At 42.0% G+C, this 144,179-nt stretch overlaps 4 protein-coding genes and 2 long non-coding RNA genes across 24 annotated transcripts in view; 3 read left to right on the plus strand and 3 right to left on the minus strand.

The window, feature by feature from the left end:
- Nucleotides 1-3,466: 3,466 nt before the first annotated feature.
- EFHC2 (EF-hand domain containing 2) lies at nucleotides 3,467-63,075 on the minus strand. The gene is made up of 15 exons (XM_027742030.2): nucleotides 62,999-63,075; nucleotides 53,021-53,206; nucleotides 48,582-48,732; nucleotides 40,664-40,887; nucleotides 37,378-37,632; nucleotides 35,697-35,807; nucleotides 35,231-35,369; nucleotides 27,931-28,096; nucleotides 26,778-26,920; nucleotides 22,583-22,779; nucleotides 18,369-18,502; nucleotides 13,809-14,006; nucleotides 13,153-13,245; nucleotides 6,174-6,279; nucleotides 3,467-3,785 (listed from the first exon to the last, which is right to left on the minus strand). Exons 1-15 carry the CDS (start codon nucleotides 63,038-63,040, stop codon nucleotides 3,690-3,692), a joined length of 2,241 nt encoding a protein of 746 aa, XP_027597831.1. The 5' UTR covers nucleotides 63,041-63,075; the 3' UTR covers nucleotides 3,467-3,689.
- LOC113998926 lies at nucleotides 62,931-71,951 on the plus strand. 4 transcript variants are annotated; one of them, XR_005563137.1, is made up of 3 exons: nucleotides 62,931-63,094; nucleotides 64,831-64,923; nucleotides 71,351-71,951. It is a non-coding gene; the product is annotated as an uncharacterized LOC113998926 (long non-coding RNA). The 4 variants fall into 4 exon arrangements; XR_003544661.2 differs by having other exon boundaries at nucleotides 63,084-63,152; XR_005563138.1 differs by lacking the exon at nucleotides 62,931-63,094 and adding an exon at nucleotides 63,210-63,294.
- An 18,556-nt stretch (nucleotides 71,952-90,507) lies between these two features.
- FUNDC1 (FUN14 domain containing 1) lies at nucleotides 90,508-103,244 on the minus strand. Its single transcript, XM_027742005.2, has 5 exons — nucleotides 103,162-103,244; nucleotides 100,975-101,131; nucleotides 99,087-99,162; nucleotides 92,735-92,863; nucleotides 90,508-91,153 (listed from the first exon to the last, which is right to left on the minus strand). Exons 1-5 carry the CDS (start codon nucleotides 103,190-103,192, stop codon nucleotides 91,076-91,078), a joined length of 471 nt encoding a protein of 156 aa, XP_027597806.1. The 5' UTR covers nucleotides 103,193-103,244; the 3' UTR covers nucleotides 90,508-91,075.
- A 22,761-nt stretch (nucleotides 103,245-126,005) lies between these two features.
- Nucleotides 126,006-128,698, plus strand: LOC120323055. Its single transcript, XR_005563144.1, has 3 exons — nucleotides 126,006-126,073; nucleotides 126,733-127,058; nucleotides 128,393-128,698. It is a non-coding gene; the product is annotated as an uncharacterized LOC120323055 (long non-coding RNA).
- A 3,091-nt stretch (nucleotides 128,699-131,789) lies between these two features.
- Nucleotides 131,790-138,355, minus strand: LOC113998888 (atherin-like). Of its 4 annotated transcripts, XR_005563142.1 has the most exons (3): nucleotides 136,578-138,355; nucleotides 135,011-135,363; nucleotides 131,790-133,138 (listed from the first exon to the last, which is right to left on the minus strand). XR_005563142.1 is itself a non-coding variant. In XM_039380218.1 (2 exons), exons 1-2 carry the CDS (start codon nucleotides 138,346-138,348, stop codon nucleotides 133,032-133,034), a joined length of 588 nt encoding a protein of 195 aa, XP_039236152.1. In that variant the 5' UTR covers nucleotides 138,349-138,355; the 3' UTR covers nucleotides 131,790-133,031. The 4 variants fall into 4 exon arrangements, 2 of the variants coding, with proteins under 2 accessions (XP_039236152.1, XP_039236154.1); XR_005563143.1 differs by having other exon boundaries at nucleotides 131,790-135,110; XM_039380218.1 differs by lacking the exon at nucleotides 135,011-135,363 and having other exon boundaries at nucleotides 137,868-138,355.
- A 742-nt stretch (nucleotides 138,356-139,097) lies between these two features.
- The window catches only part of KDM6A (lysine demethylase 6A), a 151,347-nt gene continuing 146,265 nt past the window's right edge, over nucleotides 139,098-144,179 (plus strand). For 3 of the 13 annotated variants that reach the window (XR_003544672.2, XR_003544675.2, XM_027742044.2), the window contains exons 1-2: nucleotides 139,098-139,468; nucleotides 139,696-139,759. Coding sequence is in view for 7 of the 13 variants with exons in the window: in XM_027742044.2 (XP_027597845.1) it covers nucleotides 139,311-139,468; nucleotides 139,696-139,759 (222 nt within the window). In the remaining 6 variants the exon portion in view is untranslated. The remainder of the gene's footprint in view (nucleotides 139,469-139,695; nucleotides 139,760-144,179) is intronic. The other 10 variants (XR_003544677.2, XR_003544676.2, XM_027742045.2 and 7 more) reach the window with 5 other exon arrangements.

The following is a 144,179-nucleotide window of genomic DNA, read 5'->3' on the forward strand; positions in this document are numbered from 1 at the left end:
GACATTATTGCTTAAAGAACTAATGTTTCCCTCCATGTCACTGAACTACAGAATATTAAAAACTGGAAAACTCTTCTATTAGTTCCATGTCTCAAACCACAGGAACATTTAGAACGGTCCAGCAAGCACACAACTGGTGAGTTACTGTTAGTGATACATGGACTGCTGTTCTCTGAAAGCAGTCAAGTGACTGAAAACATCCAGCACGTTGGTTATTGTGGAATCAGGATCCCTGCAGTTTTCCCACAGAAAGTTTTCCTCTGGGAGGCAGAAATGTCTCCTGGGCTAAGAGGACAAAACAGAGAAAGCAGACGTAGGAGTCAACTGAGCTCAAACTTTTTCTGAGAAGAGTTTTTCTGCCATGAAATAGAATCAACTCTCATCAGCACGAGGCACAAATGCAGAAAGAGGACTTCAGCATCCCTTCATTTACGCAGATGAACATCTGTCTGCTGCTGGTGGTCTAGAAAAACACAGTAGCTGCCTGGATGATGAGCAGGACACAGGAAAATATCGCCTGGTGAGGAAATTCCATGTTTTTCCCACAGGTTTTCCATGGCTCCTTGTGGTGACCATGTCTGAGGGGGCCCATCCGCTGGTGACCACCAGGGGCACTCTGAACCGGACAGGACCAGAACCTTGGCCATGAGCCAGCCCGTTTGCAGCCATTTGCTGGCAGCAGCAGCTATTCCTGAGAACTTGGAGCCTCATATTCTCAAATGCCAAGTTGAGGAAACAAACATTAACACTGAACATGCAGCAGAGCCCAGCAGTGGGATGGGGAGCCGGCCCTGTAACGTGAATCCCTCCGCTCCTGCCGGGGACAGCACGGATACTTGTGGAAAGAAGATATCTTTGGCTGCCCTACAGAGATCGAGAGCTGAGATTAATGGCAACTGTGGGGGCTGCCTTCCCCTTTATACCATGCATGCTTTAAAGCTGTGGCCTCCTGCCATCTTGAAACATAATCCTGTGGTATTGTCTTCATTCAGGCCCCTCATAAGCAATGTGAAAAGAGAGAAGAAGCTGGTGGCAGGATTAGAGGAGAGGTTGAAATATTCTGGGCAGCATATGCTGTAAGTCACATTATACAAAGAGGATTATTGGACTGCTCATTGGCCAGGGCTTTCCATTCTGGAAGCATTTCTGCTTGTAAGAGAGAAAACCTGGTGAAAAGTGTTTATAAAATGTCAGGCCACAGCGTATGACACACTGTGAGCACAGTGACAAGCACTGAAAATATTTTTCAGGGCCTGTCTGCCCTCTCCTAGGAGATGGTTTTGTGTTGGTCAGGGTTATGCAAGATGCATGGGAAAAGAGGAAAAACAGAAGTGAGACTAATAATGCAGAATGGTATTAATAAACACACTAGAATTACCATCAGCAGATGACCCATCTCAACCTTAAAACCGAGTACTATAGTCTTGGAAGGCTGTTTGAGATGCTTGTTGTTTTAGAGGTGAGAAACCACAGTTTGTAGTCCAGCTTTAATTTATTCATGGCAAATTATACCCATTTTTTCTTAGACTACCAATGTTCTTACCTGAACCAGATTTTCCTCACCTGGCACCTATGTATTTACAGAGAGCAGTGGTATTCTTTCTGAGACTTCACTTTATTTCACTAAATAAGTCAAGCTCCCTTAGTCACTTTTCTTATCTCTATTCTCTTGGTCATCCTTCTTATCTCCATTCTTCACTTTATTTCACTAAATAAGTCAAGCTCCCTTAGTCACTTTTCTTATCTCTATTCTCTTGGTCATCCTTCTTATCTCTTTCTAGTTCTTCTCTGCACTGGTTCCAGTTTGCAGTCACCTTTCTTGACCACAATAAACCACAACAGAATGTGATTGACTAGACCTATGCACATGGTTACACCCGAAATTATAAAAAACTATATTTCTTGGACTATTTGTTTCTTTTAAAAAGGCTCTTCTTTTCTCATACACATAAAGGAAAACAAAACAAAGCGAATTTGTCTTTTCTGAAAGCTATTTGAAAAGTTCTGAATGTTCAGAGTCAACTTTTCTTGGAAACCCTCAGCTGTGCAAGATTTCCACAACTGAAACAAATCCTTCTGAAGTCTAGGGAACATTAAAAATTTACAAGGGAAACTGCATTCATTTACTGTCAAGCTCAGTCTTGGTGGTATGTTATAAAAATATTCAGCTTTCACCAAACTGGCTTCAAACGCAGATTGTTGTTTCCGCTCTTCACACTGCCCCTGTGGTCAGACATTTTTCTTGTCATGTAAGAGACCATTTTCCTCTTTTGGATCAAAAAGCAATTCATGGTCTTGTCTACAATCTGGGGCACTTAAAGTTCTCCCAGTTTTCTTTTTGAACCCCTAGACACAGACCGCGACTTGCCCATTTTATTGCAAACATCTTCCTAGGCAGCAGCAGCACACATAATTATGCCTTGCCTCCAGACCTTTTTTGCTGACAAAAAAAGGTGAAGAGCTGCCAAAAACTTAATATTTTGCCATATGGTGGGAAAAAGAATAAAAATTTCATTTACACCATCACGCAAAAGTGCAGGAAGGTATTTCTAAATGGAACCTTCATTCTAAAAAGGATCTCCAAGTTTCAAAAGAATTACTATTGTCTTTCCCTTGGTTTGGGGATTTGGATACACTGAATTCTCATCTTTCTAAATCAAACAATTCCTCCCCAAACTGTAATTTCAGATTACAGAAAATGCAGGGGACTGCAAGTGTGGGCTTCCCAGGCTCACATCTCTTCCCCCTCCCCTGTGGAATCACCTGGATGAGTCAGCTCCGCCTTCGCTTCACTTCTTCCGTTCTTTAAACTGGGGGAATTACTTCTCTCACAAGAACATACAGTAAATCCATATCTTATCATGGCTTTGAGGTGGTATAAGCTTAAAAAGATACAAAAATGCTAACAGGAACCCCATTTAGTCATGGAGCAAAAAGAAAGGCATCAATTAGTTTTCAAAGGGCAAGTACAGTTCTGCTGCAAGAAGCTGCACCCTAAAAGTCTATTGGAACACCTTCTCTTCGTACATGTCCCACCCAAGTAAATTTGGGGGGCTACTAACCTGAGTCACACTGAAAACAAAAAGCAAGAACTGGCAGCTTCCTTGTCATGCCTACAAAACATTTGCTTCCACTTTGGAAGGCTATAATTATCCCTGATACCAGAGCAACCTTATACTGTGCGAAAACCTTGCTGGCATTTCCTCCACAAAATAACAAAGTTTGACACAAACAGCACTCGAGCATCACCACGGGGATACAGCAAAAACACAGATAGAAGCTGAAGGGCAAGGGAGGAAATTTGAATGCAATTGCATTATTGTGCTAATGCAGTTCGACCTAACATTTGAAGAGGTCATCCAACAACATTTGTTTGCAGAACAAAGCAGGGTCAGTCAGATTGTGCACTATTTGACTCAAAGATTTCTCAATACTTGCAAATTCTCCATATAACCAGACACAAAGATCAGAGGATATAGTTTTAATTATGCTTGTATAAGTATGACAGAGTACTGCTGATTTAAAAGAGGTTCCAAAAACACACAAGTATGCATCAATGTTGGAACAAGAAATTAAATGTAATAATCCCTATATATTTTCTTGTTTTACAAGAAATGTTTTCAGTATCTGTCTACAAAATCTTTGGAGCTGAAGCACTAATCTAAAAGCAGTGCCTTGCACAGATGAGATTATTCTTCCTTGCCAAACAGATCATCCAGAAGAGGTAAGTATTTGACCACTTTCACAGGAGGGCATGTTGGTATTTGGCTCCAGTCACTTTGCTTCTGAAATAAATAATGCAGAGAATATCTTACTATATCATAATGAAAACAAGAATAATTAAAAGTTGGTCAACATAAGATTGAATGAGCTGCTTCAATTCCACAGACAAATCTGTGAAAACTTGTGTCTTTATATAGAACATCCTCTTATAAGATTACTACATGCAAATTTTTATCAATCTTGCAGAATATTTTATTAAAAATATTTTCTGTTGTTAGCCCTTTTACAGACATTTTCAAATTAAATAATGCTACATTTTCTTTATTAAGATGCTTATACTTGAAATTCTAAAGTCATCCATGTCTCAACACCAAAAATCATACAAAATAACCAGACAGAGAGAAAGAAGAAAAAAAGTCAGCTAAACAATCACAACTTTGCTGCAGAAATCTAGCTGTCAAATACAGGTACTGTAGCCCCAAAATACTGCTATTAATTCACAGTAAGTCATGTACAGAATGACAACCAAATTCTAAAGTTGAACAAGATTTAAATTCCTTCCTTTCTCTGATTTTTTCCATTTTGCATTTACCTCTTTGTTAAAATATTCTGGTACTGTACCAAAGACAGCCTAGGCATTGCAGCTAACTAACAAAATAACAAAATCAATAACACTCAGTAAACTACACTGGCATCCATCAAAACCAGTGTGGGATGTCAGTATGACAGTGACAGCAAAGCTTTGGAGCTGATGGGAATTGATTATCTCAGCACGATGATGACCGATTATAACTTCTATTGATGCTCTTCCTTCTGTTTTGATTTCAGCTGTAAACTTCCTGTACCATAACTCCATGTACCACTCTCAATTGGGATCTCAGGCATCAGCCACAACCCTAAAGTGCATCCACTGGCTGCCCTCCAGGAAAAGACAACACTTCTTGCAGACCCAAGCAAACCCTCACCTTGTACTCTGATCAGAACATGTTTCACCACCAATGTCCACTTCAACTCCCTGCTTGTTTCACAAGCACCTTTCCCTCCCCACCTTCAGTGTGAAGGCTGCCTCCTGGTTCCACCACCACTTGCACCCCAACTTCACCATGTAGGAGCCACCTCCTTTTCTCACCTACCAGAGATGCTCAGTGGCTATGAAAGCCACTCTGTGAGGGGATAAAAATGGTCAAAACCATTCAACAGAAAGAATATTTGTGCCTTCTCTTCTTTCACCCTTGCTTTTGGGTAAAGAGCTTAGCACCACCTTGAAGGCAAAAATCCTCTGGGCTCTGAGTTTCTTTCTGAGTCTGTGGTGCTGAGGCCCGCAAGAGTCCCTACCCTGACATAATTCACTGAGAGCAGTCACTGTTTAAACACTGAGTTATAACCCAAGCACAGAATTCTTCTGTAAAAACAAAGAATACCCCCTGAACAAAAACTAATGCACATGTTGAACCACAGGACTGCTGCATAAAACATGTGGAAGGGCTTTTATTTTATCTGTACAAGATGGAAAAATTCTTCTCAATGACAAAGTGAAAAATAAACCACCATGGAAAGCAGAGCAAACCCCCAGGGAACTGGGCCCTCAGACATCACTGACAGTTTGAGATGCTACAGAAGAAAGAGCTGGTAAGTCAGGTAAGAGTGAGAAGTCAGGTTAGTAGTTTGAGGAATACTGGTTTAAACTATGTCACAATTGAACTTGAATTCAAAAGAATGCTATGTTTCTAAATGGTCTGAATACAATCAAACATGTCCTGTGCAACACATTGCTAGGCCAGAACAGCAAAATGATGTGTTGGCAGAAGGGCTTAGGATTTATCTCTTACAAAGTTTTTTTAAAATTCAGCATAATTGCCTTATGGACCATCTATTTTAAAATGTTCCACTCAGCACAAGATGGCAAGATCAGATTAATCTCTGCAGTTTGTTGACACCACATTTTTATTTACCCTAAGTAGCAGGCTGGTGCACACATACAAAGTGGATCCATCAGTACTTCTCTCAGGGTACAACTACCAGTGCTGTGGTGTGTTGTGTACAATTTTCTATGGAGTTACACAAAATTCATAGTTATTTGCTTCAGTGTCAGTGGAGCTTAAAGTATTTCAGCAAGAAAACAGATCATTTGACATGTGAAAATGATATTTGTGGGGGAAACAGCATTCATGCCCATTGTCCATGGACAAATGTTTCTCATTCTCTTCTTGTTTTCTTCTGTAAAGATGTTCCAGAGATGTGATAGCTATTAGGCATCTCCTCAGACTTGTTTGACTGCTCTGTTTCATCCTAAACCTCTCAGAAAAAGTTAATTACTTGAAGAAAACAGGCATAAATACACAAATATGAAACAATATTGTAGTGTCCACTGGATAAAACACTCTTGTTAAAGCTGGAAAAATTATATCAGTGTGCTGTACTATTCCCTTGACCAGATACACTGGTTTTACCTTGATACGACCCTTTACTGTCGGGACAGGACGGATTTGATTCTCTCTCCAGTTCAGCCCATGCACAAACATGTGATAGTTCACCTGCTTATGGTCATCCTCATACCTAAGCAGAATATCCATAAGACGACTCAAGGTTAAAGGGAATTTTTAACAAAGTTATATAATGTTATCTACAGCACAGTAATACATTACCTTTTGGATAATAATTTTTTTTACTCCTTTATTTCCAAACACTGGCAGGAGTGAAAACTCATTACAAGCTGTCAGGAACTTCTATATTATACATTCTTTTCCATATTCTTACACCTTATTATTGTCTCTTATAGTAGAATTCAACTTCTTTATTTTTATTTCATTTCAACCAATTTCACTTTAATGTTGAAGCATTGCCCAACCATTTCCAACATTGGGATCTCACAACTTGTGACAAACAGGGTTGGGATGATCAGTGTATGAATCTTTTGTGCAGAAAAGAAACAGGAAAGACGTGTTGGAACACAATTGACCTGCTTTATTATGACTTCTACAATCATTTCCTGAAAATAAGCAATCCTTCAGAAATGCTGCTTGCATATGCCTTGGATTAAGTTTACAATTGACAAACACACAGCTCTCTAACCTACCAAACAATAGCCAGATTTTAAAATCACAAGCCTTGTCATTTGGAAGTTGGTTTATGGCACCATTCTTTATTTCCATGGAATAAATACATCTTTGTGTCTGTTATGACTGTCCCCTAAATGCATGAAGATATATATGCTGCCAGCTAAGGTCTACAGGTACATGTGGAAAATGATATTTCCCTCCCTCCATTTCTAAAATCCTTTCCCTGAACTAAAGAACCCCACGGGGACAGATTTGTAAGCCACATCATCCTTCTGCCATTGATTTGGATGAAGCAGCTTCAGAAATAGAAGTCCTCAATTCAGCAAAACACTGAGGTGATTCAGACACTGTTCTTTCAGCAGCACCGGTCAAATGTTGAAAGATACCTTCAAGCTGAAGCTTAAATCATTCTTGAAATGAACAGCTCAACTGCTCTGCTATAAATACAGCACTGGCAGCTTCTGTGAATGACACTTGTCTCACCTAACACCACCTGCCTGTGAAAGGGACACAGTTTGGGCACAAAAGCACACCCTGGAAGTGTGTGTGCTTCACTGGAGTCCATGGGGAGACGTAAACACCTAGCAAGGCTCAATACCTCTTATTTTTGTGCAAAACATCAGGTTAAACAACTCTGCCCTGAGACAAATACTATTGCACGGGAGCAAGATCATCTCCAGGAAACGAGTCTTTTAGAAAATCATTTTCCCTTGCTCTTAAAGAAATAGCAGTGCACAAAACATGGGCTTCAAATCCCTTCAAATAACTGCAGAGGGTTCTGACAAAAATTAAGCATGAAGGCACTTTAAGGGAGAATTTATAGCACAAACTTGGAAAACCATACAGGAGGAGAAATAGATCCGGTGACAAAAATAAACTGCAATAAACTGCAGCTCATCCTCTCCCTCTCCTCCCCCCACACCTTTCATTTAATAGTCAGCAGGAGAGATAATAATAAAATATACTGAGAGCCATAAACTGAGATGCTAGTGATAAACTGGAATGTTAAGTACAGTGAGTTATGCTGAACATGAAAGCAAAGTCAGAAAAGAATGCTCCTGCTACCAGCACTAAATGGAGCCTGAAACACTGCCATGAGAAACCCTCCAACGACAGCTTGCTTCTTTATCACAGTTCACATGCAAGTTAACACTTCCATAAAGCTTTATTTTTGGGGAATATATCCAATATTTGAGAAAATTATCATTCCCACTTCCAGGATGTGCTTGTTAGTTGCAGGGGTTTTTTTTGAAGGTGACAATAGAGAAAATAAAGGAGTTTTGCATTAGAAGTAATAAGACAATCAAAAAGCTTATACGTCTTGGAAAAAAGAAAAACAATGGCACATAGGTTGGAATTTCAGAACTATCACAATAAATTATTTTTCCTTTTACTATGATGTAGTTATCACAATGTTTGCTCATTGTGAAAAGTCAAAAGATTAATTCTCCTGTCAGGGTTCAGAGCTGTATAAGCAGGACTTTTAAACAAAGAACAAGTGAAGGCATGTAACCACTTGATTTTTATGTCAAGGCAATGAAGTTGAGGAAAGCATTGCTTCTGCTTTTAACAAACATTAACAAGAGAAAAGTCCTTTGATGTCCCAGCACTGAGATGACAACATGGGCATGAAATTAACTATATATCAAAGATTTTAACATGGGCGGAGGAAATGGGATTCCTAAATCCCATATTTAAATAGCTACAGAAAGCCGCTTAAAATATTACTCTAGATAATCCAGAAAGAAAAAAAAATCTACTCTTTAGGTCTCCTTACTGCTGTGACTTATTGTATCAATCTACTAAAAGCACACATCAGTGATTTGGCACAGAGCATCCAGATGGACTGAGGAGATGTTATCAATTTGTGCATTATTAGGACAGAGATGTCATACATTTCAGTGGCTGGAGTTAATAAGACTGAGACTGACAGTGCTCTTCAAGAAAGGAAATTAGATTTGTCTTATCAAGAAGATGCAACAAAGATAGCTTGAAACCATGCTCCTCTTCAGTTTTGCCCTATGATTCATCAATGCATGTGACTTTAGGCTATGAAAGTCACTCCCCCATCCCTATCATAGTTTGCAGGGCTTTTTATTTTTCTTTGACATTACGAATATAATGTCATATTTCTGCTTCTAAAAACACATTTGTAATTAAATAATCCAGATATGTGAAAAATCTGGTTAAATCACATTATGACCATTCCTGTGGATGTTTTGGCAAGTAAAGGTTACTTCCATATTTTTTTTTCTTTCCCATCAAGAAATCTGTAACCCCAACATTTATGTGAAAATTTAAATGTACCTGCAGAGTTTTTTTAATTCCTTTGTTTTGCATAAGGTGTATTGAGAAGTTAATCTGATAATAACAGAGCAGAAGCATCATGTTACTTTAGCCTTGAAGAAAATGTTAGGATTCCTCAGCCTGTTTGATAGTCTCTGTGCAACACAGGTGTACAGAGACTAAATTGTCACAGGTCTACACTTAAAGTGTCATAAACTGCTCATATGGGAAATTTAAACCAGCAAGCACAAGTCCAGGTAGCCTATCAGATGAATTAATTCATGGCTACCATCTTGTGTATACATTTATTCATGTCTGGAACAACCACAAATTGAACCATCAATTCCTCAAAATACTGAATAATAGAAATAATTTGTTTTTAAGAGATCCAAATACAAATGCTACAGAGTCTTTTCATCACAAATGGCATAGGGAGTCTCAGGCATCAAAGGTAACAAGCACAAGACAGAGTGCAGGAAAAAGATTTTGGGACCATTTCCACTCTTGCTCCTGCTACTGGGACACTTGATGTAGCAGGAAAAGGGGGTTTCCTTCCTGAGAGAAAAAAGTCAGCCCTAAAAAAACATTACAGGTAGGCAACTAGGTAAAAAATTATTAACCAACTACAATCCAGGGAAAAACTGAGCAGGCAGGAGTGGCCTGGCCTGACTTATTAGTGACTTGAGAACTGGGATGACCATGTAGGAAGCCCATTGCTGTCAGGCACTGCTACTTGAGGCACCAGAGATTCACCTTTTCAAAACCACAAGCCCCCTTCAGAGTCAAACAGACTCACCTTGGTAGTGTAGACAGGTGAAAAATTACACAGCTGCTTTTAAAAAAAATTAAAATACATATTTATAAAAAAAGGGGCATATAATTAACATGTAAATTAATGCAGAATAATCAACATGTAATACTTGTAAACTTGTCATATCCACTCTTTCTTCTCTCCATTTTTTCTTTTCTTCTCTGACAGCTGTTTATATATCCTCTGGCAAAGGACTGCCTCTTTTTAAGTCCTTGTTAGCATATATTTAGCATTGCAGTCAATAAAAATAACAGAAAAAGAAAACCCACCTAAATTCATTACTTAAGCACTTTGGCAAAATTTATTTATTAAACAAACTATAATTGTTCATTATGCCTGCATAAATTTAAAGAAATGCTTATAATGACTACTGTAGTTTTCTGGCAGAAACAATTGTGCACCATCTGCATCTCTTAATACATTGTGATTAAAAGTTCTGTATTGTTTTGTGACGAAAACAAAGTGAGGAAATGCTGATGACAAAAGGAAATACTTTTTAATGTGCCAGTTCAGGTAAACTGGAAAAATGGATACATTGTTGGGTACCTAAATCCTACAATTTCACCAATTAAAAGTATAAATTAACACTAGACAGACAATATGAAAATGTCTCATGAAACCCCAGTCTTTGTGATAATTCTCCCTGCACTATGTGGCAACTGAGTGGTCTTTGGGTACAATAAACAAAGTCTTGGGTCATTTGGAGGTGACCACAAAATTAGACAGTAATTTCTAGTCCCATCCCATGCCTTTAATAACTGACACATCATTGCAGTATAATTTACAAATGTAAATAATAAATACTTTATTGCCTTTCAAAATGGAAAAATAGAGTCATTACGTCCTGCAGAAAGTCTTTGCCACCTAATCTCAGATAGCAAAGCTGAATAAACACACAGTTGCAGTCTTCAACTATTATCTGATCACATTGTCCAGCATCACTTTATGGCTGAATAGGGTCCAGCTAGTGCATTAGCTATATATACTGATTCTGTGGGAACCCAACAACTTTCATTGTACCACTTTCTTCCTTCATAGATACAAATACACAGGGTAGGACCACAACTACCCCTTACTTCAGACACAAAATTACACATTTCCTCATTAAACAAAAAGAAACAGGGAAAGAATACTGTTGACAAACTTCACCCACACTGAATGGCATACTCCCCAGGAGCAAGACTGTTCTTTATGAACAATAAATCCGCCTGTTTCATGATTCTTCAGTGTTGAAGAAAACCACATGAAGCAGGAGGAAAGCAAGAGCAAAGTCTAAATCTCATTGAGCCAATAAAACTCTTTGATTTCCAGATTACTGGAAATTAACTCTTATTGAATAGACTTCAAAAAAATCTTTCCCTGATAAAGCAATAAACTTCCTGAGCTATGCCAAGTGCACATTAAGTATGTGACAATGTTCCTTATCACCTGCAGTGCTGTGACACTGTGTAAATTGCTACCTTGGAGGCAGCTGATGGTGTAACTTAGAACTGGCATTACACAAGGCTCAACATCAGAGGAAGCACTTCTCACACTGATTTCCAAGGCCCAGCTTCACACTATTTACCTTTCTCACACAGAAATCTGTAAGACAGGCTGGCCACAGCCCCTTTAGAAGCCAAGGAAAATGGATGGTAACTTAGAAATCCAGCTCTTATACCAACTGAGGAGATAACTCTCTCCTTCTCCATCACCTACAGAAAGAACCTACGGCAGCTGAAACCTCCTCCAGTTGTCAGGGGTACCTGGCTAAAGCTGGGTGAAATCCAGCCCTTCATCTCCTCCTTCTAAGCTTATCTCTAATTTTTATTATAGTGTACTGGGCTTTTCCTTGTTAACTGACTACACTCAGACTCTTCAGGAGAGAAATGGTTCAGGGCACAAAAGCTTTCCCTAGTACAAATTCACAAACAATAAACATGTCCCTGGAGCCCACGCTGTGTCAGGCTTGCCTGTTTCTCATCAGAACTGAGTTAGTACACAAATAAAAACTTTCGGTCCCTTGTGCATCTATTCAACTTCAGCCCTTAAGAAGTGGAAACTGTAAGAACCCCTTGTCTAATACAAGATTGTCCTCCAACAATTTCAACAACTTGAAATTTAGACATGTTTCTGATGACTAATGCTTATAACTCACTATCAGAACTGATGAACAGCAAACAAATTGCCCAAGTTGTGTTATCTGGCTATTGCAAGACACTATTCTGAACATTTTTGGTATAGAAATGGAGGCTTTGTGAAAAATATCCCCTTAGGCTTCTTAAAGTAGACTTGTTGGTTTTGATTTCAAGAGGAATTCTTGCTTGCAGTACGAAGAAGCTTTATTAAAATGGATTCCACACTTCTACCTGACAAGGGTCTTTACATTATTTGATAAACCCAGATACTTAGTTTGCAACTCCTCCTGAAATCAAGAAGCATATCTACCTGAAAGCATCTAAACATGACCAAAGACAAGATCTGCTCCTGTTTTTAACGTAGTATGGAAGGCACAGACAAAACATTTAAGGATTTCCTACAAGGGAAAGAAGAAACCAACGAGTATGCACTTACACCTACTACCAGAAAACCTGGCCATGAAAACCAAACTCAACAAGACATCAGTGTTCAAAGCACCACAGCTTACTTTGAACTCTAGTCTTCAATACAAGTGTACTGAATACTAGTTCTTTTCACTTCTATTCCCATTAACAGAACTAGCCAAGCAGTTTATCTTAAAACAGTTAAATATGCTGGGGAAAAGCACCAAAACCATGCCAACACTCCTTTTCCTTTTCAAAAATTACAATAAAATGGGTTTCAGGTGAGGCTAATAGGAGCAACAAATCAATTTTATTGACTACTGATGCTGTCTACTTGATTCAAGGACATTTCATTGGATTCATCTTGATGTGTTTCTTAAAACTGACATAATGTGCTTTCATAAGATTACCGTTTTTACCTTACACACATGAAAAACTAAAGCAAAAAAAGTGAATCTCATTGAAAATGGTATCAGTACCTGATTGCTAAAAGACTAATTCCATAGAATCGTGCCAAACCTCAGATGATTTACCACACCAGACAAAATGAGGAGAAGTTGCTAAGATGGATGCACCTCGATTATAAATATTCTATAAACAGTAAAGTCTGCATGTGTATCGGGACAAAATCTTCACCATGAAGTGATTCATATTAAATAAATGACAAATTCTTAAGATTTTTGTGGGCAGTAGATATTTAGCATTGATTTGCACCCATGCATGCAGCTCACACTATCTGCCCTTAACTTACCTGGTCAGTAAAGTTTCTAGAACTTCATCAGACAGTGGCAACCTAAAGGACTTGCAAATAGTCCTGCATGTCTCATAGGGCAACACTCCACATCTGCACATCAAAAAGAGAGGGGTAGAAGTATACATTAGGTATTTTCCAGGTTTGCTTCAAGTGAATGTTTCTGTGAATAGGAAAACACATAAGGAATATGGGGATAGAGGTAAAGAAAGCAAGGTTTTATGAAATTTCACTATTACAAAGTCATGAAACTTGAAGGTCTTTGTCTCCCATACTGAGGGAGAGATGATTCCTTAATGATTCCTGCGATTCTTTACAAAACAAAAAGGGCAAATGAGTGGCATAAAGAATCCAAATCCTTTCTTTTATCCCTAAAATCACTATTTTTCCTCTTTGATTTAAACTTCTGTGTTTTGCCTGTGATGTCACAGAACGTTCAGTGCAGCACCTACAATAAAGAGTCCACAAACAAAATGAAAAAGAGGCAAAACGTCTGTCCATTTTCTTGTCTACTCTCAAGTGTTGAGAGAGGCTTAACATTACTCATAATATTCTTTAGCCACAACATATCATTTGCTCAGCAACAAACAGCACGTTGGTCGGTTTACAAGCAGAGCTTCCAAAATAACAGCTCAGGATAAATAAAGGAAACTTACTTTTCACGGTCGTAGTACACAAACACTGCAGACAGTTGATCAAAATTTTCAAAGCTATTTTTCTTCAGTTTTTCATGAGCCCCTGCAAGGAGGAAGGTGAGGTCTGTTTGACAGTCATCTCTCACACCGTAGTGACGTCCAAGAGTCATAATTTCGTGTTCTGAGAAGGCTCCGCCAGTGACGCTGACTATCCAATTTCTGCTCACAAAAACAACAGCCTACGTTAGTTTTAAATAAATGAGTTAAAACCAATCACTAAATTTGTGGGAGGAAGAATGTCCATATTTCCTCAGCAGCTGGCTATAATGCAAAAATACATACTAATCATGACTGAAGAGTTTTACAAGAGATGCCATCCTGGTATGGAATATTAGCAGAGCGAATTTTGTCATTGCCTTTATACAACAAGACAGTGAAATAACAAGGTATTGCTCTGTTTTGTTCCTAATTGTATTTTGCACTCTGCAGCACATGGTTAATTCTCTGTAAACACAAAGCACGCACAACAACAGCAGCATAAAACACAGAGAGAGAAATAACAATGGCAGAGGAAGTTCACAAAGCACTGTGAAAGCTGGGCCTGATGGGCAGCTTTCAGGGAAAAGCAGAAATTGGTCACAGAGAGAGGAAGAAAATTACATTCAAATTGTAATCACAAACCCTCCTGAAAAGAATGTAAGACTGAAGGCAGCAGCAAGACCAGTTTAAGCTTGGACAGTGAAAGCAGAGAATCCTACCCCATGCAGGGATGAGCCTGAGATGTGCTCTCCCAAGACTGCATGTGCTGCTCAGATGAATCAGCCCAGTCCAAGGGAGAAGAAATGTTCCCGAGATCCATCTGATAGGCCAGAGTTGGCACTCACTGTCAGTCCCCTCAGCTGTACAAGTTCTCTTGTCAAACCTGGCTTAGTGTAACTACATTGGCTCTATGATCCCAAACATTTGCCCCTGGTCCACTCACGTTCAACAAGATTTTTTTATCAGCAAGCATCAACGTAGGCCTATGTGTCTCAATTAAAATTAGATTAATTACATATAATATTTCTGGATAAACTGCATTATGAATAAACTTCAACATAATTGCTGATGCAACTAGTGCTGTAACCTGTGGTACCCTTGAGGATACTGAATCACTGTGATCACACACTGATCCTTGAAAACAATCGAAGAAATTAGTAGTGATTCACAAAGTTCTGACACAAGACTCAAACTGCTGGCTGGAGAATACTTAAATTGTTGAATTAATCTGGTGATGGGTCTCTTCACATCCACATGTGACCTGAAAGCACAGAAACTTAGGACCCTTCCAAATTTGCAAAATTTTAACAAGGAACATAATTTTTCACTTGCATCCTCTCAGAGGCTCGTGTAGTCCTGTTCAAATGAAGGTATCCCTCTATATAATATGATTGCACTTACACAGCTATTAAAAAAAGAATACTAAACACTGTAGAGTGTCTACTTTGATTCAACTGCTGCTTTTTTCATATTAAATAAATCAGAACAATCCTTTACTTGCAGTGGCAGGAAATAAATACAAGAAAAAGACAAGTTGTTGACAGAAGCAAACCCCACTTGAGCAAACTTAATGACCAAAACTTAGTCCATCTACTGATACTATCATTATCTTGTCAGTATTGTTATGCCACTTACTGAATATTATTATTTATACTGCAGCAGCACTCAGAGATCCAGTCAAAACTGGAGTCTCTTTCTTGCATCCTGCAGTAATACTACTGCAAACACAAAGAGGAGGACAATGCTGCCTGATAAGCCTGGCACTCCCAATCCGTGGGCTGGCAGAGCTGGAAGCATGGAGATAACATCAGCCACCAGAATATTTCCACATACTGGATTTCCATACATGGCACAGATTTTTTTCCAGCGTCAGGATTTTAAAAGTCTTTTATTTTCTCAATCCAGTCAGTGACAATCAAATCACCAGAACCCACAGATAAAATTATTGTCTCATTTGGGAACTAGGGAATATTTTAGTGATTGCCAGGGACTAATGATTGGGACTCAAGACTTACAAACAGAATTAAACTCTAAACATCCAAACTCTTCCTGACAAAAAGAAACAAGCTGCAATAATTTTTCCCACAGCTTTGCTATCTTTTGTTTTACTTTTTTTTTTTGTTCTAGAAGAATAAGACAGATTGCAATCTGAATTTATTACAGAAAGAACAAATAATATTTAACTGCTTAAGGGAGCTGCTTCTCAAGCTGAATTGAAGATAGGCATCCTTGTTAGACCCACATGGCTCTTTGTCTATAAAATCAAACAGTCTTGCCAGTAGCTTATGGGAAAAAATAGACTGGAGAGGGCTGTGTGATGCACAAGCATCTAAGTTTTAGTTATTCTTTGTTCTCCTTTTAACAAAGCTTTCAACAGTTTTAATGATAGCTTAAGTGTACATCATATATTTATTTTCTGGATGAAGTACCATAGATTTGGATTCTCAAAGCAGTTGAAGTAAATTGTGTAATTATAATTCTGCTTCGTTACATCATAATTCTAGGTGTATTTTTAAATGCAGCTCATATAAAATTACATAGGTAGAAAGGAAGAAATCTGAACAGCCAAATTCAGAGCACAGTGAAGCTTTAGCTGTATTTAAGATAAGAAAAGAGGATTATCATTGAAGTTGTCACAAAGATAACTGCCTGTACTAAAAATAATCATTTGTAGCTACTTACAATCATCAAATGCCATGGTAGATTAAAAATAAACAGTGATGTACACAATAAAAGAAATGAAAGAAAAATACATACTCTATTCACAGAAAAATATCTTTGACTTTTCATAGATGCAAAGAAGTGCTCTTGTCTTTGTCATCTTTGTCATTAAAAATACTTCTTTCATTCTAAAATAAGATACATGTTTCCTGTTAGACCCCCTGTCTTCTCTCTGCAGGAGGGATGTAGGCCATTAGTGGGTGTTCAGACTGGCCCAGGTGAGTATTGAGGCCAAGAAAACCTTTGTCACGTGGGTTCTCCAGCTCTACTGCTATGGAGAGGGCTACTGCATTTTTTGTTGCTGAAGCAAAGTCCCTCAATACCACATAATTAGACACATCTCTCTCCATGCCACAGAATTCCACCACCCCAAATTGAACAGCTGGGCTGTTCACAGCTGCACAGAGTACGGCCATGATTAAATTTACACCCAACTGAGACTCTTCTTGGTAAAACAAAAATCTTTCCCTGATATTTAAAAGCAGAGTCCTCCCTTCCAAAAGTGTGCTTCCCTGACTTCCTCATGCAAATGTTCCAGACCTTTGACCTGCTCTTCATGTGTGGACAAAGTTTTGCAGACGATTATTTCATAACTTAAATTAAAGCCATAATTATTTGATTTTAAATAGCAACTGTTTACATAAATTAAAACCCTTCTCCAAGTGCTAAAAACTTTCTCCAGATAGAGATTACCCTTCAATTTTCTCCCCTTCTTACTCTAGTAATAACATTTTCCCTCTTAGTGCAATTAACAATTCAAACTCTTGCTTCTGTTGAGTAAAATATCTGAGTTCAGAAATATTTTGACCAGAAGCTGCCAATAACTGTGGCCTTAGTTTAAATCTTACCTGTTAAACACTTATTTTTCATTTCTAAATAGCAGCTTGTTTTAATTTCTCACTACTTTCACTTTGATTTGCTGGAAGATTCTTCAGCTGATCTATTGTTTTTCTGAGATATTTCTGAAGCAGTTTCTGCCTTAACATTCCTATGGGGATGACATTCCAAGCAATACACATCTACTTGCACGCTTTAGTTATTATGACACTTCCTAAATACACAGTATATTACTTCTGTGAAAACCAAATTCTTTTAAGTAAAATTTTCTCCTCTGTTCCACATAATTAACTTTACCCAAAACAGTTCATATGCTCAAGTATTCTGGCTGTGGGATAAGCTGAAATCAGCTTGTATCCGAGCATGATTTCCTTTTTCAAGTATCTATATATTTGTCCATTGCCATATCTGGATCACTGCCAAAATTCAGATTCCCACTCCCTCTATCTATGCTGAAATCACTATCCAAGTATTAATTATTGCTCTCACTACTGCTTTCCAGTCTTTTTTAAACATGCTTACCACTGCCTCCTGTAATTTCAATACACCCTGGTTCTATCAAGACTTTTTTCTTCATCAGTGATTCAAAACCCAAATAACATCATTTTTGGGAGGCAACACAGACATTCCTCCTTTAATTTCAAAACTACTAATTAATTTGTTTGACTCTTAGAATGGACTTTTCTTTATATTTCAGTGTATGTATTACTGCTGACTTGTGCCCTCTTCACAACACCTCGTGCCAGCTCCATAAAAAGTAGACAGATTTCAGTTGTGCTTTTCAGCTTACTCAAAACTATCACATTTCTCTTTTTTTTTTTTTTATTTTTTCACTTTCTTTTTCACAATCTCCAAGTAAATGCAAAACAAATCTGTGCCATTTGTCAGCTAAAAAACGGAAAGCATGAAAAACCAGCCATGCTCTAGACATTTTGGGGGAATGTGCCTTCACTAAGTATTAGAACCCGAAATCCACTGTCTTACCTGAAAGTGTCATAGTCAATGACATTGGTCTGCTCAGGGTCAGTAGTAGCAAACGTCTTTCTGATTTCTTTGGAACGAGATTCTGTCTTGTCCTTCAGTCTCATGAGGAGGACACCAACATCAGCCACAGGGAACTTAAGAGAGGAAAGCAAGACAGAGATTATAAACACCCGAAGGATGGGATGCCATCCAGAGGGACCCGGCCAAGCTCGAGGAGTGGGCCATGGGAATCTCAGGAGGTTTAACAAGACCAAGTGCAAGGTGCTGCACCTGGGTCGGGGCAATCCCTGGTATCAATCCAGGCTGGGGGATGAGCAGATGGAGACCAGTGCTGGGGACAAAAAGAAAGATGGAGCCTAGAAAAAAGATGGAGAGGAACTTTTTACAAGAGCATGTAGGGACAGGATAAGGGGGAATGTCTTCAAACTGAAAGAGAACAGATTTAGATTAGATATTAGGAAAAAATTCTTCACTGTGAGGGCAGCAAGGCCCTGGCACAGGTTGCCCAGAGAGGTTATGGCTGCCCCATCCCTGGAAGTGTTTCAGGCCAGGTTGGATGGAGGTCTGAGCAACCTGGTCTAGTGGAAGGTGCCCCCACCCATGGCAAGGGTGTTGGAATGAGATGATCTTTAAGGTCCCTTCCAACCCAAGCCATTCTATGACAGGCATTCTGCAACCAACCAGGCATGTTGTCAAGATGTAGGGCAATACTGAACTGCTGAGTATTATTAGTTTCTTCCTTTTCTCACTTCAAATGCATAAATCAGCACTGAGTTAAGTTTGGAGGGAAGCTTGCTACGGAAAAAAAAATTGCTTCCTACCAAGAACGTAAACAATCAAACAAAAATCATCAGATCGTGCACTCTCAGAAAGTTTATCCCAGCTACATAAAAGGACATCCACTTTTGCTTCAAACATTGCATTGTTAAAGCAGAAGTCGAAACATTTAAAGTACAGTTCTAATAACTTGGTCCTCATTTTATGTTAGTGCACCTCACTGGATTCTCAAATAACAAATCTCATTATTAAAAGATTAGTTAATCTTTTCACCATTGGCTCCAATTAAATGTTCCAACAGCTAGGCTCATTCATATGGGACCACATTGTCTTAAATACTCATAATTAGCAGATTGGAAATTTGTTAGCAACCAATTTTTCCTGTTGTGTATAAGAATGCTTAAATGCTTATTTCTTCCTAAATAGGCCATTAAAATAAATTTGAACTCAGATTAAACAGAACTGGAGCACTATGGCTTTCAAGCTATATTCAGATTGTTGCATTAGTGCTCTAACAAGGGTTTATTTGCTAAACTCATTTCTAACATAAAACATATAAGTATTTAGTCATTAAATTGGGGTTGAGTTCAAGTATGATTATCTGAGATGTCCTTATATCTGTCATGCTCTACTTACCTTAAAGGCAGAATGAATTATCTGAGAATAGTTTTCTCCCATTTATTCCACAAAGCAATGTTGTTTTAACTAGCAATTATTTGAAATTTGTATGAGTCACACTAAGGGCCAGGACACAGGAATTGTGCCTCGCTCCCAATTATGCTGAAGTGTGTCTACAGCTTTGTGTCAGTCCAAAGCAATCTAGAAAAGAGTATTTAAAGTCCCTATGACACTGCCAGAGCAGTACAAATTGATCCAAGGTTAATCAATACATCAGTGGTTGCAGGTTTTTCTCAGATTTAGAGAAGACAATTTCTGCCTATGCCAAAACTCAAGGTGCAGCCTTGGCAGGCGCTGTGCAAGGCAGTGGTGTGGAACAGCTGGACCAGTTTTAGAGACAGCAACATTTCCAGTCCCCTCCCAGACAAAGCAAGGAACAGGCACTGAGAAAAGACTGAGCAGAAGGACTCAGTGAGCAGAGTATTTAAACCGTTCTGTCTTCTCCACATCATCAAAACAGCTGGTTTTACATCTTTTTTTCTAAACCACATATTCCAAACACCTACATAGATACTGAGTACCTGAGTAGCATGGCAATAACTTTACCCACTTTCCCTCTTCTCATGTAATTGCTGACACATCAGCATGTAGTCACACTCCAGTTTTGTTTGATTGTCTTGCCCAAGTCAGAGGCCATCATGCTGGATTCAATGGAAGTAAAATCCACTTCCATGTTTGTGCTGCAGTAGGCAGCAAAGCTAGAACAATGAGACAGTTTCAGAGACGTTGAATTCCCTGTCAAGGAGGCACAGGGATTCCTTAATTCAAACAGTCCTTCAAAGACCTGGATAATACCAGTAGGACTGTGCACAACACACGTGGTCTGTTTTGCAAGCAAATCGGCACTTTCCAAATAAATATTTTGTCCCTCAAATCGGAAAAGAAGTGCTGAAAAGTTTTGACTTAGACCTTTAAAGTTACTTCCAGTACAGGTAGTAGTCAAAATGATACGACTCGGTGATTTTTCTCTACTTATAACTTAAAAACAATACAACAAGTACAATTTTGAAGCAGAAAATTGAAAATTTCAGAATACGGTGTCAAACAAATTTTCAATATCCACCTGCACTATAATTATCAATCAAAATTTCATCTAAATTACCATATGCCCATGGAACTGTGGTCAAAATGGCAATTTCTAGAAGAAAAACATTCCGTATGGATTTCTTTCACCAGTTTTCAAAATCATACTGATGTGTCCTGCTGAAAGAAAACCTCTGTCTATTCGGAAGGAAAGTTATTTATTTTCAAATTTTAGAAACAACTGAAAAATAGTGATCTTTAAATTGTTCCCCCTTCTTTAAACTACCTTCCAGCTCTGTTCTTCTCTTATAACTGCTGAAGTTGTTGTGATTTGAGCATGTGACCCCTTGATGAACTGAGGCAAACAAGGTGTGTCCTTACTTCTGGAACTCTAGTCAAAGGATGTGAATGAAGAAGCTGTCATTGGGAGAATCAACCTTTTTTTTCCTACCAGCTCCTTTAAAATCTTAATTGTGAAAAGAATGTTTCAAAATTCACTTTAATGAAGTATTTCCAATGTTGCCTCTTCCTATTTTTCAGGTTTTATTTTGTTAATGTCCAATCATTCAGTTTGGAAAACTAAGACCTTATCTGTTGGATCCAAGATACTCAACACAAACAAAGGTTCCAAGGAACAGCTACTAATCTAATGATGTGCTGTGTTTTGGAGGATATCTTTGGTTTTGATTCTACTAGAAGGAGAAACTGTCCAGCAGTAAAGACACATAATGTATAGAGCTTTCTATTTTACTGCTTAAAGCATTTAGCAGCCTTAGTATTTTACACCCACAAGCACTTTGCAGATATTCCTCGTTATTCCAGGGAAGGCAGGTGGTGCTAATCCCCATTCATTTACAAAGAAATTGCACCATTCTCATAAAGTATACATCAGCAGAAGCACCCCAGCTCTCAATTTATTGTTGCTCTCCCCTCTGAAGGCAACGCCAAACTCAGTACATGCTGTAAGTCTGAATTCCTGACTGTGATATGAGTTTCTAATATTACAAGGGAAATGTTTCAGCAGAAAAATAAGTATGAACCCAAAAAATCAAATCAAGAAATAAAACAGCCTCATCAGTAAGACTAAATTGGATGTGCTCACATCTTGAGTACTGTGTACTGCTCCAGTCTCCACATCTCAGAGTTACTTTGCAAGCACAGACTAAAAAGGGTGAGAATCTTCAACTGGACAGGATCAGGCTGAGTGGGAAGGATGTCCTAGATTTACAAAATTATGAAGGTGGTGCATAAGGTGAATAGGGTTCTTCACCACACTCCAGAACTGGCATTGAAACTAGTGGGAGGTTGCTTTAAAACAGATAAAAAAATACTTCTTTTATCAGATATTTCTTTTTCATAGCAGGCAGTGAACTTTTCAACTTGCTACCACAGCAAGTTGTGGAAGCTACACAGTATCTGTAGGTTCAACCAGGATTACATCAACTCAGGGACAAGAGGTCCATGAACAGCCTCAAGAAGGAATAAGCAGGGATATACCTTCTAACAACCCCTCATAGAGCATGACTGGATTCTGAGAAAGGAAGGGGAATGGTGGACAGTGAAGAGTGGTCAGACTTGCATGCACTCCTTGGCTGGCATCTCCTAAAACCATTGCTAGGCAGAGAGCACTGGGCTGTGAATTTTGGGTGAGGAAACTGGGTACAACTAATTCAGAAAAATGTATAGCTAAACCACAGTCCTTAAAGATAATAGAAAGCAACAAGAGCCTGCTTCACCTCATTTGCATTCTTCTCCATGTAGCTGAACGTGTACTCATCAGCATCCACCAAAAGAAAGCTGTGGCCATGGAAACAAACTCTGGCTCCAACAAACAGATCATGAGCCTTGTAGTATTCAGATAGCTCACTCTTAAAGAGTTCCTGCCCAGGCTTCTTAATGCGACCTCTTTCCAAGAACCTCCCACCAGGTATCCCTGTGGGAAGAGAATTTAAAATAATTAATTGTGGATTCACTTACAAAAAACAAACAAACAAAAAACACATAAGAAAAGCACCAAAGCACCAACCAAAAGACACCCCAAAACAGACGATTTGTATTTAAACACCAGTTTTTGTTCTTCAGTTTCTTGTCTCATAACACTCTCTCTCTTCCCCTCCCTCTCCTTGCTAAAAGGACTGTCTCTGCCAGTGTCCACAGCAACAGTTACATTGTGCATATTCTGTGACATGTCTCTTTTGAATGCCTGCCAAACACCTTCCCCGTTTTTGTTTTCTTTAAAACGGGACAGAAATGTGCCTCTCCAAATCTTTCCCACAACCCTGTTGACAGCCTTGGAACTGACCCTTGAGAAACACAAGATGCAAAAAGTGAGATGCAGGCAATTACCCCTAAAGTGTTAAAACCAAGAAAAGGAAAAAAACCCCACAACTTCAGAGAGCACTGTCTGAAGACTGTGGATTTTAACTTTTTTTTAAGGGCTTTTGAATTTTTTAAAAACATAGGAGTGACATGTCTTTGTCTTCCACACACTGTTCTGCCAATGCAATTTAATTGTGATCTGCTCTTTCCTTTGTGAGGTGGGTATGTCACATGATTTCTTTAAACACTATGATGATTTTATTTGTGTCACTAGAAACCGCATGTGGCACTCAAGGGTAGGTAAGATACTAAAAGCAACATTTCACTTTCCAGTATTATCTTCTGGTGCACCACAAGATTGCTCTGCATGTACCAAGATTTCTAGAAAACATTCTGTCACACGTTTGGTTTCACTGGGATATGTGCCCTACAACAACTCTGAGGTTTGTTTCCTGTTGATATTTGAGCTTCCAAGCCAACAGCCAAAAGCACACTTCAGTAACATTTAATGACACCTTCATATCAAGTAGTGATGCAAGTCCAATAAAAGGCTGATGAACAGTGTAATAAAGTGCCTTTTATAAGCACAAATGAACGTGAAACCCAAACTACTTTTCAAACCAGAGTTTGGAGCAAATATCTGTCTTAATTGCTTTATTAGCACCACAAAAGCAAAAGAGAAAAAAATACACTATGGTAGTGGTCAGATCTAGCTTGAACCAAAAAGCAATTCTAATCACTAAAGCGACTCTAATCTTAACACATTCCTTTTCACCCAGCTATTACAACAAATACAAAATTTTAGGTTATATAATCCTGGCAATTGTTTTTAATATTTAACATTTCTCTGTAAGATTGGAACTTCACTCTCACCTTTCTATTTCCTTGCAATTGTGCACTTTAATTGGAAACTTATCTTAATACTTCTGTCCCATAATTGTTTTCTAAATGTTATAGGTTAGTACACTACAAGTGGTATAAAGAAAAATGAAAATATCTCATTAAGTTAGAGATTTTGCACTGAAACCTGATAAGGAGTTCTGATGGAAATCTATAAGAGCCAGGCTCAAAGCACAAAATAAACACCATAACGAAAGACTCTCTTCCATTAAGATCAGATCAGAGTTTGCAGGTGTTTGTACAGCTGTTGGCTGGGTCTTACACTGAGCAAAAAAAGGGGATGTGATCCTCTGCATGGGGAGCCAAAGTTCTCATGCTTTGACCCCCATCTCAAGAAGCGCTTCAAGATGTCCAGCCCTGTGGATTTCATAGAGTTTCACAGTGTTACTAATAGTGTGAAGTACTTCTCTGCAACCTTCAGGTTGCTAAACTTAGATAACTAAGAGCAACTTATTACTTCCATTTTAGGATTGAGATCTGAAGCATTATTTGCCAATTTGTACCAGTTCGTGTTAATAAAAAGGCAAAACCTCTGAACCTGTGCACAGAAGGGATGGTCAGGCTATTTTCCATGCCTTACTCCTTTTCCTTAGCCACTCTTATCTCACTTCTGTAAACCCTTGTCATTCTTAACATTGAAGAAACTCATTCACTTTTCTTTCAGGCATGACTAAAATGAAGGAGGGATAGTGAGAGAAGAGAAAGGAAGAAGAAAGAAAAGAAGAAAGGTGGGAACAAAGAAACTTCTGCAGGCCCAGACCTCTTTCCAACTGCTGCTGTACCTTCTCTACCTCATCCCTACTCCTTGTCCTGTCTCTTCAATGCAGCATTGCACAATATATAAATAATTGTATGTGTATTTAGCTGCAACAAAAGAAGTTGCATAAATTACAGGCCACTCGATGGCAGGAAACAAGTAAAATAATGATGACAGGACACTGCTGCCATAAGGAGTGCTAAATCTTGATGTTGTAGTGAAGCAGGAAACACTGGGAATGCTCAATGAAGCCCCAGGCAGGTACTCTACACATTTTCAAAATACTTCTCAGAGAACTGCTTGTAATTTAGTTGGAGGTGATGCTCCTATATATGCATTCATAATATAGTTGGATACAAGCAGAGATGCAATCAGAGGTTTTTTGGATTGAAAAGACCGAGACATTCCCAAATATCCCACTCTTATGAGGGTACTCAAAATTACTTAGTAGGGCCACTGGCACAGGAAATGTTCTCTAGGAATACAGAAGGCTCTAGATATTCATTACACCTTCATTTTTTATGGATGTGATGTTCATAGCTCTGAAAAGTATTAACATCAGAAGTCATTTTCAGCAAAGGCTGAAGTGTAGGGTCACAGGAATACTCAGTCCTTAACTGCAAGTGGGATAAGGGGACCTCAGAAAGTCAACTGCTGGCACCAGAGCCTGAAGCAAAGGGGAGGGGACAGTCCTCCCTGGGCCAGTCCTTGCTGTGACAGTGAGAACAGGGCAGTACTGAGCACAGTGATGTGGTCACCGTTGCAGCAGTGCCTGAAGTACCACACAGGTGCTCCGTGCCAAGAAGCTGATATAGGGCAATTCAGGCAGTTCCACAAGAGCCTAACATGGTAACTGAGGAAACCTTCTATCACTCTTTTTCCCTTGTCTTTGAGAGAATGTGATTTTCTGATTTTTTTTTCTCTCTATGGGTTTATCAGAGGACAACAGTAACTTTAACAGTCACTCCTCCGATACCACATGTTAAGAAGTGCCAGAGCCCTTCTGGATGTTAACTGCTCTGAAACTGCTGCTGCACAACTTTTGTGGGCTCCTCAGGAACACACCAATCTCTCCAACAGGGTCATGCTTAGCCAAAGCTTCCCTCTCTCTCTGAGTTACAGAATGACTTCCATGTGCTGTGTCCTTCCATCTGTGCACAAGACACTTCAAGGAAATAAAAAGATGCTTGAAAATCACAAAACCTTTCATATTCTCAGTTGGAGGCAGCCTACAACAGACCACAGTGGTCTAAAGAATTAAACCATGACAACATTTGGCAACCATGCTCCAGCAACAGGATCAAGCAACTGAGAAGTAACAAAGCATTTGTCACTTAAACACTGGCAGTCTGGCTCTTGGGATTCAGTTCAGTATTATACACACACACACATACAGACTAGCACAGGGCAATCCTCACTCTTTACATGCTCAACACTCCATGATTAACGATAAAGTATATTAAAAAGTATCACAGTTGTTTGGCTTTCATGAGCTTCTTCTATACAATGGATGCTGCAGAAGTTTCATAACATGATTTTGCAAAACAAAGGATTTAGTCTTTCATTCTTGATGTCTTATATTTCCTGTCCCTATTTATCATCCGTTACAATACAATTCCTGTATGTTATCCACAACAAAAGCAAGTGTTTAAAGGCCAGATTTTCAAATTAAAAAGTAATAAAAGCTCTAATGCATTAAACTTGCAGTTCCCAAGGGCTACTGTGAAGTACTGTCATGCAATGAACAGTGTAGTTCTGAGTGAGGAAGAACATGAATTACTATGACATACAGCTATGCAAGACAATGCAGTAGACCTGCTGATGTAATTCCCATTGCTTTTGAAAATCCACATCCCTGCTTCTGCTAGTGCTGAGTCTGGCCACAGGGTTTACTGGAAGCTCTAACCAAATGAGCAGGGAAGCTGGGACTGATTGGAGGCACTACTACATCTTACCTGTGTTTCGCTCTGTATATTCAAAAACTGAGATGGTGTCATCACTCAGGAAGTAGGAAATAACGAATTTCCGATCCTTGTCAATAGGATCTTCTGTGATGAATTTTGCACCGAAGCGCAGCGTGTTACTTTCCATGCCGTATCTGAAACAGGCAAAGGAAGAGCTAAGAAGTCAAAAACAGAGCATGTGAAAAGTTTTCACCCCTAAGAGATGCCTTCTCCCGAGTTTTGTAACATACATTAATTGTGTTATTCCTGGACCTAGAAGGGAAATGGCATAAGATTCACTACTTCGTCAAAAACCATTTTCAGCTTAAATTAACAGAACCAGCTGGAGTCAGCCAGATAGAAAGGAATAGTTTTCAGGGGAAAATTATTTCTCTGCCACAAGTCTGGAATGAATTTGCATTCAAGTTCAGTTGCAAATCAAGCTCCAAGTTTCTTTCCAGAAAATTTAGAAAACATTTAGAACGCTTTTAGGTATGTATATTTTCAAATCAAATTCTGAATAGCACGTCATACCGGGATTATCTCCACAAATTCAGGTCCACCAGATGATCTTACCGGTTGGATATTTGTTAAGTGACTGGGTTTTAAATAATTTGCAGTACCTGTATAAATATATTCCCAAGCCTTTTTCTAACAGCTTTCCTCTTTTACAGGTGATCTACAGGTGAATCTTTAGCACAAGACTTTGCTCTTTTTGTTAGGCTTCAACAACCGCTGCCTGACAAACCATTTCATAATGAAAAGTAAAGGGTTACAGCATTAAAAGTGCTACAGTAAATTCAGCAGCCAAAAAAAGTATCAGAAAGTCAAACACAAAACCAAATCTGTGTTGGACTGCTGGATCACACAAAATTCCTGATTAATACCTGGACTAAGACCTCCATCAAACCCCCTCTGAAGACAGCAGAGGAAAGAAGGTAGGGGATAAGAAGGTCAGAATATTTGCCTTCTCCAAAGAGAAATTTTGCAGAGTTTGCAGCAAATTGAAGTACCACATCGCTAACCCAGTCCTCATGCACTTGTCCCTTAAAAGCCTGATGAGTTGCATATTTTGCTGAAAAAAAATTACATCCCTACTTAGCATTTATCTCCTTCACAAAAATACACAATTTAAAAAGTTGAAATTATTTTTCACACAAAATACCTGTCTTTAACCAGGAATTTCCTGTAATCTTTTAGGGGAGCCTGGGGAAGCAGCTTCTTACAGGAGTTCAGAGAATCCTCTTCAGAACCAAATCCATTATAAGGGGGAACAGGTTTTTCTGGTTCTGGAGGTGGTGGAGTCTTAAACTGAACTGGGGTGAAATCCACTACAACAAAGACAGCAAGACTTATTTATTACTGATGTGATGAAGCCATTCTACTAAGCATTTAAACTTCCAATCTAAATACTTATTAGCCTATTTGTGTAACAGAGCACTGATCAAAGTCAAACCAGGATCCCTCCTACTGTTACAGGGTAGAAAAAGACTCCATTGAGCCGACAGCAAAATTATTGTTTCTTCAAGGGTTTCAGGATTTCATCTATAATCTTAAAATGTTTGAAAAATATCATTAAGATACACAGACAAAAAGAAAGACAAATATAGTTTCAAAATGGGATAAAATAGTAAATTAAAAATTCTAAATGAATTCTTCAGTTTTATCCTTTGAGACAACATGATTAAGTAAATAATTGGCTTATGAGTTTCCTGCCCTGTGCTTTCGGCCAGAGGAAAATAAATACATGAATAAATGAAATTTTATTCATTATTTAAAGCATACATATATAAGAAGTCTTTGGTACATTGAAGCCAATAGCTTCAGTGCACATCTCATTATATCCAGAGTTTTGGAAGCTTTGTTTTTCCTCATTTTCCCAGTCTCAAATCTTTCCCTGCAGTGATCAATGACAACCCCAGATACACAGCAGGAGCTCTCCTGACTCAGCAGAGGCGTGTCTAGTCAGAGACCTGCACTCAATTCCCATAGAAGTTGCTCCTGAAAGCGCTGCTTTCCTGACCCTCCTTATTCCTCTCTTGGTGAAAATCTTGCTGTACCATTTGGCCCCTTGTTGCACCCTGGCACTGCCCTTCTACGGCAGGACAGCTCCCAGCTTCCAGGGGGGTTCACATAAAACTGAACAGCAACACAGTCTGCTGCTTAAATGAGGTTAATGAAAAATGGAAAACAAGTAACTTGTATATGGGAAAAAGTAAATGGGCAGACCTGAGGAAAATGAAGACCTCAGCCATGGGAACACAGCGTCAGTCATGTTGGGAGGTCTCTAGTGTGGTCACCTGCTCAGCACAGGGTCAGCCCCAGGTCAGACCAGGCTGCCCAGGGCTGTGTCCAGTTGGGGCTCAAAACCTCCCAGGGCAGAGCCTGCACAGCCTGCCCCAGTGAATAAAGTTTTTCCTGATATCCAGCTCTGACACTCTTGTTTCCACTTACTCCTGTTGTCTGGTGCCTCCTGCCATGTACCCCTGAGAAGGGCCAGGCTGCCTGGTCTCAGCACCTCTGCATGGGTGGGCACAAGTGGCCACTCAGGGCCCTTCCTGGGCTGAGAAAACCCTGCTCCCCAAGTGTTGCTCAGCCCTGACTGCCCTGGGGCCTGCCTTGAACTCACCCTGGCTGGTCTCTGTCTTTCCTGGCATGGCAGACCCAAAATGGGACACAGTACCTTGATTAGGTCTCACGAGCACGGAGCAGACAGGAATAAGCACTTTCCTCGATTTCTGGGCAGCCCAGGTTCCAGCTGGCCCTCTTTGCTGTGGCCTCAAGCCCAGCCTGCTGCCCCCCACAACCATCAGAGCCCTTTCTGCACCAGCACAGGTGCAATAAGAGGGTCAGAGCCAACTGGCACGGAACTGTCCATGTGGAACAGCATCACCTCACACCGGGGTGGGCTGGAGAGGGAGAGCTGGCTGGGCTAGTAAGTAAAAGACAAACACATGAGCCAAACTGGAAGAAGATGGATCACAAACCACAGCCCAGGAGGCAAAGAGTGATTTAAGTGACCAGTGCATAATAGCAGATCCCATGAAATAAAGGCTTTTTTTCTTTAAAACTTAACTTTTCTATCCAGAACAGAGGAGAGATGAATAACCTAAACTTGTAACATGGGTTTTAGTGCAAATAGAGGAGGATGACAAAATCACTGTCACTTGGAACACTGGTTTGTGTTTAAAATGTTTTAAACATGGCTATATTAGAAGATCAAAGCACAACACTTAAGATCTGACTTGCAGCAGTGTGAGTTGAAAAATAAAGGAAGTGTTCAGATGTCGGAGTTTTTCTTTAACTTGAAAATACAAGATCTCCATTGGCCTTTGCCTCTTAGAAGAACATGGTCTGACTCAAAAAGTTGATACTTTCACCTAAATCAGTCAAAAAGGGGTTCTGCAGAATCATGCTAGGATTTTTCTCCATAAAAACACAAGCCCATGTGCAAAAAAAAGTCCATTCCATCGCCGGGAAAAGCGGCACCGGGAAGGGCGGCGGCTCCCGCGCTCCCGCAGCGCCATCCAGTGGCAGCGCGGCAGGACGGCGGCGTGACGAGCGCCTTTGACGCCGCTGATCAACGCGAGCGTTAATTTTTTAATTACGCAACAAGTAACAGCGTAATTTACCAGACACGAGCCCCTTCTCTTTCCTCGGTTGCCGCAGGTCCTGCCAGAAGTGCTCGGAGCACCCTGGACGCAGAGGACAAGAAGCTCCTGTGTTTCCGTGCCCGTCACAGTGTCTGCACATTCACACTCGTGCATAAGGCATTCATTAAGGAACGCTAAAGCATTTCCCTTTTTATGTACTTTAGCACATGTGGATGAAAATTAGATTTATAAACTAGAAAGAAACTACAAATTAGGAGGAATAGTGTGTTGCCCCCCGAGGGTATGTTAAATCCCTCGCAACGAAAGCGTGCAGGACACGAAGTCCAAAGAGAAGTTCAGCCCTTTGGTTCCCATCCCGTCCCTTTACATGAAGTAAAATGACTTGGCTTCATTCATAGAATCATTACTTTGGAAAAGACCTCTGAGATCATCAAGTCCAACTGTTAAGGTCCACCACAAAACCATGTCCCTAAGTGCCACATGTTTTTTGAACACTTCAGAGATGGTGACTCCATCACTTCCCTGGGCACTGTTCCAGTGCTTGACAAACCTTTCAGTCAAGAAGTTTTTCCTAATGTCCAGTGTAAAATCCCCTGGTGTAACTCGAGGTCGTTTCATCTTGTCCTGTTGCTTGTTACCTGGGAGAAGAGACCAATCCCCATCTGTCTAGATTCACTAAGGAGAACAGTGCAAATATCCAGCCTTGTGCCACCTATATTTTCCAGGATTTCAGAGGATTACGTATTCAGATTCTCTCCTATGAGTGAGGAAATTCAGAAAGAAAGTGCCATGGAGAAATACAGTTCACAAAACCAGACAAAACCTCATTTCTGCAACTTGTGAACAGCCACCTACCTGAGCTCAAAACTCATTTCATCTTTGCTCTGCCACACAGGATTAGGGCAGAATGAGACAGGCGCTTACACACAAAATACATTCCTCTCAAAGGCAATCACTGCTGCTTAAGAAAATTACCTACATCCAGTCTGGAAAAGGAATCAATGCTCTCTTCTTCCAGGTTGCAACATTTTCAGTGTGAATTTACAGTGGGGAGAGAGATTGTAAATTGAAAGTCCAGAATTACAAATTTCTACTTCCAGGAAGAACAGCACAGGTATTTTTCCCATGGACAGTTTCACTCTTTCTTACTGCAGTACACAGGGGTTTATTTCACCTCATATATCAAACATGTACCACATACTTGTAGCTTTCTCACGACATCCAAACCTGAGTGAGATTTGAACAAGCACCGGGAGCTGCAAGAAACAAAACAACTTCAGCCACATCTTTAGCGTATAAAAAATTTGCAGATAGCAAAGCCTTCTTAGTTAGAAAAACTAAATTCCTCAAGAAGAATTTGTTGCTGAAGAGGCAGCATTAAACCAGCTCAAATGAGCTTGTCAGCTTTCAGTTTCAATATACACTGTAAGATTTTGGTATACATTGCAAGATTACCTTCTGCCCTCATCAAAGAACTGGAGGAAAACCCTCATGTGCTAGATAAGACCATATTTCAAGGAAGAGTCAAGTGCTACATACTTTGGATTAGAGTGATAACCATACTGAATATCAGTATACAGCAAGCAGGCAAGAAATTCTCCTTTCAGAGGAAGAGTAGACACCTCTGAGCCAAGAAGAGGAGAGAGAAATCCCACTAGACTTGGACAATATAAGAGGTGGTGATAACATGGATTGATGGCATTGCTACCATGCTGTTCTCTATACATATGAGGACGTGTATAATAAACAGTTGAAACCTGTTTTTATTGAAAGTCTGTTTCACAACTGAGGTAAGAAGTAAAATAAGAAGGCAATAAAACCATCTTCACAACTTTTATGTGCAGGATTAAAGAAAATTTACTGCTCACAGAACTCCATGCAGCTGAAACATGACAGTGTTTATCCTGATTCAAAGTAAATCTCCATTTACAGAGTCTTACTTCACGACTATTACAGTTACCTGAGGGAAAAAAGGCATCCAAAGGCACACAAGAAAATTTAGAAGCTGCTGCTCAGTCTCCACCACATGTAGTGGAGGGGTTGGACAGCAGAGACACTGACCTCTGACAAGTCTAGTGAAAACTGGCAGCAGGCTTTAATGCCCCCGCTGAGGGGAAAGCAAGGAGTCAGCTGTTATCCAGCAGCAGCTGCCGGGCCAACAGCACACATGGACTGTCCAGCCCATCACCCCACACACTGCTCTGCCCAGGCAGCGGGTCAGAGAGGAGCCTGAGAAATGAGGGGGTGGGAGGGCGAGGAGAGCTGGGACAGGAGAGGGATTGCAGGGTGCCGTGGAAAGGCAGAACACAAAGGCTTGGGAGGTGCCGGCACAGCACAGAAAAATCAGTAGGAAACCAGATTTTACTGGTTTTGTTCCTTCAGGAGTAATCTGTTATTTAAGAAAGAACACTTTATACTCAACTCTGTGCTAAGATACTGTATTAAGTGAGAAGGACAAGTATCAACTTCCCCCCACTGCACATCAGTCTCCCATTTCAGCAGGGTGACCACAACACCTACATGGCTATAGAATATTTTTCTCCTCCTCTGAGGCTGCACTAGCAAGTCTGGACAGGTAATATCACTCATTAATGCATTTTCTCTTGCATTCATAGCACTTCTAAGTTACAGTGATGTCATTAGCTTGCTATTGAAGGGCATTAGCTATGTTTATCCATGGAAAAACTCTGCTTTTCACAAGTATATTAAAACAGGCAAGAAATTCTACTTTCAGAGGAAGAGGAGATACACCTCTGAGCATTACAGCCAAGAACAGATGAGAGAAATGCCACGAGACTTGGACAATATAAGAGGTGGCAGAAACATGGAGGGATGGCATTGTTACCATGATGGGCTCCATACATAAGAGGACATGTATAACAAACAGTTGAAACCTGTTTTTATTGAAAGTCTGTTTCACAACTGAGGTCAGAAGTTCACACTGGACATATTATAGGATATCATAATCATGATCTTTAAGAGAAAATCTAAACTACTCTTAATTCTCCTAAAGGGCAAATTCCATGGGCAAGTAACTTACGCTGAAACTGCAGACTCAAAAATAAACGTCGGCCTCTTTAATGGCTTTGGCAGAAGAGTATGAATTGAAGGGGAGTGATGTGAAAACACAATAACAAAACATCTGGATTGATGCCATGAGGTGCTGAGTACTGTGCCTTGATGTAAGAACTAATTTATCCGCTTGCTTACTCAAGAAAATGGTCTCCCTGGACTTGAACTGCAATTAAGTACGTTTCAGGGTTTAATTGGATCGGGGCGGAATCTCGAGCACTTTGTGGGACTGAGCCCACTGAGAGTACCTTGCATGTCCACCAGACACAAACAAAATGAGTTACTCACCAAGAGTAAAAGGTGAACACTCACTCATTCTCTCTCAAAACCTGCTTCTAAGCTAAAACCTTCCCTCATTCTACTTCTAAACAAAATGAGTTACTCACCAAGAGTAAAAGGTGAACACTCACTCATTCTCTCTCAAAACCTGCTTCTAAGCTAAAACCTTCCCTGATTCTACTTCTGGTCCATTTTAACATCCAGAGACATCACCAGTAATTACTGAGCCCGCATTAGAGGAGGGGAAGGGACTTTGCATTTGTTTAACACTTGGTTGCACTGCATATTTGGTGCAGGATGGTCAGCTGCATTTCAGTTATTGCCTGCCCTGAGTAAGAAATCCCCATTCACTGTTCCAGGATATTTTGCTAAGACAGAGGATATTGCTTCTCAGGGAAGAAGCCCCTATTTTGCATCTCTGGAGTTAAGACTCCTATTATTATAGATTCTTATAGATAATACTGTGGTTATTGAACACGGCTTCCTCACATACTGGCTAGTGCAAGAACAGGTTTGTTTTGGTACAAGCATGCAAAGGTATTATTAAAAAATCCTAATGAGACATGTTTTCCCAATTAAAAAATTTAGTATTTGAATGGCAGTGCTATATCATTTAATTCTCCCAGTACAGCAGACAGGCTCTGATCCACACACTCTATCCAATCACAAGTTAAGGTAAAAGAAATAGCCTGCTCAGATATTTTGTTTCACAATATCAGAGAAAGGCCATAGAATTCTTCCAATCATCTCTGAACAGTTAGATGCTTAGTTACATTTATTGAATGAATAAACTGCCAGAAAATAATGAAGTCATTTTTGCAGGAAGATGTCCATGATGGAACCATTAGCAAGTCTGACTGAGGACATTCAAAAAACAGAAAAATGAAAACCACTATTCATTTCCAAAATGCTTTTCCATTATGGACATAGTTGCTAAATGTTTCCAGAATTTAGTGCTGAAACTTCACAGGATACATACCCTAATGGTCCAGAATACACAAAACTGCATTGTAAAAAAAACCAATAATGTGATAGACTAGTACTGTCATGTCAGAAAATCTTATTATGTGAGGATTCTGACATCCATATAAAATGAAACATAGTAAGACGGGGAATAATTGAGCTCATTCTACTTACCCGCTCACTACATGCTCTTTATTATTTTCTGACTGCAAATACAGCTATGGGAATGGGAGGGGGAAGGAGAGAAGAAGAAATGGCAGTCTATCCATATGACTATTTTGTCGTTGTCCTTTTAAGACAGAGGTAGTTAGGAAAAGAACATGTGCATTATGTGTTAGTTTTCAATGGAGTAACATATAAGAAAGCTCTTCTGGATCACCTGCAAAATTACTGCTTTGCTGCAAATGGCCTACAACAGATTGTTATTGTGAAAGGTTTTAATGAGCATGTTTTGTCAGTAATAAAATTTGAAGACAGCTCTGTCAAACTCAGGAGTATAAAAATGCTCATAAGGAAAGGATAATTATCACTGCTTACCAGTTCCGTACTTTTTCCTGTAATATTCTTTAGTGAACTCATCACAATCACAGATTACCATCTTCCTTCCCCAAACATTAATTACTGCCCCTATTTTCAAGTCGCAGTCTTTGTAAAATTCCTGACGCACCGCTCCTGTCTAATAAAAGAGGGAACATTCATACAGCAGCTCCATAAATCCCAGAATCCCATAACCTTCCTTAAAACCCAGGTCATTTAGTGAGTGTGATTTAACACATAACCTGCAAAGTCCATTTGCAAGTATATTTCACCCCATATTAAGCTACTTCATTTTTACAAACGGGTGATTTACACACAGTAAACCTGAGTAGGTTTCATTTCAGCTATTCTCCAGTGCCAGCACAATTCTATAAATAACCCTCTGTTGCAGAGGATAACAATCACAGAAATTACAAAAACTACTATGAAGATATTCAACAGCTGGAGGCATTCAATGACATCTGACCTGCAGAGTGTCCCGAATGTAGTAGCCTTTGTTTCTTTCTGACTTTCCCAACACATTGAGAAGAGTGTAATTGGTGATTGTGCCCGGCTGTAACATCTCAGTGGGAGCATCCTGCAAGAGAAGGGACCAACTCTTCAGAAATACAGTTAAGAGTGAAGAAAGAGAATTCTGGTACCTTAAAATTAGCAGGTTTGTTACAGACTGGCTGTTATTGTAGTATTTTCCTGGGAGAATTTTTAGTAAATTCTAAGGTAAGATTACACCACCAAACCTAAAAGCCAGTGTGTATGTCAAAAGCCAGTACATATTCCAGAAGCAGCATCCAGAATCTTACTGTGCATCAAAGGGTAAAGTCTCCTTATTTTTTCTTGAAAGCAAACAGAAAGCAAAGGTCAACACACCTGAAGCACCACATCATTGTCAACATCTGCTCTAAAGGCTATTTTTTTGATTGGTAATAATTATAAAAACATGCAAAGAACCATTTAGGGTTGGTCTGAACCACTGCACACACATAGGATCTTCAAGTCAGCTTGATTCTGTTGGCAAAATTGTTAGTATATTTGTTTCTGTTGCGAGTTTCAAAATTACAATAGTAATTTATCCCAGTAATATCAAACTTAATATGTTACAATTTTTTAATTATGAATTAACTGCTGGTTCAGGGGAATCAAAATGAGTTATTTTGTCTTACCACCTTCCCTGACACCCCAACTTTTGACTGATGTCCTCTGCTGCCCTTCTCAAAGTTTCCAGAGGAAGAAGCCAGCCTTTAAAATTGCAACATGCACTTCAATGGTAGAAGGGGTCTGATAACATAGAGCCACTGATAAATCAGCTTATCAGAATACAGGATGCACAAGGGTGAGAAAAGTGTAATATTTTGCTGTTAGGTTTTTACTGTAAAATCTCATGTACATCTCTGGCATCACAAATAGATTATCAGTGCTAGAAGGAAAGGAGGAAAAGATTCCCAGTATTTTACTCCATCTGTTGGCTGATGCTATTCTGTCATCAGGATTTGTCTGAAGTGACACAGAAGCGTATCCAGCTCATTAATTTTATAATCATAACAGGTTAGAGAAGACTCAAACCCTTTGAAGATTTCTCTGAGAAATTTGAAGATTTCTCATACAAGCACCTGCTTAATGCCCGACAAAGCTTATTGATGGATTCCTATTGATTTTAACTAGCTCTGCTTAAGGTCCCAAATCTAGACATTCAATTTTAAGAAATCGCATTACATTTCCTACAAAGTAGTATTCCTATGGAATACTAAAACTGACTTTTCCAAAGGTTGCAAATATAAGTCATGGATCAAATTTGAATTCCCCTTAGTTTCACATGAGCTTATCAATATTAATTATTTTTCTGGACTTCCATTACTGCAGAGCTTTATTAATAGATTTACCTCAATACAGTAATATAGAAGAAAGAAAATCATAGGTCATCTCTGTCTTAGTTTAAACATGACAAGCCTTGAGCCATTTTTCCATCACTTACAAAGTTACTACATGAATAGAATATATGTGCAAAACCTAAATCATGCAATTAAGATTAATACTCTGCAAACACTTTCTATATATCATTGCAATTCTAGTACAGGATTTTCAAAACAAGGCGTTCAATATTTCCTAACTAGTGGAAGAACTTGAATGACGTTGAAATTTTCATTCCTCACCTTTGGAAGCTTATCTCTTTTGAGGAAATATGGAACTACATCCCGGCCTGAGTTTTCTGGTAAAACTTCTCTTATATCAATTGTATCATCAGCCAAATAATAACGAAGAACAAGTTCTCGTGGGCCATAATTCAGACATTCTGGGTCATTCCAGGCACAGGTAAAACCTAAAACTTGTCCATCATACTCCAGAAATTGTTTCAAAGTGTCAAAGCGCTCGTAAGGGCGCACTGGATTTGTACTCTCCAGAATCCTCTGAGAAAGGAGAAATTAAGAGAAACATATTTTTAATTATTTGCTCTTAAAAACAGGATCACAACTGCATGGTACTGCCCAACCTTAAAACAGGGGTTTAGGGTTTTCAAATGACGCCACACAATTACAGTACATGAAACACTGTTTATGCCATTATCAAAGAAGTATTTTCAGGGTCACTGTGCCCTCTGAAAATATATGTAAACAATTCTGGATTGGTTTTAATCCTTGTTTTTCTTGCAATAAGGTCCTTCAGATCAGAGAACTGTCAAATTATTTATAGTACATCTCAGATTTTCAACAAATTGTCCATGGTAATCAGATGACTACAACTCCAAATAGCATCACCCTTCCTGATTTACTTCCTTAAAAATTATTTCTCACAGATAATGTGGCATAAAGAATTGATTCTTTCTTTTCCCTTTGGTATTTTTTTGTCTTTCAACTTTAAAACATGGCTTATTAACTTTTGATTCCTGTTCTATAGCTGGCAGGTACTGGGTACGTATGTTCTCCTCTCAATACACATCCATTGGTCTGAAAGGGAACAGCAAGTCCCCAAAAAAAGTTACATTCCAGCTGATGTGACCTATGACAAGGTGCTACCTACAGTCATGGTTGCTGCAAAACCAGCAGCACTGCACTAAACTGGATCCCAGGATGATGAACCAATCCAAGGACTGCATTTATATACTGTTGGTTCACACATATAAATGATGACCTGAACATAGTGTTTTTCCTAAGTCAAAATCCATCCTGTCCAAAAGGCATTAAAAGGGGCAATACAACCCCTTCTAATCTAAAAAAAATTCTACAAAATTGCTTCCAAAGAAGAATGGTGACAGACACTGATGGGACACTGTAAGCTGAACTGCTTGAACCACTGAATCATAGAATCACAGAAAGAACTGTTGACTGTGGCAATTTATGTCATTGTCTAAATTTCTGTTTATCCACTAATACATCTTCTGGCCTTAAAAATCTGAGAGGGAGAAAGTCCATTCTTTCAGAGCATCAAATCTTAAAATAAGGAGAGCAGAACTAAATTTTGCGTCCCAATATCCCTGGTGATCTGCAGCACTCTTTGCATTTCAGCCATATATGCTACAGCTCAGTTATTTACCTTTTTATTGTTCTTTTTTGCTCCTTCCTGAACCTTGAAGACGCAATGAGCAACCAAACACGGCCACAGAGCCAGATAACATCATCATCTATGGGATACCATCTCCAAAAATATGGAAGGAATATCTTCACAGAAAGGGTTGTCAGGCATTGGAAGGGGCTGCCCAGGGAGGCGGTGGATTCACCATCCCCGGAGATGTTCAAGAAACTACTGGAGGTGGTACTTAGTGCTCTGGTCTAGTTGACAAGGTGGTGATTGATCAAAGGTTGGACTAGCTGATCTTAGAGGTCTTTTCCAACCTAAATGATTCTGTGATTCTGTGCAATATGAATCTAAGTGGTTTGCTACACCTTTCATTGGTGTCATTTTCTACCCCATCGCATTCCTTACTTTCCTTGGTACATTTGTTTTCTGGCCACCTATCAGTAGTTTGGTGCAAACCAACTTAATTTTACTCAAAGTAGTCCAGGGCAATCAAAAAAAATTTACCTTCCACAGATTAGGCACAGGAAAGTGAGAGCATAAGGCAGCCAGAATTCACTAGATAACTTTTCTGTAATTCCTCAACAACTGAGAACATGAAGACACAGATTTTAGTAATTTTTTGTCTTCTGATGCTCGTATTTCTCAAATCTTATTCCCCTCTCCATTCTTTTTAGGTACAAATATCCACAATACTTGACTGGTTTGCTTGTTGCTTAAAAAAAATTAAATCTAAGCAGGTTATGCAGTACCATATATAATGTTGGCACAGTCTGACAATACCAAGACAACTCAGCACATGTCAATATTCACAGCTGTTACCTACAATGCCTGAGCAAGAGAAAAGTAACCCATGGCCAGTTTGAGTCACCACAACCAGGAGATGTATTATAAATGCTGCAAAAAGGCTGGCAGCATGAATGAAGCATGAATAAACCAACGTGTTAGCCTGAGAAAGCCTCAGAGACATGGAAATTGTCCTACACATCTCAGCCATAGTTACCTTATATTTTTGCTGCTGAGACCTGCAGCAGTTTCCTCAATATGAGCATTAAGCTGAATGCAACAGACACAGGAGTATTTGCTGTTTTCAGAGGGCCAGGCTGGATCTGTCACAACAGGCTGCATATCATGGGCCAACTGTCCTAACAGAGTCGGGTCAAGTGCCATCTGCACTCATATTAATCAAGAAAAACAGAACTGAAAGAAACTGTCACTATTACCTGCAGAAAACATCACTCCCACTACTACTCACAGGGAAAAAAAGGGACCCCAAATCCTGCAAGGGGGAATCCACACAGCATGTAGGAGCTGTGAGTGCGATTTTTGGAGCAGGTGTGTATGTGTGTGTATGTGTTCCCATATACTTATAAAAGAGGGAACTACCTTCAAGTAAAACCTCACAAGTCTTAAAACTGCAGGGCTCTGGGTTCTGTATGGCAGAAGAATTTGCTCTAAACATGCAAAGAGCTGTTAAAAACGTGTGGGGTAGAGATGAAAGATGACATATGAATAGAACAAATGAGTCTGCAGGAAGCCATGGGGGTGCTTGAACCACAATTCCAATTATGTCTTCCTTTAAACACTTTAAAAGTGTTTATTATCATTAAATTAACTCAAGCAAATCCGTAAGTAGAACATGGAATAGGTACACTTTTTTCCTTATTTTCCTTTCAATACTGAAAGGTTTATTTTATTTTTCCCTATTAATTTTGTTCTGTTTTAAAAGGTGTGTGAACACATCAGGAGAAAACTGGTTATATTTAATTATACAGTACAATGAGCCACATACCAGAATTTTTAAAAGCAAGTTTTGTCTTGGGATTTATTATTTTGAAATAACTACTTCCTATATGTTTTTAAAGAAAGAATTTATATAATGCATATTAATAATATCAAGTTTTCACTGCTACTGCCTCATCTGACCTGTCGTCGCTGTGTGATGTATGGATCATGCGGACGAGTTCCAGGAGGATTTACTCTCACTCCCATCTTCTTCAGGAAATTTTTTGTATACAGGTCACAATCTACAATCTTAAATATTCTGGAATAAAAGTTTACTTCTGTGTTGATATTGAAATGAAGTATAGTATAGAACTGATCTTCATGAGGAGGTGGAAGTGGAATTCGATGCCGTCGAAGAATAGTTCCTGTGAAACAATTAGGATAAATTCATACAGTAAATATTATTTGCTCTAAGGATCCCTCCCCAGACTTTTTAATTTTCTATGCTGATAGGGCCTAAACAGATAAAGCCATGAGGGACAAACAAAATTATCCTTCATTTAGCAAAAGAATTATTAGGTAAGAGGATCCTTTTATTAACAATGATACACTGATTGTCTTCTGGAACCTCAAGTTCCAGTATTTGACCGAAGTTAATACAGAAAATTGCCACCTTCTGAGACAAGCAGGAAACCACTGAAGTAAATTTCCATTTGTTGATGCAAACTTAACAGGTTTGTAATTTTAAAAGTATTTTTCTTCATTATGAAAAGAAATGTCTTCTTCATGTTTTCCAGAAAAGCAAGAGCAGTCTCCAGTACTTGTTAGTCCCGTTAATTTTTCTTTAAAAAAAGAACACATAAAAAGTTGTGCATAAAACGTGGTGAGGGTGTCTGGGAGGGACAAGATTTGTCTGTACACTGCAGGATGAGGAGAGCCACACAGAGCTAAGGTTAGAGAAAAAACTGCCCTAGCAAGGAAAAAGTGTGACCTATCAAGTATGGAGAACATTCAACTGAGCTTCCCCAAGGAGCACATGGGAAGTGGAGACAACAGGGCTAAGTTGGACTGATTACTGGTCTGCAGCAAAGAATCCATCTCAAAAACACAAAGCCAGGAACTCACAACCCACATTCTAACAGGAACACGACGCAACAGAAAAGGAAAGGCGGGGAAGGGGAGAGGAGAGAAAAGAGGGATATTTTAATTTCACTTAAAGTACACATTTGAATTTTCTTATTCATAGTCTGTAAATGAAAGGACTGTTATTCTGAGAGCATTGAATTTTGTTACATTTAACACATTAAAAGAGAAGGAAACTGCTACTGGCTATTTATCAGCTGAAAACTCTCAAATACATTGAGGAATTGGGTGATGCTTCAAAAGTATTCACTGTTGATGAGTAAGAGACTGGAACATCTCTCATGTGAGCAAAGGTTGAGAGAACTGGGTCTGTTCAGTTTGGAACAGAGATGACTCAAGGGGGGGAACACTTATCAATATTTTTAAATACCTGGTGGGAGGGAAGGCAGAAGATGGAGCCAGGCTCTTCTCCATGGTGCCCATTGACAGGATGAGAGGCAATTAAAAGACACAGAATTCCATCTGAACCCACAAACCCACCTTTTTACAGTGAGGATGATCAAATACCAGAACAGGCTGCCAAAAAAGGTTGCAAAGTCTCCATTCTTGAAACCCAACAGGACATGGCCCTGGGCATCTGGCTCTAGCTGATTCTGCTTGGAGCAGGGGGTGGACTAAACAATCTTAAGATATCCCTTTCAACTTCGAGAATTTTGTGATAGTACAAGTATTTTACAAATAACTTAAGAGTACTTTAGAATCAACTTAGAAGCTCCAGCCTTAGTAGGTTAAACTAACTTGTAAGACATACATTAAAGACAGGTATGCAGCTGCAGGTATGACCAGCTATGATTTATTCCAGGTTCACAAAGAACAGCAGCTTGGCACAGCTGGGACTAAATTCTTATTTTTAACACTACAAGAGAACAAAAAGGACAACAGTCGAAGTTTTACCATATCAATACCTCAACATACTTCCGCGAAAATACCCTACAGAGAATAAAAAGATGGCCCAGTGTTCAACCTCAGGCTCTTTGTTGTGCTTCTCAACCCAGACACCTCTCTTAACACCACCTTTACAACGTGTCCACCCACTGGCTAAGACCAGACAGGAACCACCAACCTATAATATTAAAATAATTACTTGCCACATAGATTCCCAACAAATTTGAAATTACAAGAATTCTAAAAGGTGCTGCGACTTAAATACAGTAAATGTGAAAAATTACAAAGCTAAAAATAGTTCCAATACCAACCTGCTACTACAATAATAGATTATTAGACACAATTAGCTGAAAGGTCCATCTCATTATCACTCACTACAGAGCTGGATCTCTTTCCAGTGCCCTTTAGACGTGTATCTGGTATGGTTTCCCACTGAGTCCTGTTTGATGCTTTTCCAGCACTGTTGTTTTGTTTTGGAGGTAGATGAGAGTGAAGGGGGAATTGGGGAGAGAAGGGATAAAGGCAGAGCAGGAGGGAGAAAGGTATCACTGTGTGCCTTGTTTGGTGTTTGAAGGGCATTATTCTTAAGTTAGTCCACAGAAATTTTTTATTGTTCACTTTATTTCCCTGTAGACTAATTTCTATGAAATACCTTTCACTACTACCATTATCAGAGTTTGCTAAATTTTAATTCCTACAATGAAAACAAGTCCTTAATTTTTCAGGGGAATAAAGCAACAAAGCAGATTTAGTTTTTGTTCCCGTTAAAATAATTATCTAGGACCCGTTCAGCATCCTGATGTTTCACATGTACCAAATCCAACATCCTGGTTACTGACCTTTGACTGTAGAACAAATTTTGTCCTCTATCTGCTTGAACATACTATACACCTATTTAAGATGCACCCTCACTAAAATATGTTAGAAAAGGTGGTGATTAGCACCTTTTGACATGATGCAAAAGTGCATTGCATTAGCATTAACAAAACTACAAACTTTAGAATATTTTACCTAATTTTGGCCAATCCTTGCCTCACTCCTACAAAAATCAACAGATAATGTGCTAAGTCAGAACATGCAAATCCTTTTGAATGATAACTTTAGTGAAAATGTAACAGTTGACAATTTTCTAATATGAGGGGGTTTCTGAGGGTTTACTCACCTCAGATTTGGTGAATAAGCCTTCAGCTAGTTTTTCATATCACTTTTCAGGGTAAAATACACAAGCCCATTTTATTCTGAGGGATAAGAATTTCTTTCCAAATGGAAAATGTCTTGCAAAGATAATATCTGTAGCAATCCTTTGCTTTCATTAGGTATCACTGTGCCTGACATACACACGTAGAGGATACATTTTATATTGTTGAATTTGAAATTTAATAATGTTTTCCTTTACTGTGCTCTTGGAAAGGGAGCTGCTGATGGCATTGAGCTCCCACACCATAATTTGTAGCATATCTTCTTGTCTCTTGGGGCTTCTGATTATTTGGCAACCACAGCAGCTGCTTAAGGAGACCTCCCTAGTAGTGAAGGCCTTCTGACAATGAAGCTGGGCAGCAAATTATTTGGTCTCTGCTGTTCCCCTGCCCTGCAGAAGAAATTAAGTGGTATCCAGAGCTTCCTCTCTCTCTCTGCACAACTCAAGAGTGCATTAGAGGGAGGAGCAGAATGACTAACATCTGGAGTTTGTACAGAAAGGAGGAGAAGCCACCACTACTATCCCTGCAACACAAAGAGTTCACCCCAATAAACAAGGAGACTTCTTACATTCCCTTATTCATCTGTCTCAGAACACAGCAAGGTCATGATTTGGCCACCATCAAGTATGGCAAAATCACAATTCTTTCAAGGCCTGGGGGGAGGCTTAAACTCTAAGATAATTGGTTATATTGGAGGAGCTGACTGTAACTTTGTTTTCCTGCTTGCACTTTTCCTCTCCATCCAGCCGGCCTTGGGAACCCGGCCAGCAGGCAGCTCCACGCTCCTCCTCAGCTGGCTGACCTTGGGGAAACCAGCCAGCTGCTCCTCTCTGCTCTGGCTTGCAGGGTCTGGAGTGCACTGGAAGCTACAGTCAACCCCATGGGAGCATAAATGACCTTTTGATAAGACAGTATCAGCCAGCCACAGTCCTGTTAACTGGGAATGAGATGTACAAGACACTTGCACTGCCATATCCAGCCCGGCTCTCTATGGGAGAATTTCTCTTTATATTGAAAGAATAATTATCATTCCGGCTGTGGAAGAAGCATTTGGAGTTTGTTATGTGGTTGAGTTTACTGTCCTTCTCTTCATTCTGTACTCCCTTATCTTTACTTGGGTTTTGTGCACTGTGTTTGCCCTGGTGTTTTTTCCTTTGATTCTGGTTTCTCAAGTTCAAGTCAGCCTCTGCATTCCTTTCTCTGTTTGTATAGATTTCTCCTAATGTTTCTAAAATTTTCCAGTTTCCAAAATTAAACTAAGTTTAAATTTCAGTTATTTAGTAGCAACTTTATATGTCCAAATTCACGTCCAAGTACAGCAGCCAATTTCACAAAGCAGTTTTTAAAGACACTGAAACACAATTCTCACAGATCATTTATTTTGTCACACTGAGATTTTGATCAATGGTAAAAGCACGTCTTTGGGCACTTTCTTTCTCTGAAGCAAATTTGTTTTAGCTTTGTGAATTCATAATTGAATTTAGAAATTCTTCTAACTTTTTTTGACAGCTATTCCTTCACCAGATCTTCCTGCAGTGTGTAAGCCTCTCCAAGTTTCTTCCTGCACAGCCACAACTAGAACAAGAGTACAGTGGGAAATTACTGCATTTCTCCACCTCCACCATGCCCAGGGACACCCACTCAGACCATCAAACTCTCATTTGTGGGTTAAGGCACAAGCACTGGTAATCCCCTGGCCTCAAGGCATTAACCAGCCAAGCTAAGATCTACCTTTGATCTATCCCACCCCTCCCTATTTGCTCTCCAAAAAGGCTCCTGAGAACAGCCATTTCAGCTGTCTTTAACATCTTTCCTGCCAGGGCAAACATCCAAGTTAAGGTCACCACCACCTTCTGCCTTCAACAGTTCAATGGCACTTTATCCATCACTGTTTTTTGCTGTTCCTCCTTTACACAACCTCTTTCCTTCCACAGCAACTCTCCAACTGCTCATGTAGACTGAGCCTATCCTGCTCCTGATGTCCCCACACTTCTTTTTTCACCTACATCCCCACACCTGTGCTCTTTTGTTCAGTGCTGTTTGCCTTTCAATAACCCAAGTTCTCCTACAGATGAACTCTCTACAAATCCCTGGAATTTTAATTAACTCCAAAGTTGTATTTCAGCAGATGCGCATTATGGTTAAGATCCTGAACTTCAGCTCAGTTCAGTTCCTGATCCTGTTACAACCTTTTCTGCATGATCATGGGTAAGATTTTCATTCCTTTGTGCTTCAGTTTACCAGCTTCACAATGCAGGCAGTTACATCTCTTGTTCTTGGGCTTACAGAGTCCCAGTCAGGATAAGAAATTTGAATAATATAAGAGAGAGAGAGAGAGAGAGAAATAGAGAAATAGAGAGAGAGAGAGAAATAGAGAAATAGAGACATAGAGACATAGATAATTATAATAAAAGAGGAAATAGGACAATTTTTGATCAAAAATGCAATAAGATTAACAGTTAGTGATTTGGGAAATTTTTTTTAAAGAAACACTGCTTTTGCATATATTCAACAACAAATATTTAGCACCTTTAATATAACAACTTTGTCATTAGTCTTCAGTTATGGAGCATGAAGTCAATGCCCAAGTGCATGTGAGTGGAGAATCCTCTGATAAGCATCACCACCACCTTTTTCACTCTACATCATATTAATCTTTAGGATAATAAGAATATTTATGTAGATGATTATGATAAAGTATAGGCCCCAGATCTATTAATCACCTGTGAATCCTAAACACACCCCAAACAGTCTTTGGGCCTTTCAATCTACAGTATCTTTTCCTTTCTAAACACAGCCAATACACAGAGCTTCCTTACCAGCCCAGGTACCAGCAATAAATAAATTAAGTGTACTTTGGAGATCCTGGACCATTTCTTTTTAATCCATCAGTTAAATATGTTGTGTATGTATATTTATCCCACATAAAGTACTCTGACAAAGTCGTAGAGGCCTTCAAAACATCCTTGCACGGAAGACTGAGAGAATTCTTGTTCCTCTCTAATACCATTCAGTTAATTTTAGATCCAGTACCAAAGGTGACTCCAACAACAACTAACACAAGATACAACCAAGGGAAGAGGGGGAAATTGTAGCCTCCCTGTCACCACAGGAACAGGACTAGACTTCCAGGAACATCAGGGCTGAAGAGGCAGCCTGCACAACCCACACCACAAAGACAATGAAAATTACTCATTCAAAGGAATCACCTTTGGATTTGCTTTATCCTGCTCTGATGAATCTGGCTTCCACCTTCCCTCTCAAAGGTGTCACCTCTGCCTCTCAGGTTAACTCTGCTTCCTTTGCCAACGGACATTCATTCCAAACCACAAAATCCAGAAACAGCCGCTCCCACTCCTGTGACGCACAAGTCACGGAAAACCTAAATCCAGTGATGTCTCCCACCTCGTGCATTCAGGTGCAGGGAAGGGATAAGTAACTGTAACTTCCCAAGGAAAGAGCTCCAACATGCTTTTCCTCACATCTTGGAAAAGTACTTGCCCAGGAAGGAGTAGGACAAGGTTCCTCGGAATTCAAAATCAGTCCCTGCTGACAAGCCTACAAGAATTCTGGCAAGAACTACTCAACACAGGGAAAGCAGGACCCGAAGCATTGGCTTAAGAAGAGATTCACAGGCAATTTTATCCCAGGTCTAACAGTGATGATGCACATAACATCTTTAAATATCACAGAATCACGGAATATGCTGAGTTGGAGGGGACCCATCAGGATCATCGAGTCCAAGTCCTGGCCCTGCACAGCACACCCCAAGAATCACACCATGTGCCTCAGAGTGTTGTCCAAAAGCTTCTTGGACTCTGTCAGGTTCGGTGCTCTGACCACTTCCCTGGGGAGCCTGTTCCAGTGCTCAACTACCCTCTGAGTGAAGAACCTTTTCCTGATATACAACCTAAACCTCCCCTGACTCAGCTTCAGGCCATTCTCTCGGGTCCTGTCACTGGTGACAAGACTGATCTTGCTCTGCAGATAGATAAATTGGTAGCATCTGCTGATCTGGGAGAAGAATGGGGTAGTGAAATGGTTAACTTATTTTTGAAAATTGCTGTGCTAAGATCCACCAGAATGTACAAAACATCTTTGGGGACTGGGAGGCGCAGTCATCCCAAGACATCCTGCTTCTTTGGATAATATCCCTTGAAAACTTTTCATTTTGGCAGTGACCCATAAACACCAAGAAGCAGCAGCTGTGTTCCCCTTCTGCAACAGGATGTCGACCGCTAGGTCACATTTTTTTTACGCAAACCAAGTCCATTAATAACCCAGTAAATCAGCTCAGGAAAAACCCTCCTCCAAAAGCCCTCAGGCTGGTCCAAGCGCAGTGATGTGACACACTGAGGCAAAGCAGCTTCTTAGCTTAGAGGCATCCAGGAAAAATTACTGTGCCAAGGACACTTTAATCACAAAAGAACCGAGAGTCAGAGGCACAAAAGATGCTCTTCTTCAACAATGGCAGAGACACTGTTGTAGCTAATGAACAATTACAGAGCTGCTGCTACAGAACTCACTGTCAGTGCCAAGATGGGAGGAGCCAGGCTCGGGAATGGAGACCTAGAACACAAATTGCTTCCGCAGAAGTGACACAACACTGACAAAGACCTACCATCCTATGATTTCAAACAACTGTATTAGAGAAAAAATTGTATGTTTGAGTACGGGAGGGGATTCAGCCTTACAAAGCCTGACTGATGAGAAACTAAGACAATAAAAATCCTCTCATCATGATCTGTAACAAGAAAAGACAATTATAGCTGTGCACTTACATCCCCTTTCAGCTATGAGAACTCACATTATGTATCCTTTGGAATGGCCCAAGACTGTACTGAAGAAAAATATAAAGGAAAAAAAAAAAGACTGCTATTAAAAATAGATACCTTGATCTATGCCACTATTTAGCACATGGGGTTCAGTCACTTGAATTGTATCATCTTCAGGGTAGAAGTATATTTTACAGTGTCTGATTCTGTAAAGCTCTTGATTTTTGTCAGGCACTTCTTCTTCAAAATAGGCATGAAAACACAACACCTATTAAAAAAAATAAATATAAAGCAGCAAAATCTCCAACACTTTTGCAAAATACATCAAGTAAACTCATATAGATTATAAGCAACTAAATGTTTACATTTCAGGAGGTAGATTTATTTCTCTGAAATGTAAGAACAGAAATCCACATTAAATCACATAAATTTAAAATTCTTTGCTTGGCATTTTTATTATCACAACATCTAAGCAGAGATGGAACTCTAAAGTAAAGAAATAAATCAAATATAAAACTAGCAGCAGGCTGCTTGGAAAAAATCTCTCCAACAAAGCATTTTTGATAACACAATGAGCTACCCAAGTACTGAAGCAAATTTTGAGACTGCTATTGTATGAATTACTGAAAAATAAAGTGCATCATGACAGCAATGGCTTTACCATTGAGGTAAGTGAAAAGAGTTCTTTTTAAGCAGATCCTGAAAGCTTCCAAATGAATGGCATTGAAGATGATCAGAGAGAAATGACATTTTTCAGGAGCCATTTACAGCTGTGCAATATTGACATTTCAAAACTTACCTGGTTCTGCAATTCAGTGAGTGGGGAAATCTCAGAGAGCACAGCAACTGCTCTTCATGGACTCTTACAACAGCAGTAATGCCAAAAATCCCACCTTCACAGGGGAGGTGCTCAGTGGTTTATAACAGTGGCCTTTATTGTCTGGAAGTCTCGGCTCAAACTTGGCAAACCATTACACAACTTTTGCATTTCTTGGTATCATTTATGGTCTTTAATCAACAAGACCAATTCTGAGGGAACATGCAAGACACATCTACTGGGTAGTGCATTATCTACCAGGATGCTTGCTGTGCTGAGTATGTGCAGAAAGGCATTCCTTAAAACAGGTTTCCATCCTGCCCCCTCCAACACATTTGGGTCAAATCAGTGCTAATTTATACCTCATTTTTCATATCGGTTATATTTAATAAATTTAATTACCTTTACTCTTAATTTATCAGACAAACTGAAGCATTGAAAAAAAGACAACTTAGCTGTTCCCTATGTTTCTACAAACATCTATCAGACCTTTACTTGAAATGTCTGAAATCCAGTAAGGTGGCTGAGCTCCCTACACGACAGAACACACTGGTTAATAATCTGCACTCCTTCAGCACGTGCCTTTGGGAATCTCAACGTACTTCCACGAATACTGGTGACAGCCATTTTAAAACACCTAATATACAAAAACAACCTCCTTTCCCACATCTGCAGAGAGAGAGAGCCAGCAGCTTGCCCAGGAGCACAAGAACACCACCCTGTGTCCTACTCAGACCTCTTGACAGGCCACATTCCCTTCTCTTGGGCGCATTAGGTGCAAGATTAGAAAATTGTTTCAAAGGCTCAGATCCCACCGATTTTCATCATTCATCAAACAGTATGACAGACACATTTTTGGCATCAGCTCTCCTGCACTATGACCTTCCACCATTAGAGAAATAAAATTCAAATTATAATCAAATGACATAACTGTTATCTGTTAAACCTGATGGCATTATATCTTCAGACAAAAGAATCTATACACCATCAGTTGTGGCTTGTTTAATTAGTACAACATGAAAGCTTCTGAACAACCTACAGACTAAATAGTTGAAAATAAATAAAAAATTCATTCTGTCCACATTTTTTTAACTGTGGATTTCACTGTTTTATGTACCAAACACAGAAACCTCTGACATACAACAAAGCCAACACAAACTCTATCAACCTATAACATCTCCTCTTCCATTTGTCTAGACATTGGTGTAGAGTGCCATTTTAGATGACCAAGTTATCCTTCCTGGCCCCCAGGTACTATTCTGGAATGACTAGGAGCTCTGTATAAATCTCTTGAATACTCCAGGGGACTTAAGAGGTACTATGGTGGAATTGTACTGACCATCCTGGGGTTCAGCTGACAAGGATCAGAACTTCATTCCTTGCCCAGCTGCTGATAAGCCATGCAAACATTGGAAACATGGAAAATTATGTACCCTCTTCTCCCTGTTCTGCCAATCCCACTAGAACATAGACTTTCGAACAAACACACTGTTCAAAAGCCCTCTTTCATTACTAACTGTTCTTAATTTTGTCAGTGATCTTTCCTGAGAATGGTTGTCTCAAGAGACACCAGCCAGGCACAATGGGCTGTCTGCACAGAATTCCAAGCACAATCACACCCTTACTACACTGGATTTATTTCTTTCTCTGAGCATTCATCTATGTCCTGGTTTATTCCATCTGAGGGGTTTGTGCAGGTTTGCATTTAAATTTTATTCTCTTCATACCCTTATCAACATGCTACTGTATGACTGAAATATATGCAGCAACCAACTGCAATTTTGTAGATCAAAGCAGATGATTCAGGGAGGGTGAGGAGGGGAAGGAACAGAAAAGAAGATGACTTACTTTTCATTTTGAAGCAAAGTTAGTGTTAAAAATACTCAAAATGCAACACTTCCTAACTCACGTCTCATCTGCAGTACATTGTTGTGTGCAAAGTTCCCATCCCATGCTTTAAGAAACTGAATGTTACCTCTGAAAACCAACAGTAACAAGTATTGAATAAATTCTGTGGCACTTTGTAACGTTGGCATAAGGCTTTTCTGGCACCTGTGGTAGCCAAATTACAAACATCATTTCAAGCCCAGGAGGCCTTGTGTGTGTATTTAATTGTAGAAGAAATTAAATTTACACCTGCTTCCTATTAGGCATATGGAATTGCAAAAACTATTTCTCAGCCTACTTAATAATGAAGTTTTGTGTATGTCCTTCCTCCAGTTACTCTGGTACTGCTGAAAGTTAGAAGCCAAAGAAAAATGGTAAGAAAACAGATTATATTTCAAAAGGTAAACACCTGCTCAACCCATTTCTCACTCAGTCCATTCTGCTGAGCTACAAACTGCAGCACCAGAGGACAGAGCTGCATTCCAGGGTCTTAAGGGGGCAGCTAAATTAGTTGTGTAGTCAGTACCCTTTAACCGTCTGCAATTAATGCAAACACATGAGCCCTCCAGAGGCCAATTCCAAACTTGCAAACTCCTGATCTGTACTGCCCTGTGGAGGCACAAACTGATTAGATAAGGAATGTCAAAAGGCCAGTGAGCTCCCCTCACCAGCCAAGGCCAAGGGCCTGATGCTCAGTGGCAGGTCCCTCTGCCTCCTACCTAACCTTTTTTTTCCATAAACCTGGATCCAAGGCCTGCTAACTTACACATGGCCCTGAGAAGCCAATACACTCCTTGTTTCAAGAAGGGTGAAGTTAAGGCAAGTGCAGGAATAGCTGAAACCTTCACACCTCAACACATTGGACCAGTTCATACCTGAGCATGTTGCTGAAACCCCTGTGAGCAATACAGGGATTTCAGAGGCAATGCCAACCAAAGGCATGTGTAGCTGCTCAAACCTTACACCTTCTTATTGTAGTTCTGGTCTGCCAAAGATTAATGTGTAATTGTACTGCAATTACCTGCATGGCTTCTCTTTTAAAGCAAAAATTACAAGGCTAGCCATTCTTTCCAAAACTTAAAGGCAGTAATCATTTAGTAATGCAACATTTCTGTGATCTGCTGAATGATTTCTTTTTTCTGGATCATTTTCCTTCTCTGATAGAAGGCTTTCTGCTTTTAGAAATAAAATATCACTAAGTAGAACTCAATGTAAATTTAAAGACGGAAAGTACCAAGTATGCTACAGAATTCCTGTCATCACAAATTACAGTTATTTGATAAGTCTCTAACTTCAAAGGTGTCACTACATTCTTGCAAAATAAAATGCAAAAATATTCATTTTAAATTGCTGGGTCTATAATGGCCATAATCTATTACATATGAACAGCTCACACAAAAGTTAACAGGACTTTGAGCATGCAAATACAATGGCATAAGTGAATCTCGAGCACATTGCATTTCACTGAATTTAAGAGTTCCCAAGTGCCCATGCACCTCTTCTCCTGGACTGGAGTCTACCTTACATTCACTCTTACCAGGTTGCCAAATAATTCCTTTACTGTCACCATTCTCACTAAAAAGAAATATGATGACCACTCTCTTAGTTTTGTTACATCCTGTATAAGATACACCCCAATAGAGAAATATTTTTATATGTTGCTGGATATATGTTTACATTAATTGTCCAATATGTGAATATAATGAAAAAATACCTGCTACCCCTCTCATTGTGTATCTAGGAGCTTTTTTTGCACACACAAAATAATCTTCTGAAATATCTGAATTTCACTTTATACTCTGTCATATTGTAGCTAGTCATAAAAAAACCACAGATATGGATTTCTACATACCTGCTTGTCAAATGCTATCCAAGCTGGAGGATTACTTCCCATCCCGTCAGGAAATTCAGTGTATTTAGGTTTCAGCCTCTGATCAAGTAATGGTTGACCTCCTATTCCAGGTTTTTCTTCAAACAGCATGGGAACATTATTGCAGTAACCCCAGCGCTGTGACTTGTGGAAATTTTCTCCCCCTATCTGTCAAAAGTTTGGAAGAAAGAGAGAAAAAATTGCCTGCGTGTTTGTCTTTAAATCCATGATAGTTAACTATCTAGGCAAGGAGGATTAATCACGCCAAAGTTTCTCTATAATTATTTTTAACACAGAACCTAAAAACTTGTAACAACTGGAATGCTGCAGGTGAAGTGACATTTTTCAGTGGTCAATTTGCCAGTCTTACAGACAAAAATGGAATAATATTCCAGTAATTTACCCAGGCTGAGAGACCGGACGATACTGACTGTTTCCCACACACATTCCTTCCCTGGGACAAGGATTGAGGCGTGTGGTAGAAAGAAGCAAGTCACTCCCAAGAACTGTTGTAAAAGGTAGAGGGGAAGAGCCTTTTCTTCAGCTCACCAGAGGGCAAATGGAAACAGTTCAGCAGCGCTCAGAGAACAGCCTGCTCTCATTACTCACGTCAAAGATCTTATTTGCACTTGTGTCCCCGAGTGCGAAATAAATTCCTCTGCACTAGTGCATACACTTGAATTTTGGGAGGTTGGACCTGAATCAAACGACAGAATATATATTCCATCTGGGCTTATTTCAAAACAAGGTCTCTGTAGTGATTTCTCTATATTATTACTAATTTTTCAGGCAATTAAGGATGGAGTGCTTAAAAATACAGGAACAACCAGCTGCAAAGAAACCCATCTTGCCCACTCGAATTTCTTGGCTGGGGCTGGAGCCAGTCTTCAAATAACACAGAAATGCCTCTAGTCTCACATGAATATCACTCCTGTCTGTGAGAATGTCCTTCCTAAAGAGCTGCCTGCTTTGCTGGCCAGTTCCCTCCAACAGAGGCAGCTGTGCTGTGCTTGGGCAGCAATTCCCTAACGACCCCAGGTATCAGTCTCATAGGACAGGACAGGGAAATAGGAAAAGACAACAGAAAGCTCCACTTCTTTCCACGAGCAGCAATCCTGCCTTGTTAGCTCCTCTCACTCTGTTATTCTTCCCTTCCTTGCCCTCTCAAATCCTCAAAATACTTTATCTGGGAAGGCAGAGAGGAGACATTGGGTAACTGCACCCCGGCACACCTATTAAGGGGAAACAGAGGGGACCACAGCTGTGCCCTCCCTCAGCCTGAGACTGGGTGGACATGAGAGAAGATGAGGCTAAAGGGGAAAAAACTCATGTCATGAGTGAGCACAGCAAAGGCCCTGACAGAGGAAAAGGCTGGACAGCAACATTTTTCACAGCAGCACCAGAGCAGGTGTGTTGGTAAAGTAGCAGAGGGACAAAACTGCCTCCCCACTACACTCGGCATCACTGATTATCACAGGTTTATATGTAAACCACTGCTCCCCAGAAAGGGGTAGACAGCTCCAAGTTACTATCATAAATCAAAAAATGGTACAAATAATCATTTTGCATTGTGGCAACACTCAATTCTCCAAGATAACGTAACACACGCTCAGCACAGCAGTTCTGGGAATGAGTGCAAGCAGTGAAGCAGCAAAACATGAGTAGTACCTGAGTAGTTATTTCATTCTGCCAATATGAAAGAGAGTCAGGAATCCGAAAGGCAGTGAACCAGCCTCCTGGCACACAACATTCAATGCTGGTCTACACAAACTACTGCACACTGGAGGTCACAATCTGAACTGTTCCCCTGCCTCAAGGTGCTCCAAATCCAATGACACAGGATGGAGAGATGCTGACACAAACTGCTCAATCACTGCTTTAGTTTAACCTTTGCTTAAAATACTTCTGCAAGGACAGTGGTATGAAAAAGAATACTTACTATTTTTACAAATTAGTATTTTTAATACCATAATAATCAATGGCCATTCCTTGCTTAGGTTAAAAGAAGCTGAGCTAGCCTTTGAAATAGTCACTGCAAAATGAGATAAGGTTCACATTCTGAGGACAGAAACAATCAGTGGTATGGAAGCACATCCCCAGAAAAGATGCTTAAAAGGTAAGCAATGTTTTGAACAAAGGTGAATAAAAGGGCACATGACAAGTATCATAGTTTAAAGAATAATACAAAGGGAAAAAACAAGTACTCCTGCACCATATAACTCAAGAACAAGGGTTCTGAATAAAAGAGAAAAATCAACAAAAGGAAATGCTTGTGTAGTGACTAGCAGCCCATGGTTCCCCTTACCACAGAGCATTGCTCAAGCCAGGAATTTAACCACACTGAAAAAAGAATTGCCCATTTGCAGGAATAATGCCCAAAATAAAATATTTCACACTGGCACAGTTTTTTGCGCTCTGATTTATAAAATGTCATGTCTCAGTGTGCAATGTCAGCACTGACACTCAGACATCATTCATGTGGTCATTCCACCCCTTCCTCAAGATGTGAGTACAGGTGCTCTCCTGGTACCTGAATCTGGAACTCACAGGCACTGACAGGGGCTGGTACCTGCTTTGTCACACATCCACACCTGGGATGGTTTCCTCCCTCTCCTTTGGGTGCTTCTCAACTGCTCTTGCTTCTTCTATTTCTCTTTTCAATAATTTTGTTCCTCAGTAAGCTGATGAAGAGTTGGGGAGAAGTCAGAAAGGAAGGGGGATTCCTGCTTTTATCAGTTCAAATGTAGAATAACTATAGCCAAGCTGAGTTTTTAAAGGGAAGTTTCTAGGCAAGAACACCTGATTTATACTGAAGGTGCTATAGAACAGATTCACTCTCTGGCACAGCAAGTATTTAATTATTTTCCCCCTCTCACCAAAGCATGAGTTAGGGAGAAAGGCACAGTTAGAAAAGCACGGTGAGGGGGAGATTTCCTCAGCAAAGGGAAGCTTTTCATGTCCTCAAAGCTTCTTCTAGAAGCATTTGCTGTTCACATGTGTCTGGGTTTCAGCGAGCTACAGTATGGTAAAGCGTTCATCAAAGTTATCCAGGTTTGGTCCTGCTGCTGCTTTCCAGAATTTAGGGCTAAAATCACAACATCCTTCACAATTAGATATGAAAAACCATGGCCAAACAGCTTCAGTCCTGTTAAGAACCTTTTGTGGCTTTTTTGTAACTTTTTAGGGTTTGACGGAAAGATTATTTTAGAATCCTAATCAAGGAATTACTTATAATCCCCTGCTCCAGAAAAACACCCAAATCCATAGACAAAACAACCTCTTCTAAAAGTCTGTACAGTTATTTCTTTTAAAAAAGCCCAAAACAACAACAAAAATAGAAAGTTTAAGAAAAAGAGTAATTATAATTGAAGATCACAAAAGAGAAAAATGACATTTGGGAAACTTCAGCTAATGAACTCAGACCACATCCAGCCTAAAATAGTGACAGAACATGATGTTACCTCCACAGTAATATTAAATTACTTCTAAAAGAAATCTTTTAGAGAGCAGGGAAAGAGCTTGACTATGTCTACTGTGCTAATGCAGCTAAACTGAGCAGGCTGTAGATCTGCTGAACAAAGCTGGACATTTTCTGTGCAGTGAGCCTGAAAAATATTGAGGATACATTCAATAGTGACTAATGCAAAGGTCAGGGTTCTCTAACTGCAGTTACTGGCTTTGCAAACTCAGCCACTGCAGTCCTTGGGGAACACTGCCTTGTGCTCGCTCCATCGTGCTCTGCAACAGTCACAGCAAACTCATCAGGGAGCTGCACATTTCAGCTGAACCAAATACACCTGGAAATGTCCAGAGTGATGGGGGAGCCCTCAGTGGCACACCCTGTCCCAAGAGCCACATGTCTTCAACCCAGTCCCAAGAGGAGTTATGGCAGAAGTCACTGGTAGCAGCCCAGTTCTCTACCCCATATCTATTTTTAATTCCCACTGTGGATGCCCTGCTCAAATCCTGTATCAGGATGAACTGTGGCACTTCTGAACTGATACAGTCTCCTGGTTGCTTCAGCTAAGCAATGGAAATAAATGCAAATGCTGCACACTGTGCTGGTCAAATTCAGATTTTAAACTCTTCTATCATCCCTGCCTTGTTGCAGAGCCCTCAGGACATTCAGAGGTTAAGTGGCACTGTCAAAGAAGGAACACCTTAAGACCCATCAACTCTGGTGCCCCTCTAACACATTGCAGAACAAAGTGCATCAACACTAACAGCTGGATGAGCACAGGAAAGACGTGGATCTGTTGGAGCAGGTCCAGAAGAAAGCCACAAAAATGATCAGAGGCATGGAGCACCTCTCCTATAAGGACAGGCTGAGACAATTGGGGTTGTTCAGCCTGGAGAACAGAAGGCTCTAGAGAGACCTTATTTTGGCCTTTCAATACTTAAAGGGGGATCCTAAGAAAGATGGGGACAGACTTTTTAGCAGGGCCTGTTGTAATAGGACAAGGGGTTATAGTTTTAAAATAAAAGAGGGCTAATTTAGGTCAGATATGAGAAAGAGACTTTTTACAATGAGGGTAGTGAAACACTGGAACAGGTTGCCCAGAAAGGTGGTGGATTCCCCATTCCTGGAAATTTTCAAGCTCAGACTGGACAAGACTGAGCAACCTGATCTTGTTGAAGATCACCCTGCTCATGGGAGGGGGTTGGATTGGATGATCTTCAAAGGTCTCTTCCAACACAAACCAATCTGTGATTCTATGGGCTTGCTCTTACTGCCTGAACTGGTACAGCCTGAGGGAGGACAACAGATGGGTAAAGTAAAGGATCCAAAATGAAACCATGAGGAGCAGCTACAGGAAGATTTGGGTCTGGGAGGTGTGAACAGATAGAGATCTGGGGGAGCAGGGCTGAGGGGCAGGAAGTAGTGGAAGGAGTTCAGGAAAAGACAAAGGGACAGCAGGCAGGATTACTTATAAAGAAGCTGGCAAATGTTCTGTCAAGAAAAAGAAGTGTCCCTTTTTGGTGCCAGTAGTAACAGAGCAGCACAAAATAAACCAGGAAAAAGAGAGACAGCAACAGTAGCACAGTTGAGGGCAATTCCAAGCTCCTGCAATAAACAAGGAAGAAGCGGAATCTCTGCTGCACCGCTGAAGTTTGCAACAGAAATACCCAAAACTGGTATTTTCAAGGATGTACTTTCCCCTGAGATCTATAAACTTATTGGCTTATTCTCTAAGAAATGCCATGCAGAATTGTTGCACGAAATTCTCTCTCTGAGAGGGATTTCAGACCTCAGGCAAGAAAATACACTGGTCCAATCTGACCCATGTGAATATGTGGTCCTGTCCACTGGCTGCTGACATAAGGCAAGGACATCAGTCTGGAATCAGAAGGAGCAGCTGCCTTTGAGAATGGGAGGCAGACCAGGAACACTAACAAAGTTAGTACTTGTGTTGTAACCAGTGTCATCCCTAACATGGTCCAGGCTCCAAACGCACAAACTTCTTCTCACAGTAACAGAGGAAACCTATTATATGCTGCATTTCCACTGAATGCAGAATTAAACACGGTTACCAAAATCTATCCTGACAAACAGGCAACACACATAGACCTTGTATGCACAAAGCTGAAAATGTCATCATTGCACAATTTCAATACCAGTTGGGCTCTGCAGGCAGTACCAAGGTCTCCCCAAGACTTTTAAACATTGGCTTCAAAACCAGGTACAAAAGAAAATAACTGAGGAATTTCCCTTTTCAAGGGGATGCAACAGGTAGAAATTTCCAAACGAGTAACCCACACACTCGTGAAAATAAAGAAATTAATAAACTCTTGAATGCAACAGGGTGGTAAATGTTGGGTAAGTACCACACCCTGCCACTACCAGACCAACGAGGGCATTTGTCTAAGGCATTTGCCAGGACAGAGGAGCACTAGACAGGGGCACTCCCAACACTGACTCTGACCTCCCCAGCCTCAGCAAAGGGGAAAGGAACAGGAGTTTTAAAAGAGCTGAAGAGTGTTTATTTGATGGATGGACTTAAGTGTACACAAAATACTGTAATTTTGATTTTAAAGATATTTGAAAAAATAGAGGTGGTTCCTTTGCCTCTCTTTGCAGACATTAAATATTTTAAGCTCCTGACACCTTCTGCCGTCATTCTTCTCCAGGCCATCGAACCAACAATCAAACACAGCACTGCCTGGGCTGTGCCCGAAGCTTTCATCCCTGCTCTTCGTTTAGCACAAAGGAAACATTACCTTATGTTCCCATAGGAACCACTCCATCAGTTCTAGAAGCACCTATCACCTCCCTGACTTTCCCTCCAGTTGCACCAGCTGTGATGCCCGAGCAGCAAGATTTTGTCCCAGCTATGTGGAAATGCAGCGGCAGCATCGTTCTCTGGGATGCTGCTGAATTGGGCAGCTGTCACTTGCAGCTGAGGGAGGGAAAAATGGGGAAAACCGGGCAGAAGATGCTGCCTTTCACTGTGCCAGCACCACAGGCAGCTGAGAGCTGCCCAGCCTCACTGCCCTCACTCCCGGTCGGAGAGGAAGCGTCTCTGCTCCTGAGTGCAGAGAGGAGTCAGCATTCCTGGTAAAGCAAGCTAGAAGTAACAATGATCATACTGGAGGGTAATATAAAGGCCAGAGGCTCTTAGATCCAGAGAACTAAGCGCTGTGAAAAGATTTCTCACTCCCCATTTGTCACTGTCATCCTGATGCCTCGGAGTCAGACTGCGGCCCTCACTGCCTTAAAGCTCTGATTATTCAGAGGGAGCTCAGCCACTTTATTAAACACATCCAAGGCAGACAAAACATGTATGTGCTTCCCTTCTGCTGCCTCTCCTGGGCCTACAGATAAGGCAGGTGGAAGCATTAGGTGCAGAGACAAGAGGGTTGTACAAGTGGCTTGAATTCCACCAGTGATGGGTGGAATTAATACCCACAATTATAACCCGAGGGCTGACAGGAACAGCAATCCCCTGTCCTCTATGAATCCTTCTTCAAGGAATGCTCTGCCACTGTTTTTTCTGCCCAATAAGAGACAGTGGTGGTGATGCTCAGAGTCCTAACAGGTGAAAACACTTTCTTCCTTTTCAATTTATCTATAGCAGTGACACTTTTTTCCCCTTTATATGCTGTTCTCAGCATCTCATTTGTGGAGCTATATGAAAGTAAAATTAAATCTAATAGCCAACAACAACTAAGTGGAGATCAAGAGATGCTTTTCAATAAAGGTGAGTTATAATTATTAACTCCACTATCTCAAGGACTGATGAAAAGAGCAATCTGGAGCCCTAACAAGGGTATAACCATGGTTTTACAATCCTGTCTTGTGGCAATTGTGACAGCTTTCACACCTTCAGTTCTCATAACATAGTCACTGTATGCACTTCAACATGGGGTGTCCAACACTCTCTATAAGTAACTCTTCCCAAGCATGTAAAGTTAAATTAAATTAATTAAGTTAAATTGAAATTTGGAGACCAATAAGGTCATGGATAACACTGAGCTGCTTCCACCCAGCAGGCACCAGTGGCACACACCTATTTCAGTGTTGTTGACAGGCGTACTCGGCAACCACCTCGAGCGCTATACACACAACCAACCCTTTACAATACAAATTCCAATTCAACAAGAGAGACTTGAGTATTCACCACCAGGTCTGTTTTTGGTTTGTTTTTTTTTTTTGTTTCTAAAACAACAGCACCCAGCCTGCTCTTTCCAGGGGGAAGGAGTTTCCTGAAAAATCCCCACTGGGCTCCTCTTGTAAGAAGTCCTGTGTTTGCACACACCTGTGCAGCGCTGACACACCGAGTGAGGCTGGGAGTCCACAAATTCCTAAGGAATTTCATGCCTCATATTGAAGGGGTACTGATGTTTGTGGTACCACTGGCATTAAAACCTGTCTTGACAAATCATTTGCAAATTGTTCCTGAACTACATAATCACCTTCCATATACTCCCTCATAGGGTGGTCAGACTCAGGAGCTGGCAAAACACCCCAGCATTCAGGATACAGAAATGAGGGTTCTATCAGAGAGTCATGTAATGGTCTGGGTTGGAAGAGACCTTAAAGACTTCCCAGTTCCATGGGGAGGGACACCTTCCACTAGACCAGGTTGCTCAGAGCCACATCCAACTCGTCCTTGAACAATTCCAGGGATGAGGCATCCACAAGTTATCTGGGCAACCTTGGCCACAACATGCTCACAGTGTGAAAACAACAGATTTCCTTCCAGATATTTTAGCATTATTAAGAAAGTCTGCAGTTTAGTTTGCCTCCTGAAAGCACCAACTACAGTGCTGTGCATGAATCCTCCCTTTACTCCCTGCACTGCTTCACAGTACAGATTGTGTTCAGCAAATTTCTAGCTATCCATGATGAACAAGTTTGAAGTAGTGATGGCAGCCATCTCTTTTGTTTGCTAGGCTAAAAATACCCTCTTATCTATTCAGCCTGCCATTGGTATTAATAGCATTGGCAACTCTGAAACACCGTGTTTGCATCCATGGCATTCCCCTGCTCTGCAAAGACTTTGGTTTATGCAGAGGATACCTGTCTCTCCCTGGTTTGCTCTGTTAGAGATGCAAAAAGTGCTCAAACTGCCCCACAGCAGCTGCCAGATCACAGAATGGCACAATTAATTAGGCTGGAGAAGACCTCTGAGGTCAAGAAGTCCAACCTTTGACCAATCACCATCTTGTCAATCAGACCATGGCACTGAGTGACACGTCCAGTCCTTCCTCAAACACCTCCAGGAACAGTGACACCACCACTTCCTCGGGCAGCCCATTCCAATGTTTAATCACCTGTTCTATGAAGAAATTCTTCCTAATGTCCAACCTAAGCCCTCCCTGGCCTAGCTTAAGACTGTGTCCTCTTGTACTGTTGCTGGCTGACTGGGAGAAGAGGTCGAGTCCACCTGGCTACAACCTCCTTTCACTGAGTAGTGGGGAGGGATAAGGTCACCCTTGAGCCTCCTCTTCTCCAGGTTAAACACCCCCAGCTCCCTCAGCTACTCCTCATAGGACATAGCATTTTGTTTGCTATGATGAAAACACCATCTTATCTATTCAGCCTGCCATTGGCACTAACAGTGTTGGCAGTTCTGAAACACCACATCAGCATCCCTGGCATCACCACACTCTGCAAAGACTTTTTCCTTTGTAGAGAAAGTATGTGTCTCTCCATTTTGCTCTGTTAGAGATCCAACAAGAGATCCAAGTGCCCCACAGCAGCTGCCAGATCATAGAATCTATTAGGTTGGAAAAGACCCCTGAGATCATCAAGTCCAACCCACGACTGTTCGCCACCAACTCAACTAGACCATGTCACTGAGTGCCAGGTACAGCCTTCCCTTGAACACTCCAGGGACGGTGACTCCACCACCTCCATGGGCAGCCCCTTCCAATATCTAATCACCTTTTCTGTGAGGAAATTCTTCCTGATGTCCAATCTAAATTTTCCCTGGCCCAGCTTAAGACTGTCCTCCTGTCCTGTCGCTGGCTGATTGGGAGAAGAGGCTCCACCTGGCTACAACCTCCTTTCAGGTAGTTGTAGAGAGTGATAAGGTCATCGCTGAGCCTCCTCATCTCCAGGCTGAACACCCCCAGCTCCCTCGGCCGCTCCTCAACCAGCCCATGTCACTGAGTGCCACATCCAGCCTTCCCTTAAACACCGCCAAGGACGGCAACTCCACCACCTCCCTGGGCAGTCACTTCCACCGTCTAATCACCCCTTCTGTGAAGAGATTCTTCCTGATGTCCAACCTAAACCCCTCCGGCGCTGTTTAACACCGAGACCCCTCCGTGCTGCTGCACAGCATCCGCACCGAGCCCGGCGGCGCTCAGCGCACCCACCGGCACCTGCCGGGCCGGGACACGGGCAAAGGCCTCGCCATGGCCGGGCCGCCTCCGGCAGCGCCCCCGCGGCCGCCCCTGCGCCGGGGCCGGGCGGGGAGGCGGGGAAGGGGCCTGCCCCGGGCCGTCACTCACGTTGCGGCGGAAGGAGAAGCCGGGCAGCAGCGGCAGCGCCATGGCCGCCCCGACCCGCTAGGGCGCCGTTGCCTGGATACGGCCCGTGACGTCACGGTGGGTGTGACGTCACGGGGCGGGGAGCGGAGCGCGGGGGCCGCGGGGGCTCGTCCAGGTCCGATCCCCGGGATGCAGCAGGGATGGAGGGATGGGGGGATGGAGCGGGGCAGTGCCCGGCCGTCCTCATCCTCAGGAACCGCGGCAGTGCGGGGGGAGCGGCAGGGATGGGCCCAGAACGGGAGCGGGGCTGAGTCAGGGTTAGCGACCCTTCGGGGCGAAGGAGAACTAAATACATTCTATAATATATAAAATATATTTTTATATATAATATATACATATATAAAATATATACACATATATAAAATATATATCGTATCTAAAATATATGTAATATATAATATATAATACATTATATATTATATCTAATATATTATATATATTATATATATTACATATAATATTATAGTTCTATATTATATATTAAATATATTAATATATAATATCTAATATTAATTGATTAGATAGTAAATACATAGTAATAAATATATATTATATATTATATATGATACATTTTTCATATATATATCCATATATATATCCATATATATACATATATATACACATATAAGCATATATACACATTTATGAAATATGTATTACATATTATGTATTATATATTATAACAAATATAAAATATCTATTTCATATATGCATATATTATATATTATATATTATATATATATTTTATATATACGTATAGAATATATAAATTATATATCTATAATATATAAATGTATATTATGCATAGTGTATATGATATTTTATCTTTATATGTAAATATTTTATATATTATTTATTATCTATGTTGCACAATAATATATAATATATATTGCTATTTTTATATTATATACAATAATATATACTATTTATATATTATACATGTTATCATAAAAATTATATATAATACATTATATATAATGTATTATTTATTATACATTGTTATATGTAGCATATTTTTTTATATATATATTGGTTTTTATACATTATTATTTACTGAATGCTAAATACATACTAAATCCAACACTATTGCATGCTAAATCCATTTATTTAATTTTTCACAATTCATGGCCATTTTCATCAGGAATCTCTGAAAATTTGGAGAAAAGGGGGCTCTGGGGTGACCTTATTGCTCTCTACAACTGCCTGAAATGAGGTGGGGGTCAGATGGGGGCTGGTCTCTTCTCCCAGGTAATCAGCAACAGCACAAGAGGAAATGGCCTAAAGCTGTGCCGGGGGAAGTTTAGATTGGACATGAGGAGGAATTTCTTCACTGGGAGGGTTGTCAAACATTGGAAGGGGCTGCCCAGGGAGGTGGTGGATTCACCATCCCTGGGGATGTTCAGGGAATGCCTGGATGTGGCACTTAGTGCTGTGGGGTGATGGGTCAAAGGTTGGACTGGATGATCTCAGAGGTCTTTTCCAACCTAAGTGATTCTGCGATTTTGTGAAAATGTGCCTCAGTCCCAAAACCTTGTCTTGTCCCATCGCTCTCTCCCACCTGGTAAAGCGCAGTGACCTGGCTGGACATGGTCCCCCCCCAGTACCTCTGGAACTGGGGTCACGGATGGGGCAAATCCCACCTCATTTGCTGTTTTCTGCACCAATTAATTTTTGATGTTTTTCGTTTTGTGACTGTTACACAGCACATTTTGCTCTGAGGCCCTGGTGGGCTTGGGGGAGGGGGGTGTGGGATGCTTTTACAGCTTTTCCTTTGGTTTTTTTTGCATTTTTAGTCCACCGGGACGGTGAAACTGGGTCAGTGGGTTTCCACCTTCTGGTTTCCCAGTGCTGCGTTGAGCATCTGCATTTGCATTTAGTGCAGAAAGGTAAACATTTAAAATGTATTTTAATTGAAAATAAGAGGAACCGTCATTTTAATCACATTCATTTCGTGAAGTGGGTGGTATTATGCTCAAATTTAAATTTCAAACAGAAAATACACTGAGAGTTTCTCACGGATGGCTTGTGGGGGGAAGGTTTGTTTCTTTCTTTAATGGAAGTAACATTTTCCTTGGTAATAAGGGAGGGTGCATTCCAGATCATTTCCAAAGCCAGTTCCAGAGAACAGCAACCATGCTATGTTATGTTCCTCCATTTTACATAAAGCTGTTCATTAATATATTTTTTTTTAGTTAGAACTGCTTTTTACAGAAAAATGAGTTTATGGATAAAGCAGCTTAAACCCAAATATTCCAATTCTGATCTACTGTCTCAGAGGAGCTGTACTTCAGTTGCTTAATGTCCTTATTCTCATAGATGGAGTGGATCTCCCATGCCATATTTCATACTCTATGATGCATCAGACCATGAAATTCCCATAACATATCATCCCTCCTCCCTGAATCAGAGGCTCATGGAACAGCATGGGTGATGTGTTCAGTCTGAATGAGCCTGGGAGGGACTCCCTGTACAGTTCCCAGTTCCCTGAATTGGTATTTAGCCAAAAATATTCTGATTTCAAAACCTGTGATTTCAGGGGAAATTCTTTGGGTTTTTTTGCTTGGTTGGTTTTTGATTTTGGTTTTTTTTTTTTTTTCCAGAAATTTGAAATGGGGAAGGGAGGGAGGGAGGAAGGAAGGAAAGGAAGAAGGAAGGAAGGAAGGAAGGATCTATCTCTCTGAGATGAATGAACTAGCCTTGCTGCAGCTTCATGCAGAATCCCCACAGGCCTCTTAGAACTAATGGCACAGCTTCTCATTTGGGTCAGTAACTAACCATCATGAAAACACAGTAGTGAGGAGTTGGTGTCCCTTTTCACTTCATTTACCCTCCAGAATTGGTATGTTAACTTTTTGTGGCTCGTTGCATAGCAGGGTGGTTGAAATGTCTTAATACCCTTGTGATATCAAAAATAAAGTGGTGCTCCAAGGTAGTGCGGGCAGAGGCTCTGTGTGAAAAACATGCAAAGGGAAGAGCATCGCTGCTGGAGGAAGGTCAGTGAAGTGCAGAGCACCAGCAAAGAGTCCAGTGCATTTCCAGCAGAAAATCCTGTGAATTGTCCCTAACTTTCAGGTCAAACCTTTCTGCACAGTATTACCTCTGCCTCACCCAGTAAAGGAGCCACAGGGAGCTGTGGAGAAGGGGAGCATCTCCCTTGTGCACCAAAGCACTGCTACAATTCGCTGTTTTCTACCGGTCTTCAATCATATTTTTTGCTTTCAAAAGCAGAGGAGGGGGGAAAAAGGAGTATAATCTACTTTAGAACAGAATTGCTTCTTTCTACATTACCTTCTCTTTGGGGTTTCTCTCACATGTTTATCTTTTTTGTTCCTTGCTGTATTCGCTCAATAGTACAGACCGAGTGAAAACAAATTAATTTTAATGCCTTTTCTGGGAAAAATAAAAGTACTCCAGGAAAACCAATTTTGATAAAAGCTTTTTATTAAATGGAGATTGTTAATGACAACAACAGCAAGCAGCTGGCAGCAGTAAATTAACTGTGTCTTCTGACTACTCTGCAGATGATGGTGGTGGATGTACATAGGACTGCGTTAGTTGTGCAGTTCAAAGGAGGGAGAAAGCAGGGGGGGAAACTAAAGCTGGGAAAAATATGGAAAACACTGTTTTTGTGATAAAAAGACAAAGATTCTAGTCTCTTTGTATTGGGATTGAGTTTTACTAGCAAACTTGAAATGAGTAGGGGGTTCAAATGGTAAATGAGCAACGCAAAACTTTCTAAAGAGGCTTAATTTTTTTAAAAATACTGTTTTTTACTCTGACCAAATTCTGTCGGCTCCAGGCTTGTTAGTCCATTAGTGTGAGTGGAAGACCAGATCTTCTGCTTCCAACTTGTGTCTGTTTAGAATAGGAAAATTTAGAAAGATGAGGAGACCAGGAAAGTTTGACTAAAATCAGCATAATTTAGTGTCACTTGTCTGTGAAGACATGTCTCTGTTTCTGTCATACCTGTGACTTCATCCTTTTCCTGGAACTGATTTTACAGACCGTGTTAAGGCTGGGCTGTACAAAGTCAGAACAGTCCTTAAAAATATTGATTCCTTATGTTTTCCCATGTCTTTTATTACCTCATTCATTTTGATTTCGCCGGTCAATGAACACACAACCTGCGAAGATACTTAATCAGTGGCCAGAAAACAATGCTGAGACCACAGTATTTGGCTGCAGCTATGGAGTGCTCCAGAAAACTCATATGGGGGAAACTGGGCACTTCTGCAGCTGTAGATCTGTACTGGCCGTGTACCACACAGTGCTTGGTGCAGTATTCCTGCAGCCCCCGCTGCCCCAGGAAGGCAAAATGTGAATTTCTATGGCTCATGGCCCGTCACATTTTTCTCCTGGTGATGCCATGGGGGACAGGAGAACAGAAAAGTAGTTAAATGCAGTCAGGTCTCACTGGAGGGTTTCCTTAGCTGGAATGACCTTTCCACGGCCAATTACTCCGATTCATGCTGTCCTAATGAGGCATGTTTGCACATCAGTCACCTTGCTCAGACCTGCCATGGCCCTTGAGGAGGCGAGGGATGAGGGTGGGAGCTGTAGTACCCCTGTTGGTTCACCCTCCCTGGCACAGCCTGGGTGCTGGGGGCCGTGCAGAAGGCTGAGTTTCCTCCCCTTCTGTCCCCATCCCATCACACCATCACAAACTCATCTGGAAACTTGACGGGAGAAGTTTGCTGTCTCACAGAACGAGCCTGGTGGGCTTGTTTCACTTTGCTGTGCCTGTTTAAAGCGTTTTGAAGTTCCTACTCATCTGATACCCAGCTCTTATTTACATAAGGTGTGAGCTTCTCAGGGATATTTGCAGTCAGCCTGACTTCCCCGTCATTGAAATCAGGAAGAATATGAGGGGCCACTTTCCTAAAGTCCCCCACACTTTGGAAAGTACACGGAAAAAGAAATATTCTGGGCCTGGTAGATACCTCTGAGTTGCCCCCGCTGCATATATTCAGTGAGATCTGCAATACAGAGTAGCTGCTCTGTTCCTCTTCACCCTCTTTATGTGGGCTGATTTGAGATGCAGGCACGCTAGTAAAATGAACCCGACAGAAGAGCCTCTAATTTAATTCAGAAGCAGAATGCAGATTTTTTTTTCTTTTTTTTTGCAATTAAACTGTAGACACACGTTTAATACAGCATGCAGTGGTTGCTGGGAAGAGTGGGGAAAACTCATGGTATGTAACACAGCTCACACACCGACGGGAGGAAGGTACGAGCGCGGCGCTCACAGCAGCGTAACCACATCAAAGTGCAGCTGAGGCCTCGAGCTCGGTCGTCATCTGCGCCTTCCTCCCTCCCTCCCTCCAGATAACACCTATTCCGGGGTGAAGACAAATCCCTTGGGAACACAAAGCCCCTGTGGCAGGGAGGCACAGTGACTCTCTCACAGCCTGACAGGGCAGCCACCCCTGGACAGCCCCGTGAAAGTCAGGAAAGTGCTGCTGTCGCTTCAGCCACGGTGTCTGGGCCCCTGATGACAATGTCAGGCACTGCAGGATGGGGAGTTGCACTTCTTTACTCCTGACCTTTTTGGGAGGTCAATGGGAGTGAATCCATCCATGTCATGAACATTTCCTGACTTTCCTCTCACACTGCCTTTCTGACAAAACTGAAGGGTTTGGTTCAACAGAAATGTCAATACACCTTCCCTCCCTTCCCTCAGCGGTGTCATCTGCCAGTAGCCTGTCTCTCCGTGCCCATTGTCAAAGGTCTCTCATGCAGCCAACGAGGCACCTCAAGACACTAAAAAACCCCAGCTCTGGCTCTGTTCAGCCAGCCTTACCAGTCTTCTTCCTTGTGCCTAGGAAAATTCTGTCGGCATTTCTCCAAGTCTTGCAAGTTGCCTTGAGGATACGCCATGAGGCTGCATGACTGATCAATTCCTCCCTCTTTTCCCATCCTCCATTTTCAAGCTTAATCTTTTCAGCTGATGGATAACACAACAACAAAAAAAAAAACCCAACAATTTTTAAAATTCCCATGGCAGTAAATAGATAGAGAGATTACAGTCAATTACCAGAAACTGCTATTGATCAAGGCTGGTTTAGAAGTATACTTGCTTTCCACGATCAAGCTTACAATATAATTTCCCCTGCGTTCAGCATCTATTTCAATTAAAATGAGAGGGGAGAAAATACCACTTACTTTAAATAAAAAGCTTTCAAGCTATTCTTGCAGGCTGCTTTGAGGATCTAGGACAGATCAAAGCTGCTTTGAGAATTTCATCCATTCTGCTTCAATATATGATAGCTCATTGTCCATAGGAAAAAGTTAAGGCACTATTAGATATCAAAGCAGCAAGTGCATTTTGGGTTTTCTAAGCAGTGGTCTCAAAACTGGTGATGCCTGCCAGAATAATAACAGAACAGTAATCCCCTTCCATCACAGAGAACACTGCAATTGCAGGCAGCACATCAGAAATTGTTTCTTAATCAAGCTCTGTCTTAAAGGTAGTTAGGTCATCTGTGTGGATCAAAAGTCTTGGTCAATACCAGCTTCTCAAAACTGACTGAAATCAGTCAATTATGAATAAGTTAGGAATTGAGGTTTACCCCAAACCTAATCCCTTTGCTGATTAGGACTTTATTCAAACTTCCAGCCTAAAGGCATTCATGGGAAACAGATCTTTTTGATCCTTGTTTTGGCACTGTCCTTTGAATAACGTGTCTTTTTTGCTGTTCGAAGCCTCCTCCTTATGTAGCTGCAGATAGCAATCACATCTCCTTTCAGCTTTGGGCCAAGTTTAGTGAACCAGACTTTTTGGCACACTGCTTATGTGATAGTTCATCTTTCTTCTGAACTCCCAGCTCTGCTTTTCTCTCTGCCTGCTCCAGCCCGAGCGTGTCTTCCTTGAATAAAGGTATCTATGCACAATAACCTAAAAGAACTCTCTCTCACCGAGGTGCTGCACTGTTCCTGTCACTCTCATCTCTGCTGTTGCTCTGCTGTGTCTTCTCAATATTTCTTTCTCCTGTCTTTCTGCTTTCCTGGGTTTGTGCTTCCTCCTGCCCCCCACTTGTACCGCTTCAGTTCTGCTTCTTTTCTCCACTGATGCTTTTCTCATCGAAGGCCAAAATAAGTGAGAAAAGTGTCGGGTCCTCCTCTCCAAACCTGTTGATTGAACGTGCTGAAGAGTAAGTGATCTGTGGGGAATAGGATTTTTTGGGCTGTTAACTGGAATGGAGCCGTCTGGTTCAGCCTGTTGAGTTTCTGAGCACAATTTCTCTCTGCAAGGCTCCACTGCTGCTCTCCCTCTCTTTAAATGTACTTTGAAGGGCTTTTGTATCAGTGTATGAGGAGTATGGGTAAGACCTAATTTAGGGGATGGGAGAAGCAGACTTCACCATCTATCAGAGGTTTTTTCATGCCCTTAAAATGTATTTTTCAAGGCAACTGCTCCTGATGCTTCATGGCTATATTGCCTTCCATCCTTTGGAATTAGAGATGCTGTCCTGATGGGGTTTTGTCTCTCTTTGGAGGCAACCTGTGTTAGCAAAGAAAGAAATGTCTTCACCTGAAGTTCATTTTGAAGTTGTGATTAAAATCAATCCTTTTTATGAAGGAGGTACCTATTTTTCTATGTTTCTACCTTAAAGATGGGGTAAACTCCAGATCTTGTCAATTAAAGGATAAAGAAGGTTTAAGTGAGAGATGAAACCCTTCTGCCGTGCCAGGGCACAACATTACCTGGTCACTAGCACGTTCCACTCCATATTTGTTTTTGTGTGCTAAATGCTGTAGCAAGGTTAGTTGACAAATAAATAAATGAGTTGAGGTCAAATACTTAAGGGAATAGTTAAGGGAACTGATACAAAAACTACCGTGAAAGTTGAGACTGTAACAACCTCGACAACGTCCCTTTAAATTACGTTTAATAAATACCAGGCAGCTGAAGTGTTCTGTGGTTGTGCATATATTTGTAACAAACCGTTGCACAAATATTTGGCTCCTAACGATGAACTAAATGGTATGACATTTGCCAGGGAAAATTAATTACTTTAACGTGTGTTGTATAAAATATGAGATGATCATGTAACCTATGTGTGTGCTGTAGAGTGTTGCTGAGTGACTAAGTTATTACCAAAGGAAATTTATGAGAAATAAACAAGAAATAGTCAGAGATGCTGTAAATGTCATGTTACGCTCAAGGGCCTTTTGCGGCTGAATAATTTTTATGTGGATGAGGAGGACGGGATCATGTTGTGAAAAATCAAGTTAGAATGAGTTAATCTTTGTATTTGCACATAATTTTATTGGTATTTAATGTAGCTATGATGTTTCTGTTTCAAATTGTAGGGACAGTTCATAGAGAAGATGACAAGATCAAATCAGACTGAACTGAGTGATCCAGCGTGGTCTCGGCATCAAATTTTAAGCTGCCTGTGTTCAAGAAGAAAAGCTGCCTATTAAAGAAATGAGAAATAAAGTGGTCCTGATAGTCAAGTCATGGCTGCTGGTTTGGGCAAAATCGTATTGCCTAATTCATGTGACTTTTTGGAAAGGTGAAGTCATCCCCCTTGGAGGTCTTGCCTTCTCTGTGCAACTCTCATGTCTCGCAGGCAGGGAAGGCTCAGCAACTACCAGAGCTCTGCCCTTCCACTCCCACCAGGATGCTCTGCAGAGTCTGCATGAGGCTGTGTACAGGAGGAAGGAATGGAAAGCAGTGAACTGGAGAAATATGAACTGGCGAGGGAAAAGCAGATACACACATTTCTTCTCAGACAAAGAGTGTAGAGCGTGATAAACCCGGTCTCTAAATAGCAGCAGGAAATAATGCGGTAAAAAAATCGCGTCCATTACATTCTTCTTCTTTCCCCTAACTAAGAGACTCAGACAGATGAGGGTCTTTCTTGAGCAGATAGCAGAATAATTTAAATAAAAACAGGGTTGATTGGTTTGGGGGGGTCTATAATTACTCTCATAGTTCTAAAGAACATGATAAACTAGGGCACAGCCCGCTCAGCAAGTGTCACTGGCATTTTGTCATACAGCACTACAGAAAGCAACTTCCCAGGTGGTGATCCTGGAATCCTGGAGTTCCTACCACGGGAGAGAAACAGCTGGGGAGTGTGAAGGTGGAGAACAATGTTGGTAAGAGATTTACAGGATTTGTAAGCCTCAGACAATGAAGGAAGAACAACATCAACCTGAAGGCAGCATACTTTAATGAACATGGAGGATATTGGCAGGTAAATTCCCCTGGCAATCAAATCCATGGGAGAAAAGAGCTCCAGAAGGAGCTGATGGTTCATAAAAATTAAAACAAAAAAAAAAAAAGAAAAAGACAGTAGCCACAGAATTACAAAATCTCCCAGTATGTAGAGAGGATAGAAAATGCATAGGAGATATTTGTGAAATCACAAGCTCTTCAATGAGTTCAAGTGCAAGAAGGGAGTGTACAGAACATAGAAACTAGGTCAAATATCTAAAAATGAACATTAAAAAAACCCTCAGCATGAGTGTACAGAGACAAAATCAGAAAGTCTAAAGCACAAAATAAAATACTTCTATTCTTTGCTTATACTAATAAGGCATTTTAAGGACATTTTTCATTGTAACAAAAAGGGAAACCGAGGGAAGAATTACTCTATGGGTAGGAAAATTGGTAGGTGATGCTGAGAAGCTCAGAAAGCTTAGTACCTTTTTTAAAGAAGACAAGAAGAGGACAAACACAAAGATTCTGTTAAAAGTAGGGGCAGGGAATTGTGGATCCAGGGAGTTAGAAGCAATCTAGAAGCAACCATCCCTGTGATTCGTAAGAAAAGACTAAAGCAACCAATCAGGTGATTTATATTTCCATGAAGTTTAAAAATTAGATGAGGCTCGATATGATCTGCCTTTTTGCAAATCCACCAGATTTCCTTCTATGACAAGGAAACAGGTGGTGCAGGTACAAGAGAAACTATATGGGCCACACAGCAGTGTGTGTGTGTGTGTGTGTGTGTGTGCTGGGGGTCAAGAAGGGACTGGGCAGACCTATCCCAAATACACTTGGAGGGAGTTTTCAAACAGGCAAAATGTGAGATCCCCTCTGATTTCCACTGCCAGTGCTGATGCAGGTGCCTACCCTGAAGACTGTGGGGTCTGTAATAGCTGTAAAATACAGGGAGCACCTCAGCTGAAGGGAGCTGGGAGGGAGAGGTGAGTGGTAGGTGTGCTTTTGCAGCTGGGAGCAGTTGTGGCCCTTTTAAAAGAGGATGTGCAGTGAGAAGAGAAGGACGTAGGGAGCAGGATGTGGGCTGGTGGGGCTGTTTGCTGAGTAGCTCTGAGCATCCCATGCTTCTTGAGCCAAACTGCAGGAAAAGGTGTAGCCAAGAAGATCCCAAAAGCCTTTCAGATAAGAGGGAGACAACCTTCACAGTACTGATGGTGTGGTCACATCTTGATGTGGTTCTGCATCCCAGATATTTGGGCCAATGCCTTAAGGAGAGCAGTAAATGGGGGGAAATTCTTTATCTAGATTTGTTGGCCATAGAGTAGATAAGACATGACAAAAAGTAATCAAGTTACACCAGAGAAATTCTCTAGCAGTGAGGATGGTGAGGAAGAGCATCACACTCCTGAGCATCCTCATCTCCCAGTGCATGTAAAAACAGGTTATACAGATTTCTGCCAGGTACAGCTCAGGTGCAGCTGATGCACCCCAGGGTCAGTAGGATGTTGTAAATGAGCGTGTGCACTGTTTTGTTTCAGCACTGTTTTTCACCCAGGATATTATGGTGTGTGTCTGCAGTGATGGCCTGGCAGGGACCCCACTGGAAAGGGAGATGATGGGCAGCCTTTCACTCACAACAATCTGGCTCATCGTTTGCTCCAAAGTGCACACTCAGACTTGTCCCTGTGGTCTCCTTTCCTCCTGCACAGCTGGCAACTGTATTCCCACCCAGAAATGGCTGAGGAGATCACAAGGACCCATCCAGCAGGTGGGATATTTTGCCTCTGGAAGGAGGAAGGAAGGAAGCCAGGACCAGACACCTCAGAGAGAAACACAGAAGGTGTGTGAGTGGGTAACCAGTGAATAAACTGCTCATTGGTGGAGGAAGAATGGCAAATAAGAGAATCCAGCTTCTATATGAAGAAATTTAAGCCATAATCTGAAGCACAGCTACCCAAGCCCTGAGGCTGCTCATGTTTAAACCCTTCTATCCTAACTGCTGGCAGTCTCATCAGCTGTGCAGTGGATGACATTTTCTTTAATTCTGCAAGACTGTCAAGGTAGTGAAGCTTCATCTCCTCATTCTGTGGAACAGCCTTCCTCTCCTCTCATCCCCTGCCTTTCTGTGTCACTGGTGGGTTTTGCTGTCTTACTATGAAAAAGTCAGGAGAGATGCCTGGTCTACCTGGTCTTGGCTTCCTTAGCTTGTATAGTTCTGGTTGTTCCCTGTGTAAATCAAACAGCTTCCTCAGTCTTCATTTGTTTGGGTTTTTTCCCAACTTCCCTAACAATTTTCACTAATCAAATCTTAGATTTCTGTGTCTTGATAAAGGGCTAACATTAGCCTCTGTTTTACTGGAGAAAACCACGTTATTCTGAAGGATGGTGGAGAACAGTAATCTATTGTGAGATCCTTGGAATATCTCCTAGGAGAGAGCCAGAGCTTGCTCTTGTCTGAAAGAGGTCTGAGTAAGCTCCCTAAGCTAAATCAGCTCTTCTGAGGAGGTCTCTGCAGAGCATTAGGCTGACCAGGACCAGATCCAGTATTCCAGGGGAATCCCTAAACCTCAATGGCACTAAATGTCATAATATTGAGCCTATTTTCCATCCCATTCTGAAGCCTGTTTGTGATTTGACCACTGTTTACATTGAGCTTCCAGGTGAATGTCCCAGTCTTTCCCTGACTTTGCTGTCTGTGACTTAGGACCAAGCACTGGGCAGAGGGCTTCAGGTCAGTCCATCCCCTGGACATGATTTTGCATTGCTGAGCACCAGCTCAGCCTTATTGTCCCACTGCCCACATGCTCAGACTGGACAGAACTTCTGGGAATTCTTTTCTCTCCATTGGCTCAGCCTAACCTGGATAACTTGGTGTCACCTTCAAATGTTGCTCCCCCACCTCTTTTCTAGATCACGAGGAGATACTGCAACTGCCACTCTTTGTGTTACACAATTCATTGGCATATTAATATTAATACAGGATCTAAAAAAAAACTATTGAAAAAACATTCCAGTTACAAAGACAGGAGATGCCAGGATTAGGGGTTCCCATGTAGTTGTGATCTAAATGCCTCTGTGCAGCACTGTAGGTTTTAGTCATGGGTACATAGACTACTATTTAGAGGATCCCTTCTAGTTTAGGAGGCAGTGTAGGTTCCAGACTAGATGGATCGTTTTTCTGACCAAGGGTGCATCCCCTGGGTAAAGAGACTGTCACTCCCTGGGCACAGAGGAAACGCAGCCCCATTTCTGATCTGCGCTGGCTGGACAGACAATATAAAAGGGACTTTGAGATGCAGAAGAAGATTCTCTCCTAAATTTTCTTTTTTCTGTTTTATGAAGAAGAAGGGAGAGAAGATGTTACTTTATTTCAATACAACAGGAAAACAATTACTTAGTTAATAATGGATTTATTTATATCCATGGGATAGGAATTTCACTGAGTCCTATTTGAATAAAATAGAAAGTGGCAATGGCTTCTTGAGATTTACCTGTCCCACTTAAGACAGCTGATGAAAAGAGAAGGCTTTAGAAGGATCTAGCACCCACCTTCCCACACCTACAGGGAGCTCACTGAGGTGAAGGAGACGGGCTCCTCAGGGGTGCATGGCAAGGTGAAGAGGGAAAACAGGCATAGATTGAAACAAGAGGTTAAGACCAGACATAAGGGGAACTTGTTCCCCACCAGAAGAAGCCTGAAGTGGAGCAGGTTGCCCAGAGAGGTTGTGCAGGCTCCATCTCAGAGGTTTCCAAGTCCTGTCTTTCTCAAGCCGTGAGCAACAAGGGTTGATCTCAGAGCTCATCTTTATCTGAGGCCCCCAAGGCCCCTTTCATTCCAAGTTATCCTGTGTTACAGGGTTGTTCTAACACTCATTGTTGGCAGCGCCTGATCTCCTACAGGTGGGATCAGTTTGACTGGAGCTCTGCCCCTCAACACCCCTCTCTGCAGCTCTTTCTTCCCCCAGAGAAGACTAATTATGCTCTGGCCAAGGGAAGCTGGTGTTGTGTCACCTGTTGCAAGGTTGCCTGTAGGTTCCAGGTGAGCAGTAACTCACCCAGAACAAGGTATGGGAGAAGCTGTGGAAGGGGGGAAATGTATGCCAGGCTAAATCTGAGCTTTTTAACTTCAACACTGTAATTTCCTCCTTTGGTATGACACACAAATGTGCTTCTTCTGTATTGTGTGCCACATTGTGGAGGTGATTCCCTGATATCAGTGAAGCTGCACTACTGAGTGTATAGTGGAACTGCTTTTGCAAAAATAACCGAACTGACTATTGAAAAAAAATGCCTTTGATTAGGGATATTACTCATTTACTTCACAGGTACAATGACACCATTTAGGAATACAAAACATTAATCTAAAATGGACTGTGTTATCACACCTTGTTTTCCTCGACCAGCAGATGACCAAACAACCAAAAATCCATTCCTAAGAAATGGTGCATTTATGAGGTATTTTGCTTCACACAGAAAACATTCATTGCTCGGGTGATTGCTCATCTCACACATTTCCCCTGTGCTGTGAGTCTCCTAACAAGAAGTAAGTATGAAAATGGGGCAAAAGTGGCCTGGGCTGGTTTGTGCTGCCCAGCTACGGTAATGGGTTGACATCTATACACAGATCACATAGGAGATCCCAGCCACAATCCCCTTTTACCTCCTGTCCTCCCCCACCAGTATTCCTTCCCCCAGCACCCTCTCAGAACTGGAAAAAGGAGAAGCTGGTTTCTCTGTAATTTCTGTAATCAGGAAAGTAAGCAACCCAGCTTTTTTCTTCCCTGTGGAGAGATCAACAAGCCTAAATTCATTTCTGCATTTTGCAAACAGCTGGGAAAGGCTGAGCCTTAAGCTCTGAGCCTTAAGCTGTGTCCATACCACTTCTTTTCTGGATTCCACAACCAGAAGTTTGGCAGATTCAATGAATTTTGCTTTGGGAAAGCACTGACGTGGTTAGAAACGTTATTACATGTTAAACATGCAGCTGTGTTAAAGAAATTAATTTAATTATAAATAAGAGCCAAAATTCAATATAATCAGATTAATACTATAAACTCTAACAATATCCATTGGAACAGAATGATGCAACGTCAACTGCATTTGCAGATTGTGCTAATCTGGAGAGGGAAAAAAATGTACCTGACAAGACTGTCAGAGTGTTACTGGGAGGTTTTTCTGTCGTGCAATTTTTTTAAGAACAAGATCTATTTACTTGTCAATCAGAAATTAAACCAGTGAGACTCAATTAATGCATGACACTGTTCCCTTTGAGCACAAACATGACTCAGAAGCAGATCACAAAGAAGACAAGCTCTTCCTTAGTTTAGCAACGTGACCTGCTTAGTTCTCAAAGGGACTCATCAAACTGAAATGAGGCAGTTAAAAAAAAAATTCTAAATAAATTCAGGAACTAACAGATCCTGGGATCCCTCTGCTAATTTATATAGCTTTGAAATCACATTTTTTTTTCTTTTTTGCTCAAGTTTCTCTCTTAGGTGAGAATGCAAAGGTGAGAGGAAGTTGTATAGTCACAACTTTGCAGTCTGCACATCAAGTGACAAGTCACACACAGCATGATGTCAGCCCAGTGCCAAGAGAAAGGGGCTGTGCTTTGTCCTGTGATGTGTCTGACCACAGTTTTCCATGGTTTTGGTGCTTGGTCAGCCGTGGTGAGCATTGCTATGGTGGCACTGGTTCATTTGAAGCACAAAGGTTTGTGCAGGGCCAAGCTGCCAGCAAGAGCTGAGCACAGAAAGCGTCTGCCTTTCCTATCATATCTAATCGAGCTGCTGGGAAAGGGAAAGGACATCATTCTGCGTGGAGTGTGGTCATTCTGGCCACAACTCCCCTCTCAGCTGAGAGACTCCTCAGGGTGCAGCGTTTGCTGTGCTTTGCTGCAGGCAATTGACAGGAGGTTTGAGTAACTGTGATGATATTTGGAAAAATAATCCAGTCCAGTTTTTAAAAACATTTCAGATTCAGCAGTTTCACACTTGGGAAGAAGATAAGCTGGGAATTGTTTGTCTGTTTTCAAAGATGAGCTATACTGAGATTGGAGTGAGACTCTGCTGTAGAGACGAGCTGGATCTCAGAGCTATGATTTGATTGTTTATACAGAGACATCCTGTCCCGAGTGAAACACTCTCCCATGTCCAAATCATCCATATAGAGCTGGTAGAGATGACACAAAACCCCATATGGATGGCTCACATATCCTGAGGTGTCCAAAGGCTGCTGGACCCCTCGGTTCAGGCACCTGAGTCCTGCCCCTTCTGTTGCCCCACTTGAGATGAGGTGGCACCCAGAGCTACATCTTGGGCAAACAATTCTTTGCATGCAGGGATGGCAGTTGTGCTAAAGAGGTCCATCAGGTGAACTTCTGGATGCTTAAGAAGGCAAAATGCCTGAAGGACTTCATTGTGCCTCTGTGAATCCCTCAGCAGCACTAGGCTGCCTGAAAAGCCTCCCACTGCACCAGATTAGTGCATCCCAAAGTCACAGGAATTCTCAACTGGAAGGGACACCCTCCCAATCCTTACTGCCTCATGCAGTGATGCAGGGCTGAGCACTTCTAAACCATCAGTGCTGGATGGTTCCAAAATATTCTCCTTGAAAAGTTGAACAGAACATCTCTGGGTTATGTCTTCCAGTGCTGCATGATTCCCATCATTAGGAAGTTTTCTCTATTCCCCAACCTAAATCTTCTTTACTTCAGTTTAAGCTGATTTCTTCTTGTCATTCTTTTGATGGACATGATGAGCAGTTGATGATAATCCTCTTTATAACAACCTCATACCTGCTGGAAGACTGGGAGACAGATTTTCTGAGAACCTGATTTTGGCCTTAAAATAACTCTTCCAAATTATTTTGCTTTTGTGCCACTTGGCCACAAAATAGGCAGTTTTGATAAAAGAAAGAGATGGGAGTGATCATTTGATAACCATCTCTATCCCTCTGCAAACACAGGCTTTAGTTCTCTGAGAGGAGACCTGACAGACACTAAATTGATACTCTTATTTAACAGTGTCATGTGCAATCTGTAAATTCTTTTAGTGAGATAAAGGTTTGCAATTTCGCTCCAACAAAAATGTTTGGAGACTTTAACCGACTGGTGCCTCTGATCCCCCATGGAACTTGCAGTGGCCTAAGTCCCCAGCTGCTGAGCCAAGGAAAGGCACCTTAGGTAATCTGGGTAGTTACACAATAGAATTCCTACTTCTTACAAAGCTGGAGATCAGGAAAAGCAGTGCAGATAATCAACAAAACCAAAATACAATGATTTTAGAAATCACTCAGGAGCATTTTCTCATCCGTGTAGGACCAATGAGGCCACTTCAGCTGCACGAGTGGCTCTGGGTGTGAACCTCGTTGTCCACACCTCCCCATCTCTTCAGAAAGAAACTTTTTGCACAAAACTCAATTTACTTTCTCTGAAAAATGGAAAGGAACGGGAACCCTCTCTGAAATCCACAATCAGTTGGCATTGCTGCTGCTCACCCACGAAAAGTGCTGGCAGCCTTTGAAAAGCAACGCAAAACCTGTGGGTGCCTCACACCACCATTGCAGTTTAGGTTATGGGGCTGGGGAGATCAAATCCATCACCTGAAGGGGATTGGTGTGAGGAAGAAGCAAAGAGCAAACAGGACTGTGTGTCTCCTGATGCGAGTAGGCTGGAAGAAACTGAAACCCAAAACTGAGAGTAATACATATTGCACAGGAATGGTTTCACTTTTAGCAATTTGTAGAAATACTTGTGCTCAGATTTCACTCAGCAAACACCAGTTTTGCATGTTACGTGGCTCCTTGGTGGTGTGACATGTTAGCAAGAGGAACAAAAATAATGGGTGACAGAGGTGGGCACTGCCTTGTTACTACCCCCAGGTCAACAGGAATTGGAGCAATGCCCATCCATTATGTGACCTGAGGAGCACAGCACAGTTGTGTGTGTAGGCTTGCTTATCTTTCCCAAAATACCCACCCCAGCAGTGCAGTGCTGTGCCCCCCTGTCTCTGTAGCCTCCCCCGGGGAGCTGGGCTGCCTGTGTATGTAGGACCCAAGGCCCAGCTCTGACACAGCACAGCTCTGTAACCTTGAGTCAGGCTGCTGAGAAAGTCAGCACACAGATAAGAGAGGTACAATTACAGTCAGAGGTAGGGATGCTCAGACAGGCTTGTTGTAGAGATCAAGAATTCAAGTGGGAAAACACCTGCAGGGAAACATATTGAATCCTTTAAAACAACAACAACAACAAGGTGAGGCTGTTTGAGAGCTGGTCAGAAAATAGGGGAGTGTCAGGTCATGTCCTTGGTGTTACCTCCCACTGCACAGGAATAACCAGCTTTTTTTGGGATGCCTGTCATCCCTTGAGGTAAAGGTGCTTTGAGGCCCTGATGTCCCTGCCAGCCTCAGGGGTTCTGTTCCACACAGGGAGAGATGCTGCTGCAAAATACCAGGGGTATGGCTGTGTCCTGTCCGTGTTCCACAGCGTGGAAAAGCAGGAATTGACACCTTGAGGTGAAGCAAGGGCTCAGGTGGGTCATGCTTGCTGGACCAGTGCACAAACCCCAGGAGGGTGGTGTGTGCCTGGACACACACACGTGCTCACACACAGCCACGCACTGGGTCACTCCCAGATTTTCTGGCCCTCAGTGGGATAATTCCAGCTGGACTCAGATGTGCCTTTTTTTTTTTTCCCAAGTGCTGAAATTCAGCCAAAGATGAGTTTGGACGTCCAAAACAGCACAGCAGCTGCCAAGCAGAGCAGAGGCCGTGTTGGAAGATGAGCTGGTGTCCATGGGAAGCTGAGGAGGAGGGGGGTTTCTCCTCAGATGGGAGCTGCCCAAGGTCCCAGCTCTGGGTGGCCACGTCTCCAGGCATCCTGTCAGGGTTGGCCTTGGCAGCTCCTTTGCCTCTGCAGTGCAGCTGCAAGGTGGTCCTGTCAAGTCTCCCAGCCTTGGGAACCACACAAGAACTGCAGGATCTATGAGGGTCTGCCGGCCACCCTGCAGGGATGATCATGTCCCACTGACTCTGTTCAGAATTTGGGCCTGCACAAGTCCTGGAGAAGAAGCCCCCCATGGCAGGTGCTGTGTAAGTGTACTGGGCAGGGTGGCTGCTGTGGATAGAGAGGACCTGAAGGATGCCTTTGTGTCCCTGAACGCTCCTCTCAGTTCCCCAGTGGTGACTATTCCCACACAGGCTGGTGCTCCCACAGCTCTTGCTTCACTGGTTTTCTCCAGCCAGCCCAGTCAGAGCTGTGCTGCTGGTGCTGGGCACTGTGGAAGCACTCTGGAAAGCATCTTTTCTATCCTTCAGCTGGTGTCTTCTGGCAGATGATTCCTCCTGCCAGCTGGAGCTGGACTGGTTTACTCAACCTCCCTCTGCAGAGGCTGCTCCCCTCGAGAGGTTCAGATTTTTCCATTCCATTTCCTTATCTCCTTTTTTCCCCTCAAGCAGAGGTCCCCATAGAAATGAAACACCCTCTGCAGCTTGTGCCCTCCCTCCTGCCTGGTCTCACTCCTTCAGCCCCTCTTCATCTCCAGCTGCTCCAGTGCCTCCAGCTACTCCAGGCTGGGGGTGGGATAAATCTGGGCTGCCAGGCCATACCCTGTCCCCCCTGCCATGGGCATCCCCCACAGCCCCATTCCCTGGGGATGGATGGGGGTAATGGGACCTTACATAGTTCACATATTTACAGAGCTTTGCAAAAGGTTAACAGTTACCTCCTCTATAATGTATATTAATGTAGGGAAAAATAACATTTGAAATTGTAAAAATGTCAGAAACCCTTTGGAAAACTAATTCATGAGTGTAACATTGCCAAAACCTCTTCTCCTATCAACAAGAAAGGATTTGCAATGAGAAATTCTATTAATAGAGGTTATTTGTAGAAATCTTTTGTGCAGCAGAATCCAAATTGCTTGTATTATATATACTTCTCTTGTGGCACATATGTTAGAATAATGTATTTTTAATAGTATGTTCATGTTGACACTTATAAATCCACAAAGCCATGACTCACCAGTGTCTAGTTTCTCCTGAAGTCAAGTGCAGTCAAGCTTACAAATCCGTAAATGCCAAAACTTTGTTAAACACTCACTAGTCCTCAGTAATTCCCTTTCCAGTAAGTTATCACAATTATCCCACAAAAGCTTTCATGCATCTCCCTCTCTCTTTACAATCTTAGGATGTGATTTATTACTCCAGTCTGGGTGCTCTGAGAACTTTTTAATAGTACTAATTGCCTTATTACCCACTGCCGTGCAAGAGTAAAACCTTTTGACATTTTCCTTCCTTCCCTCGGGAAAACAAATCCCAGTTCCTGGGATATTGCCTTCTGCTGCCTCTGTGATTACTGGGGCAAGGAATTCCTTTAGGCCCTTTGCCTTATCAGCCTCATCTGTCACCAACTTTCCATTCCCATCTCTCTCAGTGCTCCCTCATCACTTTGCATCTTCTGTTATTCTGTGTTATTTTTTTTCATCTTCCTTTTCACTTGTGGTGTCAATCTTCATCACATATTCTATTCCTTATTTTCTATCAATGTACTTTTTCACATCAGGTTCTGTGATACTTACCTTGCCCCAGTTTGCTATTTTTAAATTAGTGTAGGAGTGCCTATTGGAAAAAAAAAAGCAATAAATGCATTTTTCTGGCTGTTCCATATTTAAGAATTTGCTGCAACAGCTCCAAGCAAACCACACGCATACACAAATTCCTGTATGTCACCTACCAGAGGATCTTATTTCTGAGAGCAAACCTAATATCACAAAAAAAAAAATTGGCAGATCTCTAACCTTTCCTATGCTGACACAATAAATATTTTTTTTAAGATTTTTTATTATTTTTTTTTACTGAAAACCGAGAATTAATCACAGTATCACAAACACTCAGTATTGTTTTTCCTGCTCAGTGTGAACAGTATGAAGAGATCAGGCATAGAAAGCATTTATGTCATATGTTCAGATGTGAGGGAACACAAGGCTAAACCCAGAAGGACGGAGGGGCTGAGTGGGATAACACCTGACTTTCACAGTCCTGTTGATGTGATGTCTGGAGGGGACCACTGGAGTCTCCTGCTCGCAGGAGGATGGCTGGTCACCAATCAGGTTGGGACAAGTCAGCTGTGGGTTTGTTAAGCCAAATCCTGTAAAATCCCTGAGGGGGTAGAATCCACACCTGCCCTGGGTGACCTGTCCCATTGCTGCACCACCCTCCTGGTGGAAAACCTTTCCCTAATGTCCAGTGTGACCCTCCCAAACCACAACTTGTGGCTGCTGCCACTTGTTTAGGAGGGAATGGCTCCATCATCCCTGTGACTCCCCCTCAGGAAGCTGTAGGCTGCCTTAGATTGACCCTCAGCCTCCTCTTCCCCAGGCTGGAAAATCTCAGCTCCCCCCGTAGCTCCGATGCTTTAGACTCCTCATCACCTTAGGTGTTTTTCCCTGGAACCTTTCTTATTTCTCCACATCCCCCTGCAACTGGAGGATGCAGGATTGCCCTAAAACAATCATGGTATTCCATATGTGGCCCCATAGGGGCCAAGTACAGACAGGCAGGTCACAAATTTCCATAATTGCTGACCATGCTCCTCCTAAGGCACGTCAGCCTGTGGTTTCCATCACGGGCAGCAAGAGTTCACTGAAATTTAGTTTGAGGTCCGCTATAATCTCCATACCCTCCCCAGCAGAGCTGCTGCTCCTGCAGTGGCTGCCTATGGGGTTCAAAAGGTTGAGAGAATTGGGATTGAATCTGGAAAAGAGAAGGCTCTGGGGAGACCTGATTGTGGCCTTCCAGTACATGAAGAGAGCCTACAGGAAAGATGGAGAGGGACTTTTTGCAAGAGCATGGAGTGACAGAACAAGGGGGAATGGCTTCAAACTGAAAGACAGCAGGTTTAGCTCAGATACACAGAATAAATTCTTCACTGAGGGTGGTAAGGCACTGGAACAGGTTGCCTAGAGAGGTTGTGGGGGGCTGCCCCATCCCTGGAAGTGTTTCAGGCCAGGTTGCATGGGGCTTGAGAAACCTGGTCTAGTGGAAGGTGTCCTACCCATGGCAGGAGGTTGGAACTGGATAATCTTTAAGGTCCCTTCCAACCTAAGCCATTCTGTTATTCCATTACTTTCCTCCTTGCTGGACTCTGTGAGATTGCTCTTTGTGCAATGCTCAACTTCCCAGCTTTGCCTTTGACTGAAGCTCCACAGTTTACCCTGCCAAACGCCTCTCCTAATTTGGTGTCATCCACAATCTGTCAAGGGGCTGCATTCTGGCCCATCACACATGTCTTTGATGAAGATACTGAACGATATTTGTGTGGCAGCAGTCCCTGATGTACTGTGCCTGCCACCACTTCCAGCTGGACACCAAGGCAGTGATCACTGCCCTCGGGGCCTGGCAGCGCCCGCCTAAGACCTCCCTCTCTATAGAGCCAGACATTTCATCAGGGAACAGCCTGGCTAAGCATGACTTGCTCCTGGTAAATCACCTTGTCATCCTTCATGCCCACGGCAGTTCAACACACTTCATGGAATTCATCTCACCCACCCCTCAGCACCTGCAGGTAGGCAACTCATGGACGAGGCTGCCTTTAAAAACAACAGGGAAAAACGTGTTCTTCTAGGCCAGATCCACCTGAGCCACTGGAAATGTCTGTGAGGATGATAAGACAAAGGAACAGGCTGCCCAGAGAAGTTGTGGATACCCCATCCCTGGAAGCACTCAAGGCCAGGTTGGATGGGACTCTGAGCAACCTGGTCTAGTGGAAGGTGCCCTTGCCCACAGCCGGGGGTTGGAACTGGGCGACCTTTAAGTTCCCTTCCAACACCAGCCATTCCATGATTCTGTGATTCTATGGTTTATAGCGAGGTAAATTTGCCACAGAACATCAACATGAGCAGGCTATGAGGTACCCAGCTCAACATCTGTGTTCAGACAAATTCCACTTCTTGTGCCTTACTCTTAACTCCCACACAGTGAGCAGTCTCTGGTTTTATGATTCTGTGCAGATGACCTGAGGGTCTCAAAGCCAATCTAGAGACTCCTTGAACAACATGAAAAGAGGAAAAATGTGTCTACTCCTTCGAGTGTTCTTTCTACCTTTGCTTTCATAGACAAAGCTGAAGCACATGCACGGCTTTACTTGCACAATCCGCCTCAAAACAAAGCTCCTACAGAAGCCAGCATGCAAGTTAGCTTTTGAGTTTGGAAACTAAATATCATATTTAATGCCATATAAATAGAAAACCATATAATTAATGTCGTAGAAAGGCAATTCTCAATGTTTCTTAACTTTAACCATCACATACTGTTATAAGAGCATTAAGAATATAGGTTATCTGATTGCTGATAATTTACATTCCTCCTCTTTATTGTCCCAAGTGGATTTTGAAACAATATTTGGAAACACTTGATTTTCAAACATTCCGTTTATGCATCTGTAGGGGTTTTTTATATTTACAGATTTATTCAGATGTATTTTGGCTTAGATTTCTGTCTCAGCAACATCCAGGCTATCAAGGCATTTCAATTGTCTCATCAGAGAGGATTTGAAATCTGTAAATAAAAATCTGCAGTTTGGCTGCAGTATGAGATGAGGGTCTGTTAAACACATGAGAAAACAGGATAACCTTTACTTCACTATTAATACTTGAAGAAAGTAAGACATTTAATTGCAAATCATACCATATATATTGGTTCTTAATTCTCCAAGCCCCATGAGTGTGTATGGCAAGTGTATGTAGACAGCCTCTTGTTGCAATCAAAGTTCAAATTATCCATATTAAATGGGAATCATATGGTTCAATACTCAATTCCCTTTGTGGATTAACATTTTCTGTTAAGTAATTTTTTTTTAAATATGCAGTCCACATATGCAGAAATGGGGGTTTTTTACAGCTTAGGCCTGTGAGGAATTATTTTGTGGGGGTTTGATGGTGAATCCAAAAACCCCTTGTATCAAGGACTGGATGTATAAAAATATATTCCAGTTCTCAGGTAAGCATCCTACCAAACAAGCAGCAAAATATCCTGACTGTAACCTGCCTTTCTTACTTCCTGTTACAGCACTTCCACCTCGAGCAGCATATTTTAACTATTCAGCAGTGAGTTCAGGTAAACTTTGAGATGAGACTCAAGTTCTTGTCCAGGCTCCCATGAACACCGAGACACATCCACGCAACAAAATGTGCCAGCAGGAGAGACCAAGGACATCTCATGCCAAAAATACCTTATGGTTTGAAAGGCAGGATACTGGTCTAGGAAGTAGGAAAAGTTTCCCAGGAAGACACAATTGAATGTGGTCTCCAGCTTCCCTGAGCTCTCTAACCCAGAAGAATTAGCTGGCAGGAAGTCCCAAAGCTGAGCTGACTTGTTGGATTTATTCCCCAATTTCATCCCATTTTGGAGCACTGAATTTCCTCTTTTTCACAGCTCATCGTGTGCTGTGCTGCTCTGTTCCAGGGAGCTGGGAAAAAAGGAGGCAGGCAAACCTAAAGCAGGGAGGTAGGAACATGGAGTGCACTGAGGAAGCAGGGACATGAGCGGAGGGTGAGGGAGGCAGAGGAGCTCTGGGTGTGGAATCCACGAACTGGGCAAATTTGTACCACTGCATTGGTTTACCCAAGCTATAAACTGGAGGCAGCTTGGGGCCAGTAAGATTTCCTAGTTAAAGCCTGGCACCAGTTGTGCTGGAGTTAGCTGTGCTGTGTCCAGCCCATATTACAGCTCTGCTCCATGTCCCTCAGCACTCCAAGATTTAGAAGTCTCTGAGGTTCAATGTGGGACTAAACACAACCAAGTTTTCAGCCTGTGCTGCATCAGCATTGGATGTTTTGTGCACATTTACCCCACAATTATCTTAACTAAAATTGACTTGCAGTCTTACAGGTCTTGATGAATGTCAGCTGTCTCGCTTCCCATATTGCCCCAAAATAACAAAGGCCAGCTCTTCTATGTGTCCCAGTACTGGGACATCACCACACTGCACCAGATCTGCTTCCCAATCCGACAAGGGAAAAAACAGCTCTCTAAGCTCATCATTCCTGTCTAATTACTGAACTCTAATACAAAAGATAAGGGAGGCTGGCACCTCCTCCCCATGGCAGATCTGACTCACCTCCCTCACCACTGTCCTGCCCCATGCACAGCCCTGGGTGACCAAAACTCACTTTTTTTTTTTTTAATGCTCAATTTCCCAAAATGTCACATCATTCTAGTTGTGCTGAGTTTAGGTGAACATTATCATTTTCCACTATCATCTACAGACCCTACAACAGGCACCTCCATGCTATAAAAGGTTGATTTTTAAAGTAATTCTTTGCGATTTCCAGTAGTTTTCAAAAGGTTAGGGGGCTGTATTACTGATGCTTCTTCACATTACTGTATGCTCTGTAATTTATGAAATCTGCACAGGCAGAATTATTCAATTACAGTCCTGACTCCTGCATTTTTCTCTGTTTGCATCCCCCCTTCTTAAGCCCTCATGACAAATGTACTTGAATCTGGGAGGCAGCTCTAATTTTAACTTCAAAATTTTAATTTTTCAATCTGGCTGCTAAAGCAGAAACAGCCTTCAAAGTTTTAGCAAAATTCTGGCCTCTTAAAATTCAGTAATAACATCACACTGGTTTTGATCCACCAGACATCTCACTTTAAATTAAAACTCACTGCCCAATGCTGCTTTAACTAAAACAAAATAATTACAGAAGATGGATTATCCCATTAAGATAATTGAAAACAAATAGATGGTTTGTTATCAACCTCTCCCAAAACTCACTATTTAATAAGCTTTCAGGAGCTGTTCACTACAGAGGGATATATGCCATGCTTTCCTCAATTATTTAGCACAGCACTGGACTTTTCAAAGTGACTTGCTCCCAACTATTTGAGGGGGAAAAAATTACACAATCCTGTGGAAGGCAAAGGTAGGATCATCAGCACACTGGAATAATTTTATCATGAACTTCACCAAGCACTATTAGCTATGGCCAGAGAAATCCAAAGTAGTTTTTCTTCCATCTTTAGGTATAACAGATTCCTGCAATGTTGCCCCACCTCTCCCTGGGGGGAGCCTGGCCCTTGGTCGCAGTAACACACAGTGGAGAGAAGTTCCACAGACCCAGTGGATATTATGGAAAGCTCTTTCCCTGTGCTAGGTCCACATTTTCCACCTTTCAGTCAAGTCCTTCAGCTATACAATAAAAACCATAGGAATGATGGCTCAGCCTTTCATTGATTTACTGACATATTTCTAACACTTTTCTTCTTAATCATCTCCTTTCTAAAATTGATATTGGTGGGTTTGGGTTGGTTTTTTTTCCCCACAAAATATGTTCTTCAAAGAAGTTTTATTCAATGTTTTTTAGAATCATAGAATGGTTTAGGTTGGAAGGGGCCTTAAAGGTCATCCGGTTCCAACCTCATGCCACGGGCAGGGACACCTTCCACTAGATCAGGTTGCTTAGAGCCCCATCCAACACGGCCTTGAACACTTCCAGGGATGGGGCATTCACAGTTTCTCTGGGTAACCTGTGCCAGGGCCTCACTACCCTTTGCCCTTCTCTGAAACTTGTTAGCCTGCATTAGTTTTTGTCCCAGAGGGCAACAGTAACTTTGAAATCATTCCAGAGAAGACTTCACCACCAGAAACCCGGTACTCCTTTATGCTCCATTCCATTTGTCCACTGTACCTTCCCAGAGCATGCCCTCGTGTCCAGCAGTGGGTGACACTCTGGCTGAGCTGACACACACAAAACCCCAGCTATTCGCAAGAAAAACTGCGTTTATTTGTCTTGGTGCTTTCCCCTCCACCCTCTCCTCACCCTGCCAGCTCCACCTGAAGCTCCTGGCAGCGTCTCCTCTGCCTCACCAGCCTCAGGAACTGCATCAGCAAGTGCTGCTGTGCCAGCAGCCATCCTGCTTCTCCAGTCACAAGTGCAGGATGTAAAGCCAATCCCAACATAAACCACCACTGCCCACCTTTTCAATAACACCATTTCTCCTTGCCTTTTTGGGGTCCTTTGGATGGTTTTATATGTACAATGTTATGTTACTTATTCCAAAGGCTTAAAAAAAAATAAATTCTCAAATCTAATTAAAAAAATAAAAACCCTCAAATGTGTTTCAATCAGTTCTTGATTCATTGCCCTGAGAGTCTCAGATAATGGCATCAGTATAGCAGAACCACCTTCCTCTGCAAAGATCAGTCTTGCATATATACTACTCTATATTTCTGGTTTTAATTCTACCTTTAAAGATGAAGTAGCTTGGTCACAAGAGCAGCCTTTTTAGCAAGCACACTGAGATGCTCCTCTGGAATCCTCTGGAATCACAGAGAAGATAAAAATGCACATTTACAGGTTCATACCACTGAGGTGGTCACTTCACTTCCAAAGCCCTCCAGGATGACCAAGTTCATTCCAGTCAGGGTGAGTGACTCCTGTCAGTTGGGTTCAGTAACTCTTCGGTCATGACAAATATCCATGAGCTTCATCAGCAGAAAAAAGCTGACTTGTTTCCCATTATCCCTTGGGCTGCACACTAAGGTAAAGACTTTCACATTTTAACATTTTCATCTTTCTTAGTTTTTCTCAATCCCAGATAACCCAGCAGGCACATTCCTCCTTGGGCTTCCCATTTCCAATAAACTGCAACAACTGGGTTAACACAGCTTTAGATATTTATCTTGACACAAAATATTTAGGATGCTAATGTGTTATTTATGGCCATTTACCTACCTTGCTTTTGGGGGGTTGGTTTGGGGTGTGTGTGTTAAGATATATTTTCAAAAGCCTTAAACAGGATTAATTAAAGCCTTAAACCTCAGAGATGTGCATGACACGCTCTGTATCTTACCTTGGTCACAATCACACACAGATGAGGTCGACATGCAACACAGGCCTCTGAAGCCCAGAGATGCACAAATCTAACTATTTAGTAGGTTATTATGTCAAACATCCCATGTCCTGTGCATCCCAAGTTCCCACCCATCCATCCACCCGATGCTAATGAATCACTGTTGTTCAGACACATGAACAGGAACCCAACAGAACCTGTGTAGGAGAGACTCCAGTTCACATTAACCTGCTGGTACAGCACAAACCAGAGAAATCAGGCAGAGCAAACTCCTCCTTGGTAGAAATTCTGAAAGGTTCACGAGTTTGAAATGCAGAAAAATTAGAATAACTTAGTAACAAATTACTAAATCCACCTTAAAAACCTGCCTCTGCAAACACTGGCACCAGGTGCCTGCAGGATATAAAGTGAGAGACTTTACTCTCTGTGTACACAAAGGCCAGAGTCAAAGTTAATTTTCACCTTTAATAAGCTCATGATTCTTTGTTATTTAATACTCCGTAAAAAGGTATTACAGATTGATAATTATTGCAGTGACTTCTAAAGAAGACGGGCAGCCATGAGGCTGAAACTACAACATCATATACAGTATGTAGTCATTGATACTACCTACTACAGCATGAAGAAAAATACTCTTTAAATAAACAATATTCAACTGAAAACATGGAAATGGAGCTTTCATTCTTACAGTATGGCTACACAGCTATATTCCAAGAGTAACATTTTAAAAAATGCTAGATCTTGAAAGGCCATAGATAAAAAGAGTCATGATGAAGATGAACCAGTTTTGCCCAGAAACTGCTATAATGAGCACACTGCAGAGTTTTTCAGCAAATCCTAGTTTTGCCAAGCTTCAAGAGGCAAAAGCCTGAAATGTGAAAGCTTCCAAGTTGTCTAGCTAGTCCACTTGTCTTGCTCTGCAGGCCCAGTGACCCACACTGCTCTCACACAGCGTGTCACCACAACTGTTCTCTGCCGGCACGGATCCCATCGGGAAGAGATGGTTCAGGTCCTTACGACGCCAGGCCCAACAAAAAGCCTCCAACAAACCCACTGGACACGACGATGTTCTGTTTGATAAACTCTGTGGACTGAGAAGAAAAGTAATATTTGTAAAGGACAGAGTTAGCTGTGGCTGACTGCAGGATTTAACACTTATCACAACTGCCTGGAAACAGGAACACTAAAATTATGGAGGGGGGGAAGCGACCTGTTTAAAACCATATAGAACAAGGTGGCACCTGCTGGCACCAGTGGAGTGCAAACTGACTCTCAGCTGTTTTTAACAACATATTTAAAATGGAGTGAGCCTTTAAAAAGTCAAAATACAGAGGAACTGTTGTATCAATTTCACGCCAATACCGTTCTTGCTTTGATAAAAACGAGACAGATGTTCTCCAATCTCCCTTGGCAAAAAAGCATGAGAACTGCCATGACTTCAATTGCGATCACATGAAAAATGTTTAAAAAGAATACTGATTTTTGGAAGGCTAGATCATTGGAAAAGAAATACACTTCACTCCATTATGAGCCAATTTCCTAACAACTTAATCCTAGAAAAAAATTCACTTATGTATGATGACATTGGTGCACAATATTTCATGAAGTAACAGCAGAGAGTGTAACACGTTGTATCAAGCATGTCATTTCATACATCCTCCACTTCAAACCGGCTACTAAGACACAGTTAGAAGAAAGTAATATAATGTGAGAGGAAAAAAAAAACACAAAGGAAAACCCAAAACCCCCATCCTGTCCCACCCATTTCTGCAGGGCATTGGAGAAGGACATATTAAGCTATTCAGAGTACAGAAGAAGCCAGAAAACCATCTCTCTTGAACTTTCAGTTCATATTCACACTAAAACTTAAGGTAATTTTTATCAACCCATGTGCAACTCCTTACAGGTTAAACCTGAGATGTCAAAACTCATGAATTACAGAGCTGCTGTTTCACTGTCTGCAGCACGTTCCCAGTCAGGATTCAGCTGTGGAGAAAGAAACTTATATTGCATGTATGGAATGTGAAAGTAGGTAAAAGCAGGCTTTCTTAAAAAAACAAACAAAACACCACAAAATCAAGTGAAAGTCTTCACATGACAGGATGAAACAGCCCCATTGACACGGATCAGTATCAGAGCTCCCTCTTCTCATCACAGTATATCTCTGACAGATCCTGCAGGCAGATATTCTTCAAACTGTATAAAAATGAGCTAAAATCACAACTCTAGTTCCAAAGTAGTTATAGTTTTCCTCCAGGAAGCTCATTCTTGGCCAGCCAGGTAATTTCGTTATCAGCAGTGTAAGAAGATTTGGGTTTTTTTCTTTGCAGTCACCATGTTTTAACCACACCTGAACTTTTTACCACGTTGTGACCTTGCTGGCTTTGTCACTCACCAAGAGCCTGCACAGACCAAATGGCAAAGCCAGTGGCAGCCCCCAAGCCACAGGAGCTGCAGAAATGCAGAGACTTCGCGTGTCATCTTTAAGAGTGACCAAAGCAGAAAGCTAAATGAATAAAAGAGAGCACAATCTGGTAACTTTTAATAAAATGTACAGCCAGGCTATTTCTGATGCCTTCCAGTTTTGCACCTGCACCTTCAGCTCATCATCACCTGCAGGGGAAGGTAAGAAAAACTGGCTGGTAAGAAACAGTTCATGACCTTAGACTTACCTCTTCAATTAGGGTGTTGATTTCAGGAGCTGCCTTATTTGCACGCTTTTTTAACTGTTTTTTTGCTTTGTTTACATCTTTTTCAACTCTCTTCCAGTCAACTTGTACATATCCACTATGACTAGCAATCTGGGAAAATAAAGGGCAGTTAGTACAGTTGAAGTTCACAATTCATGATGCAAAATACAGCATTTAGTGCCTACAAAGTTGTCTTTTTTTTTTTTTTTAATTACATATACAGGAAAAAAAATACATTGTTCCAATTTCAGCAGAATCTCTGCTTCAAACACTAATACCTTCCCCAGTAACAGCAGTTCAAATTAGAACAGGCAATGGCAAAGTTCAGTAGACTCTTGTTAATTTTACCAGTTCTCTGTTCTTTAGTTATAAAAGCTTTACACTGTTTTCCCTTCAGCCTTTACTGTAACTTCCAAGAAAAGTGGGTTTATAGGACAACAATGAAAAAACTGTTTCGTTTCAGCTTCCTTCAGAATCGTGGAATTCTGATTTGTGACAGAGTATCTGGGGCTAATCAAAATCATCACTAGAAACACTAAAAGCTATTATTTTATCCTATGTGATTTAAACTGTCCCACAAAAAGTAATTGACACAAGAGAATTTTCATGCTTTCTACAAAACACAGCCACTGAGTAGAAAAATAATATGGCCTGAGTATAGCTCAAGTTCTGTCACATCAGCAAAATGGATAAGTTTGGGGAGACTGGTTCATACCAATTTACAAATTCCCAGTATTTTTATCATGTTTAATCATCATCCCAACCCTTCTTCTTATTTCTCTCACTAAGATTTGAACCTGGAAAAAAATAAGATGTTATGTTACTTGGCCAACAATGACAGTCCCATCAATTTCCATAGGACAATTCACAAAAGAAAGACATATTTAAATGTTTAAAGGATCGTAGCTTAAAAAAAAAAAATCAGGCAATTGCACATGCTCTAGAGAACAGTTAAATAGCTCATTAATAGCAAAAAAAAAAAAAGAGAAAAAATCAAAACTAAGGATTACTGCTCATTTTAACTGTTAGGACAAATAGATATAAGACACTAAATTTACACGTAAATGCTTGTTATCCAAAAAACTCTTTGTAAAGAGTGAGATTTCTCAGGTCCTTCTTGAGGTCACGTTTGGGAAACTCCCCTCACTTACCTAACAGTGTCCTGTGCAAACTGTACAACTGGTAAATAAAAGTCACAGATCGTGAACTCTTGTGGAGCAGATATTTAAATACACAATTTACTAGGTTTAGCCTAAAAAGAAATGTTTCACATCACTTACAGGCATTGAAGCTTGACTCTCACATAGTTCTTTCTACCAAATAACTGAGACCATCTAGTTTGTATTACAACAGCCACAGCAATAGAGCAACGTATTTCACCCCAAATTAAGGATTTTATGATTCAGAAAAAGAAATAAAACTAAACAAGTGTTAGACAGGTTTTGCCTGAATCCAAAACAAAGCTCCTGAAAGACCACCTATGTAAGAAAGTCAACTTCAGTTTCCATCTCTCTGTAAGCTTTAGAAAAACCAATTCATTGGACAAATGCAAAATGAACTTACTATATTTTAAACTCTCTTTTACTTCACACCTCAGAATGTAACAAATTAATTGACTTTGCCTGTCTATTGTAAAACCATTTATTCACATGGGCACTAGTGTGGGGCTGGGACAGCTCATTAAGGACTGGACAGCATGAAAACATGAAGCCAGATTGAAAGCTGTACTGGTGGCACATCCAGTCACTGGGTGACATATCAGGGAGAAAATAAAAAGCTGCAGATTGGGGCAATTGTTATTTTATGAATTTAACATCACCACAAGAATTTCAAAAAGGCCCGGGCATTGAATTGGTGCCTTCTCACTCATACAACTGAAAATTAAATGTGGACTGATCTGCCCAGTCCAACACAATGCAAGAAATGCTAATGTGTTTGCTGGTTTGTAAAATGCAAATGGACTTTAAAAGAGACATTACATTAAGACCAGTTTAATTAGCTCAGTTATCCAGACAGCACAAAGATGAGGCAGAAGTTTTTAATTAAGTTCTGTTTGTAACTACTGCAGAGCAAACTTACATTTGCATCAAAACTCCATTTTACACAACAAAAACTGGACTACTTTTCTCCCTGAACTGAGGAGCAGGGATCCCAAATTCTACTTTTGAGTGTTTATACACATCTACAAAATAAGCAACAGAGGACAGTGTTTTGAATATAAACTTAATAACTGAGAAGAAAAAAACCCCTGTACTTAAGCAGTAACAGTCAGAGCCTGTGTCATATCTACTTTGGCTGCAACCCCACTAATTACATAATTTCATATGTAAGGGCAGAAATAATCCCACTGAACTCCAATGCTGGAGAGACAGACTGCAATTTTCAGGCTCTAATACATCATAAAATAATATTTGCTTACAACAGTAAATTTACTTAAATGCAAATTCTTAAAAGTTTACTAGTATTTTTAAACCCAGGCCCTACAGTAACAAACTAAAATAATAATATTCCATTATTAGTTCCATACTTAGATATATATTAAAGAGTCATATAGAGCTATACATATTAATTGCATATATTCTTAGAGAGACATATGGGGGTGTAGATTTTTGGGTATACAGAAATATCTCTCTATATGATAATGGAATAATATATATTGTACACATATATATCTCACAGCTCATTAGTAAAATTTATTTTTGTTCAAGACCTCCCAGAATTGTTGAAAAAAACAACAGAATTTTTTCAAAAAGTCATTTAAAGAAATACATCAACGCAGGAACACTGAAAATATGTGCATCTTTCTCAACACTAATCAAGGCAAAACGGGAATCTCCAAGGGCAAGACCTCATTTTGGGGGTGTACCACAGAAGTACACAGGTACTTTGTTACTGGGACACATTATTAAGAGTAATGAGCAAAAAATGTTTAGGAGCAAAACATTCATATGGCAAGATGAGAGAAAAGAGTTTTAATTTCCTCAAGGCAAACTCTCTCCCACTAAAGCAGCCTCAGCAAGGCCAGAAGGCTCAGGTGGCCTCCCTGAGCAGTGCACAGAAGCCATGGAGACCCGGAGGTATTTTCTGCTCTTTGAGAAGGTAACAACCCTCTCACACTGTCCAGTGGGATATTCAACACAAAACTGAGCAAAACTCTTCCTTACTAAGCCCCCAGGCCCAGAAGCAGGTTGTTCTCTCCCCACTTCACCAAGGTGACACACTGGGTTGGAACCAGATGGTCTTTAAGGTCTGTTCCAACCCGAACCATTCTGTGGTTCCACGGCCATCGTCGTGGAACGGCATCAACAAATCCCTGTACAAGACAGAGCCGAGGATATCTCAGACTTTATTTTGTTTCTTGTGTTGTTTTCAAAGATTTACTTCTCCTAAGTGAGAAAATAATTCAAAGAAGAATTGAGCAGAATTCATCAATGGCATATTAATGGACTGAGGCAAAATATGTAAGTGAAATAACTGAATAAAAATAAAATTTTATTATTAAATAATGGTCAGCACACAATTGAAGGACCTGTAATTGGTATCTTGGCTGATGAGCAAAAAGCAGTTAAACTGTTATTCAGGATACAGGGTTTTAAAAATAGAGAGCTATTAGGTGCTCATTAAGAACAATTGTTTTTAACTAATTCATTACAACAGAACCACATGAGTTGGTACTTCCCCTACTCTTCAGAATTTCACTAGACTGTGCTGCATAAACTGGGAGTTATACAAGATAAATCCTTCCCTTGTTATGAGAAATTCATTATATTTTCCTTAATATAGTACATGGGTATTGGTCTTATACCAGCATATTTAAAGAACTACAGGTATTTCAATAAAAAGGACAATTAATTGATCAAATTAAGCTGTTGAAATATCCACCAAAGATGTGCTAACGGATCATAATTCTGAAAAGCTATGCCAATTTCTTAATGTCCTTTTTATTTTCTCCCTCAGACTACTTTTCATTTAATCTGTATTAAATTCTAGATAACCTACAAAAATCTGAAAAATCTTTTTTGCTTCTTGTACAAACTGACACTCAAAAATTTATTGCTTTCAGTTTCCTACTAGATTTCTTGAGATGAAGTCATCACATACTGAAGAAAAAATTTATTTTTTTTTTTAATTTTAAGCCTTGAATGTTTCACTGAATGGGCTTTAGCCAAGAATCCTGCCTTCTGTAGTTATTATTCTTGTGTTAGCATGTAATTACAATGTCAATATTGCAATCAGCAGTTGAAATGAGATCTGCAACTTCAGAGAAGTTCACAGATAAAAAAGGAACTTTCTAGTAATGTGCTGAAATGCTCCTCTGCCCACTCAAGGGAAGCACCAAACATGTATTCATAGAATCACAATGTGTGATCTTTAAGTGAAAAAATTAAAACCTACAGAAATGTAATTACACCATAGAATTTATGACTCAGCTTTAAAATGCAAAATGTTTTGAATTAAAGGAGAGACCAAGGCATTTCCTTCATTTCCTTCCAACAGAATCTGATCTCACTTAAGATATAGGCAATTCAATCAAAATATGCAAGTCATATTTCCTCTTGGATAATATTCCTTCTCGGATAAATGAGATCAACCAAGAAATCAGACACTCAAAGACAAGGCAAACCTACTGCATGTACAGGAAAGCTCCCCAGACTTCACAGCTCAACAAGCAAAAATCCTGCACAAGGAAAGTGTTTTAAGCAATTTCTATTCTCCTTTGTCTACAGGGCTGTTTTAACTTTCCAGCTTCCTGTAGTCAGAAGTACTAAGGGAGGCATCTGCAGCAAGGTCTGGGTGCCAGACCTCTGCTCCTGCAGCTCTTCATATTTAGAAAAAAGTCATCATTAAAAGAATTACGACCAACAGCATACAAAGCATGGGAAGAGAGATTCAGATCTTCGAGTCAACAATATGAGAAGGCTGGTGAGTACTTCAGGAACCACTGCAGATTTAATTCTTCCCTCGTGATTTGGAAACACACATTATGGACTAAAGCAGCCCATAATAACTGATTCACTTGCAGGCACAACACGTTTTGCCAAAAAACTTACATCTGGGTGATTATAAACCATTTCAGATTCAACACCCTTGGAAACTTCATCCCTATATTTAGGTACAACAACCAATGATTCTCAGGAGATTGAAAAAGGCCATCGGTGCACTCCGGCAAAGTGGAACAAATGCCAATGCTACAAAGTTTCAAATCAAAACTATTTCTCTTTGACTTTTTACTGTTGATGCTTGCTTTCGAGTAATTCAAACAAAACACACCTTATATTTGTTGAAAACAACTCAAACCAAACAGTCTGAGAGCGCACACTCTCTGCAGTTCATTCAGATGTTTAGCATGGGGTTTAAAACAAAAAAAAAAACCACAAAACCAACCCCCAAACCAGTAGAGAACATGATCATGAAGGAAGTGTGTGTACTTCACACAAGTGACATTTTGATGTGTCACACAGCAGCAATCAGAGGTTCTACCCCACCCTTCCTGATCAATGCTTGACTGCACGAGCCATTACAATCAAACGAAGAAATAAAAGTGGGATATGCCTTTCAGAAACCCTTCAGGGTGATGTTGGAAGAATAAATATTTATATCTTTAACATTCCATCCCAAAAAATAGTATATTATTGAGCCTAAGTAGGCACCAATCTACTTCTTCCAAAACAATTTGAGGAAAAAGGCGAAGCTCACAGGTATTAAGACATGAAAAATGCCAGTAAAAAACCTGGTGTCATACAGAAGGATGTGTGAAATCCTCCTTCACTTTAAGTTGTGTCACCTAATTTAAAGCTTCTTTTTTTTTGAAATATATCCTCCCCTAACAACAATATCTGATGTAAAATGCAAATGGTCGTGCCAGATAACATCATTAAAACTTTTAAAGCTGAAAGCCAGCAGAGAGATGAATGCAAGGAGGCTGCCAGGAATCAGCCAGGCTTCAGAGGCCCAACAGATATAACATGGCATGGGGAGAAAAGAGAAGAACATGGCTCACACTGGGAACAGAGCAGCCCTTCCACAAGCAACTGCCAGAGCAGCCTACTTCTTCTAAAGCTCTGAAGAAATTCTCAAACCTATTTAAATAAACGCAGATTAAATTCTACAAACTATTTTACAGGACAGAGTAGATTCTGATTTTACCACTGATTCTCAGAAATGTCTCATTTCTACACAATATTCCGGCTGAAATGTAAAGTTTTGACTGATAAGACCGAAAAGATGAAGCAGATAAGAAGCCTTCCTAATTAAATGTTACCCAACAGCTGTGTTTTTCCTATTGTTTAGTAAATAACATTTGCCAACTTATAAAGCATGAAATGCTACATACTTGAAGCAGAAGAAAGCCACCACCTACTGCAGTTGCTGCAAGCTTTCCGACTTTCTGGAACAAAAATCCCGCACACCTTAGGGGAACAAAACAAAAAACAAAAAGAACCCAGTCCAGTGAAGTTGTCTGATGAACAATGCCACACTCCACAATTCCTGACTACAACTATTACTATTCCTTCATTTAACAAAGTATTTCACATTTTTAAATTTAAAATTCAGACCATTTAATACGAGCAATGTTTAACTAACGAGGTCTAAAGCAAGTCAACGTGAGTAATGGTTGCTAGTTCATGGCTGGCTGATGGCCCCTTTAAAATAAGCTTGAGATTTCCAGATCTTGCTGCTATTAATTGTAGCATATTAATAAAGTACAATGTAATAATATAACAGTGCCACTATGACTGTTCCCAGATGGAAAGTAAATATATCATATCATCATTTGTATTAACTACACAGCCCGTAACTTAAATATCTTGGTAAAAAGAAGTAACATCCCTACCACAAGAGTTAAAGTCAGCGAGTCCCCTCTACTGGGACACGGCCTTAGTCTATTTTTAATGGATCAAGGCAACCAGAAAATTAGTTATCTCATTCTCAGTCTCCAAACCCTCCCACATCAGAGACTGATATCACAGAACAGCGATGGGGCAGGAAGGGGCCTCTGCAGGCCACATGGGCCAGCCACCTTCCCAAAACTGGGCCAGCTGCAGAGTCCAATCCAACCTCCAAGCCCAACCAGGCTGCCCAGGGCAAGCCTGGAATGTTCCCAAGGCTCATGATTCCACAACTTCCCCGGGCAACTCTGCCGGTGTCTGAACACTGGCCCACACACAGAGGGGATTTCCCCCCACCCCTGCAAATGAATAGTGAATTCATATTTATAAACATCACTACACACACAGAGAGATATACAGATATTGAAATGTACACTTCCCAGATCATTCAATAAGCCAGTTTTTATGGATGCCAGATGAACCATTCCCTAGAAGCTTCCAAGTTTACATGTACACATCTAACTTTTAAAAATAATTTTAAGGCTACAGAAGCAAATAACAAAGTCAGGCTGAAAGCTAAACCTCCACAGCTCGAAGTTGGACTGAGTCTGAATACAACAATTTCATTTTTAGTCTATTTAATCTTCCAACTCTTGCAAAATCCCACTTTAAAAGCCACTGTGCTACCACAATGGTGCTTTTCACTGAAATTGCCTTTTTTTAGAGTACTGGAATAGACAATTACCATTCAAATACCTCTGACAAATAACAAATACCTTGACATAGCTGCTCAGGCTGTGGCCACATTTTCCAGTTTAAGTTCTCATCTTTACTGTCTAGCTTTCCCCATTATTTTAGTGTAACTAAATGCTGTGGTGTCTCAACATCAGAGCAGACTGTGAATTTGAGCAGAATGACTACAGCTGAATTTAGAGGAAAAAACTGTCTCCATGAAATGGGGCTCTTAATTAAAAATATATTCTGCCAGCTTTTATTTTTCCTTCATTTCTTTTACCTGTAAAATATGTCTTAGTCATGATGTAGGTTTTCTAAATCTCGACTAGCAAGGAAATGAGCTTTTCCATACAAATAAAAGCTGTATGCAGTAATTTTCCATTTATTCCTTGTAGTTTTAGAGCTCTGACATTTTCCCAAATCCTTTCCACAGTAACTAGTACGAGTAGCCTTGGATAACTGGTGTTTTACCAATATTAAAAAACCCTTCAGAATGATGAGTCAGAGTAATGAGTTAAGGAATTGTTCACTCATGAATAACCTCGATCAATGCTAAAGGAAATCCTGGTAGAGAGGATACATTTATCTGCTTGGAATACCCTTGGGAAGGGATCTTCTAAAGGCCTAGGACAGTTATGGAAGGGGAAGCTCCCTCACCAGCCAGTCACGCCGCCCATCACAATCTGTGTGGCCACGGAGTATTTTTCCACAATTGGTCCCGAATTCCGGCCAAACACCCGGTTCCACCAGTGGTGACGCCGCGCGTACTCCGTTAGATCCAGCACTTCGTAGGAATCATCGTCGCTGTCGTGGTCTTAAAAAGGAAAAAAAGAAAAAGAAAGAAAATGGTTATTTTCTCAGTTTTGCAGCAAGTTAACAATCTCTGTAAAAACCCCGGAACTGGCTAATCCAATGGTTTAAATTGCAGTGCACAGGCTACCTATGGTCCAGCAGCTCGTAGAACGAGGGATTTTGGGATGATATGCCATAATCTTCAACGCAAGGAGGAGGCTATAGGAAAAGTGTAACCTATAAAATCCATGACTGGCACTGAGAAGTTGAGCAGGAACCTGTTCAAGTGCAGGAACCAAGAGGCATCAGGTGGAACTACCAGCTGGCTCGTTCAACACAAGAAAAGGCAGTATTCCTCTCCCTCACCGCCCACCTGGCCTGGCTAACCTCTGGAACAGCTTGCTGCAGGACGCTGTACATACCCAAAGCTGATGTGGGCTCCAAATTACAGCAGAGCAAATGTAAAGAGGGAAAAGAAACCAAACTAAAACAGAACAAAATTCCACCGAGGGCTGTCAGACACAAAGACAACAACCGCGGCTAATGAGCTGGGCTGAAAATCATTCCAAACATCCTGAGAAGGCATCAGTACCTGCTCACCCTGTTCAGTCTGTCTGAGCTCACCCTGTGGCTGATCCCTTTCAGGCACAGGGTGCTGGGCTTTCATCTGACCTCCTACAACTCTGCTTTTATGATCATAATCAACGTGAAACATTTCTGATTTAGGAGAAAGCACACAGCCCTCCTCTGGATAGACCCAAACTTGGAAAGATTGAGGACTCCCAGCCCAATACTCTCCTCAGAGGGACAAACATCCCCCTATGCCAATACGCCCAAGAACAGACACTTCTGTTCCTTTTACACAAGAGGTAAAACAGGTGACACTGGGACTTAAGTTCCAGGTTTGCAGGACAAGTCTGTCAATGTTTTCAAAATAGGCATCCCACAACTTCAGATTAAGTGATCCTAAACGCCACGTATACTCAAACATCAGAGGGAATAGATGGGTTTAGATTTTTAAAGAAAAATATTTCAAAACATGTCATGTTCTGTGGACATACATACATGGAGTCCTTTGGTTAAATATATTTAATGTGAAATGTAAGTTCAGCAATAAAGGTGGGACATTCCCGAGAGGAAGAGCAGCTAAACAACTACTCAAAATTATTAAGACTGCAGATGTAAGTATTTTATTAAGAATTTCGGCACTTTTTTTAAACTGGTACTACAAATATGGATTAAAAGTTCAAAGAGTGCAAGAAATACATATAAAGGTTGGCATTATTTCCCTGTATTAACACCTAAGTGTTCTTGAGTACTGAGAGATAAACAGCTAGATCCACAGTGCTAAAAAGTTGTTATTGAATGGCCTTTCTTTGTCTGAGGTATGGAGAACAATCCGTTTAACTTCTTTAAATGGAGAAGAACATCAAAACGCTGTCACAGACGGTTAGTTATACTAATTCTGTAAATTAATATTATTCAAATCAAAACTCGCACACGTTGTGTGGAAAATAACGCCGCCAGAGCATTTTGTGCTGATCAAAAAAACCCCCTGCATGCGGCACGATGTTATGGACATTCTCCAAGCTCATCAAACTGTGCCAGTGCCAGAAGGCGCCGCACGACGAGGCCACGGCGATGCCCTGGAAGGCCCGCGCGGTGCGGGATGCTGCGGCCGCGGGGGCTCCCGGCTCCCGCCCCGCATCCCCCCGGCCCCGTGAGGGCTCGGCCGCTGCCCGAGGCCCACTGCGTCCCCCTCGAACCCGCCTGGAAGGGGGCTGAGTGGTTAAATCCCAGGAAGGGGCTTTATCCCGCGGGATGCCGGGGGTACAGCGGGGCCGGTGCGCCACGGCCGTGAAGGGGGACACACACACACGGATAGGGGAGGCGCAGAGCCCGGGCCATCTCTCCCCCGCCCCCGGGACGCAGCGCAAGGCAGCGGGGAGCGGGCTGCCCGCCACCCCCGAGAGGGAGGAAGGAAGGAAGGAAGGAAGGGCGCCCGGCGCGCCGCCTCCTCGCGTGTCCCGCCGGGCCGGGGCCAGCACTGACCTGAGGCGGAGCGGGGCCGCCGCGCCGCCATGTTGGGCCGGTGCTGAGGCGGCGCCCCAGCGGCCGCTCCGCGCCCCGCCCGCCGCGGGGCCGCCCCCTCGCGGCCGCACCGCGCATGCGCCGCCCGCAACCCCCCTCCACGGCCGGGGTCTCCCTTCAGGGAGAGGGAGGGGAGCGGGAGGGGAAGGGAAGGGAAGGGATGGGCGTCGTGGAATGTGCCGAGTTGGGAGGGACACACAAGGGTCGTCTAGTCCGACTGCTGGCCCTGCACAGGACCGTCCCTAAAGGTCACATCATGTGCCTCAGAGTGTTGTCCACATGCTCCTTCAGCTCTATGACTGCTTCCCTGGGGAGCCTGTTCCTATGCCCAGCCACCCTCTGGGTGAAGAACCTTTTCCTTATCTCCAACATAAGCCTCCCCTGACACAACTTCAGGCCATTCCCTCGGGTCCTGTCACTGGTCACCACAGAGCAGAGATCAGCGCCTTTCCCTCCTTTTCCCCTCCCGAGGAGGTTGTTACTGCAGTGAGGTCTCCCCTCAGACTCCTCCAGCTGAACACGCGGCCCTCAGCTGCTCCTCACGCGGCTTCCCCTCAAGGCCCTTCACCATCTTCATTGCCCTCCTTTGGACACACTCTAATAGCTTAGTATCTTTAATACTGTGGTGCCCATAACTGCACACGATATTCAAACCTGAGCCCCCAGACCCCTCCGAATAACTCGGGGTGTGAGTGAGGAGCAGAACAGTGGCTGCAGCTGTGCCTGGACAGCGGCCGTGTCACCACGTGCCCCATAAAAATTAATAACCAGAAAAGAAAACAAGCTGCAAAGGCCCCTCGAAGAACAAAGGTTAAAGCCAACATGAGCTGTGGAATATTTGACAAAAAAGAAATTTAGGGTCGCCTGACCCCCGTGTGCTCCCTCCTTCAATGCACGTCGGTGGGGTTTCAATAGGCTAAAACCCACATAATTGTGTTTTATTGCTTTTATTTATTTTTTATTGTGTGCAGCCATAATGTGGAGGTGCCTGACACAGTAGGTGCAGCTTCAGCAGCGTTGTGGCAATCTTGTGAACATCAAGAAAGCGTCCATGAACGTCATTTATAAATAATAAAATTGGAAACAGATTATTTAAAAGTGTTTGCAGCCTCTCACTTGGACTCTTACTCTGCCAATGCACAAGACAGGCAATTATAATGGAAAAAATCTGCTTTTCCCCATGTCATAAAGCTGTTTTCATGGAGTAAGCATTTAAGATTTTAATTAAACTCCTTAATTACACCAGCCTTAACAGACATGCCAAAAAAGGGGAAACATATCTTCTACAAGAAGGTACTTCTTTAGCATATTAAATTTGAAGTTGGTGTACAAAGTGGTCGTTTGCTTGTTAACTGATTTTTATTACAAACTTTTGCTGTCGTGATAAGCAGGCGACAGCACACCAGACAGAACTAGGTAATATATTGCATTCTTTAAGGTCTTCAATAAATACGTCTCTGTATGGAACACAAATGTGTCTCTTACGATTTGTTTTGACAAACACCGAATATCTACAGAGTTTTTGTGTTTAAGCATAAAATCAGCGGGTTTGGTATTCACTTCCCAATCAGCAACAAAAAGCTTGTTGACTTTTATTGCTAAATTAATTACAATCTTTGTTCTCACACTAGCAGTTTGTCAAAAAAAAAGAAAAAAAAAAGACAAAAAAGAAGAGTTTTGGGGAAAAGGCTGCTTTCCTGGTTTTCTTCACAATGCCAAGAGTGGACAAAAGGCAACCCAGCTAACTCATCCGTGGTATCTCTGGAAAAGGTTCCCACCCTTGAGGTTTTTAGGTATTTTGGGTCAGTCATTTTACTCCTGTTTCACACTCTGGCTGAGTGCATCCCCGTGGAGCTCCTGCAACCTTTCACTTTCCTCTCTCGTTTGGTAGGCAAGGGAGCGAATAGAGGGAGGGGATTTTCAGGATGGTCGTTACAGCCACTGTGTTTTGTATCATCTCAGCCAGTGCTTTGAAATGTCTTACTGAAGATTGTCTGTGCCTGACAGACAGTTTTAAGTCTGGGTAAGATTTCTGAGTCAGATGCCAATAAGGTAAGGGAGCTGACTGGAAAGTTTTGCTTGGGTCGTATGTGCCTGCTGGCTGAGATATTTTTTAACCTTCTGTTGTTCAAATTCTTAATATTTGGTTTCCCTATTTTTAACTGTAAATCAGTTAAAAATAGCAGCACTTCTCAGATGATTTTCCCCATGTCTGTACAAACAATTATATTAATTTTCTGTTGGAATAGAGAAATTTGTATGATTAATACTTTTAAAAGATTAACATTACAAACTGGATTATATTCTACATGCAACTTCTGTTTGACCATTTTTGCACCCCTCTTGCCAAGACATGGCAGTGTGACGAGCTGCAAGGAAGGAGTTTGGGAAAGAGCCAGGGAAAGACCTTTTGGCAGGTTGTGGGGCCTCTGGTATCTCTCTTCTGGGATCAGGATGCACTCACTTCCTAACACAAGACATTTCCCAATGGATTCCAATTGTTTAGGATACAGTAGGTCTCTGGCAGCCGTGGTGCTCAGCTCAGCTTGCTCCTGGGGTCTGCAGGCACTGCCCGGGGGATTGGCTTGATGCCCTCATGGAAAATGTCATCAGGATTGTTCTTGCTTCCTGCAAACTCCACAACCTGTGCAGAGACAGCAGACCTCATGGCTCCAGAGATCCAGAATACCTTGGAGAGCTTTTGACCAGATACGATGTATAAAATTCCCCAAACCCACTCAAATTTCGTGCACATCGGTGCCGTTTTCAAGCTATTCACGGGGACAGTTTTTCCAAGGAAAGGTAGGCAATTTAAACTCAGGCCACATTTTGCCTTCACTCTTAAAGGCCCTTTTAGAAACAAAAGGTTTCACAGTAGCATCAGAAGGATTGTACAGGAAAATTGCTCTCTTTGCTCTATGAGCCCTGATTCCGACTCTGCATCCACCGTCGGTCCTTGTACCTGTGACAAGCAGGTTCAATACCTCGGCTTGCAAGAGAACATACATGGCCTACACTTACATTACAAATACTAAGAAGCAACAATAAGGAACCCCTAAACCCCCAAAAAGCCCAGGAGAGCCCCCCAACCTTCAAAGGCCTGCGTGACTCTAATCCTAACAGCTCCTTTGTGCTGCTGACCAGATTCCCAAACTGGGACACACGCGGTTGAATTTTTAACCATCTTGCATGATTAATTATAAAAACTAAAGGCAACAAACGCTGCTGGCCACCTCCACCAGGCCTTCCATGTGAGTGAATCTGATATTCTAAGCAGGTTTAACCTAGTAAATGCAGTCTGAATGACCTGGCAATGAAGATATTGGGAGGAGTGGAAGATTCCTTTTGGAAAGCTGGATTTGACATGCTGTTATTCAAAGCTCAGTTGGCCAGCAAATGGCAGAGAAATGTCTTCTCAGATACAGGAAGGGGTTTGGGTTCTCAGTCCATCGAGATCCTGGACAAGGGCTGTTGTGGGTGGGCAGCAGGCTCTGGCTTTTGGAGGTTACAAGGTTATGCAACAGCCACCAGATTTCTTTGGGAATGAAAGCTTGCACTGGGACTTATCCTGGCTCTTTCTTGCTTGCCTGGCAGAGAGGGGCCATAACCTGAACTGGGATGCAGTAGCAAGTTCCAGGACTTCCTCACGAGCAGCAGCAGAGGGGCAGGTACTGATCACTTCTCTCCGGTGACAAGTGACAGGATCCAGGGAATGGTATGAAACTGTGTCAGGGGAGGTTTAGGCTGGATATCAGGAAAAGGTTCTTCACCCACAGAATGGTTGGGCACTGGAACAGGCTCCTCAGGGAATTTGTCAGGTCTCCAAGCCTGACAGAGTTCAAGAAGTGTTTGGACAACACTCTAAGGCACATGGTGTGACTCTTGGGGATGATCCTGTGCGGGGCCAGGAGTTGGACTTCAATGATCCTTGTGAGTCCCTTCCAGCTCAGCATTATTTTGGGATTCTGTGATGTTCAAATTATGATCCTCTTCCCTGTAGTTAACAAATACACATCCCTGTGTCTCATACCATCTCCATGTGAGACTTTGGGTGGCTCGCTTGTATTGGTTGTCTTCAACCTTCCTTCGCCCCTTTCCTTTGTAAAATGTTAGTTATGAGACTTAACAAAATTTAATTGTGAGAATTTTTTTCTTGTTTGTGAACATCATTAAATTCTGCTTTTCAATTCTGTAGTACTCTAACTCGATAACAGTTTCTTTCATCCTAGAACTACAGAATAATTTTGGTCGGAAAAGACCTTTAAGATCATCAAGTCCAGCCATAAATCTTACTTCATTTATCCTGATGAAATTTCAGTGGGAAATTCCTGCCACAATCCATGTGTGAGGAGAGGAGAAGAGGACAGGGAAAGAGTTGTCTCTTGTCTACATTGACTAACAAGAGTTTAAATTGTCTCTTGTTGAAGGATTAAACTGATACAAAAAGGAAAACTAAGTTTAGGTGTTTAAACAGATAGAAAGCAGAGATATCACCACAGCATTTTACTAATCAACAGAACCAATGGTTAGTGTGAGGTCAGGCTGTGGCAGGATACATTCCCATGACCCCAGCCTGGAAGAGTAAGGAAATAAAAATTAAAAGTTAAGGGGGAGATTGATCTTTCCTGCTCATTTTATTTGCAACATGGTTAATAATGCAAGCTGATTATCCATTAATCTTCTGATCTCACCCCTGATGAGTTACCAAAGTTGGACTGCAGCACAGAGCTCTGGCCGTGACCTCCCGCTATGGTACAAATCCCACCCGTGCATTGGGATGGTCTGTGTGCCGTGTGTGTGGAAAATTATGGGATCACAGCGAGAGGGGAGCCAGGCTTGCAGCAGAGCTGAGCTCAGCATTTCTTTAGGGTCTCTCCAGGAGGCAGCCAATGCTGTGGGAGAGGACTGCAGGAGGAGATGGTTCCAGTGGCTCGTGAAGGTTCATTGTCAAAATGCTTAATAAAAAACGGAGTGTTCAACTAAATTTAAGACTTTGTGTGATTACCCAGGCAAATAAAGGGTGGTGAGGAGAACTCAATCTTAGAAAAGCAGAAAGTCTTGCAAGGCCCTGGAAGGTTGTCTGCAATGTGATACAGATCTCAACGAGATGTAGCTCTTGTCATATTCACTTTAAAAACTTTTCTCATGTATACACAAAGTGACTTTTTAATTAAAGGGTTATGCAAAGTTTGTGTTCTGCAACGTTTGTGTTCTTAATTTGTTCTTTTCTTGTAAATAAAAAATAAAAATTTTTACTGTCTATTCAAAATATAAAATTTCAGAAAGAGGCCCGGACTGCAATACTGTATTATTTTAGAGAAATTCTTTAAACAGCTCTTAGCCGTGATCAAGGATATAGTGATATATTTTATTTTTAAGTTGTCCTTCAGAGACAAATACCTGATTCTCTTGTTAAATCTTGCAGGTATTCTGGAGTTCCCTGCTACTGTCACAAACCAAAGGAGAGAGTGAGAACAGAGACTGACAGTCTGGCTCTCTGGCTTGCAAAGCAAATGTAAGACATTACTTTTCAGAGACGATGAATCAATCATACACACAAATTCCACAATTAACAGATATTCCTGTTAGGTTTCTGCAACCTAAGTGCACATAAACAATTAAGAGCAAAATAACGCTCCTTTGCATGGCTTTTTACAAAGCTAATGCTAACAGGGTAATAACTGGGCAGGGCAGATTTAGAAAAAATCCACACTGAAAAAGCTGAGGACCCTCCAGAAATGCCATCTGAGAGGCGAAGAGCCCAAAGAATCTCAGGCTTTTCTGTTCATGAAACCCCGCACCAAGAAAATGTTAAAAATCCTGAGCTGAAGGGAAATGTGGTAAAAAACAAAAATTTTTTTTCATTTTCTTGCAAGAAACAAAACCCAATACAGAACTGTGATGAGTAAACACTAGACAGGATACAAAGACAAAAGATAACACATGTGAGTCATCACTGCTGGCAAGGAAAACCTTCGATCGGACGCTGCTGTGCCAGTCACAGGTAGCATTCACTGAAACACCTGGATGCTCTCAGCTCACCTCAAGCTTATGGAGAGCCCTCCTACAGCTTCTTCTTCCTTAATGCCTGGTTTTGGCTGGAATAAAACTAAATACATTTCCCCCAGAAAACTGAAAACTTGCCAACACAGTCAAACACGAGACTCCCAGAGTACAGGGCTGCCTCCAACTGCCCCGTTCCCCATGACTGGATCCCCTTCCTAGATGCAGATCTCAAAATAGCATTTCTCTGGCCAAAGGACTGGCTTGCTGTAGCAACCCTGCGATCAGGAGAACTAGATTTGTTTTCCAAGGGTAATTTTTTCTGCAAAAATTGGGGCCCCCGGCAACGGGCGAGACAGACTGATGAGCTTGAGAGGTGTTCCTTATTGTACACATGCAGAGTAACTGTAATTTGTCACTAAGACTTTCCCTAACTTCACAGAGGCAATGTGAAATAAAATTTAAATAATTTCTTTATAAAAGAGATTAAGTCTTGAGAGATTGCCCAAAGGATCAGACTCTCATTTAGTTACCTTTCAAAGCTCAATAATAACAAAATAACCATATCACAGCATTGTTTCCAGTAGAACTGTTAATTTCTTCCAGCTTTTAAATAATCAAATCTTGATTTCTGATAGAATACTAATGCAGTTAGACAAAAATTGAAAGCAGCCATTGCCTCTGATAAACCTGTTCAAAGACAGACAATGTCCACATTTTCCCCCTGGTTTTTGTTAATATTTGTTTCTATGGGTGTATTTTACCCACCCTGGCTCATCACCACCAACCATCTTCAGCACTTGTGGTCTCTCCAAGAGCTTGATGATAATTTTTGCAGAGTGAGAGCCACACCCCACACTAAAGAAGACCAAGCACTGCCCTGCAGAGCTTTCAGTACATGGCAGGACAGAGGCAGTGCCATCTGCTGAAGCTGCCTGGGACATAATTCTGAGATAAACATCTGTAGCAGCAGCAGTCCTGAGTCTGATTGAACTGGAAAATGGCATGGGTAAGGATTAGAGGAGGAAACCTAGTTTCCCTCTCTATCATGAACACACTGACAATGAGTAAGACATTCTTGTTCTATCTAAGGAGTTTTTGCTACCCTGTATTTCCTGGCAGTGATAACATGTGCCCAGTCCTGCGGGCTGCAGCAACAGTGAGAGCAAGGCACAGGGGCTCCAGGCCAGCCATCGGTGTTTGAGTGCTCTTCTCACTGAGTTTCATCCAGAGTTCCTTGGAGGAGAAGTGTGGGAGACTTGCTTGATCCACTGTCCAAGTGGAATCTAAACTAGCATATGGAGTTCTCCAGTCTGTCCTTGTAGTCGGACGAGGGCAAGGAAAGCCAACAGACCTATGTGCAGGAAGGATCACTTCTGGGAGGAACCTGCCTATGTTCATTTTTTAAATTCAGTTTCATACAGAGGGATCCCTCCAGGTATTTGTCAGATGGAACATTAGGAACTGCAGCAATAGGACAAGGGGTAATGGGTTCAAACCGAAAGAGGGGAAATTCAGGTTAGATATGCAGAAGAAGTTCTTTACTGTGAGGGTGGTGAGGCCCTAGCCCAGGCTGCCCAGAGAAGTTGTGCATACCCCATGCCTGGAAGTGTTCAAGGCCAGGTTGGATGGGGGGGGCTCTAAGCAACCTGGTCTAGTGGAAGGTGTCCCTGCCCATGGTAAGGGGTTGGAACTGGATGATCTTTGAGGTCCCTTCCAACCCAAACCATTCTATGATTCTGTGGCAAATCCCCATTTTGAACGTGGAGTTTATTTGCTCCCTTTTTATTGTACACCAAGGTTTGGCTGAAGTTTTCCAGGGAGTTGTGGGGAGTCTGCACTGGTATTTCCAGTGCAGTCCAGATATTATTCAGTGCTCAGCTCACATGGGAGCTGCACAGACACAGGTCACACAGGAGAACTGACCTGTGTGTCACCTGGCAGAGGAGGAAGTTGTGGGGAAAAAGTTGTTGGCCACAGCCTCCACCATCTGCATAAAAAGATGCTGTAAACTGAGAGACACGCATCGTGATCCAAGGGAGGAGTCCTTCCAAGCTCCAGAAAAACCTGACTAGTACCTAAAAGGTGCTCAAAACTGGGGAGAAAATTGAAGCTATGAAGAGGTGTAGGCCTTGCGTGTGTGCGTGCATGGACATTTCTGTATATGAGGTAAGATCAACAGTGACTTATAGTTCGAAACCTTTCTGTGTCCATTTACCTCGACTTTGCCATTTCTCAAGACATGGATGTTTTCAGGACTGTCCCAGGTGTGGATGTTTGTGTTGCCAGGGTGTTTTCTGTGTCAGCACTGATCTCCAGAGGCCTGGATAGATGTGCTTTGGGACTCGTCAGCGTTCACCAAAGACCTATACCAAGCTGGCTGGAGCCACAGAAAGGGGACAGGGATCTCCGAATCTCAGAATAGTTCACACCCATGTAGTCACCACACAGCAGCATCCTCCAGAGGGAACTGCAGCAGGGATGCACATCAGCACAGGCTTTTGTTCCACGGGGGCCTCACCCTGGAGTTACCAGGAAGGTGGTGAAACCAGGTGGGATGTTCTGATAATGATCCCTAGTGCAGATGTGCTTTATCTCTTTCTTGCTTACTCAGGACAGACATATCACCCAAATTAAAAAGCAAACCAGAGAGGGGATAGTAAAGCTGAGCATCAGCAGCTCAGTATTTGCAAAATACAACTTCACAGCATATTGTCTATAAACTTTACTTTACAGCATTTGTTTTCTCTTTTTGCTTATTTGTATTTTGCATATTTTATGTGCATTTTATATCCTATAGGCAGTTCCTAAATTCAATTCAGCTTTTATTTTTTCCTTCTAATTGATCAGGAACGGTAAGTAATCTTTAGAAAATCTGTTTGTTCTATTTGTTCCTGTCTTCTTCCTAAATGTTTGATGAGTGGGTGATTTGTTTGTGCTGTTGTTACAAAAACCATATGTTGATGTGGTCTTATGGGGGAGTGTTTTTATTATTTTAAGAGTTCAGCTAAGGATGTTTCCAAAGGAGTCATAATTGCTCTTCTAAGTACAAAGGCTGAACAATGACTGGCTTACAAATAATGCCAAAAATCTGTTCAGCTCAGTCTAATTATTTCAAAGACTAAAATCTGTTTCTCAGAAATGTCTTCTTTCCACAGTCTGAACTTTTTAACATACTAAAAAAGTTGTATTTCTGGAAGTTCTCTATGGATCATAGTCCCTGGAGCAAGGGAAAGTGTCCAATTTTTGGTGTATAAGTCACAGAATCACAGAATATGCTGAGCTGGAAGGGACCCACAAGGATCATTGAGTCCAACCCTTAAGTTGTCCTTTTCATGGCTGTGATCAAAACTAAAAGGAATTTTCTGCCAGGAAACTGGCACATCTACTGATACCAGCTGGTCAGTGCTCCTGGAAGCACCTCATGAGGCTGTTTGGTGTCACAGGTGAGCAAGACAAGGTTTTGACATGGGTGATATCAATATCCTCCAAAAATATGAAACTCCTGCTGACATCTGGGGGACTACAGGATGTACAAGGAATGTACTGGTGCTAAAAATGGTCCGTAAACTGGCTGGTCTGTAAGGTGCTGAATCCGACCCTGGCAAAAGGAGAATCCCTGAAAGTGCCTCAGCGCCCAGGAAAAGCTGCTAAAGAGGGAACTACGTGGTAGAGACTCAACTATGTATTTTATATATAAAATATTAGGTAGGGACTATTAGTCAGTGCTGCAGGAGTAAAGAAAATGAGACGAGGAAAATAGCTGTGCCGCAGGCCAAGACCTTGAAAAGGACAGACTTTTCCATACAATTTTCAGAAAAACAATTTCAAACCTCCCTGCTGCAGAGCCTCCTACACAGCCCTCGCAGAGAGCCTTTCAGAGGAGAACTTTAAACAAAGGAGTGCAATCGCGTGGCAACGTTTTGAGAGCAGCAAACAAACGCCACACGTTTATAGGTGCACGGCAGCCAAAATCAGGTACTGATGAAGCTGCTTTCTTGTGGCTTGCAATAAAAAATTAATGGGAGGGCAAAGTATAAAATACTGATTTTGCAGTGAGAGACAACGCGCCTTGCTAAGCATCATAATAGTGCATTTTAAAAACATGTGTGTGTATATATAATGTAAATGTTACATAAACCATGCATGTATTGCATAAATGCCATTAGACTAAATATTATCTGAAATGAATGTGCATGCACTTCTGGTTTTTGTCTGTCTCTGTATATAAAACATATATAATGTAAAATCTATATTATTAGTGAAATGAACTGTTTATTTTTTTCCATAATCCAGCAAGATTATAGAAGAAGTTGGTCCAGTGGTCAAAGCCTCAGCCTGGGATTTGGGTTCAGGTGTTATTGTGTCTCAGACTTCCTCCCTCCATTGTGTTAGGTGGGACCTCTAAGCCTTACCTGCAGTGTGTCTCACAGAGAATTTAAGAGGATAAATAATTTAAAGAATTAAAAACTCGAATCCATAATGTTAAGGGCTAGCTGGATACCTTAGATGAACACAATGGCAAGGGGTTTAGAACTAGATGATCTTTAAGGTCCCTTCCAGCCCAAATCATTCTATAGTTTTATGAAAATAATAATGGGTAATTTTTTTCTGAGGGATTACTTTATGGAAATTCCTGCTCCATGTTTTCTGGCCTGCAGAAGTATCTTTTGCTGATCATTGACTTCTAGGATATCATGATCAGGAGATCATGGGATCTGAAGGGTGGTGTGAACAAAGAGCTCTGTCACGGTTGTTGACTGAGGAATGGGAAGTTGCATTCCCAGCTTTCCTTTGGTTTTGGTCCAGGTTCACGATGGTAGAATGCAAATAGACTTTAAATCATGAGCAAGGCTGGGTTTGGGTGTTCTCACACCACCTCCGCAGGGCACTGCAGACACCTAATGGGAAACCTCTGTCTCCAGAGGACACTCACAGGTCTCTGTGCTCCCAGGGAGATGAAGTTGGGAACCTGGGACCCAGCCTCTCCAGGGTATCTACTCTGTACAGTACCTGAACCCCTGGAGCAGCCGCCTGCTCCTGACCCTTTGCTGGAGCTTCCTGGCCCTTCCTCATCCCAGCTCTGCCACTGGGTCATTGAAGGGACCACAGCCAAAAGCCATTCTGCCCTAAAACCAGGTGTGGTGCAGGGAAACACATCAGGAAAAGACACAGCCCCATTCCTGTGACTTAGATCTGCAGAATCTGTGATTTTACCAGGCCCCTCAGCCGGTGGTGTGAGCAGAGGAGCAAGGGCTGGCCAACACTGCCTCTAAACGTGGGCTGCAGCCAACAAACACGTCCACAGCCTGGACTCTTCCAACATATTTTCGCTGGTTCTCAATTCAAAACCATCCCATATTATTCTTCTGCTTCGGAAATTATGCTGAAAAGAATTCCCTTTCCTAGACTTCAGTTAATAATGGAGTCCCTCAAACTTATGGTGAATTTACGGGAACAAATGCCATTGTTCCCTACCCAATGGAGGCTGTAGGTTACAAATACAGGGACAGGCAGAGCTGGGGCTTCAGGGGAAGCCTGAGAAGCAATTTTTTATCTATCTTTTTTTTTTTTTTTTTTTAACCAAACATATCTTACAGTCCTTCCTTGCTTAGTTTGGTATGGTAGACTTGCATTCCTGGCTCCAGCTGCTGACTATAACGGTGTTGTTCATATTTGTTAAACAAACCAAAGAGCAGAAACCTCTCCCTTAGTTGGCTATGCCATAGCACAAAGACAAGCAACTTTAAAAAGAAAACCAAAACAAACCCTAATATTAAGCTCTTTGCAGGATATTTTCTTATGGAATGTTCCCTGTGTTTTCTTTGGGGCCGTAGTAGCCAGAACAGCCAACTGAGGATACTACTGAGCATTGTTAATCTAAAGTAGAGGATCGCTCCTTTGGGAAAATGGAGTATTTTCATGAAGGAAAATACTATTATCTATTTGCTTTCCTCCCAGTAGAAAAGCAGGTATTGGAGCAGCTTTGGTATAACACTATCCCTGTGCCCGTTACTGGGGGAAGCTGGTGGGACAGATGGGGTGGTGGGCTCCCCAAAGCTGAACTGCAGCCAAACCCTAGGGCAAATTTCTGGTTTAGCTCCTAGACAGAAACCCACCCACCAGTTTTCTTTGGGAAGAACAAGAATTCAAATATTGGTTTGGCCTGAAAATTGTTCTGGCTACCCCGAAGGCAAAGGGGAGGTGATTCTACAAAGCCACAAGAAGCAAGTATTTTAATTCACAAATCATTTCCCTGATTTAAAATGCTAATTTTTATCTAACATTTTCCTCGCTCCAAAACCACATTGGGTTTCAGTTACGTTTCCTTTGAAACCAGAAAGCAATCGTGCTGAAAGGCATTAAAAAGAACTAAAAATACACTTTTTTTACTCCCTCGTTGCGCCTTTCTCTGCCTCCTCAAATGTCAGAGGAGCAAAACTGGATGATACCATTTCATGGATTTGGGGGCAGGAGTGAATGGTGCAAGGAGCCATCAGGGAATCAGTATATTTAACACAGAAGGGGTATTTCAGAAGTTCTTAGCTAGAGCTGGTTGTGGCCGTGGTGGAAGAGAGCTGGCAGGTGCTCCTGTGTTTAACTGAGCTCACCGAACTCGTGGCATTTAGAGCCCTCTTTCTGTGCCTGCTCTGTGCAGTTACATTCCATGCTCCAGGTGGATTAAAACCCCTCAAATGCACAGGGTGACAAAGGGAAACCTGTGGTCAGTGGCGGAGAGAAGGCAGCAGCTGCTGAGGGTTCCCTGGGCAGGGACCTGCCAGGACACCAAGCGCTGGTTTCACAGCCCTATTTGTCAAGAGGGATAACTCGGAGGTGATCCATATCCGAGATGCTGCCATTAGCAAGAAGATAACATCCCTCTGTCCCTGTAGTCTCTGTTTTGAAGGAAAGGGAGAGAAAAAGCAAGTTCCTCTTTGTCTCGGGAGCAGAAGGAATGCCGTTATCCTGCACGGAGGCCGGAGTGTGCAGGGCACTCGAGAGCTCTGTGCTGTTCTGACACCCGATGTTCTCACAGCTTGCACTGCTGCTTCCACCTGTGCAAAGCAGGTAGGAGATATTGCCACACTGTCCTGTCAGCCCATGCTTTGCAAAACTGTGTGTGGCTCCAGACTGCACAGAACAGAGGGGATACGGGCCTGCTCCTGGCAGGGTCCATTCACTGCCCTTTAATGGCTTTTTATTAGTTTGTAGTGAAATGTGAGGAATTAATCACAGCTCAGTTACGCTCATAAATACATCGCTGTATTTTAACGTGTGCGTGCAAGTTTGTCTGTTTTTAATTACCTGGCAAATGTGAAATTAGGATACTAAGATCAAAGAATTCAAATTTGTCCCTCAGTGAAAAACGTCGCTGCCTCGCCACACAAAGCCAGGCTGGGAATGAACATAAAGAAGCAGGGAACAGGGCACTTCCCCTCCTGGCAAGGAGGAGGACTGGCAAATGCAAGAGTCCAGACAATCTGAGGAAAAACGGATCCTCCTTGTTTTTCACTCCCACATTTCCTTTCCTCAGCTTGAAATTCACTGTGCTTTTTTCCATCAAGTCCTCACCTTGGCCACTCCATCGTACTTTTGAGGTGGGGCAGGTGATCCTGTGGTTCTTCCTAACCTCCTAGGGAGTCTGCTTTGGGTTCAGGCAGCTCTCTGTCCTCTCAGCTGGTTCAGATTTATCCCATTTCTCTTTCTTCTTTTTTTTATCTGTATTGGTAGTACTGGATATCCCAGTTTATTTTGGCCTTGCCTACTGGGAATGTCAAGTGAGGATAAAATTAAACTGTGGGTAGACAAAACATAAGGAGGTTTCTACAGTGAAATATGATACATATTAAAATCAACTCATTCATTAGCACTCACATTGTGAATTTATTAAAGGCTCTTAGTCAACAGACAGAGTTCCTAGTTCAATGTCTAGTGCTGCAAACAGCTGCTTTCTGCTTACAAAATAAATGGCATCTTCCACTGAAAAAAAGAAAAAAATATATAGGGATTTTTATTTCTTTCCAGCAAAGTCTACAAAAAAGTCCTTTGGCACCTCATACATACAGCAGCCACGGCCTGCCCCAAGTCATTGTGTTCACTAAAGGGCCTCCTTGTACAAACACTGTTCAATACATAAAATCCTCCTTCTCACTTCTGCATATTAATTTATGCTGACATCAGAAGAATTTGGATAACGTTTCTTAAAATCCCTTTAAATTCTTAGCTCACACTGAGATTCCTGGGCAGTGCTGAGGTCTGTGCCTAGAACTCAGCTGTGATCAAAGTTGCTCACGCAATAACAATATTGAAACAAGGAATGGGAGCTTTCCAATGGAATGGACCTTACATCCAGCCCCTCTGATCAGGCCAAAACACCTTCCGGCCTGGGATCAGTGGACATTAAGAACTACTCAACCATACAGAGAAACAGGAGGAATTCTTTCAGGAAGTAGCAAAATTAGAAAGCCAAAGTGTTTCTGCTCTTCAGGTGAACAAAATTAAACCAGGCAGCAAAGCGGAGTAGAGGAGCAGGAAATGGGATGTAAGGGGAGCATGATGTGATCCAGGCAGGCAGGTGCATCCAAGGGCTTCAGCTGGGCACCTCGGAACGGTGCCTGCTGGAAGGTGACTCGTCCATTATGCAAACTGGCACCACGTAAATCAGGAGAGAGGCAAGAACCTGTAAACACCTGCTCTGAGCTGGAAGATTTCTGCAGCTTCTTATTGGTTATTACAAAAGATACACAGCTGTTTTTCTAAATATAGAAAAACAGACAGTAGAAATTACTACAAAGCACTCTGGATTACTTGAGTTAAACAAGGGCAAGCAATGCTTCACTTTTTAGTGCAAATGCTATTTACAGCATCATTCCCTGCACTAATTTTCGCAGTTACACAACATGTTACTGTTCCACAGAGTCGACAGGACTTTGGAAGTGTAAATGAGGAAAGGTCTCAGTCACAGCGACAAATTAAACGACCACAGGCAATTACTGTGAAATCAGAAAAAGTATATTTATACCACACATAAAATTGAGCTTCTTTATGATGATACTCAAAGAAAGTAAGTGCAAATAGATCCCTTAGAAGACAGGGGTAATAATTACTGATTACACTGTGGTTAGGCTGTTTATGTCTAAAGTATCAAGTGCAATCCTACAAGGTCTTAAGCCATGCTTTAATAGCAGCCATTGATTGATCTTGCTCCTGAAAAACATTCTGGTTTCTAAGTTACCAAACATCACATTTTATTCTGTTAACTTCCATTTATTTTTATTTGGGAAAGACGCATATTTTGCAGCACAGTGGGCATTATATCAATTTCTTTCATAGTGATCCCAGAGTAACCTCTACACTAATGACATCTGAATTAAGAACAGAGCAAAAGATTTTTCACTCACAACCTCCCAGCAGACAAATAGATCAATAATCCAGAATTATTTGGCTCTTTCATAATTCCCCGTATAAAATAACTACTTTATGCTTGATGTAAGAGTAAGATGACTAATCCTGGCTGTTGCGGAAAGCAGCTGTTTGCTAAACCCATCTTCAACTCACTGCAAATGAAAATGTCATCTGTAAAGGTCTCTCTTTTTTTTTTTAGGATAATTCATCACAGTGATTAGGCACCTCCTGAAGCAAGACGTTATCGACTCCTGGTTTGGAAGAGTTAATTCACTGTGCTGCAAACTGATGTAAAATGGAGGAATTGCAGGGAAAGAAAGTTTTAGCTTTCATATGAAAAATGAGCAGAATGAAGCTGAGAGAGACATCAAAAGGAGCTTTTTATAGAAAGCACTCTGTAAAGCTGAATCACAGAATCACAGAATCAATGAGGTTGGAAAAGACCTCTGAGATCATTGAGTCCACCCTGTGACCCAACCCCACCTTGTCAACCAGACCGTGGCATGGAGTGACACATCCAGTCTTTCCTTGAACACCTCCAGGGACGGTGACATCTCCCTGGGCAGCCCCTTCCATTGTCTAATCACCCTTTCTGTGAAGAAATTCTTCCTAATGTCCAACCTAAACCTCCCCTGGCCCAGCTTAAGGCTGTGTCCTCTTGTCCTGTCACAGGCTGACTGGGAGAAGAGGTCAAACCCACCTGGCTACAACCTCCTTTTAGGGAGTTGTAGAGAGCAGTAAGGTCATCCCTGAGCCTCCTTTTCTCCAGGCTAAACACCCCAAACTCCTTCAGCTGCTCCTCATAGGACTTGTGCTCCAGATTCTTCACCAGCTCCATTGCCCTTCTCTGGACTCACTCCAGCCCCTCAATGTCCCCCTGAACTGAGGGGCCCAGAACCAGACACAGGACTGAAGGTGTGGCCTCACCAGTGCCTAGTATAGGTGGACAATCACTGCCCTGGTCCTGCTGGCCACACTGTTTCTGATCCAGGCCAGGATGCCATTGGCCTTCTTGGCCACCTGGGCACACTCCTGGCTCATGTTCAGCTCCAGTCTCCCTGTTCACTCCCAGCACTCTGGTCAGCAGGAACACTGACCCACAACTGGGCTGATGTGATGCTTGGGCCCTTCTTACAACACCTCCAGCTGAGCTGCCCACCCCTGCAGCACCCAAACCACATCAAATGTTACTCATGAGCCCTGTTATTTCCTTTCCTTCCAGTAAATCTTCAACACACATCTTTATACAAAGGCAGGCTACATCCCAGAGACCCTGAGGTAACAGAGAGAATGCAGTTCTGGTTGGGACAATGCCTAATTAAAAGTGCTGCCACTTCTTCCCGTAGGTAAAGGGATAATCTTGGCCTCCAGACATTTTTTTCCTGGCAGATATGGATTTCCAGAGACTGAAAATCTTGTAGTCGATCTCTCCATATGTACAGTCTTTAAAGAGAACTGAAATAGATGGCAGAACTGAAAAATAAGACTGACACAGTAAATCACAATGATTTATGAGCATTTAGGGATATGGGAAAATTTACTTGTTCCCATTTATTTAAAAATAAATACATTACTTATTTATAGTCTTCATTCTCATGCAGCACAGAGTACTTTGGTGCTGTCTCGCCAAACTGAAGTCATTGGATTTTACCAATTATAGGGTCAAATTCTTGTATCCCTTGCATGCCTGCATATGCAGTTTCAGATGGATGCAGTACAGATTTTAGATATTAAAAACCTATTCTATTAGTCATCCTAATACATCCAACCAATACAGAATTAATCACCGATTTTTCCATGTCTTTTCCTATCTAGTTTAAATGTTCAAAGGAATGATTTATGCTGCCATGTAGACATCAGTAACTAAATGTTTGCTAATAATTAGCCTGAATCTTGTATTTTTAAATTTCATCTATTTTCTTTCATTTTACTTAATGAGTTGCACTTTAGTTCCCTACCAGATGCTGTAGGGCTCCCTCAGGTTATCTACTTCAATTGTACATCAATCCTGAATATTTAAGCCCATTTTAGAACTACACACAAGCATGTGGCAAATTTGGGAATGGGATAACCAGGAAGCACAATAAACACTGTCAATATTCCCTTTTTTTTCCTGATAATTTTAGTCTCTGAAACTGTAAACACATAATGTCAAACCTTGGGATCCAAACCTTAGGGAGCTTAGTAACTCCACTCACTCCTCAAGAGATTGCTAATTAAGATAATCAGTAACAATTTCATGTTTGGGTTTTTTTTTTACATCTTGCTGTTTAAATCATAACTTTTAATCTCCCTGCCAGTTTTCTGTTCTTTTGTAACTTCCCTAGTTATTTTTCTGCTAACAAGATGAAACTGAAATCAGTATTTCAAATGTGATCACAGAAATTGGCCAGGAATACCACAATTTGTTGTTTTCAGCCTGCTTTTGCACTATTTCTTTCCTCTCTGGTGTTTGCATGTCAGAATTTATGTTAATTGACAATAATCAGCTTCCTTCCTTTTTTTCCTAAATGACTTATCAGTTTCCTTCTTTTGAAATAATTACAAAACTATGGCTGGGAGTACAAAATTTTGTGCAAAACTATTTATCAATTAAACAAATGAGTCTGAACTACGAAAGTCCACAGAAAGTCTGCAGGAAGACTGTCGGACATAAAAAACCAGCAAAAAACCATTTAAACTACCAAAAAAACCCCCCCAAACCTTGGACAGAAATATAATTTGGGATTATGGATGTCTACTGTAAAGACAAAACACCACAGAGTGTGTTAATACAAAAGGAAGAAAACAGTAAAGACTTTATTAAAATTCTTGAGATAAAGAATCTTCAGGGACATCAGAATCCTGAGTATGGCCTTCTCCCTGCGAAGTCTGTTTTATGTCACTTAGCTGAGAATGAAAAATGAATTTACTCTGTTTTAATTAAATAATCTACAGGCATTTGGAACCATTATTAATTCATGTTTGGCTGAAAGTAGCAGTGAAATTTTGAAACATATGAGAACAAATTAAGGTTATAAAGTTCAATATTTGCATGATTACTTTGATTTATGGGAATAAAATCAGCATTTTTCCCCCCTTGTCACAACACTAGGAAGCTACTTACCTATTGCACAGTTCATTAATTGTTTTTTCCTTATTTGGTGTCTGATTTTGCAAAAATGGATGTGGCATAAAACATAACAAGACACATGAACAGAAATGCCAGACTATTTAACTAGATGTAGCAGCAAAAGAACAAAAAGAAATCATATTTTACAGAGGATCCTATGAATGTTTATTTGCCGGCTTGACAACAACCAAAAAATGGATAAAATGTTAAAAGAACCTGCATCATTGACTAATAATAAAAATTCTTGGGGGTTTTAAATTACTTTCATGTCCTGCACTTTGTGATGTACTAATGTTAGGCCTGTTGATGATCCTCAGCCCTGCTTCAAACCCTCTGTGCTGCAATGGTCATTTAAACAGCATCCAGTCACGTAACAACTACTTTTAGTTCATTCTGGTTTTCCCATATCCTGCTCAACCTTTTATTCCTTAAACGTGATCTGCTTTAGCCTTTTCCGGCTGCATTTACACTGGGAAGATGTAAAAATGTGTCTTTGCATCTTCTCCACAAGACTTGTCCTGTTTGGTTTGGCTTTCACGGAATGAAATACTTTGCAGTGTTGTATTTTGTGTTCTCATCATATCGAGTTGAAATCTCGTGGATGCTGATTCACATCTTGGAACCTGCACTGTGTGAACAGCTGGCAGGGTTTGCCCTGGTAATTCCCCTGTCCTCTGACAGCTGATTCCTGATCCCTGAAAGTTCCCTGAAAGTTGGTGGAAAATCCTTCACTGATTTCAGTACAACCAGAATTTGTCTCTGACCAAAACACAATTAATATGGGGAAAACTTACAAGACAAATGCACAGAACACCCCGTCAGTTTTGACATAGCCCTCTGATGCACAGATGGGTCACTAATAAAGTATTTAACCTCTCCATACACCTACTTGGAAAAAAACAACAGAACCACCTGAATTTGGAAAGTTCCACCTGCTGAACTGTGATGCAGCAGTGCAAGCAAGATTTATCATGTTATTAGCAATGTTAAGGAACAGGATTATTTCCCAATAACTGGTGTTTTTACATCGCATTACACGTCATGTCACAAATGCGCAGTCCCCAAATATTTTTGTTTACAAGCTGCCACATGGAGAAGCCAACTGGCATGTTGTTTAGATACTGATTTCTGACACGTGCTTTGTATACAGAAAACCCTGATTTATGAAATGTGAGATAGAAACTTGTCAGGTTTTTTTTTCAACATATACAAAAATAACTGACAGCACATAAATCACGACAACATCCACAATACATTCCGAAAAGCTTGGACTGCTCAGTTTTAAAATCTGCTGCGATTTTGCAAAATAATATTTTTTAGTTGATTTTGGATTAAATTTCTTATAATTTATGCAAAACATTAATATGCTGGATGCTTTATGGACAAAAAAAGGCTGATAATCCAAGTCTGATGCAGTAAGATTGTGAGTGAAATATGACAGTGAGGAGACAGAGAGGAAGGGTAAAAGCTGCAGCCCTTCAATCCATAACTCAGAAACCATATGTGCATCTTGTCAACTCGGATGAAGTATTTTAAAACGTATTAAATGTGGGCTAATACAGTGGCTAAAGTTTGTGCAACTTGTCCTCAATTGACCTGGGTGGAGCTATGCTAATTTACAGTAGAAATGGCAGAGAATTTTTTAGAAAGACAAAACTACTGTTATTCTGTACGAAATAACTGTAAACCCTTTAAATAGGGTATTTTCTCAAGTTAAAAATTTCCAAGAATAAGTATAAAAACTTTTTTTTTCTCCTTTGTTTTGTTCTTCTTTTACTCTTTCCTCCTTTTACCCTCACCCTTTTCTTTCCCCCTCTTCTGATTTGCCTCAGAAAAAAAAGAATGCATAAGGACAAATAAGGAGGATAAAGATGAATATGGCAAGAGTTTATAATGTTTTAGTTTCACTGAAGTTAAATGAAAATGATAAAACACAGAAGTTCCCACAATAATGTTACGTTGTCTTTCCACTAAAAATGGCAACAGAATAAAAGGTTGATGTAGATGAGGTAAGGTCTAACAATCTAAAGAGGGTGTCTTATACATTTTGTTTTGCAATTTCTAAAAGTGACTCAGAACACAGAAAACTCAGAGCAAAATTCATCAACTTGATCTAATGGCTTTGTCTGTCTGAAAAGAGAAAACATCTCCTGCATCAGGGGGAGCACAGAAAAAAAGCCTCTGGAAGAAGCAGCTTGACAGAGCTCTGAGAGTGGCATTAACCTCAATGAAAGGTAAGTGCCAGTGAGACTTGGGTGAGTAATTAGACAGGGACAGAATTAAGAAGAATTTGAAAGCTGAGATTGCCCATGTTGCTAATACCTTTCTTTAAGTGCTGAATAATCTTTAAAGTTGCCAGTCTTCCTCTGTGACCTGGCCTTGCTTATTCCTGCAAAATCACAGCTTTTGTTGACATCATTGCCAACAAAAGCAATAAGCAGGGTAACAAATTTACTGTTTGTTAATTACACAGTAAAATGCATGAAAAAGCACATATTTTCTTTAAAAGAAATCACAGTTATAACTTAAATTTTATGTGTAAATCAGGATGGGACACAAATTATGCCAGATGAAACACGATGCAGCCTCAGATTGACACCATCCAACAGCACAAGTAGACAAGACCTGGGCTTTAGTCCCCTGAGCCCTTTGGGGATGATCATCACCATCATTACACATAATGCTCTGACATTTTCCTACAGAAACAAGATCGATTTGTAATGGATAAATAAATGGACAGAGAAAACTGAAGCAGAATTGGAAGATTTTTTTGTTTGTTTTTTTTTCTGGGCACAGCACCACAGTGCTGACAACTTCCCTGGCGTTTAAAGATTATTCCAAGTAAAGCATTTGGTGTATGATCCCTTGTGCCCCAGGAGCCTATTCTGTAAAGAGTGTGACCCTGAGCACTCCTCTCCTTTTCTCCAGGCATTACATCCTTCTGCATGGAGTTCCTAACACTTCCTGCACGTCTGTGACCATCCTGCCCTTTGCAGGTACCTGCTCTTCACTGATGGTTTCTGGCAAGAATTTCTTTTCCTGTGTTTTTGTTGCAAGAGAATAACCCACGTTCTGAAGCCAACTACTCTGCCTGCACAAATGCTAAGTAGCTTCTCTAGCATCCAGTAGGATATTTCACTGCAGTAAATGCATTATTTTCCAAATAAATTACTCTGGAAATTAACAGTTCTCTCCCTGAATGATATAACTGTTGCTGACAGATTATCTGACAGCCTAGATGTCAAAATATTTTTTGCAGTGTGTGCTTGCAAAATCTTCCAAATGTTAAAAGTGACTGTCAGGATTTTGAGCTTGGATGAAGTTCACTTAATTTCAGAAAACAAATGGATTTTTATATATTACATTCAGTTGCTTTGTTATTGAAGTACAAATTGAAGTAAAGTGAGGGCAAAAACCCACATGAGAAACACAGACATTTTTCTAAACCAAAACACTTTCCATTAAAAAGAGAGATTACCTATGGATAGGACTGAACAGTGGACTGGAGACAGGTCAAGTGGCAATGAAGAGCCTGTTGTGGGGGATGACACAATTTCTCCCTCTGCTTAGAAAAACGGCAGGACGTGCTTTGCATCAATTTTACAGCGTGACAAGGAAGAATCCTGGAAAAACACACTTGTGGAGCACACACATCTCCCCTATAAAGAGATAGAAATCCAAAGGCTGAGCAGAGAACTGTGCAGTGATTTCCATTACAAGGCTGTGGAGGACAGCCAAGGAAGGACAAAAAGAACAAGAGCCATCTGAGAGTGTGTAAATCGGTTCAGCTGAAAAGTTATTTTTACAATATTGTTATTGATGTGAAAAAATAAACAATGGAACCTTCAGGCATCAGTCTGGGATACAGGCTGGCTGGTTACCTCTATTCCCACACGTTTCTCATATGTACAGGAATGAAAGTCTGCCCCAATAACCTGCTGGAGGACTATTCTATCCAGACTTTCTTTAAATGGAAAAAGAGTTGTTGTTTTGTTCAAGGATTGTGCCCCAGACTATAACACACAAAATCATATGAAAGCAAAAGGTGGTGCTGACAGAAAGACTTTGAGAAACTTCTCGTACAGTACCCGCCCTGCTTCTCCCTGCATTAACTGTTGCAGGTAATTCCTATTTTTTTTCTCAGGAATTTGAGACAATGCCATGCCAGCAGCACCCAAGCTTGCTCCTATGGCAAAAGCTGACTCTGTGCTGGGATGACTGCCTTGAAGTTTGTCTGCACACGTGCCACAGAGTTGGGATCCAAATTTTGAACCCACGTTGTGTCGCGTGATGAGGACGATCAGGAAAGGCAACGCTCCGAGCGCACTGCTGTTGTGAGAACTATTCATGCAGGTGATTGTTATTCCCTGGCTGGATCACAGGATACAGGGTGGCTGGGAGGGGGCCAAATGAAGTGCTCTGGTAGGTCTCAGTCTCCTCCTGAGGAAAGAGTAATAGATTTTCCTGAAAAGAAGTCATGAGGAAATACGACAGGAAGCCTTTAATGATCTGCTTAAGAGATAAGACAAAACATTGCTGGGTATCTCTTTATGATTAAATATCTTTTGTAATTGTTGGACTCTGTCCTAATTAGCTTTGATACATCAGAGGGCTGCTTTGTGAGCTGTTTGGTTAAGACATGTTGTTCTGTTCTGCTTCCTTTCAGATGTTCTACGGATAACATTATTAGGCTTACCTTTTTGTTCATTCACTACACTATTTCTGTGCTAGTAGGACATCACACATATGCTCTTAATTTGATTCAATCTCTGAATAAACTGTCCAACTTTAAAAAAGAGATTTATCTCATTCTATTTCAGCACTTGTGCATCCTCTGATTCCCTGAAAGCTTTAACTGGTTCATTAAAGCATGGGTGTATTTGAATTCACATCTCCCTTTCTTGTAACACTGTTGAAGTACCCAGTATTTTACCATAAGTTGTCCAGCTAATTCTACTAATACACAAATAAATAAATAAACTATTTCACTAATTCTATTCTACTCTTTTCAGGCTCTGAATCTTCACTAGTAAGTCCACAATACGGATTCTGTTTTCATCTTGAACCTCTCAGTTCTTTGCAATTAACACCAAGATCCCAAATGCTGCCTCCTGTACATTTCACAGCAAGAAGTTATTTATAGAACCCGATGGTTTAGATTAAGCAAAACTCTGCTGAAACTGGAGGATGCAGTTACACCAAATTCTGAGGACAAAAGTGAGAAGCAGTTGCACTTCTTGGAGGAATTAGAACCTGTCACACATTGTAGCTCACATGGCAAAGCAGATGATGGATGCAAATGGAGTTTGCTGGGACCTGAACACTGACGTGGCCCAAGGTAATGAGCTGTGTATTCTTTAGAGGAGGTGTATCTTTGAGCAGAAAAAGATGCTATAAAATTGAAAACAGCCAGAAAAGTGATGGAGCGTTTTTCTAGAAAACATTTGGAACTCTGAACAGAAACTCTCCTGATTTCCTCCTGTATTTCAGATCAGCTCAGTTGTTTCTGCTCTGTGGGCTTGGTGAAGAAATATGTTTGCCTGCGAAGAAACACGCTCAATAAATTTAATTTACTAAAGAAACCTATCTGCAAGACCATGTAACTGTTTACATCAAAAGAAGTAACAATGTGTTAGAAAATAATCATAAATTTCCACAAAGCAGAACTTCATTTATCTCTGAAATAAAAAGTTAACCAATTTCCACACATTGCAACAAATAAGCCTGTACACTTCCATTTCCTCAATATATGCTTGGTTTCATTAAATTTTACTGAGCTAAATCTTATGTGTTCCTCATCAATATAAATTTGGCCAATCTGCAGAATCTGAAATGCTCTCCCTGATGTAATTTTACTAGTTACACTGAAGTCATTAGCTGGTATTATTCTTCCATTTTAAATACCCACAGGCATGATTCTAATTTCGAGTACACCAGTTAAGCTTCTAATACAAACAATTACATGTTCATGGGGAAAAACTTTCTGAATATTAATGTACAGCAGGAATCTCACAGCACACGTATTAAGGCTGCAAAGCCAGGAGATAGTTGTTAAAAGTTTAATTTCTAACCTTTAACCTTCATGGTCTTTATTGTTTATTCATCATTACTTTAAACACTTTCCTGAACTGACAGCTATGATTCCATAATGGAAACATTTCAAAGCTGTGCTTGAGAGGGAGTGGTTAGCTCAGGAAGATAATCTTAATACTTCTAAACTTAAGAATTAATATATTCTGAGGATTATTTTCCTATATAACCTACCAATTTTATCATTTGGTAAATGCTGTTTCCTTTTTAGCCTTCCCAGCTGTACAGAACTTGCTCCTTTTAGACCAGTAGGAAAGAAATGTGTACACTTCTGTGTGTACATAAGTAAGCCAGCAAGTATTATCTGGAAAAATGAGTTATTCCTCCTTGTGTGTGGATCAGGGTTTTGATTCCCAGCAACAGCTGCTCCATCAGTGCAGGAACAGCACAAAAAGAGAGATCATGATAAGGACCAGCAGCAATTTGTCCAACTCTTCCAACTCAAATCTCACTAACGGGCAACCAAATTAACAATTACTCAGAGGTAGTAAGGAGTTAGTCACAGGTCATTTCTACGGCTCATGAGCTTTTGTAGGTACCAGGTTTTTGTAATTTTTAACTTGCTTTTTATTACTCTGATAGCAATCTGCAATCAACCTCACAAGATTCAGTCGTCTTACTGTATTGGGCAGCAGTGCACCAGCTCCTCAGGCACCGCTAGGAATGGGATGGACATCCTTAAAAAAAAATCTCAGGATTCCTCACAGCAGCTGCCAGCAATGATGCAAGATTTACTAACAAGACAAGTTTTAACTGAATTCCATACAATACTCAATAATACAATCACCGTACCACCCGTTTTGGCATTTCATATTAAAATGATGTTACCCTTAAATATTTTTCAGTGTGCCACATATTATGGCATGGGAATAATGACCATAAAAGTTGTCTGGAGCTTTCAACTCCCCTCCGGAAGTTCGTGTGGTTTTATTTGTTGTGGGGGGTTTTGTTTGTTTGTGGGTTTTTTTGGTGATGTTTTGTTTGGGGTTTTTTTCTGTTTGTTTTTGGGGTTTTTGTTCATTTTTTTTTGGCAGTGGGGAGGGAGGGGAGCTGGTTTCTTTGTTTTTAGCTGAGGTCATCTCAATGACTTTGCCTCAGTTTCCAGCACGGCATTGTAACAGCTAAATCAGTGTTGCTGAGGGATGGCAGAGGGTTGGTAACAGTGGCTGGGAAGGGATTGTCAGAGGCAGGGTTTGCTTTCCCCAAATTCATGTCATGTGACCCCATTCTGAGGCACCGTCATTTTGGTTACCCAGCTGTGTAATTTTTGACAAAGTGCTGACACAGTCATTTGTTTGGGTAAGACTGGGGAGAAAACCCAAATCCCACGTGATCGTTTCTGCTTTTTGCCAGACACGTTGTCATTTTAACAGAACATTCATGTTCTACACAACCAGAGGAAAACTATGACAGCCACAGAAGGAAGAGCTGGAGTAAGGGACTGGTCAAGAACTGGCTACAGAAAAGGCCTCTCCAGCCAGTGGCCAAACCTACCTCGTGCCTTGGCTCTCTTCTCTCCTCACCACCTTGTTCACAAAATCACAGGATGGGTCAGCCTGGAATGGACCACAGTGGGTCATCTGGTCCCACCTCCCTGCTCAAGTGGGGCCATCCCAGAGCACACGGCACAGGATTGTGTCCAGATGGCTCCAGAATATCCCCAGTGAGGGACATCTCACATCCTCTCTGGGCAATCTGTTCCCGTGCTCGGTCACTGCACAGGGAAGTTCTTCCTCATGTTCAGGTGGAACTTCTGGGCATCAGTTTCTTCCCATTGCCTCTTGTTCTACTGCTGAGCTCACCAGCTCCTGACGGATTCTCCCTTTCTTTTATGCTGCCAACCCACCCACTCATGGCAGGGTTTAAAACCAAACCCCTCCACCTGGAAGACAGAAACTGTAATCCTCCTGCTTCTGTGTCCCATGCTTTCTTTGCAGACCACTGACAGATAGCATTTGCATTGCAAAATTAATAACCCTAAATAGATTTGAAAAAATTCAGTTTGTTCATAAGAGAGGCTTAACAGTGGCTATGAAAGAGTTGTTCTTAACTAAGGATACACATTGCACTTAGTTATGTTTTCAGAGAGACTTTGCAGGATGTCTCCATTAACATGGGCTGATGTAACAGAAACCAGGAACAACCCTGAATTTGCAAGAAAACCTGTGTCTTGTCTGATTTCCTGAATAAAGTTCCAATAAACATTCAAACTTTGCAAGATTATCTGAACTGATCCATTAAAAATGGGACTTTATCTGTACTGAGCAGAAAGTCTCTTCAGAAGGTATTGCAGAACCTGCAGGTGTGGCTTCTTAGCATGGTGGGATTATTCATTAGAAATATGCCTGCACTTAAGGGACATGTAATGAAAACAAAACAAACCAATTAATAAAAAAAAGAACCAATTACATGATTGACAATAGTATTTAAATTTTAAAATAACACATTTGTCCTCCATTTTGTACAGTAAACAACTGTAACCTGAGCAGGATCAGTGTAAATTTCTTAAGATTATGCCCCAGTCATTTTTGTGTAACTACCCTTGGGAAGAAGAAATGTATTCAAGTTCTTTCAAAACTTTTGGTGTTTTGAAAATAGAGCCAATTGCATCGTTACTTGTGTGGTCTCTAGACCTCCAGTCACTTGGATTCCTATGTGTAAGCCTGTGAATTCAACAGGGGATGTGGATTTTTTTTGACTGAGAGGAAGGAATATTAGAGGGACTTTCTTCTCATTGATACTAAGAAGCCACTGGACAAGCGTTTTGTCATATAAAGATTTAAATCCACAACTTAGTGAAATTTTGTGTATTCAGTACTGGTAGAAAAAGCACCAATTTAAGTGAATCAAGGCTTTGGAAAACATTGCCCATTGCAGCTTCCCGTTGCTGCTCCTTCTCCCAAGAGCATTTTGTCCCACTGAGACCAATGGCAATTTCCTTCCTCTCACTGGGCTTTCAGTTTGGGATTATATATCCATGGAGAGAAACACTGCGTTTTAACTTTCCTCGCAAGAGTAAACCACCACAGGGCTTGTTACAGCCAAAAAACCAAACCAAAACACTCCTAGAGAAGAGCTCACAAACTGATTTCAGTAGTACTGAGTCTATTTATATAAATACACAACTACAAACATTCAAACATAAACCGAACTACACCTTGAGAAATTTTAAGATGGGAAATTCTCTCAACCATTCCTAAGGATTTCCTGTTTCGCAGGTTCCCAAGTGAAGCACAGCTGATGGGTGGAGGAAGCCAGGGGAAAATACATACTTATAGGCAGGGACAGCTTTTGGTTTTATGAATGTCAAGCTGACGGTGGAAACCGCTTGTCTTCCTCACACCATCCTGGTGTGCTCCACTCTGTGATCCAACTCTTACTGACAGTGGAGCACAAACCACTAGAGAAGTTCTAAACATAACCTACCTCTTGATAATAGCCATTTTATACTAAAAATGTGAAAATTTCAGTTTGGCGTGTTATCTTCCAGTTACATACGATGAACACATTTACGTGCTTTGGGTACAAGCCTGTCCTGTATTCACTGAGTCCTAAGCATCAAATTAACAGGGTGCCACCTGTTAATTTTGGGAACATTCAAAAATGTAAGAATGTAAGGGTGAGTTGCATGTCCTACAGCAAAGTCCTCAGACTCAAGCATCACGTTTTATTCTATTTGAAATGCCCCCTGACTCACCCATAGCTCTGAGGGAACCCTGAACTGTGTTAATGGATGATTGAGAACTGTCTTTGTCTGTGCTTCTTGAGCCACTGCCTTAACTATGACAAACCCAAACCCCAACTCTGTCCCAAAGCCACTTCTGCTATTTGCACCTTTAAAGTCTCATCTCCGCACAACTACAAGATTTAATACCTACCCTTACTTGTGCAAAGTACCCGATTTTCAAAGTGGCTGCCCAGGCAGATGTTGTATTAAATGGACAGGAGGGAGAGACTACAACCAAAAGACATTTTCGGCTTGGTTACTGAAGGTTTTATCCTTTCAGACACCCACAAGAACATTAACAAAAAGCAATATACACAATGGATGAGGCTTTTAAAATAAATAATTCTCAGATACTTTCTTGAAAAGATTTTTCTATGACACTGCTAAATTAAATCCAGTAAGAGCACGTGACACCCTCTGCTCCATGAGAACAAAAATATCAGATAATAATGTATTTTGGATAATACTGCATTCTGTCCCAGGATTTACAGAAGTTAACAAGATATCCACTCGCCTAGCTCACTCAGCATCACAAATGGCTCTTTTCAAATGCTTACACAGAAATCCTTTGCTCAGAGCTGGTTTACAAATGCAATTTACTTGTTTTTACCTACAAGCCAGAAAACCAGTTGGCTACAAAAGTATCAGCTCAGCAACTTACTTTAAGTCAGTACATACAAGACCACTAAAGAAACACAAAGCTGGGGTTTTTTTTCCCCTCCCTGACAGCATTGGCCAAGTTCTATAGTTACAATTGTCAATCTGAAGAGAAGTTAATATAAACACAGCATTTTATCTTCAGCTTCTCAACAGACACATTAAATTCCTGCATAGTGACGAATGCAAGAAATCCCACTTTTTCTGCAGTTTTGGAAGAGCAGAGATCCTTGTTTGTGATCCTCTTCTCTCAAACAGGCGAGTTCTTCGGAAGGTGGCAAGTGACAAGTTGACACAACTGGTTCCTAGAGGGAGGGCAGACACTTACCTACTTACCTTCCAAGACTATTCCTACAAATGAAAGCAGTCCACATCTGGAATACACATGAATGGACACCATCAGAGCTGCCAGGGGCAGGAGGTACAGGCAGGACTGTAAATAAAATTAAAAATCTACTAACAGAAGTAGCGTAAAGGAACCACTTCCTGGACAAGTATAATTTTTTGTATTATTTATTTCTCCAGCTCTGCAGAGACTGTTGGTATTACAGATCTATAGAGCACAAAAAGCATGATACAGTGGTAGTTTTTCTAAAAGTCTCTTCTTCTGTTGGTCACACTTCAGCAAACAGGTCAGTGGGCTCATGCTGACATGCAGAGAACGTCTCTCACACAGCAAATCTACAGAATATCCAAAACCCCCTGATTTCTGAATTTCATGAGCAGCTCAAAATACAGTCAGGGTCATGCATACGAATTCATGGTTTTCCATGTTGCTGCACAGTGATGGACGTTGGCGTTTACCTGGTAACTGTGGGCACTTCTTATGACCATGAACTACCACGGGAATTCCAGATGAATTTCAGCATTAAGCCTTTCAGAGACAATCCAGGTTTTAAAAGTCATGTTTACCAAGGGGAATAGAGGGCAACACACAAAAATGACTGCAAGATTTAAGCAAGACAGAGCAATACTAATTAAGGTCTATAACTAAAGCATTTAGTAATAACTAGTTTTTTAATGCTTTATGAAAGAAAAATATCCTTTTTTCTTTATAGTAACACATTTCCTAGATCAGTTCACTTTTACTCCCCTCACTACCCAAAGTTAGTAAGGTATTTCTGAGATTGAAGAGCAATTTTTTCATCAATGTAAGGATAAACAGTATCAGAATGACTTTTTTTCCCAATATTTTCTATTTTTAATAATAACTCTTCTACAAATGCACTGATTTTCCTTATTGCCAGCAAGAACATTTGCCTTTTTGTGCATTTTGGGGAAAAAAAATAAATCAAACCAAAACAAACCCCTTGAGTTTTATATCAGTTTCCTCCACTTTCTTGACCACGATACACTGTCAAAATATAACACAGATCACACACACACTCATCAGAACTTTAATGAGGGAAGTACAAAGAAAATGTAATTTGCAGATCATTTTATTGTGAACTCCTGGACAACACAGGAGCTACTGCTAAAATACAAAAATGAAGTACTGGGGGCTTTTTTGTTCCAAATTTCAAGAACAAAACAGTTTAACAATTCAAGATTTTCTGCTTTTACCTTGGAGTAAATGAAGAAAAGAACAGTGAGGAAAACAGATGTAGAAACAAACAATGTGTTAATAAAAGTGGGAGGTTAAATGAAGGGGATGGTTTCTCCCTGACTGACCTCTTGTCAGGTTGTATTACTTTAAGCTGCTTTCCTTTATATGCTGATACTCACATATTTTGGGCAACTTGACTAAAATTTGGCAAGATGGTAAAAATGCAGGCATTAGATTTATCTTTTGTAAGACACAAAATGGTACCCTGTGAGTTCTCTTGGTTTGCCTGCCTTTTCTTTGCTGTTTTTCAGTTGTGTCCCACACATCCAAGGTTGTTGTCCTGTCACATTGCTCCTGAGCTACTGCAAAAGGATTTGCCTTAGAGTCTGAGGTCCTCTGAGCCATTCTGAGCATGATGTTGACTGCACACCTCAAAATCCTTTCTGAACAGCAGCGTCAGCAGAGATCACAGGTGCCTCCTGAGCTGCTTCAGACTCTTGTGTGAAGGGGATGACTGCTGCCCTCACCTCCTCAGCAGCTCATGGCTTACAGCTGCCAAGAACTTCAAAAAGCAGGAATGAAAGCCCAGTTGGAACTGATATGCCCAACTTCAAGCCCTTAGTTTTAATAAGGGCTGAAATGATGAATCTTGCTGTAGGTGACTAGCTAGTAAGTCTTGGACTATAGAATGCCATAAGATTTCAATTGGATCCAGTAGGGACTCATCTACTTCAAATTTGCTACTGACTTTGAAGTGACACCAAATATGTTAATAAAGAATCAATAGTTTCTCTAAATCCTTATTCTTGGAAACAAGCATCTGAGAATGGACCAGATGGGGAGGTCAGACAGTAAGAGAATCGCAGTCATCCTCTCAAGGCAGAAAACCTTCATGAAGCATGTTTGGCTTTTCAGTACACTTGGTATGACCACAGAAATGTTGCACTGAACCTCTGCCCTTTTGTAAAGCAAAAGCTACAGAGACATACAAAACAAAGCCAATTTGTCCAGGAAAAAATGTGGTTTTGAGAAAGCAGGTTGGTGGTACCTGCCTTGTTGACAATGGCAAACTACACATTTGATTTTTGGAGTTGATGGCAGTGAAATGTAATACTGACGAGAGAACAAAGAAAAAGCAGACCTGAAAGCAGGTCATCCTTTCCCTGTTCCGTGCTACACAAAGTTCTTTTCCTGGGATTGTGTCCCTATATATGTGCTCAGGCTCGTCCTATTTGTCAGTGAACCCAAATGCTTGAGATATCACAACTACCTTGGACATCATTAAGATGAGAGCTTGAATCCCACTGTTGGAGCAGAGTCTTCCTTCCAAATCAGCTTCTTCTGGCAGTGACTTCAGGAGTTGTTTTCAGCTTAGCAAGGCATCAGGTGATGTGTATTTATTTACAAGGAGAAATCAAAAACAAAACTTCTGCTGTTTCTAACATTACTTTCAAAAAGCGGCACATTAACTTGGCATCTCAATTTCAAGCTGCAGAGATTCCCAGAGTGCCAAACCCCTTCCTGGAACACTGAGGTCTCTCTGGCATGAACCAGCAGTGCTCAGTCTCTTAACAGATTGGGCAGGTCTTGCAGCATGACAGGGTACAGGAGTACACAAAGAAACTGCAGGGAAAATTAATGGGAGTGGAAACACACAGGAAAGGGGGATCCAAAGAGTGGTGTTCAGTCACAGACTTATCAGTCCACAGCTTTCACACAGAAGGTAACAAAGTGGTTCTGGAGACTAACAGGTAACTTCCACATTTAAACTAAGCTAAAACCTAATGAGTCAGCTAATACTTCATAGAATGGTTTGGGTTGGAAGGGACCTTAAAGATCATCCAGTTCCAACCCCATATGCCATAGACAGGGATACCTTCCACTAGACCAGGTTGCTCAGAGCTCCATCCAACCTGGCCTTGAACACTTCCAGGGATGGGGAATCCACAGCTTCTTTAGGCAATCTGTGCCAGTGCCTCACCACCCTCACAGTAAAGAATTTCTATTATCTAATCTAAACCTATTTTCAGTTTGAAGCCATTCCCCCTTGTCCTGTCACTCAAGGCTCTAGTAAATATTCTCTCTCCATCTTTCCTATAAAGGCTCCCTTCAGATACTGGAAGGCCACAATTAGGTCACTCTTTTCCAAGCTGAACAATCCCAATTCTCTCAGCCTTTCCTCATAGGAGAGGTGCTCCATCCCTACAGTCATTCGGTGGCTCTTACCTGATACAGAACTACAGGGCAGTTTCCTTCCTTCTCCTGAATTTAAAGACACATTCCCTCTGAATTCAGCTTCCAGGGCATATCTCAGCACTGGAGGCATCACATTTGTCTGAAACAGCCTCTCTGCTTTCATACAAGTAATCATGTATCATTGTCAGCCCCAAAATTGTCACCTGCCTGTTTGCAAGCAGCTTCAGTGTGCATGCTCAAGCTTTTCTTGTTATTATTAAAGACTCTGAGCCTTGAAGAGCTGAAGCAATATCCAGGCCTTTGTGGCACCTCTCAACTCATCCAAGCAGTAGATCAAATAAAGAAAAAATGGCATCTGGAAATTCAATTCCAGGAGGATGTGGGAGGTTAAGAGTAGTATTGACAGTACTAGAGAAGTCACTCAGGTGTTGTGACTTCAGGTGCATGTGAGTTTCTCATTATATTTCCAACTGAACTAAAATTCTTTTTTGCTTCTACAGTCCCTTGATTTGCTCTGTAGTTTAGCAGATGCCTTCCTTCTACCCAGAAATGGTTCTGTCTTCTCTAATTTCTGGTGATTTATACTTGGGACACTGCAAAGTGGAAACTCAACACCTCAGAAACAATCTGTGTTGAAATACCTTATTTTTGGCATGTTCCCAGCCAGTGAAGTCCTTGGTGCCAAGCTCGGTACCTGAGGAAACACTGCTGAGAAAACACAGGACAGAGAATCCATGGACAATACAGAAGAAGGCAGATGTTTGATCACAGCTGTTTTCACTATTAGCAGACTGCGGCCCATTTCCAGAACCAAAAATAACTTGGGTTTTATCTGCACTCCAAACTCTTATACAAATACTCTGACAAACTGGCTGCTTGTTTATGAAGATATGCAACCTCAGCAAACCCAGGTGCTCTTCTGTTCTCCCTGCACTTCCAAGAGAAAGCAGAGCTATACGACAATAGTTTGGTTTTAAGGGGAGCCAGGACATCCTAATTTGAGTCTTTGTTTGCATTATTCAAGACTTTGTCTTGCCCAGATCTCCACTCCCGTCAGTGTCCCTGCACCATCGGGACCAGAAAAAAATGTGAGGATCCACCTGGAAAACATCACTGGTGCATAAATGTTAATTTAGCACCTACAGAGACAGAAGAGTGCTTCAACATAATGAGCACATGATCTGAGGGTAGCAATTAAAGGAGACCCAGCGAGCAACAGTACTGTGACTGAACATCCCTTGCATAGTTTGGCCATTGACCTTGCTCACATAATTCCCAAAGGCACTCGATGGCTTCACCTTTGCTTTAGAGCATCTAGCAATCATAGAAGAGGAAATTCCAATGGGAAAAGCCTGTCCAGACATGGGGCTTCAGCCTGACACTGGAGAAGCAACACAGACTTGTTACGGAACAACGTTCTGATCCATTTCCAGCAAAAGGGGGATGAGCTGTGCCTCCACAGTAGACTCACCTTCTCATATGCACCACAGGAGAGCCGCAATCAAACAATTTACAAACACCTCACTTAAAAAAAAAACACCATAAAGCCTCCTGGCTGCGTGGCACTGTAAGGAGAAAACTGATTCCTCGGCTTCCCGGGTGAGCTGGGAAGGGTCGAGGACCCAAGGAATCCGAGGATGGTGGTGATGCACTGGCACAGGTTGCCCAGAGAAGCTGTGGATGCCACATCCCTGGAATTGTTCAGGGCCACGTTGAACGGAGCTCCGAGCACTCTGGTCTGGTGAAAAGGGACCCATGGCAGGGGGTTGGAACTGGATGATCTTTAAGATGCCTTCCAACCCAGGCCATTCCATGATGCCCAGGCAACGCTCCAGCCACAGGGTGGCCTGGGGGTCGCGTTCAGCTGTATGAAGAAGAAGAAAGCAGCAAAGCCAAGCCCCTTCCCCTCCGGCGCGCCAAGAAATCCAGACCTTTACTCACGCGCGAGGCGTCCCCAGAAGCCCGAATTCCCAGGCTTTCCTCTTCCCTTCCCTCCCTCGCGACTTTCCCGCCGCTCCAAGCCCGGGCCGGGCCCTTCCCCGCCCTCACGCCCCGGGGCCGCCGAGGCATCGCGAGACCCCTCGCGCCGCGAGTCTCGCGCGAGGCGCGCGCGGCGCCACGTGACGGCCGCGGGCGGGGGCGCGCGCACGCGTCGGGTGCCGCTCCACCTGTCACGGGCTCGGGAGGGGCGGGACGGGCCGAACCAACAGGGGAGGGAGGGGGGGAAGAAGGAAGCCCCCCCGCCCCGGCGTTAACGGGCTGCCCGACTGCCGTCGCCTCGGAGCCACCCCGGCCAGCACCGTCCGCGCTCCCCGAAGCCATTAATTGCTGCTTGTGCCAAGTGCGCCGCGCCCAAGGCAAGGCGGGGCAGAGCGCGACGCGCGGCTGGCCCCCGCCCCGCCGGTGGGGCATAGCCCCTTCCTTAAGTGGCGTCCACTCCCCCAGCCCGGAGCCCCCGTTACGCAACTCCACCCGAGTCCCTCCTCCTCCCCCTCCCACCTCACCGCCCGCCACTCCCGACACCTCCCCCAAGCCCCCGCCGCCCGCTTTTAAAGGCGCACCCCAACCTGCTCGCGTCCGCTAATCGCAAAGCTCGTGTGACCGACGGCGCGTCCGACCTATCATAGACCGCGGATCCGCGAAACTCCGCCCCCTCCCTCAGCCGCCGGCCAATAGGGTGAGGCCGGCGGGGGGACGGGCGGCGCGCGCCAACCGCCCCGGAGAGCGCAGCGGCGGCGGAGCGCTGTGACTGACGTAAGTCAACAAAGGTCACGTGGAGCGCGCCGGCGGCGCGGATTGGCCCGGGGGCGCGGCGCGCGCGGGGGGGGCGGGGAGGGGCCGAGGGGGGGCTCGCGGCGGCGGCGCGCGCGGGGTCCGCGGGGTGACACAATTGCAACAACTTTGGGCAGCGGCGCCGCCGAAGTTTGTTCGGGCGGCAAAACACGCCCCGGACCGCGGGGCGGGCGGGCAGGGTGGTCCCCTCTCTCCCGTGCTCCTCGACACCCCAAGTCGCCCCCCTGCCCGCCGCCGAGGGGCTGAGCGGCGATGTAAACACCGCTCCGCCGCCATCCGCAGCCGCCGCCTCCTCCTCCTCCTCCCCCGACTCTCCAGCGCTGGGGCTCCCTCCCCCCTCCCCTCCCTCCCTCCCTCCCTCCCTCCTCCTCCGAGCAGCGGGGCTTCCCCCCGCCTCCCTCCCTCCCTCTCCCCTCCCCTCCCTCCCTCCCTCCCTCCCCCTCCCTGCCGGCTGTTGTTGTTGTAATAAAAGTTGTGGTGTGTGTGTGTGTCGGGCACCCCGCCCCGCCCGGCGCTGGGGGGTGTTGGGGGCGCGCAGGGAGGGGGGGGTGCGATCCGCGAGTTAATTACGCTGCGTTTCCATGAAATCGTGCGGAGTGTCGCTCGCCGCCGCCGCCTCTGCTGCTCCTTTCGGGGATGAGGAAAAGAAAATGGCGGCGGGGAAAGCGAGCGGCCAGAGCGAGGAGGACTTCGCCAGCTTGACAGCCCAGGAGAGAGAAGCCCTCTCCGGCCTCGACAGGTACCCGCTCCCCACTCCGCCCCGGCCGCCTCCGTGTCCCGGCTCGGCCCGCGCCCCCTCCCCGTGTGTCCCCCCCGCTCCCCTGCCCGCGGCTCCCCGTGTTGCCGCTCCCGGGCCCCGCGCTCTGCCCTCGCCCGCCCGCCGCGCCGACTCTCCGCTAACGCCGGTGCCTCTCTCTCTCTCTCTCTCTCTCTCCCCTCCCTCCCGCCCCGCTCCCCTCCTCGCAGCCGGCTCTTCGGATTTCTGAGGCTTCATGAAGATGGCGCCAGAACGAAGGCCTTGCTGTTAAAGGTAAGCGCGAGGGTGGATGTGGAGCGGGGATGGCGCGGGGAGGGGGGGGTGGCGGTGGTGGAAGGGGGGGGAAAGCGGGGGATGGGGGAGCGCGGCGGCCCCGCCGCCCCTTCCCCCGGGACCCCCGGGCCCGCACGGTGAGTGTGTGCGGGGGGTGTGCGAGGGGCACGGACACCTCCCGCGGGGTCCCCCACGCGTCGCTGCCGCCTTTGCCCCCTTTCCCCACCCCCACCCCCCCCAGCCCGAGCGGGACGAGGGGGGAGCGCGGCCATGCGGGTGTTCCCCGTCCAGCCCCGGGACGGAGAAAGTGGCGGAGCCCCGGGGCCCGGAGCGGACGGGCCGGGGGAGGGGGGCGCGGGGGCGGAGGGGGGGGAGGTGGAGGACGAGGAGGAGGAGGCGGTGGCAGCGGGGGGAGAGGAGGGAGGCAGGGCGCGCTCGGCGCTGCTGACGTTGCCGCTGCCCGGACCCTCCCTCGTGATTTTCGCCTCGGGAGCGGGGCCGGGGCCGGAGCCCGCAGGGCAGCGCGGGGTCCGGGCCGGGGCGGGCGCGGCGCTGAGCGGCCCCCGGAGCCCGTCGGAGTGACTTGTTTACTCGCCGGGCCCCGCTGCCTTCGCCCGGCCCCGGCCGAGCCCCGCGTGCCGCCCGGCGGCCCGGCCTGACAGCGAGCGGGGCGTCCCGCCCGTCCCGGTGTGTCCTGCGAGAGGTGTTTGCCTCCGCGGAAAGTTGTTGGCCCTGTCATTTAGTTAAGTAATGGCTGCTCCTGTCGGCCCCAAGATGGCCGGACAGGGAGGAGAAAGGGAAGGGGGGGGAGGTAAACACGAAACAAACACCGGGGGAGCGAGTGTGGGGGAAGCGCGGAGCCCCCGGGGAGGGCCGAGGGAAACTCTCCTGCGCATCCCAAGTTCTTTCTGGGCGCTTTTCCTGCTGCTCCGCGGCGCCGGTGCCCTCCTTATCAACCTGTAGCACGTTCTGCTGCCCATCCGTGAGCTGCTGACAAAGGCTGTGCGGGCCGAGTGTCTGCCAGCTGTGCTCAAAACACCAAACGCCAGGGAAACCTTTGGGTAACAGGATAAGCGGGGCTGTTTTTAAAATGCCACCCGGCTGAAGCGGAGGGGACGGGGCTTCTCTGGTTCCTGCTTCCTGGCTTGTTCCTGTCAGTAGCCTGGCGTTTGACACTGCTCATCCCATTGTTGTGCCCGGGCTGTGTCGTGGATGATTATTTTTTTTTTTTCGTGTTGCTGGTTTTGGTTGATCTGAAGATCTCCCTCCGAACCGTGTTGAATTGGATACCCCAGGCCCTTCCTTGTGTTTAGGTGTTTATTTCTAGCAGGATTGGAAAAGCTCAATGTCAGGACGTGGAGGGGGAGGGGGGAAGGATGGAAGGAAAAGCAAGTACACTTTTTCTTTGTGCTTGTATTTTAAAAAAAATCTCGCGGTTTCCTTTCGATTTTCGGAGTTATTTATAAGAGCACTGTTTCCCATAAATCAAAAAGGTAGGGGAGTGACATGTCAGACCAGTTAAATAATGTACGTTAACTGTTGGTAGACCAGAATTCGTGTCTGCTCTGTGAATGCTGCTGTGGCTGTCGGAAATATTAGACAGAATTCCGTATGGGATAGAGCTTAAGGATGCCAGATAGCAAATAAAAGCATCATATGTAATTAGATCATCTGTCACATAGCGTTCCTGGGTTTAAGTTTTATTTTGTGTACTGTAAAATCAAGTAATGCAGGCAGCAATTCAGCATATTAGTTGAGTTTTGGAGTCCTTTCTTACATATAATGCATTAATGCTTTTTTTTATGTCAGGCAGTTGTAGTTTAGTATGTACAGTCTGTTGAAGTTGTGGGGCATTTTCATAGTTTTGAAATATATTTCTAGAAATACCACTGTATGTTTTGTGCTGTATTAATGTATGAATGCATGCAGCAAATACTGAAAAAAACCCCAAGCAACCAAATATTTTGGTGTTTCACCTCAGTTTTCAGACAGCGTTTTGGACATTTATGAATTGCACAGGAACTCACGAAGCTTGTTCTTCATAAAACTTGTCTCTGAGAAAGGTGGATTGTTAAGGAAGTAGAAGGATTAAACCGTTACTGTTTGGTGCAGAGATGTTCGAGAGGGATTTCGTGGCTTGAATCAGTTTCGGTTTTGTTTGTTCTTTTTACTTCCAGGGACTGTGCATGTGTTTCTGCCGCTGTTATTGATAAGTAAGAAGTTGTTATTTTTAAGGTGTTTTCTCCTTAATTCCTTTTCTCTGTGCATGAGGCTTCGTGCGATTTATGCTGTGCAGGAAGGTTTAGGGTAATTAATCTAGCAGACCACTTTAATTCCGTGTAGCAGTTATTTTTATTGTACAAAGTGTGGCCGTATGTACGTGCAGTTAATTAATAGGTTTTACAGCGATAGCAACAAAATCTTTCCTTTTGTGCATGGAGCAACAACAGCTAACAAAGACCCTAGACTCCATAATTATGAAATCCTGACTGACTGATTTAAGAATCTACAGCACATTACAATGTAAGATTTATGTGCAAGTGTAGCAGGTAAGGAAAACCATTGAGTCATGTTTCCAGAGGAATCCTTCACAAAGGCAAAAATTTACCTTCAGTGTGAGAGCAGCACACTCGCCACAGAACCTTTTCAAAAGGCTTCCAGGCTGGAGCAGTGACTCCTCTGTGAGGCCTGGAGTGTTCCCTGGTTACCTGTGGTTAAGGTGACGTGGGCAGGGTGCCTGTCTGGGGAGACTGGAAAGAGGTCCTGGGTTGTGAGTGTTTGGGGAACAACTCTGGATGCTTGTGCAGCAGGAGGAGTCTCGTGGGCTTCCATTTGGTGCCTCGAGGAGGAACTCCTCGTTTTTGGTGGGGTTCACTGAGGCGTGTGTTGGCTCAAGACACTTGGGGGAGATTCAGGAGGCCTTTGCAATGGGAACTCTGATTTAATGAAGCCACACCCTGACAGAATTTAATAAGGAGAAAAGTGGGATCTGTTTCAGGGATGGACGAAGATTCATGTCCAGAGCTTTAATGTGGTTGTTGGTTTTATGCATGCCCCAGGTCTGGGCTGCAGCCCCCCTTTGCTGGTAGTTTTGCTTTGTAGGATGTATGGCTGTAGTGTGGTGAACTAAGTTAAGTCCTGCTGCTGGGTGCAGCAAATCAGAAGAGCATATAAGACATCAGATCTATATAGTTTTATGAATTATTGAAGGTATAGACTAAAGGTCAGGAATATTGTATTGTTGCTCCATGTATTGGATATGTGATAAGCCAGAAGAAATCAAACTTTCCTGTAATGGTGTACACACTGTCAGTGTGTGTGACAGAGGAATGGAGTTTGCTGCTGCCAAAAATTTTGTGTTTATTTTGCAGAAAGGGAGCTTGAAAATCATAGTTTGCAGCTAGTGTGGTTTTGGGGGAGTGGAGGCGGAAATTGAGAGAGAGATCACCTTTCAAACTGGCTGAAATGCTGGAAATCCAATGTAGCCAGTCTTGTGTATGAGAAAGTGCTCACTATTATGCTTCTGTAGTTGACAAGAACATTAACGTGAAGGAGGAAAAAAACCCCAAACAAAAGCCCTGCTGCTATCTTGATGTCTGTTTCTCCTAGGAAGACATTCTGGCAGGAGGTGAAGCTTAAAGATTATTTGGGGGGGGGAGGGCGAGGACATCCATTGTATTGGAAGTGAATTGCAAAGCATTTCCTTTTTCTTTCTTTCTTCCTTCTTTTTGTTTTCCTTTTTTTTTTTTTTTTGATGATACTTCCAGTATTTAGCCCAAGTTGACTTCATTGCAGTGACAAATTGTTGTTTCATAAGCTGTAATTGGCATGTATACAGATGTAGGTTGATGTAGCTGGTCTGATGTATTGGGTCTAAGATGCTTGTTAATTCCTATTCATTGAGTTTAATCAGTTTGTCATATCCTGTGGACAAAATCTGAAGCATGTTTCCATTTAGAAGTATTGATGTTGAAGTCGATTTAAAGAGAGATGGAGTAGTTCCGCACAATATGCCACGTTTTAGTCTGTGTTACCTCTCATGGTTTTGCAGCCCTTTTGTTTTCCAGCTGATTTTAAAAATGGTATTTCCTTTGTGTAAAGGCCACATGTGCTGACAAAATTAACAACGTGCTTATCTGTGCTTCTATTAAGCTTACAAAGTAAGTGCACAGTGACAGTATTCTTTAATTTTTCTTACAATTCTCAGTGTTGCTTGTTTAAAAATAGTTTTGGACAGTGTGAATTAGTATATGTTGACTTCGTCCCTTCAGTGTTGACATTAATGTTAATTTTCTACTGATCTATAGTTAAATATCCTCAGTGTTATTTATAACAGTCTGCTTGAAAAATAATTACGCAGAAAAACATTTTAGCAGGTTAGTCTCGGTGTAGTGAAGTTGTTTTTCTTAATGACTTTGGA

This window comes from Pipra filicauda, unplaced genomic scaffold, assembly GCF_003945595.2.
Source record: "Pipra filicauda isolate LSUMZ 115617 unplaced genomic scaffold, ASM394559v2 scaffold18_size4552066_pilon, whole genome shotgun sequence".
Classification (NCBI taxonomy): Eukaryota; Metazoa; Chordata; class Aves; order Passeriformes; family Pipridae; genus Pipra; species Pipra filicauda.

What these genes read in the sequence shown, in the direction of transcription:
- EFHC2 (XM_027742030.2), bottom strand. Translation starts at nt 63,040, where the DNA reads ATGGCGCTGCCGCTGCTGCCCGGCTTCTCCTTCCGCCGCAAC. An exon ending in GCTTCTCCTTCCGCCGCAAC is followed by an intron (nt 53,207 to 62,998) that starts GTGAGTGACGGC and finishes AACTTTTGACAG; the next exon opens with ATAGGGGGAGAAAATTTCCA. An exon ending in ATATACAGAGCGAAACACAG is followed by an intron (nt 22,780 to 26,777) that starts GTAAGATGTAGT and finishes CTCTTCCCACAG; the next exon opens with GGATACCTGGTGGGAGGTTC.
- LOC113998888 (XM_039380218.1), bottom strand. Translation starts at nt 138,348, where the DNA reads ATGCCCCACCGGCGGGGCGGGGGCCAGCCGCGCGTCGCGCTCTGCCCC. An exon ending in CGCCTCGCGCGTGAGTAAAG is followed by an intron (nt 133,139 to 137,867) that starts GTCTGGATTTCT and finishes TAAATCTTGCAG; the next exon opens with TCATTTTTGTGTGTTGCCCT.
- FUNDC1 (XM_027742005.2), bottom strand. Translation starts at nt 103,192, where the DNA reads ATGGCGGCGCGGCGGCCCCGCTCCGCCTCAG. An exon ending in GCGGCCCCGCTCCGCCTCAG is followed by an intron (nt 101,132 to 103,161) that starts GTCAGTGCTGGC and finishes TTCCTTTTTAAG; the next exon opens with ACCACGACAGCGACGATGAT. An exon ending in TCAACACCCTAATTGAAGAG is followed by an intron (nt 91,154 to 92,734) that starts GTAAGTCTAAGG and finishes TTTTCTTCTCAG; the next exon opens with TCCACAGAGTTTATCAAACA.